Raw genomic sequence first — 144179 nt, 5'->3', positions numbered from 1 at the left:
CCCACATTTTCTCCAGTATCTGTGGTCTTCTGGCCATTGCTGGGGCTCTGCTTTGCCTGCCCTGGGGGAACCTACGTCCCAGCCAGAACTATGAGTGCCCATGACAACTGTGCAGCTGGAAATGTCAGTCTGATGCTCAGCACCCCATCTCTGCTGCTGGGTGTGGCAACTGCTTACCAAATGTTGGAAACCTTTTCTTACCAGTCCCAGCTTTACCAAATACAAATACAGAATACCCTGTTGTGTTAGTCTGTTTTCACACTGCTGTAAAGAATTGCATCCAGATGAGGTGGCTCACACCTTTAATCTCAGCACTTTGGGAGGCTAGGGCGCTAGGATTACTTGAGGTCAAGAGTTCGAGACCAGCCTGGCCAACATGATGAAACCCTGTCTCTACTAAAAACACAAAAATTAGCCGGGCATGGTGGTGCACACCTGTAGTCCCAGCTATTTGGGAGGCTGAGGCAAAAGAATTGTTTGATCCTGGGAGGCAGAGGTTACAGTATGCTGAGATCACGCCACTGCACTCCAGCCTCGGCGACAGAGTCTTACTCTGTCTCAAAAAAATAAATAAATAAAACTGCCTATAAACAAAACAGGTTTAATTGACTCACAATTTTGCATGGCTGGGGAGGCCTTAGGAAACTTACAATAATGGCGGAGAGGGAAGCAGGCACCTTCTTCACAAGGCAATGGCAGGAGACCGAGTGAGAGCACAGGCAAAATTACCATTTATAAAATCGTCAGATCTTGTGATAATTCAGTATCACAAGAACAGCATGGGGGAAACCACCCCCATAACCCAATCACTTCCCTTCCTTGACACGGGGGGATTACATTTCGAGATGAGATTAGGGTAGGGACACAGCCCAACCATATCCCCAGTTAAATTCACATTTCAGATAAACAATGAAAAATGTTTTAGTATCAGTGTGTCTCATGCAATACCGTAACAAATATTTGTAACAAATACTGCGTCAGATATACTACCACATCATTTGTTATCTGAAATGCAACTTTAGCTGGGCATACTGTATTTTATCTGGCAATGTCAATTTCAGCTCAGCTCATCATGCCAGGATGGTCCTTATCTATGCTACAGTTTCAAGAATATGGAAAAAGGTTTTCAAGCATGTCCCACGGCTGCTGATATTCTGGTCTAAAATTTTACTAACAGAGGATAGAGTTTTTTTGTGTTGCCATTGGTTGCAGATTTTATCTCAGGGGCTGTACAGAAAACAAGGATCTGATGGAAAGGAGGATGGCAAATGCTGAAATGATGAAAAACACTAAAATTTATGTAGCACTTTCTCCATGCCAGGTATTTTTCTGAGCACCTTACACATTTTAACTCCTGTAATCTGTACAACCACCTAATAGCAGCTACTATTATCCTGATCTTACAGACGAGGAAACTAAATGATAGAGAAGGAAAATAATTTGCCCAAAGTCTCAGGTTGCAGAGCTGGCATTCAAACCTGAGCAGCCCAAGTCCCGAATGGATGCTTTAGCCAGTCAGCTATGACAATTCTGAGACAGCTCCAGGGCCTGGAGGCTGGGGATGGCTCAAAATGAGTCTTGCTCAAGGTCTATGGGGGCTTGCTAAAGGAATGGGCTGGAAAAGACCTGGACGCAAGCTGCATCGCTGCTTGGTAGTGGTCCCCCAGTCCCAGGAGGTGAAGTCCTAATTCCTCAGCCTGGCATTGTATTGGCGGTCTTCACCACACCCCAATTCCCGCCTAAAGCCCAATCTAGCCTCCTATATAGCAGGTACTTAGCGCTGCTCCCCAAATCTCCCACATGCCCTTATTCCTCTTCCTTAGCATATTCTGTTCCCTCCCCCATCCTCTTCCATGTGAATGCCAACTTATCATCTGTTCAGAGAGCATACTCACCAAACATTTGTTTGCTCCTCCACCTTCCCTAGCCTCCCTAGCAATTAGATTGGGGCCACATAATTCTGGCCAGTGGATCATGAGCAGAAGTGATGCGTGTCACTTCTCAGATAAGGTATTTAAAAGCTGGAGTATCTAAGAACCAGTGTTCTCTTCCCTGCTGAGGAGACTTTGGAGGCTGTGTGGTTTAGATGGGGCAGCTGTAAGGTGGAGGGCAGTAGCCCAACCCATAGAAATGAACTTTTGTTGGTGATAAGATGTGGATTTTCACATTTATCTGCGGCCACAACATCACCTAGACTCTTGACCAGGATATCATTCAGACTCTGTGCAGGCTCTACTCTGGCCCCTGTCCCTTCCATTGTGCTCCCCCTGGTGTTTTTCTTTTTCTTTTTCTTTTTTTTTCTTTCCTTGGAGACAGGATCTTGCTCTGTTGTCCAGGCTGGAGTGCAGTGGTGCAGTCACGGCTCACTGCAGCCTCGATCTCCTGGGCTCAAGTGATCCTCCCACCTCAGCCTCCCAAGTAGCTAGTGGACTATAGGTACACACCACCATGCCTACGTTTTATATTTTTTGTAGAAATGAGGTCTCACTATGTTACCTAGGCTGTTCTCGGACTCCTGTGCTCAAGTGGTCCTCCCACCTTGGCCTCCCCACATGCTGGGATTTGAGGCATAAGCCACTGCACTAGGCCTCTCCTGGTGTTTTCTAAACCCCTCCCTTAGTTCTTAGTAAAGTTTAGTAAATGCCTGCCTGCTTAGTTCTTTTTCTCCCACTAACCAGGGCTCAGGAGCCTTGTCTTATCTGACTTTGTGACTGCAGAAATTTACATAGAACTTTAGCCCATGCTGAACGAATGAATTAAACAATGATTTCCTGAGTTTAGAGCCAAGACTTATCTTTAAATTCTTTTCACCCAGGCCGGGCATGGTGGCTCAAGCCTGTAATCCCAGCACTTTGGGAGACCGAAGTGGGCGGATCACAAGGTCAGGCGTTCGAGACCAGCCTGTAATCCCAGCTACTCAGGAGGCTGAGGCAGGAAAATCACTTGAACCCAGGAGGCGGAGGTTGCAATGAGCTGAGATCATGCCACTGCACTCCAGCCTGGGTGATAGAGCGAGACTCTGTCTAAAAAAAAAAAAAAAAAAATTAAGATTTCAAATTCTAAAAAAAGAGAGAGGAAAAAAAGCCAGGCTCAGTGGTTCACGCCTGTAATACCAGCACTTTGGGAGGCCAAGGCGGATGAATCACCTGAGGTCAGGATTTCAAGACCAACCTGGCCAACATGGAGAAATCCTATCTCTACTAAAAAATACAAAAAAATTAGCTGGGTGTGCTGGTGGGCGCCTGTAATCCTAGCTACTTGGGAGCCTGAGGCAGGAAAATTGCTTGAATCTAGGAGCCAGAGGTTGCAGTGAGCCAAGATTGTGCTACTCTCCAGCATGAGCAATAGAGCCAGACTCCATCTCAAAAAAAAGAAATTATTTTCAACCTAAGATGATACTTGTGGAATTGCCCTGGTCACATAAAAGACATTACCTCTCCAGGTGTTACCTCTGCTATTCCTTAAGTAAAAGATGGCCTCCCTTTAAATAGGTCTGAAGTTTTTGGAAATTCAATTACATGTAGCTGTAGCTGGGTTATTTATATAGTGGCTCACTGCAGCCAACCAGAAGAGAAAGAGATTGTGGGTGATGACATTCATTCTTAGTCACAAATTAAAAGGGAAACATGACAATGACATTTCCACCATGAGAGAAAAGGTCACCTGGCATTGAGAAGCCCTAATTGCAAGGCTGTGTTTGCATTCTAATCATCTGTACTTCCTGGGGATGTCACCACCAGTGATGCAGAAAGGCTAAGTCCATCATCTAGTTAGCAGAAAGAAGGAATATTATTTCCCTAGACATTTTCTGTCTTGAGATCAGTGATTCTCAACCAGGGGAGGCAGGCGAATTGCCTGAGCTCAGGAGTTTGAGACCACCCTGGGCGACATGGCAAAATCCCGTCTCTGCTAAAATACAGAAAATTAGCCAGGCGTGGTGGCACGCACCTGTAGTCCCAGCTACTCAGGAGGCTGAGGCATGAGAATCGCTTGAACCCGGGAGGTGGAGGTTGCGGTGAGCTGAGATCACGCCACTGCACTCCAGCTTGGGCTACAGAGTGAGATTCTATCTCAAAATAATAAAAAATAAATAAATAAATAAAATAAAGTTTGTAAGTGGCCAAAGAAATATTCACTTGGCTAAATTTAGAAATTGTTGCCCTACTTTGGGACAAGACTAACATTTTCAAACTTTTCAAAAAAGGCTAATGTGCAATTGACTTGTTTTGTTTGGAATATAGAGTTGAAGCTCTGAAGACATTTCATCTGAAATACGAAAACTCAAATACCAGCTTTGTTGTTCCTTTCAACATTCATTACAAAAATCTATTTCTGGAGTCTTCAAGTTGATATTAGTCTTTTCTTCACAGCTTACTGGGAGCAGAAAAAAAAAAGGTCTTTTTATTTTCTCATCTTGATGACACTCTAAAAGGCAAGGATTTTGAGATTGGTTACCAAGAAAAACAAACTCTAACCTCCTCCAGTCCAGCTGCAGGATAAATTCAAGCTATCACTTTTCCTTGTGTCAGAGGGGGATCCAAATTTTCTCTGTGAAACTCCAACGGGAAACTCTTTCTTCCTGATATTTTGTCTTTGCCAGAAAAAGCCTCAAAAAGGGTTTAAGTAACACAACTTTGAGTCAGTTGCACAAGAAAACATTTAGAAAAGCACATTCGAAAATTCAGAGATAAAGTAGTTCTCTGTTTACCAAAAAGAAGAGAACCGACTTTATATGCCATTTTATCAGTTCCCTCAATGTACATGTGCTAAGCTGATCTATCGGTACCTCTGGCTCTGTCAACCAAGCAGTGGAGTGCTTGACTTTGAAAAAGCTGTGGCTGGCTGGGTACAGGCTCATGCTTGTAATCCCAGCACTTTGGAAGGCCAAGGTCTGTGGATCACTTGAGCCAAGGAGTTCGTGACCAGCCTTGGCAACATGGAAAAACCCTGTCTCTATAAAAAACACAAAAATTAGCCAGGTGTGGTGGTGAGAGCCTGTACTTCAGCTACTTGGGAGGCTGAGGTGTGAGGATCACTCTAGCCTGGAGGTAGAGGCTGCAGTGAGCCAAGATCATGCCACTGCACTCCAGCCTGGGCAACAGAGCAAGAAGACCCTGTCTCAAAAACAAAAAAGAAAGAAAGAAAAGAAAAAACGGCTGGGCATGGTGGCTCACTCCAGTAATTCCAGCACTTTGGGAGGCTAAGGCGGGCAGATCACTTGAGGTCAGGAGTTCAAGACCAGCCTGGCCAACATGGTAAAACCCCCTCTCTACTAAAAAAAAATAAAAAATTAGCTGGTCATACTGGCATGTGCCTATAATCTATAATCCCAGCTACTTATGGGGCGAAGGCAGGAGAATCACTTGAACCTGGGAGGGAGAGGTTACAGTAAGCCAAGATTGTGCCACTGAACTTCAGACTGGGTGGCAGAGTGAGACTCTGTCTCAAAAAAAAGAAAAACAAGAAAAGAAAGAAAGAAAAAAGAGAGGAAAAGCTGTGCCTTCCTCACAACATAAGGCTTAAGACAAGCCAGTATACTCAGTGCTCACTTTGATACCACACTAGTAAAGTTAAAAAAAAGTTTTTTTAAAATAACCAGAATATATTTGTTCTCAAAAACTGCCATTGCTTTATTTGTTTTTGGCCACAATGTTTACATTATTTTGACCCTTCTAATGATCCTAAAGAGAAGCAGTGGATTTATGTTTATCAAAGGAAAATAAAAAAGAGATGAGAAAAACTCCTCTAAATGGAAAGAATCATATTGAGAATGAAGATGCTGGTAGAGGGATAAGGAATGGTGTCTGTGGAGGCTCACTCATGCTGAGGTTTCATTTAAGTTCTTGTCCAACGTTGGAGGGCATATATGGCCCCTTGAGGAGGGTGACTTTCAGATGTGCAACACTCTAGATTTTATAGATCTCAGGTTTTGGTTCTGAGATCAACGTGCAGATTTTTACTCCTCTACCTGGCCTTTTAATAGTTCAGATTCCTGGCCAGCACAGTGGCTCACACCTGTAATTCCAGCACTTTGGGAGGCCAAGGCAGGAGGATCACAAGGTCAGGAGATCGAGACCATCCTGACCAACGTGGTGAAAGAGACCAATCGTCTCTACTAAAATACAAAAAATTAGCTGGGTATGGTGGTGTATGCCTGTAGTCCCAGCTACTCTGGAGGCTGAGAAAGGGGAGTCGCTTGAACCCAGAGGTGGAGGTTGCAACAAGACGAGACAGTGCCACTCCAGCCTGATAATAGAGCAAGACTCCATCTCAAAAAAAAAAAAAAAGTAAAATAAGATAATTCGGATTCCTTCCCAGGCCTTAGAGATCCTCTGCATGTGCGTGGGGCAGGGCACGCCACGCAGCTCCCTCCAGCTTTATGCTTATTTTCATCACTGTCTGGTCATTTGGTCCAAACTACTATTTTGATCTGATTGACACTTCTCTAAGCTGATGGCATCTTTGGACCCATACACCTAGTTGAAGACACCTTTGACTTCTTCTAAACACCTAGCTGAGGTCTGGGTGTGGTGGCTCACACCTGCAATCCCAGAAATTTGGGAGACCAAGGCAGGAGGATCAATTCAGCCCAGGAGTTTAAAACCAACCTGGGCAACATGGTGAAACATGGTGTCTACAAAAAATATAAAAATTAGCCAGGCATGGTGGCACATACCTGGAGTCCCAGCTACTCGGAAGGCTGAGGCGGGAGGATCACTTGAGTCAAGGCTGCAGTGAGCTGTGTTCACACCACTGCACTCCAGTCCGGGTGACAGAGTGAGATCCTATCTCAAAAAGAAACAAAAAGACAAAAATTAAAAAAAACATAGCTGAGACAATTATCTCTTGGGACAGGGCCAAAGGAACATGGCAACTTTTCTCCCCACTGCATTCTCTGCCTGCATCTCTGTATCAAGGGCTACATCCTTGGGAAAGCCAGAGAAAGGGAAATGTCTCCACTCAAGGAAAATGTAGAGCTTCTGGGTCTTCTCCTTATGGGGAATGAAGGTCAAACATAAAATCTGAGGACCCAGACTGTTAGATAACTGTTCAATAATGGATAACTTTTGGATAACATGTATTGTGTGCCAGGCACCATTCTAAGAGTTTTATATATAGTAACTCATTTATTCCTCACAACTACTTTATGAGAAACATTTTACTATTATCTCCACTTTATAAAGAAGTAACCAAGGCATGAAGTGTTATGGACTGAATGGTGTACCTTGAAACTTCCTATGTTGAAGCTGTCAACCACAATGTGACTGCATTTGGAGACAGGACCTTTAAAGAAGAAACTAAGGTAAAATGAGATCATAAGAGTGGGGTCCGGCCTGGCTCGGTGGCTCACGCCTGTAATCCCTGCACTTTGGGAGGCCAAGGCTGGTGGATCACCTGAGGTCAGGTGTTTGAGACCTGCCTGGCCAACGTGGTGAAACCCAGTCCATACTAAAAATACCAAAAAAAAAAAAAAAAAAAGCCAGTGGCTCATGCCTGTAATCCCAGCATTTTGGGAGGCCAAGGCAGGCGGATCACAAGGTCCAGAGCTCGAGACCAGCCTGGCCAACATAGTAAAACCTCGTCTCTACTAAAAATACAAAAAATTAGCTGGGCATGGTGGCAGGCACCTGTAATCCCAGCTACTTGGGAGGCTAGGCAGGAGAATCGCTTGAATCCAGCAGGCGGAGGTTGTAGTGAGCCGAGCTTATGCCACTGCACTCCAGCCTGGGGACAGAGCGAGATTCTGTCTCAAAAAAAAAAAATTAGCTGGGTGTGGTGGTGGGTGCCTGTCATTCCAGCTACTCAGGAGCCTGAGGCAAGAGAATCGCTTGGACCCAGGAGGCGGAGGTTGCAGTGAGCCAGACTGCACCGCTGCACTCCAGCCTGGGTGACAGAGAGAGACTCCGTCTCAAAAAAAAAGAAGAAGAAGAAAAAAAGAGTGTGGACTGATGTTCTTATGAAAAGAGGGAGAGACACCAGGCATGCATATACATAGAGAAAAGGCCACGTGAGGCCACAGCAGGAAGACAGCCATCTGCACGCCAGGAAGAGGCCTCAGAAGACACAAGCCCTGCCAAAACCTTGACGTGGGACTTGCAGCCTCCAGAGTTATGAGATAATGTGTCTGTTGTTTAAGCCACCCAGGCTGTGGTACTTCATTATGACAGCCCCAGCAAATTAATACACCAAGAAGCCGATAAATATGCCAGCATCACACAGCTCTTAAGTGGTAGAGCTAGGATTCGAACCCAGGCAGTCTGGCTTCAGAAATCATGCTCTTGATCACTGCACTCTTCCGTCTTCCTCCAGTGGTTTAAAGCAGGACTTTTCAATAGAAACATAAGGTCAGACACAAATTTGAGCATCATATAGACCTTTAAATTTTCTAGCAGTCACATTTTTTAAAACAGGTGCAATTATTTTTAGTAATTTATTTTACTTAACCCAACATACCAAAGCATTGTCATTCCAGCATGTAATCAATAGGTAAGGTTATTACTGATATATTTCACATTCTTTCTTTTGTACTAAGTCTTGGAAATGAGTGTTTATTTTACACTTACAGCACATCTGAATTTGGAGCAAGCACATTTCAAGTGCTCAGTAAGCCATGTTAGACAACCATATTAGACAGCACAGGTTAAAGGTCTTTAATGGCTCTCTACTGTGTACAAGATAGAGACTTGACACTTCCTGAACTGCCTGCTCTTTGAGGCCTGCCCTGATGCGGCTCCACCCCTGTTTCGGGCTTCATCTCATGCCACTCCCAGCATCATACTTTATGCTCCTTCAACTGGCAATACTTAAATGCAAGCCCTCTGCTCACACCACACCACTGCTTTTTTTTTTTTTTTTTTTTTTTTTTGAGACTGAGTCTCGCTCTATCATCCAGGCTGGAGTGCAGGGTGAAGTGTTATGGGCATATATAGAAGGGGTATCCACTTCAGTGTGGGGTATCAGGAAGGCTTCCTGGAGGAGGGGAAACCTGAGCAGGTGTCATAGAATACATAGGAGGCAGCTGGATGAATGAGAGGAAGGACATTCAGACAACGAGAAAATCATAAGCAAAGACGCCAAGATGAAAAGCAGCGTGGCAGCATGGTGTGATCAGAGGGTTTGCATTTAAGTATCGCCAGTTGAAGGAGCATAGAGTGTGATGCTGGGAATGACAGGAAAAGCTATATACATTCCCAGCTTCCCTTGCAGCTGGCCATATGACATAGTCCTGGCCCATGAGCTGTAAGGAGGAACTTACACTTTCCTGGGGAAATGGGTAGACGCAGCTGGCAGGGTCCCTTCTCCCTCTTTTTTGTCTTGAATGTGCATGAAATACCAGAGCTGGGGTAGCCATTTGCATTCAATGAGGGGACAAGCCAAACGCTAAGGATAGTGAGGTGGTCAAATAGAAGAAAGCTTGCTCTTTGTCAGTACTGTGGAGCTGCCACACCAACTCTGGTCTTGCTACCAGGAGAATTTATATAAATACAAATCTATTGCTTAAGCCGCTGTTATTACGTGTTGGTGACTTGCAGTGAAAAGCGCTTCTGATTCACTGCTTCTATTTGCAGATTTTGTAGCCACTACTTCAGGCGGAAATGCAGATGGAAAAGCCATCCCAACTGAGTAAGCCTAGGCAACAGTTGTCACAAGGGAGCTGAATGTCTTGGTGTCACTACATAATTAGAATCATCAGATAAAAATGTGGGCTGGGAGGTGGCATTCACATTGGGAGAATCTCTGAAGCTTTGAGTAAAGTGGGGGAGTGGGCAGAAAAAAGAGGAATATTTCTGAGTTTAGAACCATCTACACACAAGTTAGCTCTGCGTAACAGAAACATTTCCACTAAAGCAAAACCAAACCAATGTGATGGTTGTGGTCCTAGCCACGGGGTCTGCTTAGATCCCCCTGTGCCCCCAGATTCTAGGCCATGAAGATCGTTTCATCCACTAGGATCTACTTTTTAACAGACAAAACTAACCAGGCCTTAACATCCAATAGTAGTCCAGGAAGGGAATTGGTAACAAGGCCTGGCTAGGTGGATAGAAGACAGACGTGCATATTTGTAAATACGAAGTTTTTTACAAATTGAAAATTTGTACCAGAAAAAGAGGAGGCATCTGTTTTCCCCAGAACATCCAGGTTTTTCTGGGTTTCATGGTCCATGGCCGTTGCCCCTTCCTCATTTCATTGCCTCAAGTGCCCCATTTATGAATCTGACAAAAGTTACTGTATTTCTTGTTATAAAAATTATACATGGCTGGGTGCAGTGGGTCAAGCCTATTATCCCAGCACTTTGGGAGCCCAAGGCAGGCAGATTGCTTGAGTCCGGGGTTGGAGACCAGCCTGGGCACAAAGTGAGACCCTGACTCTACAAAAAATACAAAAATTAGCTAGCACGATGGCGTGCAACTATAGTCCCTGCTCCACTTGGGGTGAGATGGGAGGATCACTTGAGACCGGGAGGTCAAGGCGGCAGTGGGCGGAGATCATGCCGCTATACGCCAGCCTGGGCAACAGAGTGAGACCCTGTCTCAAAAAAAAAAAAAAAAAATACATTATGGAAAAAAGTGAAAAACGCACAAAAGCACAAAAAATCCATCATCTCACAATTCAGAGATAGCCATTGTTAACATTTTCAAAAATGTCTTTGAATCATTTATTTACCAAGGATGCTTCCCATGGTAAATAAATGAAAAACCCAATCCAAAATGGTTCAAACAATGGGACAGTTTATTATATCACGTTAAAAAGAGTCAGAGATGGGCCATTCCAGGACTGGTTAATTCCATAGTTTGCTGAAGTCATCAAGGATCCAAGTCTTTCCATCTCCCTTCTCTGCCACCCTCAAGGTTTAAGATGGCTGTTACAGTTCCAGACATTATATCAAGATTCAATATTCATAGAAAGAGGGCTGTTCATTTCTTTCCCAGAAAGTTCTCCCATATATCCTGTGTCTACTTCTAAACCAATCACTACTAAGGGGAAATTGACCTACGACATTTGGATTAGACTAATCACATTTACCCTTTCAGTTAGGGATAGAGTCAACTTCTATGAGCACATGGCTGAGCCAAGGATAAGCATCCGACCAGCAAGAGAAGACATAACAGGGTTGCGGGGTTGGAGATGGGAGAGGAATATTAACACAGTAACCAATAATGCCTGCTATGATATTTTTTGCCTATTTTTGATACTTATATACACATCTAGAAAAAGTTTCAATATAAAACCATGTATATACTGACGATCTTTTTTCAAGTAGCAATACACATGGCAAATATTTCTCCATTTCAAGAAATACTTTTTTATAACATGTTTTTTTTTTCTTTTTTAGACAGGGTCTCACTCTGTCACCTAGGCTGGAGTGCAGTGGTGTAATCTTAGCTCACTGCAGGCTTGACCTCCCAGGCTCAAGCAATCCTCCTATTTCAGCCTCCCAAGTAGCTGGGACTACAGGTGCACACCACCATGCCTGACTAGTTTTATATATTTTTTGTAGAGAAGGGGTTTCATCATGTTGTCCAGGCTGGTCTCAAACTTCTGGGCTCAAGCAATCTCCCACCCTGGCCTCCCATAGTGCTGGGATTACAGGTGCGAGCCACCACATCTGGACTTTTTTTTTTTTTAACTTTTAGATTCAGGGATACATGTGAAGGTTTTTTATAAGGGTATATTGCACGATGCCGAAGTTTGGGGTGCAAATGAACCTGTCACCGAGGTAGTGAGCATGGTAACCAATAGGCAGTTTTTCAATCCTTCCCTCTTTGCTTCTTGCAGTCCCCAGTGTCTACTGTTCCCATCTGTAAGTCCATGAGTACCTAATATTTAGCTCCCACTTATAAGTGAGAATATGCTGTATTTAGTTTTCTTCTGTGTTAATTCGCTCAGGATAATGGCTTCCAGCTGCACCCATGTTACTGCAGAGGACATGATTTCATTATTATTATTATTTTTCCCTGAACGCTGCTGCTAATATTTTTTTTATTTTTTTTTTCTTGAGATGGAGTTTCACTCTGTCGCCCAGGCTGGAGTGCAGTGGTGCAATCTCAGCTCACTGCCACCTCCTCCTCTCAGGTTTAAGCAATTCTCCTGCCTCAGCCTCCAGAGTAGCTGGGACTACAGGCACATGCCACCATGCCCAGCTACATTTTTCTTTTTTTCAGTAGATATGGGGTTTTACCGTGTTAGCCAGGATGGTCTTGATCTCCTGACCTTGTGATCCGTCCACCTCAGCCTCCTAAAGTGCTGGGATTACAGGCGTGAGCCACTGCGCCCAGTGATTTCATTATTTTTTATGGCTGTGTAGTGTTCTATAGTGTATATATTCCATATCTTCTTTATCCAATACACAGTTAATGGACACCTAGGTTGATTCCATATTTTCGCTGTTGTGGAAAAAAAAATAGCTGGGCATGGTGGCACATACCTGTAATCCCAGCTCGGGAGGCTGAAGCACAAGAATCGCTTGAACCTGAAGGCAGAGGTTGCACTGAGCTGAGACCGTGTCACTGCACTCCAGCCTGAGTGACAGAGTGAGACTTTGTCTTTAAAAAAAAAAAAAAAAAATCTGTGCTTTAAAAGGAAAACCACCTTAATGGAATCCTTTCTATTACATTCTGATATGCTACTATTACATTCATAATTTTGGAAGGTGAAAGAAATTAAGTATATGGGAGGATGTGTGTAGGGTATATGCAAACACTACACTATTTTTTATATGAGAAGCTTGAACATGTGTGGATTTTCATACCCCAGGGGGTTCTGGAATCAATACCCCATGGATATCAAAGTATAACTGTATATTACCAAGCTGCTTTCCAAAAAAAGTACCAGTTTATACTTCTGTCGGTGGAGTGTGACAATGTTTAGTTCATTTAATCCTTATCAGCATTTTAAAAAACATCTTTTTAATTCATTACTCTTTAGATAGATGTCATCATTCTTGGAGAACGCATGTGGTTGCTCTATAGAAAGAGGCATTATTGGAAATTCAGCTTTGGCCCACACATGCTTTCTGATTCTAAAGGCAAATGAGTTCAAATCAGAACTGTAAGCCCCAGGTCTCTTTTCAGTGGGTTCTCAGAAAAGGGGATGCTGTCCTCTCTTCCCTGACCCCACCTATATGCATATGACTAGAGGTCAGAGAAGACTCCTGTTTCCCCTGGAAGCTGGGGCAGAGGAGTTACACAAGGCTTAAAATTTTTCTTCCACTTTTCTTCCTCTTTTTTCAATCCAAATCAAGTTACAGTTACCTTGGCAAGCCATTTCTTTTGATTGGGTGATTTAATCCATTTACATTTAACACTATTCTTGATATACCATCAATCCTCATCATTCACAATTCCTTATTTGCAAATTTTCCCTGCTTGCTAAAAGTTTGTAACCCCTAAATCAACACTTAATGTTTTTTCATGATCATTTGCAACATGCACACAGTGGCAAAAATATTTGAATTGCTTGACATAATTGTTCCCAGCTGAGGTTGAACAAGGTGACACTCTACCTTCTTGTATCAGCTCTCATACTGTAAACAAGTGTCCTTCTTGTGGTCTATTTAGTGCCAGGTTTTTTGTGTTTTTCTTGGTGATCTCACAGTTTACAATGGGCCCCAAGAGCAGTGCTGAAGTGCTGTCTAGTGTTCCTAAGTGCAAGAAGGCTGTAAGGTTACTTGCTTTTAGCCTGAACTTCCTTTAGTATTTCTTCTAAAGCAGGCCTGCCAACATTAAATTCTCTCCCTTGTATTTTTCTGGGGAAATCTTTATCTTCATTTTAGAATCACAGTTTTGCTGGAAATAGGATTCTTGGTTGACAGTTTCTTTCTCTGACATTTGAATATGTTATCCCACTACCTTCTGGCTTCCATTGTTTCTGCTAAGTCAGCCACTAATTCTATTAGGGTTCACTTGTAAGTAATGAGTTATTTTTTCTTGCTGCTTAAAGATTTCCTCATTGTCTTTGATTTCAACATTTTTCCTATGCTGTGTCTTACATTTCTCTAAGGTTCTCTTCATTTTTCTCCATTATTTTTTCTCTCAGTTTTTCAGTGTGTCTAGTCTCCATTAGTCTATTATTCTTTCTTCTGTCAGTTCAAATCTTTTGTTGAGCCCTCTGGTGAATTTTTCAGTTATTGTGCTTTTCAACTCCATAATTTCCATTTGGTTCCTTTAATAATCTCAATTTCTTTGTTGATATTGTCTATGTGATATGACATTGTCATCCTACCTTCGATTACTTCTTTAATCATGGTTTCCTTTAACTCTTTGAACATAATGGCTAAAGTCTTTTCTGATAAATGCAGCATGTGGTTCCTCTTACAGTCAATTTCTGTTGTCTGTTTTTTTTCTGCTGTTTGGGTTATACTTTCCTGTTTCCTTGTGCTTTGTAATTTTTGGTTTAAAACTATACATTGAAAATCATATGTTGTAGTAACTCTGGGTGCTTATAATGTGCTTATTTTTGTAGTAAATGACTGGATTATTTTAATGAAGTCCATTTTCTCCACACTGTGTTTAGCCACTAATGTTCTTCCTTCAGAAGGTACAGCACTGGGTCCACAGTCACTCTGGAATCAGTGGTTTTGGTGGGTCTCTCTTCCTCTCTTCCCTGACCCCACCTACCTGCTAAAACCACACTATTATTAGCTTATTGCTCTAGTGTTTTCAAGAGTACCCTGGGAGCACAAATTGCTCTAAAATTCATACCATTGAATTCTGGCTTCTTCAGCTGAACAACTTTTTAGGTCAGTGTTTGATTTTTGTTCTGACCCCAGGAGGCTACTCTTCCAGCTATCTTATTCCCAGTTCTCGCCTGCAAACCAGCCTTCTACGGTTTAACCTCTATCTTGAATATTCTCCCAATTGCCTTTTATCACACCTCACTGACCTTGAGAGTGCTTTTAGACTTGAAATTTTTCACTTTGCCGCAATGAGCTGAACTCCTTCTGAAAGAGATGAAAAGCTATCTGTGTTATGGTGGGTTTCTCCCTGCAGGCACAATCTCTGAGCCAGGGCACTGGAGCTGGGGGAGGGAACGATAGTAAGCTTCTCTCTGAGTGACATCCCCACTCTTAAGGGCTGAACCCTTGATTGTGAGGGAGGTGTTAAAGAAAAAATTATTTTGACACTTGTTAAGATGAGAAATAAAACTTTATTCAGAATGATCCTGATAGGTGTCAAGATAATTGAGGCTGGGTACAGTGGCTCACACCCATAATCTCAGCATTTTGGGAGGCTGAAGTGTGTGGATCACTTGAAGTCAGGAGTTCTAGACCAGCCTGGCCAACATGGAAAACCCTGTCTCTACTAAAAATACAAAATTAGCCAGGCACAGTGGCAGGCACCTGTAATCTCAGCTATTTGGGAGGCTGAGGCAGGAGAAGCATTTTAACCTGGGAGGTGGAGGTTACAGTGAGCCGAGATTGCACCACTGCACTCCAGCCTGGGTGATAAAGCAAGACTCCATCTCAAGAGAAAAAAAAAGGTTATTGAGATGGGGAGATCAGGCTCAATTCCAAACTTATTAGGAACAAGTAGGGATTTATAGGCAAGGAGTAGGTTGGGGAAGGGTTGTCAATAGATGGAAAATTACTTAGAGGAGACAGAAATGGAGGGTAAGGAAAATTCTTGCTATATTTACCAAACAGGATTCTTGCTGAAGTCAGGTCAGGGTAATCAGATATAAAGGGTCAAGGAGATTCTCTCTAAACTGACAGGATTCTTGCTAAAACTGGGCTCTTGGGGACAAGGTCCAAAAATGAGATCCAGTCTAAAATTAAAGTTTCTAAGCCTGACTAAAGTTTGGGTAAGGAGAGAGCCTCTGCCAGTGCAGAGCAGCTGGGGTCCTCTTGGCTTGCCTCTCTTGGCAGGGAACAACCACCTCACAAGACAAGACCAAGTCCCCAGTATCTTAGCATGTCATAACCAAGGACGCCTCCAGCCCATGAGTAGGGTCTGGGTGGAATATGAGAGCCTCAGCAACAGGTGACCGGGGCAGGATAAGAAAAACTGTTGTTCTGCTCCTCCTAGGAAGAAAGCCCTCTGTGAGGGGATGCTCTTGGCTGCAGCAGCCTGTCTGGGGGCCTGGATAGAACAAAAGGGCAGAGGAAAGGTAAATTTACTCAATCTTCTAGAGCTAGGACACCACCATTTTTCTCCAGCCCTTGGACATCAGAACTCCAGATTCTCCAGCCTTTGGACTCTGGGACTTGCAACAGCAGCCCCTTGGGTTCTCGTCTTTGGCCTTGGACTGAGAGTTAGACCACTGGCTTCCTCGGGTTTTGAGGCCTTCAGACTTGACTGAGCCACCCGCTACTGGCCTCCCTAGCCTGCAGACAGCCTGTCATAAGACTTATCCGTCCCCATGATCACATGAACCAATTCCATCTACCTGCCTACCTATTTATCCTACTGGTTCTGTCTCTCTGGAGAACACTGACAAATCCAAAGCCCTAGTCCACAGCACCTCAAAATGTGACTACATTTGGGAACAGAGCTTTTAAAGAGGTTAAGTACAATGAGGCCATATGGGCGGGCCCTACTCCAATGTAACTGGTATCCTTATAAGAGGACATTAAAACACAGACACATACAGACCAAAAGATAACAACCAACCACATGAGAACATAGGGAGAAGGTAGCCGTCTACAAATCAGTGGGAGAGGCCTCAGAAGAAACCAAACCTACTGCCTGACACCTTGATCTCGGACTTCTTGTCTCCAGAATTGTGAGGAAATGAATATCTGTTGTTTAAGCCACCCAGTTGTTGTATGTAATTTGTTATGGTAGCCCTAGTAAACTAATACAACGTACACGGGACTATTTTGGCCTCCTTGGGATTGCCCATATATGGGCAATCTATGCTTCCGGGGGACATCATGGAAGAAGTTATGGTTATCACAAAAAAGTACAGGCCAGAGGCAATAAACATTGGTGAGAATATGGATCTATGAATCCATACACTCAAATATAGTAGTGCTGTTAGAGTTTGTCACTGAATTCCCGAAGCCCTACATAGAGAGCAGATGTTTCTGTAGGCTGAGGCAAGACTCCATTTCCTTCTGTATCTGCTCAGCTCTCTGGGTATTTCATTCATCAGATGGCAGCTTGGCTTGGAAACAGTGTTGGTCTGTATTAACCCAACTGTTGTCACCAAGTCACTAGGAGCACCAGAGTTCTATCAATAATGATCTATCTCAGTGGCTTTGTCATGGGGACTGCCGGGAAACAAACTTGGGGCTGGTTCCATCAGAAGCTCCTAGCAGCTGAAAGGAAATGGCAAATATTCAATTGATAAGTTACTGTATGCTGGTCTCTGCATGGATGCTTTATTTCTTATAATGAAGACCCTACTTCTTACTAAATAGGGGTTGTCACTAGAACCCGGTAATCTCTTGAATCTTTATGCCTTTATTTAAAAGAATTTAGAATAAATTCATTCTACTTGTCATACACCAAGTACACAAACTAACAAGTTAATTCTGTAGACCTGGAAACTTTTTGTTTTTTTTTTTTAATGACAGAGTCCCGCTCTGTAGCCCAGGCTGAAGTACAGTGGTGCGATCTTGGCTCACTGCAACCTCTGCCTCCCAGGATCAAGCAATTCTCCTGGCTCAGCCAGGAGATGGGACTACAGGCATGAGCCACCATGCCTGGCTAATTTTTTTTGTATTTTTAGTAAACACGGGGTTTCACCATATCAGCCAGGCTGGTCTCAAACTCCTGACCTCAGGTGATCTGCCTGCCTTGGCCTCCCAAAGTGCTGGAAGTGCAGGCATGAGCCACCGTGCCCAGCCAGGAACTATTTTTTGAATAAAAAACCTGGAAGTGTTCTGAAAATACAGTGATAGTCTGCCCGTTCTGGAAAAACTGGGGCTGGCAGCTACTATTCTTGGACCATATGGAGAGATGGTTTAAAAACATTAGATGATCAATAAATCAGGTAAATTATTTAGATTTAATTTGTAAGCTAGTTCATGCTGCAAGAAAGGATACACCAGTGCTTTCCATCCTTATTATAATGTTCCTTGATGGCATCACTAGACTTTTACAACTTTGGATCCTCTGGCAACGTATGTATCTGTCAAATCAGCCTACACTAAAGCATAGCAATAAGAGGCATTGGGGTGAGGGAGCCATCAGGACAATCCTAAATCTTGGCATTTTTTCCAGATGAGATTGGGCGCAGTCAGGGTACTATGGCTGCAGACGTTTGTGTTTTTTTTCAAAGTAATTCCTACCGAAATAAATTTTTATTCCTACCTAGTTATATTTCATTCTCAAGTTCATATCTATTGTTTTTGTCATAAAGGATAAATTTGCATTGAAAATTCATAGGATACACAGGGTAATCTAAGCAGATAGCTATGATTAACATATCAAGTCACACAAAATAAACAGTATAAAAGAAGCATAAAATAAAGCTAAAAATAAAATGAAACACTAATAAATAAAAAAACAAACATTTGCGAGGATCAAAACATGTGAAAAGCCACCCTTTCAAAATGCTTCTGCAAGATGGCTCAAGAAAAGGAGAAAAGGCACAACTGAAAAACAGTAATTAAATGTGGGTACACAGGCTGGGCACAGTGTCTCACACCTGCAATCCCAGCACTTTGCAAGGTTGCAGCGGGCAGATCATTTGAGGCCAGGAGTTCGAGACCAGCCTGGACAACATGGCGAAACCCCATCTCTACTAAAAACACAAAAATCAGCCAGGCGTGATGGCACATTCCTGTAATTCCAACTACTTGGCAGGCTGAGCCAGGATAATTGCTTGAGAATCGCTCAAGAATTGCTTGAGCCTGGGAGGTGGACACTGCAGTGAGCTGGACACTGCACGCCAGCCTGGGTGAGAGAGTGAGACTCCATCTCAAAAACAAAAACAAAAATGCAAACACACACACACACAAAACAGACAAACAAAAAAAACATGGGTATAGGCCAAGTGCAGTGGCTCACTTCTGCATACTCAGAACTTTGGGAGGCCTAGACTTCGAGACCAGCCTGGGAAACATAGCAAGCCCTCATCCCTTAAAAAAAAAAAAGTATAATTACTAATGAGGCAGAAATTTAAAAATATTATAAACTTCTAACCAATACATTTGAAAACTACTATATAAAATAAATTAATAGCTAATTACCTACCCAGTAGAAGACAAGGGGGCAGGAGTATAAAAGAGACAGAAAACATGAATCATGTAAGTTAGGTGACAGAAACAAAGTTTCATCAGTCTTTCTATTCTTATAAATGTTTGTGTTTCCAGAAAAACAGGCTTTAAAAAAAGGCAAACTTTTGAGGAGAATAGGAACCAAAAAAAACACCAAGCACTTATTTTGTTTGTTCTATAGAAGCTATGCCTCAAAGTAATCAAATAGTTGATAGGGGGAGTTTCTCTTATATAGAAGAAATCCAACTTATACAGGCGAAAGGAATTAGAATTAGAGCTTTGCCATCATACAGTCCCTAAAATGTAATGGATCTAGGCAATGATCAATGGATACTGCCGTCAAAAGAAAAGACACATTATGGAAGTACACAATGCCATCAATGAAGTACTGTAACAAAAAAAAAAAAAAGAGAGAGAGAAAAAAAACAGGAGGCAGGGAGAAAGAATAAGAAGACAGAATCAGAATGAGCTTTCTCGATTTACATGTAATTGGCAAAATTCATGTCAGAATTTTTTACAGAGCTAATAGCTGTTTCTCCAACAAATAAATTACCAAAAAAAAAAGGATGGAAAAGGAAACGGTAAAAGCCTTTATCAACTGCAATGTATGTATGAACTTCTATATTGAAATGTTTATAGATGAAATTATATGATTGACTGAGATTTGTTTAAAAGTAATCCTAGGATAGCCAGGTGTGGTGGTGCGTGCCTATAGTCCCAGCTACTAGGGAGACTCAGGCAGAATTGCTTGAACCCAGGAGGGGAAGGCTGCAGTGAGCCAAGACCACACCACTGCACTCCAGCCTGGGCAACAAGAGACTCTGCCTCAAACAATAAAAATAAAAATGAGAAAATAAAAGTAATCCTAGGAATGGGGAGAACAGATTAAACAAAATTGGCCACTAGTTGCAGTTGGGTACTGGGTACACGGGATTTTATCAGAGTAATACTTGTTTGTGTATTAAGAATCTTAACTTTTAGCTGGGTGCAGTGGCTCATGCCTGTAATACCAACACTAAGGGAGGCCGAGGTGGGTGGATCACGTGAGGTTGGGAGTTCGGTCGAGACCACTCTGGCCAACATGGTGAAACCCTATTTCTACTAAGAATACAAAAATTAGCTGGGTGTGATGGCATATGCCTGTAATCCCAGCTACTTGGGAGGCTGAGGTAGGAGAATCACTCGAACCCGGGAAGCAGAGGCTGCAGTGAACCAAGATTGTGCCACTGCACTCCAGCCTGGGGGACAGAGCAAGACTCAGTGTCAAAAAAAAAAAAAAAAAAAGAAAGAAGAAAAAGTATCTTAATTTTTATAAAGTCTTCTCTTGGGATGCTAGAGACCTAGGTAGGTCTTTCTGGCTTCTTCTGGCAAAATATATCAGGAGGCCTGGTGCAGTGGCACACTCCTGTTATCTCAGCATTTCAGGAGACCAAGGTGGGAGGATCGCTTGTGTCCAGGAGTTTGAGACTAGTCTGGGCAACACAGTGAGAACTCGTCTCTACAAAAAATCAAAAATCAGCTGGGTATGATGGTGGGTGTCTATAGTCCCAGCTACTTTGGAGGCTGAGATGGGATGACTGCTTTGAGTCTGGTAGGTTGGCTGCAGTGAGCTGTTGATGGCACCACTGCATTCAGCCTGGGCAACACAGGTGAGACACTGTCTCAAAAAATAAAAGGGAAAAATATTAGGGGTTAGATGTCACATAGCTCACCAGATCAGAGTTATAGTGACAAAACCAAAACACATTAGTTAAATCTTTCTGAATCTAATCGGACATAAAACTGTTTAGAAGGGTAAAATTTACTTGAAAACGTATCAGTGAAATATTTTTCCTATAGATATTCCATGGTCAGAGAAATGCAATATATGCCTATGTAGGAGAGTTTCACGGTGAAACTCCGTGGTATCTTAGGTTTTTTATAACAGGGCCTTACTTATTGGCTAGAATAATCTCCTGACTTAAGAAGGGAATTGGTTGATAACTCCTTGCTCAATTATAATAATTTCTGAAACCCTCCTGGGTAACTGGTACAAAGGACATTAACCAGATACCAGAAACCCCTCCTCATACTCTCTCAATTAGCTCCTTCCCAAAGGTACCTGTTTCTGAACTTGATGTCAATAATACAGTATATGTTTGTGCGTGGCTTCCTTCGTTCAACATCACATCTGTGAGATTCTTCCATGTAGCGGAAAGAGCTTCATTTTGTTCAGTTGCATTACTATATTATATAACTCTATCATTATGAAATCTATCTCTGATAATGCCTTTTGCTCTAAAGTGTACTTTGTCTAACATTAATGTAGTTAATACCAGTTTTATTTTGGTTGAAGACAATCTCTTAATCGGTTAGAATGTGACATTTGTATTCTGTAGGATCAAGGACTTAGCAGATAATTCTCTAATTTTAGGCATAGAAGAATGATAGAAGTGCTTATCAAGTGATTAGAGGGCAATTTATTCCAAAAGAAATACTGAGTTTTTCCTGTTACCCTGTCTATATCCTTAGAATAAATATAGGGATAAAAAAATAGTAAAGGCTGGGCACAGTGGCTCACTCCTGTAATCCCAGTGCTTTGTGCTGTAATCTGAGAAGGGAGGATCGCTTGAGCTCAGGAGTTCAAGACTAGCCTAAGGAACAAAATGAGACCCAGTTTCTACAAAAATAAAAAGTAAAAAAAAATTAGCCAGGCTTGGTGGCACATACCTGTGGTCTCACCTACTTGGGAGTCTGAGGCAGGAGGAAGGCTTCAGCCCAGGAGTTTGAGGCTGCTTCAGCCTGGGCAACACAGTGAGACTCTGTCTTAAAACAAAACAAAAACAGAAAGAAAAATAGACATATGAATCTGCTGGGAACGTTAGAATCATTAACTTTTCTGGTTTCTTTATACTAGTAGAGTTGGAAACAACATCAGAACCCAGTGGCTGCAGAATGTGGTAATTCCAGCAAAATTATTACTACGGTTTTATCATTTCAGCATAAATGTTTTGATAAAAACACATAGCAAATAGTGATGAATTCCTATTGTAGGTTGAAAGACAACAGAAAAAAAATTTTTGATGTAGAAATAAGACTACAAATAAGTTTATCACTTCTATCAACAAATGTTAGATATTTAATATTGGGCACAGCTTGAAGATGTCCTCTTATTTCTACAACTGTTCTTTAAGTAATGACATTTGTCTTAGAAATAATCATTGCTCTGAAATGGCTATTTATTTCTAAGAGTAAAAAGTAGATAATTATGGCAAAGTCTATATTCCTACCTATTCACAACTAGCTGTATGATAGTTACAGCCATATGTATCCTGATTAGAAGTGCCTCAGAAGGTCCTCATGATCGATTTTTGGGGATTCCTATTGAAGGCAGGAGTTCAAAAGCATTGTTTTGATTTGTGGATTTAGGCTGACATTTCTACTACATTACACATTTCTAAAAGATAAGTCACCATGTGCTTAACTCTGTATTCTTCCCAACCCCTAGCTCAAGTGCTGGTACAATCAGTACTTGAACTGAATGAATACAACAGTGCTATGGGGCTGAATTTTGTGTCCCCCACCCCAAATTCCTATATAGAAGTCCTAATCCCCATAATCTCAGAATGTAACTATACTCAGAGACAGACCCTTTAAAGAATTAGGGTAAAATGACATAACATGAATAAGTCCTCATCAAATTTTGACTGATGTCCGTATAAGAAGAGATTAGGACACAGACACACTCAGAAGAAAGAGCTTATAGAAGGCACAAGGAAAAGACAGCTACCTACAAACCAAGGAAAGGCACTATTGGAAATCAACACCGCTGACACCTTGATCATGGACTGCTAGCCTCCAGAACTGTGAGAACTCATCTTGTCATTTAAGGCATCCAGTCTGTGAGACTTTTTAATGGCAGCCCTGGAAAACTAATATCAACAGTCATCTTTTGAGTTAGTTTTCTCAAATTTAAAATGTGAAACATTTAAAAAAATTTCAGAAGTAGATAAGGCATTTTTACCCTTCATCAGAAACACTCTCACTACGTACTCAATGTCTTTAAGTTGCAGTGAGCTATGATCATGTGGCTTTTAAGAGAAAACATAAGTACCCCAATACTGTGTACAGATCTTCAAGATTGTAACCTTGCTAGCACTTGGAAGTATGAAACTGCGAACCTGGGTGCAATAGAGTGCACTAGACCAAGTCACGGAGACCTGGCTTCCTTGCTGTTAATTGGAAATTGAACTAGGTGGTCTTTTAGGTCACTGCATGACTCTTAATGATGGTTATAACCCTTCTGCTGTATAAACAAACATTTCACAGTCAATTGAGTTTATAAAAGCCTCATTTAGTCATATGGCTATTTTATCTTTTCCTGATAAAAATGGCTCATGCTAAAATACATCAATATTTACTTATTTCTCTAGTAGTATTCAGGGAGACCACAGATTTTACAGGTAAGCCAGCAAAGATCAGCAGTGATTACCTAATTTTCTATTCCATTCAAAATAAACTCCCACCACCAAGAGACTAAAATATACAATGAATGCTAAGTCTAGACTTCTGCAATCCAATGTTTTAAAGATCCGAGAAGTAAAACATTTGTCTAAGGAAAAGCAATATATCATCAGCTGGTATCTGTGTTATCTTTTTGAAAAGGATACAAACTTGGTTTGAGATCACACTTTTTGTCTCAAAGTATATGTATACTAATGCCACAGGGAAGCCAAATACTGAACTAAACTGGAAATAGTGTTCCAACTGTACTCTGGCATTGCATATATGGGGGGAGAGAGAGAAAAAGGAGAGTGAGTGTGTGGGCAATAAAGCATGCTATCATGCCCCTGCACTACAGGGGGGTGCTGGAAAAGGTGCATCATAGAAGATTAGAAAAGCACTTTGCTCCTCAAAATGAGAATTGTTCCTAAATGAAGGCAGAGACAGTTATATTTTGTGTTTTTCCCATTTTGAACATTGTTTGAATGTGCTCGCTATTATCTAATCATGAGACGTTTACATGGATGGCTATGGAAAAGAAAAGAAAATAGGACATCATTAGAATTACAGGTAAGACAAGAGAAAACCCAAAGCACAGACAAGAACACAGAAAAATTTTAAGAGAGTACAGATGTCATGACATTTATTAAAAGGCATGCTACAATGCTATATTTGTTAGGAAAAGAGATTAGAGATATCAAGTAATAGTCAGCAAATATACAAAGTGAACGAAAACGGAATATACTGTCGTGTACAGAAGCTTGAATTAACCATGCACTACGCATTTAGAAAATATGTTTTTTAATATTTTATCTTCTTTGCATTTATAACATAATTCACTTCAACAATCACAGAATCCTTTTTTTCCAATGCCACAAACTCTGTTACAAATGAAAGCTGGTACTGCTGCTTATCCAAAATATACAAGACAATTGATGTTTTATATAAAACCACTTTATAAGTTCATTTGTTCCCAAAAACCTTTTTGTCTTTTTTGGCCTTGTTAAAAAAAATGTTGTTACAAATATTTACAGCATTTTCTTCTGTTAGATGAACATTCTTACAAACTGAAAAGGGGAATTTTTATGAACAGACCACGTAAAACACCAGACAATGTCAGAGGCTCCTAGCTGTGCTATTTTTTTTTTTTTCTTAAATACAGTACTGAAAATGACCATCAAACTCTTGTCATCCTAATCCATTCTGTTCACACTAAAACTCCCATTTTCTCTAAGTAGTCTATTCACCAGTAGGAAATAGAAAGTAAAGGCCGCTCTGCACTGGGTCTTCTTTCAGAAAGGAGCTTGGGGAAAATGCTTCACAGAGAGGAGTTAAAACCAGAACAGTCAGTCTTTGGTCAGAGCAATGAGGTGACATTTTGATGCAAAGCTTTGCTTGGTCAGCAATCTTTTTAATTGGTACTTTCTGGATATGCGATGAATTTTTAAAAGATCTGGGAAACAATGGCAAAGGGGAAAAAAGGCCAGAGTATGATTTTAATGGCATCAAAAAAATAGCTATTTAAATATTTGTTATTACAACTACTACACAGATCCAAGAAGTGAAAATAATACAACAACAACAAACCAGGTGACAGTGCTGATTTAAGCATGCCATAGGCAGCTTTCAATTATGACTATGATCACCAAGGTCACTGGACCAGACAAATATCCCTGTTCTCTGGAACATACGCCTCAGATTACAAAAACTAAGGAAACTACCATGAAGATTTTGAGCAGCTCTATCCTTGGACCTGCACAATGCTCTATAATGAATATTATGTGATAAAGGCAAAAGTGTAACTGAGACTTCATTTATACAGTTACAATTCTTTGCTTGGCTGAATAGCTGGCGGGACAACATTCTTTTAAAACTATATAGTACATATTTCCTGAAAACCAGAATACTGATACTATTTTAGTCTCAAATAGGAAGAAAAGGTCAATTAAGACTACTGAAGAAGGCACATAAACTTTGGTCCTGTTTTTTCTCCCACTATAAAACCCCTCAAACTAAGATTTTAATAATTTTCTATTTTTTAAACCACTCACAACTAGCTGTTAAAATTTGCTCTGAAAAAAGACTGCTAATAGTCTTGTAGATAACAACACAATCTTAAAAGACAGCTGACTTTTATTTTCCGATTTTGTGCAATCTTGAGTTGTATTTCTTTTAGCACAATAGTAGAGTATTTTAAGTCTGGCAGTTTTGTTCTCGTTAACAACAGATCAAGACAAAGGAAAGGCTAAGAAAAATGCCTTACACATCGTCATGCTGTCTCTTTTTGGTTTTAAAAATAGCAGTACACATTAGGTTTTCTAAGAGATAGGTGGGGAAAAAGACCGTACTTTTGAGTTTGTCATTTTTTTGTCCAAAAATATCTAGTGGGAACAGAAGATAAATGGCATGACACTATGCTAAACATATAAGCATTGCTGACTGATGGCATGGAGACTTTGAAAAGAACAGAGTCAGGTGTGGTGGCTCATGCCTGTAATCCCAGCACTATCGGTAGCCAGAGGCAGGAGGATCACTTGAACCCAGGAGCTGGAGATCAGTCTGGGCAACATAGTGAGACTCCCCCCTCAAAACAATTTTAATAAAGAAACTGAACAGAGGCAGTCATAGGAGCCACTTCTTATCAACTAAAGCAGAACCCATGATCATCATACTAGCTAGAGCCAAAAGAGGCCTCATTCTCATAAGGAAACAGGTAGGCAGAAACTGTATCTCCAAAAACTGAGCTTGGCAATGTTTAACAGTAAATCAGAAACATTACTTCAAATAACTGATTATAATATTTAGTCTTAAAGAATTTACGGCATTCTGTAAGGGCTACTCTCCAGTAAGTAGCAATTCTGATACTCTCCAGAAGTAATTCTGATACTCTCCAGTAAGTAGCAATTAAGATACTGGGTCATTTTTCTATTTGTATGTTACATAAAACACATTTTATTGCTATGCAAATTATTCAGATCTCAAAGTAAATCATTTTGGTGTAATTTGCTACTGTTAAATGTGTACTGCTATTTTTTAAAGTCCTGAATATATATACTTTGTGTAGAAGTCAAGACATCTTGAAAAGTGATGACAATACTCCTTAAAATAAAGCAAATAAACTTAAAAATAGGATACCACGGTAGATCAACAGAGAAAAATCAACCATTGCTAGAAGATACTGAATAAATGCATGCCAAAACAGAAATACACAGATCTAGTTTTTCCACCATCCTGATATTTTTTAATCTTTTTACAAAAACTATGCCAACACAAATACTGTAATTCAAACAGCGAATAGCTAAATATGGACAACATCCATGTGCTACAGCTAATTTTAGACATAAACTGATGGTTTCAAACATGCTATTTTAAAACAAGAACATCCCACATCTCCAAATCTTAATTTGGTTAATTTTGTCAATAAATTAAAATGTATGTAATGTGCATATGTATATACAACTTTAGAAGAGTGTATTTATGTATATACACTTATCTACACACACACACATACACACACACACAAACACACCCCTACACAAATCCCTGAAAAGGATTCAAATGTTCTCTCTCAGACTTGAAGGCCATTCCCTACTTCAAAGTTACATTCAACACCATTATGATCTCCCTTCTGTTATTAGCAAATTTTGCTACACTTATGCTGAATGTTGTAAGAATCATGAATTAATAAATTACACAGTAATTCCTAAGTTAAAGTAAATGAAATAATCCAATTTAGCATGGCACTGAAAATTGTAATAGTGCCTGGGTGGGGAGGGGGGAAGCAAATTTTGGGAGATTTTGCAAAGAAATCTTTTTCCTCCTTCATACACCCCTTGTGTCTAGGTAAAAATTTATTTCCTAAGTAAAAAAAAATAAAAAAACCCCACAACTATATACATAATTATACTTATCTATTCAGCGAAACTGATCCATTTGAAAGGTCTTAATTTAGTATGCTCTTTTCTATTCTACCAACTAAGTGTTGCTCAGTGGTGAGTGAATTCTGCTTTTTAAAAAAATCTGTACCATCTCTTGCAGTCTCTATTTTTTGGTAAAATTTCTACTGTAAAAAACCTCCCTATGTTCTAATTAATCACTAGAATCTATAGCAAAGAGATTGAGATTTTTAAAATTTTTATTTTTAGAGAAGGGGTCGCACTATGCTCCAAGGCTGGAGTGGAGTGGCTATTCACAAATGTGATCATGGCACACTGCAGGCTCGAACTCCCTGGGCTCAAGTGATCCTCCCTGCCTGTGGCTGGAACTACAAGTGCACACCACCATACCCAGGAAGATGTTCTTTATGCTTTTAAAAGTTGAGATGTGACACTTTGAGAATCTGAAAACTGTAAAAGGGGTAGACAAAAATGACCCTTTCAACAAATTCTGCTTTAAAAAATTCTGATTAAGAATGGAAGGAATAATAGCAAAGTTTCTTATTAAAAAGAAACAATTTTACATTATACAATCACTGAAGCAACATTAAAATTACTCTTACATTCAACCAAAAAGAGAGGGACAGAGTATGGGAAATAACCCACCCTCTCATATTCCAAATATGTGGGCACTCAGTAATGAAGTTACATTAACAAAGAAAAGCAAGTTCTCCCTTGAGTATCGAGAAAAACCAAGTAATCCTGAGACAAATTCTGATGGGTGATAAAGATGAAACTGAGATTGCACTCTACAGCCCCAAATTGATATGCAATAATAACTGGCAATAACCCCTATTAGTCACAATGTAAAGAGGCCTACAGGTGTGCACTGAATTATTCCCCAAACCATTCACCCTTCCCCACACCATCTCTGCACCAAGCACCAAAAATTTGATAAAAACTATTACTTATTGAAAACCACTTAAAATTGCAATTAAAAAAATTTTAAATCCTTACCAAAAGAAAGAAGAAACAAAATGCTTACGAAGTCAGCAATATAGCTTTCAAGATATTTAGATTAAACTCTAACCTATTGTATCTTAAGCACATAATAAGGCACATAATAAGAAATTAAGTAAATACACAGTAATTTTGAGTATTAGAGATTATAGTGGTACAAAAAACCCTTGAGATTAATTTTTTTCTAAAAGAAGACCTTACCAAAAATAACTTTTAAAAAATCTGTCAAACCATATGATAGACCTGAATATTTTCCTTAAGACTGTAAACTTTTTTTCTGAAAACAATTATAAAAAAGTAGTTTATAAGTAGAATTACTTTTCTTTAAAATTTTCCAAGATCATATTACTTGACAAATGAGCATCATTTGAAATTTAAAACATGATTTTTTTCCTAATAAAATTATTAGTTATTCTGACATCTTCTTAACAGATCCTAGTTGGATTCCACTTAATTTCCCTGGGGACAGCTGAGACACTTCATTTTTCCAAATAGTCTTAAAAAGTTAAAGATAGGCATTATTTAAAGGAGTGTCTTACAGGGAAAAAAAGATAACATTGAAAGAAAACAAGCAGGTTTATAAATCTGCTGCCACACAATTCAACGTGTTTATGCATAATAACCATTGATATATGGCAAAGATCTGATGTAATTTTAAGTGAACAGAATTTCCTACAAGGGTCAGACTTCTGACTCATAAGGTTAATAACTTGGTCATAAGCGATTTAAATTACTTCCATCAAGTAATTTTATAAGTCTGTGTGTTTAAATTTTTTAAAAGTACAAAGGAGTTTAGAAATGTTGTATAAGGCTGATCTGGATCCAAATTAAAACAAAGTTAATCCTCTTCATATCTAATTTAATATAGGGAATAAAATTATTTAAAAAACATTTTTTTCCTGATTTTCTTTTTCCTGAAGGTTATTTTCATAGAAACCATGGTACAAAGGGAAAAGAAACCTTTGACTGGCAGTGGCAGGGAAGGGGGGATAGAAAAAAAGAACATCCCTTGATTTTTAAAATATACTTGAATATCAAACTCAGAGTTATTTTTGTGAAAGAGGCAAAATTGGTCGTGAGCTGCTTCAGTCTATGTCTGAAGGTTTTACTGAAATTACGGTCCAGTTTTAGGAGAAAAATTCACAGAAAAAAGAAAAATTCTCAGATTGTAGATTTTGAGAAGGAAACTCTGAGGTGGTGATTTTCTCCAAGGTCATGGTTATGAAGCTCAATGAGGGCCTGAATTGCTTCTTCCACAGATCCCAACTGAATGAGCGCCATTTTGCGATCTTTCCTGAAAATGGTATAAGAAATACAGAAAGTATTTAGAATAAAATTTGCTTCCAAACTCCTTCTCCCACCAGAAGACTTCACTGAACTTCCTTTAAAATTTGCATACCATATTAAATAATTTTAATGTATTTTTTTTAAAGCAAAGACTTACTGAAAGAATTTAAAAGCCTTCACTGAACATCCAGCTTCTATGAAAAGGTTCTTCAGACCATCCACCGTAACAGAAGGGCTGTGAAAACATCAGAGGGAGTTAACTACCTGGGCCCCATTCACAAGTGAAGCAGATTAACTCTTGAAGTCATCAAATCTCTAGAGTATCTTACATTTCAAACAGAATTATTAAGCCATATGACAAAGACTTGACTGGGAAGTTCCCTGAAAGATGTTCAAAAACAGACACGTATCCTCAAGTAACAGAATTTTGTCTCAAATCTTTACAGAAGACACGGGCAGGTATATAAAGGGCAAGAAAAATCTTTCTATATTCTTTTTTTTTTTTAATGCAGCTGTGCTTGGAATCTGTTTTTATTCTTATTACTTATACCACTGGCTTCAGTAATCAACTGTGGTACTTCCAAAGTTTCCTAGCTCTGACTTGTCTGCTACAGTCTGGAGTTCTACATTTTCAACTGTTTGCAGGGTAATTCTGAATGTGTGTGTGTGGCTGCCAGGTTCTGAGATAGCCCACAATTACTCTTGCCTCCTCATATTCACTCCTTTGCTTATTCCCTTCCCATAGGAAACAGAGGTGTCCTCTGTAAACACTTCGGATACTGTAGAAATGACAAATGTGACTTCTGAAGCTGAGAGACACTGTGGTTTCTCCTATGTCCTCTCCTGAATTATTAGCTTTGGAAGGACACCATGAAGGCACTATGGAGGAGTCCTCATGACAAGGAACTGGGGCCTTTGTCAACAAACAGGCACATGACTAAGCCATTTTGGAAATGGATCCTCTACCTCCAGTTAAAGCCTTCAGATGACCACATCCTTGCCTAGCATCTTGACTGCAACCTTATAACAGACTCAGCCAAAGCCACCCAGCTAAGCCACTTCTAGATTCCTGACTCGCAGTAACAGTATGAGATAATAAACATTTACTACTGTGTTAAGCTATTAAGTTTGGGGTGATCTGTTAGACAGCCGTACATAACTAATACAGTGGTCTACCACATGACAGTCAACTGACTAAAAGTAGACTAATCTCATAATTTGCCAGCAAGGATGGTGTAGCAGAACGATCATTAGCTCTGTCGGAAGACAGATCTGAGTTCACATTCTGTTCCTCACTCACTTATATATCACTTTGACTAAATTATTTAACCTAAGTCTCAGTTTCATTAATACAATGAAAAGACTGACCTTACTTCAAAGGTTATTATGAATAATGCCATATAATAGTGGATACCAGGAGCTGGGAATTAGGAGGAAAAAGGTGGTTACTGCTTAATGGGTACAGAGTTTCAGTTTGGGATGATGAAAAGGTTCTACAGATGGACAGAGGTGACAGTCACACAATAATGTATGAAAGTATTTAATGTGAATGTAGACTGCACTGTACACTTAAAATGGTTAAAACTGTCAATTTTATGTTCATTTTATCACAATCTTTTTTTAAAAAAAGGTTGTTATGGAGATTAAATGAGGCAACATGTGTAAAGCACCAGTACAGTACCCAGAACTTGGAAGAATATTAATATCCTTTCCTCTTCTTCCTACATGTCCTATGTAGGTTGCAACTGGAGACCAGCTCTTGAGTAATGTGATATATTTAAAAAGCTAACAACATTTCTCAGGTGATGGGTGAAGAAAAATAAATAGATAAATAAATAAATAAAGCTAACAACAGAGCCGGGCACAGTGGTTCTTGCCTCTAATCCCAGCACTTTGGGAGGCAGATTGCTTGAGCTCAGGAATCAGAGATCTGCCTGGGCAACATGGTGAAACCTGTCTCTGTAAAAAAATACAAACAATTAGCTAATGGCAGCCCACACCTGCAGTCCCAGCTACTTGGGAAGCTGAAGTGGGAAGATCACTTGGAAGTGGGAAGATGACTGGGAGGCAGAGGTTGCAGTGAGCCAAGATCACACCACTGTACTCCAGCCTGGGCAACAGAGGGAGACCCTGTCTCAAAAAAAATGTATTAATTTAAAAAAATTAAAAGCTAATGATGATAAGTGCCTGCCTCAGTATCTAATTGTTGCCCATTTACCCTTTACTCCATAGTAATGAGCTGCTAAATTTCTAGGTCCATGTAATCTACTTTTAATCTACTTTTCTTTTTTCCTTGACTCCATCAGCTTCCTGGCTGGCATGAGGTTTGATCAATTGCCCAACTTGGATTCAAGGTTTCTCCGTGTAGCCTAAATGGAAACCAGCAGGGAGGCTGGACATTCAACACTCTTCTGAGTAATTATTCTCTATTCCTATTCAGTTCCCGTTCTCATTCTCAGTAATGTTCCAGACTCCACCCCTTTCTATACCCTCAAGATTTTAAATTTTTACACACATACACACACATATCCCCCATAGCTTTTATCCCTCTTTTCCAAAGCTTATCCCCCTTTATGTATTAGTTCAAATTATACAAAACTGCCTTTTTTAAAAACAATTTCCAAAGTCTGTGAACTAAACTGCCATTTTTGTAGATTAAGGACTTTAACCATTAGGACAGAGATTGCCAGATATTTTCTTTAAACGGCCAGACAGTAAATATCTTAGGCTGCATGGGCCGTGTAGTCTCTGCTACAACTAATCAGTTTTGCTGCTGTAGCTCAAAAGCAGCCATAAACAGCATGTAAGTAAATGAGTACAGCTATATTACATGAAACTTTATAAAAGATGAAATTTGAATTTTACATAATTTTCTCATATCACAAAATATTTTGCTTCCATCTTAAAATGTAAAAATCATTCTTAGCTCATAGGCCACACAAAAATAGCCATAGGCTACAGTTTGTCAATCCCTGAGTTTGAAGATAACTAAAGCACACATACAACGCTAGTTAATAAAGAGACTTGTATAGTGGCTACAGGAAAGTAACTTTTAGCTTTTAATTAACATATCTATGGCTTTACAGCTTGTGGATAGAAAGTACAAAATCTGTTTTTACCAAATTCTTAGATACACTATTTTGATTCTGCTCTATTGGTTAACGTAAATCGTTACTTCTACAAAGGGATAGACAAATATGTGCCAATGGAAGATTTCTGCATAATTATTTTTATGACCTTTTATAACTGAAAAATAGTTGCAAATTCTCTATTTGGAAAGAAAATTTCAAAACCAGTATCTTTCTATTTTAGAGCATAGGATTGGAAATAACCTTCTGAAGGCATGATGGCAAATAAATTGGAGATAACCTTCTGAAGGCATGATGGCTTATCTTCTAAGAAAGTACTGACCAGGACAAGTGCTAGGTTAGAACAATTTCAGAGGTTTTAACCTCTCCAAAATCACATACTGTAGATTGGGATTAATAACTTATTAGGTACATACGGAATGTTGGAAAGATGCAGAGTAGCTGAAGGTGGAAAGATATTCTGGAAGTTTTTAGAGCCCGGCTTTTTAAAGCGATGCAAAGGACTATTGCTGAAATCCCTAGTCAGACCTTGGTCTTCTTGTCCCTCTCGAGGAAGCTGCACTGCTTGATGTTTGGACAGTGTAGCACGAAGCACTTTCCCGTAAAGTCTCTGACCACTTAGATGGTTCATTGCTAGTGCAGGGGAAGAAAAATTTTAAAGTTTGGGTATTAGGATAGATTTCTCAGTAATATTTATCAACATTACCATAAATCATTTTTATGTATTTAAAATTGTATTGTCAGTTTGAGGGTGAAAAGGGTTTCAAAATCCAAAAACCCTTAAGGAAATACATTAAATGACTTCATTTTATGATAACAAAAGCAATTTAAAATAAACAAAAAATAACTATTTTCTCTAAGCAGAGTGTTATGAAGTTTGAGTGCCTGGAACATAGTAAGTATTCAAAAAATGGTTACTGAATATATTAGTTTTATCTCAAGCAAAGCATTTTTATAAGAAATTTTGAGTAATACTTTAACAGCTTTTGAAACAGTGAAGCCACTGAACTCTTTCTTACATCATCATTATAAAGTTTGCCCAAACTTTTAAGCCATTGAATGGTTACAGAAAACTTAATTTGGAAGGAAATGAAATAAATAAAATGAAATCAAACAAATCATGTTTATTAAACTTAATGGAAAAATCCTAGGGTCAAAGCTCTAAACATTAACAATGTCTTCAAGTAGATAAATGAATTTCAGACTTAAAAAGAGTAATGAATATTTTTTAATCTTAACATATAAAGGGGTACAAATAATAATGAAGACATTATCACAAGGAGGTGTTCTTTTGTAAAATCATATTCCTACTATCTATGTTTGTTTATTTTCAAGGAAAATTCACACACAAAAGGGGCAAGTTCACATTATTAATAATTATTAATCATTAGTACCTAGCTGAGCTTGATTTGCATCTGCCATCTGAACCAAGGCATTTTCTTTCTTATTAAACATAATCTTCACTCGATGTACATCACCATAGACTCCTAATTAAAACAAAACAAAGCACTCTTTTTAATGTCTGATTGTGTTGTGTTTAATTAATTTTACTAATATACTTACAGAAGGCATTTCTTATACTATATACTCTCCCTTGGCAATTCCATACATACACTTGCAAATGCTTATCTCTTCCAAATTCCAGATTTACTTCTGTACTTACTCTTTTTCACATGGACATCCCATAAATACTCTCAACTTAGTACGTCCCAAAGTGATTCCTCCCCGCTTTCCTCTCCCCACTCTGTTCACTAACTCTGTCGATAAATATTGCCATTCACATAGTTGCCTCAGTCAGACACCTGGAAGTCATCTTTTGACTTTTTCCTTTCCTCAAACCCTTACACCCACCCAATCAATCACCAGCACCCATTGATTCTACCATCTAAATATCTCTCACATTTGTCCATCTCTCCCAATCCTCGCTACCATCAAAACTATCAACACTATTTCATACTGGGAATACCACAACCTAATTGATCCTAATTAATCTTATTACACTCAATTTTTCTATACTAGTGTTCCCCAAAGTGGGTCCTATCTCCTAAAGGATGGGTAAAATGATTTACTGAGGTATAGAAAGATAATAAACTCTTATCTATACTAATCTGCTTATATAAACCAATATTAAAAAAACTACAGTTTTTGAATTTTTAATATATAGATAAAATTATAGCTAGAAGGTTCTACAAAGTGAATTCCAGTCTCACTCAACTTTTTCATCAGTGTACTACAATACATTTCAGCTTATGTGCTATACAGTACCATCAATATTATAAAAATAAGATCTTTCAGCAGTGTGCAGTGGCTTACACCTATAATCCCAGCACAATGGGAGACAAAGGTGGGTGGATCACTTGAGGTCAGGAGTTCGAGACCAGCCTGGCCAACATGGTGAAACCCTGTCTCTACCAAAAAATACAAAAATTAGTCAGGTGTGGTAGTGCACACCTGTAATCCTAGCTACTCAGGAGGCTGAGGTGGGAAAACTGCTTGAACCTGGGAGGTGGAGGTTGCAGTGAGCCAAGATCATGCCACTGCACTCCAGCCTGGGCAACAGAGTAAGACCCTTTCTCAAAAAAATTAAAAAAAAAAATCTTTCAATAGTTGCATCATTACCATACTAATGGCACTTTAAAAATTTAAAACAGAGATAAGTATTCTGAATTTGCTACCCTTCTCAGAAGTAACAAGATGGATAATGTAACTATTCTTTTTTTTGTTTGTTTTTTTTTTTGAGATGGAGTTTCGCTCTTGTTACCCAGGCTGGAGTGCAATGGTGCGATCTCGGCTCACCGCAACCTCCGTCTCCTGGGTTCAAGCAATTCTCCTGCCTCAGCCTCCCGAGTAGCTTGGACTACAGGCGTGCGCCACCATGCCCAGCTAATTTTTGTATTTTTAGTAGAGACGGGGTTTTACCATGTTGACCAGGATGGTCTCCATCTCTTGACCTTGTGATCCACCCGTCTCGGCCTCCCAAAGTGCTGGGATTATAGGCATGAGCTACTGTGCCAGGCGATGTAACTATTCTTTAAAAACTAAACATACACAATTTGTTTCTCAAAATGTGGGTGTTTATTTTTTGTAGAGATGGGGTCTCACTATCTGGCTGAGGCTGGTCTCAAATAATCTGATCCTCCTGCCTTGCCCTCCCAAAGTGTTGGGATTACAGGCATGAGCTAATGCACCCAGCCGTTTTTTAAATGGGTGAGAAATTTAACTGCTTTTAGTATAAAACATACTTTCTAGAAAAGAGTCATATTAAAATGTATTGTTAATACATGATTTTATTACTGAAAATTACATGCATCAATCATTAATAAAAACTTTTATAAGTGACTGTAAATGAGCATGAGGAATTTCTTTGGGTGATGAAAATTTTCTAAAATTGGACTGTGGTGATAGCCACATAACTGTGAATTTACTAAAAATCTTTGAGTTGTAAACCCAAAGCAAGTAAACTGTATGGTTGTAAATTATACCTCAAAAATTCCATTAAAAAAAAAAAAAAACCCTATCAGTCGGGTGCTGTGGCTTACACTTATATGCCAGCTACTCAGAAGGCTGAGGGAGGAGGATTGCTTTAGCCCAGGAGTTTGACACTGCAGTGAGCTATGATCACACCACTGCACTCCAGCCTGGACAACAGAGTGAGACCCTGTCTCTAAAACTATCAGATTCAAAAAAGTTGGAAACAATTTCCCATCTTATTTTAAAAATCTTACAAATGAAGCATACCAGTGAGTTTTAACTCTATTTGTTACACATATTCAAATATAACAGTTTCAAGATCCACTAATTAAAGAGGAAAAAATTGAACTTTTCTAGGTAAAGCATGACAAAGATTGGTGGATTACATGAAAAAATTAGTGAAATAATTATTAAAGTACAGCAACAACGAAACCCCTGCTTTTAGATTATATATCTTTATGACTTATTTTCCTCAGCTATGACAACCATTAAAGTCAAGTAGTGAAATGATCTACCCTTGGAATACTGAATCAAAATGAAAACAAGGATTTTTAGATATCAAAGCGTATTAAATCATATTGCTCACCAAATGTTAATCATTTTTTATGGAAAAATAAACTGTCATTAATTAAAATCTTGCCAGGTGCGGTGGCTCACACCTGTAATACCAGCACTCTGGGAGGCCGAGGCAGGCAGATCACGAGGTCAGGAGATCAAGACCATCCTGGCCAACATAGTGAAACCCCATCTGTAGTAAAAATGCAAAAATTAGCTGGGCGTGGTGGTACGTGCTTTAATCCCAGCTATTCGAAAGGCTGAGGTAGGAGTGTTGCTTAAACCAGGAGCTGGAGCTGCAGTAAGCTGAGATCATGCCACTGCACTCCAGCCTGGGCCACAGAGCGAGACTCTGCCTCAAAAAATTATAAATAAATAACATAAATAAAAATCTTTAAAATAGTAAATATTGCTTATTTCACTGTTCTCGTAATTCTACGCTGTTGGAAAGTTTGAAGACTATTTTAAAAACCTGAATCGCATTATGTCACTCTCTTGCCTCATAACTATTCAATGGCTTCCCATTGTTCTTAGGTTAAAAACCAAACTCTTAACAAAGCTTTCAAAAGCTCTTCATGATTTTGACCCTAGGCAGCTGTACATCTTCACCAGGTCTCCATTATGCTCGCCACCAGGCTTCCTTCCTGGTACTTCCACGTACCAGGACCCATCTCTCTCCTCTCCCCTCCCCTGTGAAGACACTGCCCTCCCTTTCTGCCTGGCTGATTCTTACTCATGTTTCACAAGTCAGCTTAACTATCATTTCTATTGAGTCCCTCTGCTAGGTTAGGTCTCCCTATGTTACACAAAACCTCTATTTCCCATATTATAAATCATCACTGTAATTACTTACAAAGTCTTATTCACTGTTTTATCCTCAGTGTCAGCACAATACTTGACACATAGAAGTAATCAATAAATATTACTAAATAAATGAAATGTGCTCAATTCACACCTGTAGACAATATTAAAATAGCAAAAATGAACTTACCAAATAGGATAAAAAGCCCATGTGGTGTGATAAGCTGTAAAGGGTAACACAAAATAAGTGTCTGACAATAATTTAAGTAAAAATTGAAAATAAATTTATACTCTGACAGTTTTTATTTTAATGCAATGGTTTTACATACTAGTGATGAATTTTAATAACAGTCCTTAAAACAAACTTAAGCATTTTAATTTGAATACAACCCTGGATCAGAAGCTACCATAGCCGGGCATGGTGGCTCACACCTGTAATCCCAGCACTTTGGGAGGCTGAGGTGGGTGGATTGCTTGAGCCCAGAAGCTCAAGATCAGTCTAGGCAACATAGCAAGATCCTATTTCTAAAAAATAATGCAAAAAAAAAAACCCCAAAAAACATCAGCCAGGCATGGTGGTGAGCACCTGTAGTCCTAGCTACTTGAGAGGCTAAGGTGGGAGGATCACTTGAGCCCAGGAGGCAGAGGTCACAGTGAGTGAATGCAGCACCACACTGAAGCCTGAGTAACAGAGTGAAACTCTTTCTCAAAAAAAATTGCTACTATACCTTCTCCTGAAAGACTATTTATATAGAATACTTTTCAACTCACATCAGGATTGAGATTTGTGACGAGTAGAACAGAATTTCCTGGTATACCACTAGTCCCAGGAATGGCCATCCTTCCAGTGACAGCAGAGGAGGTGATTGTGAGAGGACCAAGGGCTCCAGGAACAGCTGGAACTGACAGACCTTTTAAAAATACCAAAAGCATTTCATATTCTAATTATCAGAAGAACTGTAACACTTGATAGAATTTAAGCAAATAAAGATGAAAACAAAAATACAGAAAGAAAATGTGTCAACGCTACCATAAAGATACTGAAGGCCAGTTTTCTGCCCTAGAGTCTGCCTGCAAGCTGAGCTCCTCATCTGTTGACATTATTATACTTTGTGCTCTATTATTCATAAGGTACTCTGCAGACTAACTGAAATCACTGGGCCTAACGTTGTTAGGCTTTTCAAAGGGTCTATCAACTACAAACACTCCCTCTGTTTCTTACCATAGATATATTCTAGCACCTTTCTATCAAGTGTATACACTTTTCATACTGGCTTCTACCATAAAATCAGGTATTTTTTTTAAAGTCCTTCAGCAGAAGTCAAAAACATGCATGCTAGGTAGTGCTATATGACATTTTATATGGGAAAAACATTTTGTGACTGTACAAAATGCTATATAAACATTTTTCTGACCAAAATAGATTTACAGTATTCAATATTCTTATTGTAGCAGAAATATTCAGAGCTCTCTACTTCTCTAGGTATTTTGGAACTACTGAAAGCTCAGTAACACCAGAATATTGACACTATACTTAAAACAGCAGACTTTCCCGCTATTTTGTGTTCTCAGCTTAAAAAGTGTCTAAGGTAAACCTCTAGTTTATGTAAAGTGAACCAATTCCTTAATTTAATGATTCTTTAAAATAAACAGTCTGGCCATTTTCCCACATACCATGTAATTAAATTGTAATATATTTTACATTCAGCCTGTTCGGCTTAACAATCTAAGAAGGTCATAACTACCATCATCCACACTGCTGAATTTTAAAACTGTGCAGACCACATTCTCAGGCTGAATACTATTGCATGAAATCAACAGCCCTCACATGACCTATTCCCATGCCCCTCCAGTCCAACTCCAATAGTTTTGCATAACTTCTGCCATTTTTATGTCTGTTATACATGGGCTAAGAGCACAGTTCAGCTACACTGTAGGGGGTGTGTGTGTGTGTGTGCGTGTGTGTGTGTGTGTATCCTCTATCAGCTTAAAAGTCTTATCAAGTCAGAAGCCCTCTTTTATTGACTTTTCATCTTTCTTAATATCTATTACTTAATATTTGTACATAGAGTGTATCTAAAAGAAATATCCAAAATGAGGGAAAGCATATCAAAATGTCCACCAATTAAACTTTGAGGAGCTCTGAATAAATAAAACTATGTTTTTAACATAATAGGTAGAATATTCACTTAACTAAACATATGTTAAGATATACTAAAAACCACCAAGATGGTAAAATTTAAAACCTCAACCTTCATATCACTTTTTCAGTTTTGGTTAACTCCATCCTCTCCATCGAAAAGAGAGTAGTTATTGGCCATGTGGGGTGGCTTACCCTGTAATCCCAGCACTCTGGGAGGTTGAGGCAGGCAGACCACTTGAGGCCAGGAGTTTGAGACCAGCCTGGCCAACATGGTGAAACCTCATCTCTACTAAACATACAACAATTAGCTGGCAGTGGTGGCATGCACCTCTAGCCCCAGTTACTCAAAAGGCTGAGGCATGAGAATTGTTTGAACCCAGGAAGTGGAGGTTGCAGTAAGCTGAGATTGTGCCATTGCATTCCAGCCTGGGTGACACAGCAAGACTCTGCCTCACAACGAGAGAGAGAGAGAGAGAGACAGAGAGAGAGAGAGAGAGAGAGAGAGACAGTGAGAGAGAGAGAGAGACAGACAGAGAAGGGAGAGTTAAAATTACCAAAATTCAAAGGTTAAGATAGAAAGATTACGGCTGGAAGGCAGCTATGTTGCAATTTAAAATGCAGTTATAGTCATGAATCAGTTATAAGTTGAAAATACGTAGAGAGAGGCTTACCACTCTGCCATTCTCCTATTCACCAACCTCAGTGTTTTCTTTAGACATCAGAAATAAAAATCATAAAGTAATATTTTCTCTTTTCCTTAAATTATAATCAAATTCATTTTGTTTACTATTTGGAAAATAATGGGAGTCATTATCAAAGTATTAATCAACTCCTATCTCCTAATTACCTCCGTTAGCTAAAGAGACAAGATATATATCTCCCCTGAAATACACAGCATGCATACCCATCTACAGTAATCTTCAAAACCCATTAATAACAAAAGGTTTTCTGAAGAAGCTGAATAATGAATGTATAGTATGACTGCATATTATTTGTTGAGTACTGTCAAAGGCATTAAAGACTCAAAGATAAGACAAGTCTGTTCAACACATTAAGCCATAGTTATTTGTGCCAATGGCAAACATAAATGATGTAGAACATATAATGGATTATTGGAATTAAGAATGGAACCAGAGAGAATTATTTGTAAAAACAAGGAAGGTATGTATCATACAAATCACTAATCTTCTACAGCTGATATGCATAATACTTTTATGGTAAATTCTTCAACTATGATAACATTCTTCATCTTGATAAGTTCCTAGAAAACATACAACTTCATTCAAAATCATTTCAAATCCAACTTAAAAGAGTCACCTGTAGCTTGAGGAAATCCAATGGCTGGGGCAAATCCAGCAGCCCCTGCGTATGGTGAAGAAATTATACCTGGTGCACCTAATGGGAAAGAGAAGCTAAAGTAAATATACTACCTTCTATAAATATGGTTATCAAGGCAATATAAAATGCCATATGAAAGTATATTACTAACAAAGGGATTCTGTTACAGAGTAAAGATCTGTTCAACAAGTGATCTTTAACATATAAAGAGCCTCTGCCACATCCAAAGGGTAACCCCTTTCAATTGGGTTCAAGGATCAAGAGTACAGCCTGAGATTCTTTCACTTATTTAGAGCAATATTTCATAATAAAAAAATCAATTACTTAACGAAATGTTATTAAATCATACTGTACCTGTGGGGTAACTATGCTAATAAAAAAGTGAGTTAAAATCCTTGCCTTTGAGAGGCTTACATACTGAAAGTACGAATAACAGGAGATTCATGATGAGGGTAGAATGGTACAAATTCAAATGTACTACAACTGGACTAAGAAGTGATCACAGAGGATTTGCTGTGACTAGTGATATAAAAGTTTTCTCTGGAGGTAAAACCTGAGCTAGCTATTAGTAATCAAAGATGCACAGTATTTAGTGTGTACTAAATACTAAACAAATGCTGGTCTTCTCTTTCCTTTAAAAAGCCTGGTGACTGTGTATCATCAACAAAAGTAAGAGTTCCAATGAAAGAGTCACTTTTAGTAGACAAATGATTAATTTGGTTTGGGACATATCAAATTCAAGATGATAAGACATTCAAACAGAAATGCCAAAAAGTGGAAATAAAGGAGCAAACTCAGATTATTATAAGTAAACACATAAATTTGTGGATTACCTGTGTAGACATAAGTGTGAAAGCCATACAAATGAGAGCTCCACTAAAAAGGGCACAAGACAAGAAATGAAGGCTAAAGACACAGCCTGGGGGTAGAGGTACACTTAAGCAATAGAAGGAAAAGGAATATCCTACAGAAAGAGAATAGCCTTAGAAATAGGAAAAAAACAAGGAAATATAGTACCTCAGAATCTAGAGGAATAGTTTCAAAAGGGGGATGGGAAGGACCTTCAATATAGGGCACAGAGAATGAGAAATGAGGAAGGTAAACAACACTATTACAGAAATAGTGAGAGGTTAGATTGCAAAGCTCAAAGCAGAGAGTTTGCTGTTTTAATGATAGGGAGATGAGCATATTTATAGGCACAAGTATGTAGGCTCCATTTTCCAAGAGTTAAAAACTCATATAATTTCATTTTCTTCATTAAAAAGAATTACTTAATATAATTTATTAAATATGTAACTAATTATAGTAATTCAAGAAAATACAGTCACAAGAGACTGCAGGGATAGAATTAGCGGACAGAATTGACATTGAGATACAAAAAATGAGAGTAACTGACAGAATAACTGATGAAGTAAGAAGAGAGAGTGAAATCATTTAACGAATACATGTTGAAAGCATATCATGAGCTAAAGCATTCTAGTCAGAAACAAAGCAGACAAGATTTTGTCTTTGCTAAACTTACATGCAAGTAAGCTCAAGGTCGTAGGTAAAATGACTCATTTTTACAACAGAAAAAACTATATTTAAGGCACAAAGAAGACTTCACAAAGAGGCTTCAAGATAGACCCAAGCAATTATGAAAATCTACACTAGAAAAGCTAAAAATAAAGTTAAACATAAGGAGAGCTACGGTGGCTACTGTATTATTGTTGCAAAATATCTGTTTGCTCCCTTCTATATAACTGGCCGTACATGACTTGCAATGCCTTTTGGCAGAGGAGCACACATTTCCACGCAGTTCACACTGGGCTTGATCATGTCACGTTTTTCCCAAACAATAATGGTGGAAATGACACATGCTACTTCTACGCAGAACCTTTAAGTGGCATTACGGGTTTATACCTGCTCCCTTATTCTTTACTGTCTGCCACAAGAATGCCATGTCTCAAAAAGGAGTGGATCTTTTGTGTTGGCCCTAGATTAAAAAGACAAGTGGAGGATGGCTGCAAGAGCTTATTCACAGCTACTGAGGCACGTGGGAGAGAAAAACATTAATTTCTATAAACCACTGATGAAGGGGAGTAGTTTTTAAGCATGGCAAAGTGGCTAATACATATGGCTACAGAAGGGGTGAGGCAGAGCTCTAGCAAGCAGTAGGTTTGAGAGAAATGAGGAAAGATTTTGAGATAACTATCACAGAACATTCAACAAAAATACATAAAAGAACTGGCAAACAATTATCATGACCAAATTTAAATAACTGTTTCCAGGTAAGATAAGATAATAAGAACATTTGCTAAAATTTGACAAAATAAGCATTCTTCAAGTGTCTATATAATCTACACTACCTAAATGAGCAGAAACAGAAACATTATATAGCAAAGTAACCTGTTAGACAACGCATTCTAATCTTCATTTCATGAAGCAATTACACAAACCTTTAAGAAAAATGTTTCAGGTCTGAATGACTAAGAATGGATTCTTCACATTTAGAAAATGTACCACCATGATAGCAACTAAGGGAATACGAATTAATACATGAGATAACATTTTAACCTATGAAATCAGTTTATCACAGTGTTATTTAAAACAGCAAAATCCTAAAGAAACAAGCTTAATGTCTAAATTGGAGAATGATTAATATAAACCAACCTTACTGCAGAAAATGCCCAATGAATGAGTATAAAGACTTTCTTTAAAAAAAAAAAAAAAAAAAGTTGCCATGATTATAAGGAGTAACTAGGCTAAAACTCTAACCCTGTGACACTGAGCTTTGATTTGGTCAGCTTCAAGGGGTAGCAGGCCAGAAGTAAATCCCAGAGTAGCCCAAGGTGGGAAGTCAACAGGACACTCTCACTGCATTAATCTATTAGTATAGGCTGAAAATAACCTACCCTATCTACTACTATTCCCATCTTCAGAAGACTACCAGGAAGGTGAGCTTTGTGACTAGCACAGAAAGAAGAAAAATCCCTAAAAAGTTCTAACCAAAAGGAAGTTTTCACAAAAATTTACAATCTAAATTTACATTTCTTGGAAGTCTAAAGGAAAACTAAGCTATTAATTTAGGTTAAAATGATCCCAAATGTAGAGCCTGTAATGTTGCAGGCAAATTCTCTCTGGAGGAACAAACACCTTGATCCTGAGCCTCAAAGAACAATCATAATTAATTCTCCAAGTAAAATGAGTAACTCATCCTCACCCTCTCCCACAAAAAAACCAAAAAGTCAGAAATATCTAAGCAGAAATAAAATTATAAAAAATCTGAGATACTAAATTAAGCAGATGAAGATTTAAACAGTAAGTTTGAAAAAGGGCATACAAAAAAGTATCTGTAGTACAGGAGACACTTTTTAAAAATGAACCAAATAAAATTTCTAGAAATGAAAGCCACAATTGCTAAAATCTAAAATTACAGGACAGATTTAACAACAATTAAATCAAGTTGAAGAGTGTCATTAGTGAACTGAAAGATAGGTCCTAAGAAATTCTTCAGAATGCAACTCAGAAAGGAAAGTAAGTTTGATACACTGAGGACAGAGTGGGGGATATAACATGTCCTATTAAAGCTCCAGAAAGACAGAAGAGAAATAGTGACAAGAGGAAATATATGAAAGGATTTCTACAACCACTGAAAATAACAATCCACTGACTCAAGAAGCCCAATGAGCTCCAATTAGAATAAAATCCTTAAATGAATACATCATACTGAAACCACACCAAAGAAAATGGACACCAAAGAAAAGAAAAATCCCTAAAGAATAGCCAGAAAAAAAAAAAACAAAAACAAAAAAACCAGCAGTTAGCTTGACAACTTTCTTTCTTTTTTGACACAGAGTCTTGTTGTGTCTCCAGGCTAGAGTGCAGTGGCATGATCTTGGCACACTGCAAACTCCAGCTCCCAGGTTCAAGTGATTCTCCTGCCTCAGTCTCCCGAGTAGCTGGGATTACAGGCACGCGCCACCATACCCAGTTTATTTTTTGTATTTTTAATAGAGATGGGGTTTCACCATGTTGGCCAGGATGATCTCGATCTCCTGACCTCATGATCCGCCCTCCTCGGCCTCCCAAAGTGCTGGGATTACAGGTGTGAGCCACCACGCCCGGTGACAACTTTGTAAGAACAACAACGGAAACCAGAACATCATAAAATGGTATCTTTAATATGCTGAAAGAAAAATATCTCTCAACCTAGAACTTTATATTCGGTAAAAATAACTCTTCAACTTGATAACAAAAGAAAGATATTGGCTGGCACAGTGGCTCATGCCTGTATTTAATCCCAGCACTTTGCAAGGCTGAGGTGTGCGGATCACCAGAGGTTGGGAGTTCGAGATCAGCCTGACCAACATGGAGAAACTCTGCCTCTACTAAATACACAAAATTAGGTCCAGCATGGTGGCTCACACCTGTAATCCCAACATTTTGCGAGGCTGAGGTAGACAGATCACCTGAGGTTAAGAGTTTGAGACCAGCCTGGTCAACGTGGTGAAACCCCATCTCCACTAAAAATAAAAGTAATTAGCCGGGTATGGTGGCATGCGTCTGCAGTCCCAACTACTTGGGAGACTGAGGCAGGAGAGTTACTTGAACCTGGGAGGTGGAGGTTGCAATGAGCCAAGATCGCGCCATTGCACTCCAGACTGGGCAAATAAAGCGAAACTCCGTCTCAAACAAAAGATAATTGGGGCAAATAACTTCAAGTATGTTACCACAGACCTTTCCTAAGTGAAATAATAAAGACTATCCTTCAGGCAGAATATAAGTGTTTTCAGATGGCATGTCTGAGTTGCAAGAAGGAGTGAAAAGCCTAAAGAGTTATATATGGTTTAATTTAAATGAACACTGATTGTACAAGACAATAACAAATTGCAAGATTAAAGTCAAATAATGTAAAAATAAAATAATAACATCACAGGTTAGGAGGAGGTAAAAGGAGTCCAAGTGTCCTAATATTCTTCTATTATGTTAGAAAAGGTACAGTTATTAATTAACATTAGATTTTGGTAAAATGTGTAAAAGTAAAAATTCTAGATAAAAACAGAAACAGTGCTAAACTTCAAAACAATAGTGGAAAAACAGAATAATAAACATTCATTCAGCAAATATTGTTTGCATGGGTATTTTGCTTCAGGCACTGGGAAACATTAGTAAACTAAATAGGCACCCTACTCCCCAAGTCTGCCCTGGTGAAGCTTTACAGAGATAAAAACAGAATAAACAATATACAGAATATACAGTAAGTTAATTGTATAGCATGTAAGAAGGTGACAATTACTATAGAAAAAAACAGGCTGTGCACAGCGACTCACACCTAGAATCCCTGTACTTGAGAGGCCAAGGTGGGAGGATCACTTGAGGCCAAGAGTTCAAAAGAAGCCTGAGAAACATAGTAAGAACACCCCCTGTACAAAAATTTTAAAAATTAGCCAGGCATGGTGGTACATGCCTGTATTCTCAGCTACTCAGGAGGCTGAGGTGGAAGGACTGCTTGAGCCCAAGAGTTCAGGCTGCAGTGAGGCATGATTGCACCACTGCACTCCAGCCTGGGTAACAGAGTGAGAGAGACCTGTTGAAAGAAAGAAGAGAAGGGAGAAAAAAAGAAACAAAAGGAAAGAAAGAAAGAACAGAAAGAATCAGGAGAGTTCTGAGGAAGAGCTGCTCAAGACAGGTCAAGGGCAGATGAGAAAAATCTCTCTCAGTATACCTGGGAGAAAAGCACTCCAGGCAGAAGAAATAACCAGTGGAAAGATCTGGAGGTTGGAACATACCTAAAATGTTTGACAAACAATAGGGGTATCAGTATTGGTGGGTAGAAGGATGATGTAGGGGAGCACGTAAAAAGAATTGTCAAAAAGAAAAAAGATGGTACAGTGCCTGTAATCCCATGTAAAGATGGGGGCATCCACTCTGAAAGAAATAGAAACCTTTGGAGGGTAGTCAACATTAGAGTAAAATGATTTGACTTAATTTCTTTTCTAACTTACACACAATAAAAGGCATATGTATATGTACTGCATTATGTGTATTTGTGTATGTACAATGTGATGAGTTTTGATATACTGTCATGCACAGCAGTCAGCAGTCAATAATGAACCACATATACAGTGGTGGTCCCATGTCATTATAATGGAACTGAAAAATTTCTATTGCCCAGTAATGTTATAGCCATTGTAACACTGTAGTGCAACATAGTATTCATATGTTTGTAGTGATGCTGGCATAAACAAACTCAATAATATAAAAGTACAGAAAATATAATTATGTACAGTACACAATACTATACAATGTAGTACATAATAAAGAATTATGTTACTGGTTTATATACGTACTATACTACACTTTGTATTGTTATTTTAGAGTGTACTCCTACTTGTTTTTATTTTTATTTTTTTTAAACTTAACTGTGAAACAGCTTCAGGCAGGTCCTTCAGGTGGTAATCCACAAGAATGTATTGTCATTATAGGAGACGACAGCTTCATGCATGTTACTGTCCCTGAAGACCTTCCGGTGGGACAAGATGCAGAAGTAGAAGCCAGTGATATTGACAATCCTGACCTTGCGTAGGCCTAGGCTAATGCGTGTTTGTGTCTTAGTTTTTAATAAAAAAGTATAAAAGGTAAAAAAAAAATTCTTAATAGAAAAAAGTTTACAGAATAAAGATATGAAGAAGAGTATTTTTGTACAGCTTGTACATAAAAAAGTTTGTACACAATGTGCTTGTGCTTCAAGCTAGGTATTATTACAAAAGAGTGAAAAGTTAAAAATAGAAGTTTATAAAGTTAGAAAGTTACAGTAAGCTAAGGTTATTTTATGTATTTATTTTTTAAAAACTGAGTCTCACTCTGTTGCCCAGGCTGGAGTACAGTGGCACAATCTGAGCTCAATGCAGCCTCTACCTCCTGGGTTCAAGCAATTCTCCTAGCTCAGCCTCCCTAGCAGCTGGGATTACAGGAGCCTGCCACCACACCCAGCTAAATTTTTTATTTTTAGGACAGATGGGGTTTCACCATGTTGGCCAGACTGGTCTTGAACTCCTGGCCTCAGGTGATCCTCCTGCCTCGGCCTCCCAAAGTGCTCGGATTACAGGCATGAGTCACCATGCCCGGGCAAGCTAAGGCTAATTTATTATTAAAAAAAGAAAAAAATCCAAGATGGCTGATGATTAGCAGCTCGGGCACGTACCTCCCAGTGAAAGCGCAAAGAACGAGAGGACGCCACACTTTCAGACGAATATTAGTTGCTCACGGACCACGAGATTCCCAGTGGAGGAGCTCCACGGGTCGCCAGGGCGACTCTTGTGGCCGGCGTGGCGGTTTTGCTGGTGCCTTAGCACGCCAGTTCTTGGTGCAGAGTCCGGAGATTCCCGGGCAGAAAAGCACCATCAATCTTAACACCGCTGTTTTGGCCGGCTCAGTGGATTGCTCAGATTTCGGCGCAGGGAATCAACAAGTTGGACGTCAGAGACCCAGTTAGAAAGTCGGTAATTATAAAGACGACAGACGGACAAATATATAATGAAGGGAAGAAACCAGCGTAAAAAGGTAGAGAATACTCAAAATCAGAATGCCTCTCCCTCTACAGGGGATTGCAATTCCTCATCAGTAACGGAACAAGGTTTAATAGATTACACGGGTGTTCCAATAACAGAAGCAGGTTTCCAAACGTGGGTGATAAGAAACTTCTGTGAATTAAAAGAACTTATTCTAACCCAATGCAAAGAAACTAAGAACCTTGAAAAAAGGTTTGACGAAATGTTAATGAGAATGGACAATTTAGAGAAGAATATAAGTGAATTGATGGAGCTGAAAAACACAACACGAGAACTTCGCGAAGCATGCACAAGTTTAAACAGTCGAATTGATCAAGCAGAAGGAAGGATATCAGAAGTCGAGGACCAGCTCAGTGAAATGAAACGAGAAGACAAGAATGCAGAAAAAAGGATGAAAAGGAATGAGCAAAGTCTCCAGGAAATATGGGACTATGTGAAAAGACCTAATTTACGTTTGATAGGTGTACCTGAATGTGATGAAGAGAATGAATCCAAGTTGGAAAATACTCTTCAGGATATCATTCAGGAAAATTTTCCCAACCTGGCAAGGCAGGGTAATATTCAACTCCAGGTAATACAGAGAACACCACAAAGATATTCTTCAAGAAGACCAACCCCAAGGCACATAATCGCCAGATTTATTAGGGTTGAAATGAAGGAGAAAATACTAAGGGCAGCTAGAGAGAAAGTTCAGGTTACCCATAAAGGGAAACCTATCAGACTTACAGCAGATCTCTCAGCAGAAACCCTACAAGTCAGAAAAGAGTGGGGACCAATATTTAACATCCTTAAAGAAAAGAACTTTCAACCCAGAATTTCCTATCCAGCCAAACTAAGCTTTATGTGCGAAGGAAAAATTAAATCTTTTGCGAACAAACAAGTACTTAGAGAGTTCACCACCACCAGGCCTGCTTTACAAGAGCTTCTGAAAGAAGCACTATACATATAAAGGAACAACCAATATCAGCCTTTCCAAAAATATATCAAAAAGCAAAGAACTTTAACACAATAAAAAATTCACATCAACTAATGGGCAAAACAGCCAGCTAGCATCAAATGCTGGTATTAAACTTATATATATTTTAATTGGATAAAAAGCCAAAACCCATCGGTATGCTGCATCCGGGCCCATCTTACATGAAACAATACACAAAGACTCAGAGAGAAGGAGGAAGATTTACCAATTGAACAGAGAGTAAAAATAAACTAATAAACAAAAAGCAGGAGATGCAATTCTCACCTCTGATAAAGTAGACTTTAAAGCAACAAAGATCAAAAGAGGCGAGGAATGACATTACATAATGGCAAAAGGATCAATGCAACAAGAAGAGTTAATGATTCTATAGATCAACGAGATAGAAAATTAACAAGGATATTCAGAACTTGAACTCAGACCCGGAACAAGTAAACTTAATAAACATTTATAGTACTCTCCACTTCAAATACACAAAACATACATTACCACCTCACACCTATTCCAAAGGTGACTATATAATTGGAAGTAAATCACTCCTCAGTAATCGCATAGCATTTCATAGGTTTAAATTAAATATTGGTTGGCTGTTTGTTTGTTATCTTCTTCCCTTATTCCTTCCTGACTACATCATTAAGTATAATTATCAGTATAAAAGAGGTTTTCAATACCCATTACTAAATTGCATTCTAGCCTGGGCAAGAAAGCAATACTCCCATTCTCTCTCCCTCTTTCTTTTCCTTCTCCCTCCTCCCCATTCTCTCTCTCTCTTTCTCTTCCTTTTTTCTCCTTCCTATTCTCTCTCTCTCTTTCTCTTAAAAAAAAAATAAAAAAATAAAATAAAAATAAATAAAAATAAAAATAAAAAAAAAAAAAGAAAAATATTACTTCCAGTCCTGCAACCTCCACTCATGGGAAGTGCCCTATACAGGTGTACCATTTGTATCTTTCATTCTGTATTATAACTGTACCTTTTCTATGTTTAGATACACAAATACTTACCATATATTAATTTGCCTATAGTATTCATTACGGTAACATGCCTTACAGTCTAGGTGTGTAGTAGGCTATATCTACGTTTGTGTAAGTATACAACAAAACTGCCTAATGACATGTTTCTCAGAACATATCCCTGTGGTTAAGCAATGCATGACTGTATATTTAAAGCATGTGAAATTATCATCACAGTCAAGATAACAAATATTCCCATCATTCCTGAAAATTTTCCCATGTCCCTCTGCAATCCATCTCTCTCCAAACCTTGTCCTCAGGCAACCACTGATCTTTCTCACACTATAGATTAGTTTGCATTTTATCGAAATATATACAAACAGAATTATACACTAGGTGTTCCTTTCTGTCTGGCTTCTCTCATTCAGCATAATCCCTTTGCCTTTATCACTACTTTATTCCTTTTTATTGCTGAATAGTATCTGAATGCGTGGAAGAATCATCATATTTTTATCTATTCACCTGTTTGTAGAATATGTCTTGGCTATTATAAATAAAACTGCTATGAACATTTGTGTTTAGTTAGTTAACACTTATCATTAAGTCACATTTTAATGTATTTATTTATATATTTTTTAGAGATGGGGTCTGCCTGTGTTGCTTGAAATGGAGTACAGCAGGTATTCACAGGCTTGATTAGAGTGCACTCCAGTCTGGGCTCAAACACAACCTCCTGCCTCAGACTCCCAAGTAACAGTGACTACAGGTGTGCTGGCCACTGTGCCCAGCAACATTTTTAAATTTCACAAATGACCAGGCTAGGTAGGCGCCAGAGGTTTTGTCAACTTGGAGGGATGTTTGCCTTTTGGTTTTCTTGATAGTATCTTTCAAATGGAGCACAAAAATTATGATGTACACTAGGTAAATTATTTCCTTTTATGGTTTGTGCTTTCTGTGTTCTAATAAACTCTGCATATCCCCAGGTTACAAAAATTTTCTCCTAATGTCTTCTTCTGGAAATTTTATAGGTATAAGTTTATTTGTTTTTAAGAGACAGGGTCTTACTATGTTGCCCAGGCTAGAGTATAGTGGCTATTCACAGGCACAATACCACTACTGAACTACATAGGAGTTTTGACCTCCTCTGCTTCTGACCTGGACCAATTCATCCCTCCTTAGGCAACTTTGTGGTCCTCCTCTCCTGGGAAGTCACCATATTGATGCTGAACTTAAGTGTAGACACCTGATTAGCACAGAGCACTATAGCCCAGAACTCCTGGGATCAAGTAATCCTTCTACCTCAGCCTCCTGAATAGCTAGGTCCACACCACAAATTTTACATACAGGACTAAGACCTATTTTAAGTTAACTTGTCAGTATGCCACAGGATAACGGTCAATGCTTTTTATCCCAAATACTAATATCCATTTGTACAAAACCCACTTGTTGAAAGATTTTTCCTTTCCCTAGTGGATTAGATTGGCAACTTTGTTGAAAATCAATTGACCACATATGTGGATCTACTTCTAGCCTCTCGTACTATGCTCCATTAATCTCTATAACTATCCTTCTAACATTACCATACTGGCTTGATTACTGCAGCTCCATATTAAGTCTTACAGCTTAAGAAGAGAAATGTTTTCAGCAGCTCTATTCTAAATACTTTCCTTTTTCATTTTTATATTAATTTTAGAAGTTTGGTCTATCGCACTAAAGCAAGAAAAAAAATTAAAAGTCCCAGGGATTAGGCTGGGTGCGGTGGCTCACGTCTGTAATCCCAGCACTTTGGGAGGCCAAGGTGGGTAGATCACTTGAGGTGAGGCATTTGAAACCAGTCTGGCCAACATGGTGAAACTCTGTCTCTATGATAAATACAAAAAAATTGCTGGACATGGTGGCAGGAACCCATAATCTCAGCTACTTGGGAGGCTGAGGCATGAGAATCACTTGAACCCAGGAGGTGGAGGATGCAGTGAGCTGAAATTGTGCCACTGCGCTCCAGCCTGGGTGACAGAGCGAGACTCTGTCTTAAAAAATAAAAAAAGGCCCAAGGATTAGAAGAAAGGATATAAACTGATATTATTCGTAGATAATATGATGGTATATATTGAAATGCAAAAAGAATCCACAGGCAAATTATTAGAATTCATAAGTTTATTAAGGTTTCTGTTATGAAATCAAGAGATAACAATGCTGCATTTCTATATTACCAATAGTTAGAAAACAAAACAATAATGATAGTTCAAACCTACATTGTGCTTATGCTAGGTATCATTTTAAACCCTTCAAGTACATGAACACATTTAATGTTCAAAACCCTACCAGTTAAGAATTGTTAAGCATTCCACATAGAAAGAATGGGAAATGCACAGCACTTAAGCAACTTGTCCAAGATTACACAGCTTATAAATAATAGGTCCAGAATCAAAATACAAAAAGTATGGTTCTTAGCCACCATACTATGCCATGTAAAATAAAATTAAAAGAAGTGCTCTGGAATAAATGCAACCAAAAAAAGTGCAAATCTTTAAGGAGAAAAGTCACCCAATGTTACTGAAAGACATTAACGAACATCCAGGCTACAGTGGCTCATGCCTGTAATCCTAGTGCTTTGGGAAGCAGAGGTGGGAGGACCACTTGAGACTAAGAGTTCTAGATCAATCTAGGTAACATAGTGAGACCCTATCGCTACAAAAAAAATTTTTTTTAATTAGCAGAGCATGGTGATGTGTGTCTGTGGTCCTGCCTACTCAGGAGGCTGAGGTGGGAGGGTCGCCTTAGCCTAGAGGTCAAGGCTGCAGTGAACCATAATTTCGCCACTGCACTTCAGCCTAGGCAACAGAGGAAAACCCTGTCCCCCCAAAAAAATGTCCAAATGAATGGACAGATGCACAATGTTCAAAGACTGGAAGATTCTACTGTAATGATGTCAATTATCTTCTAACTCATTTGTAAATTCAATGTAATCCCAATCAAAACCCTAATAGCTATTGCTGCTTTTTTTTTTTTTTTTTTTGGAATTCGACAAGCTGATCTTAAAATTCATAAAAAATACAAACGGTCAAGAACTGCCAAGATAGTCTTGAAGAAGAAAAAGATAAAAAAGGCTTTAGCAGAGACTGACTTCTGCTAATGACAAAAGGAGACAACTAGAACAATGTAGCAAAGCCCAGAAAAATAAGTCTAGTAAATATTAAGCTCCACTGGGCACGGTAGCTCACACTTGTAATCCCAGTACTTTGGGAGGCCAAGGCAGACAGATCACTTGAGGTCAGGAGTTCGAGACCAGCCTGGCCAAAATGGCAAAACTCCATGTCTACAAAAAAATATTAAAAAATTAGCTGGATGTGGTGGTGCACATCTATAGCCCCAGCTACTCAGGAGGCTGAGGCATGAGAATTGCTTGAACCCGGGAGGCAAAGGTTGCAGCCAGCCCAGACTGTGCTACTGCACTCCAGTCTGGGCAACAGAGCAAGACTCTGTCTCATAAAAACAAATGAACAAACAAAAACTTAAGTTAGCAGTATGAATAAATAAATAAAAGTGATGATGGTAAGAAACCTCATCCTCCCAGGTGTGAGCCAGTGTTCTCAGCTGAGAAAAAACACTCTTTTTTTATTTTTTGGAGATGGAGTCTTGCTCTGCTGCCCAGGCTAGAGTGCGGTAGCATGATCTTGGCTCACTGAAGCCTCTGCTTCCCAGGTTCAAGCAATTCTCCTGCCTCAGCCTCCCAAGTAGCTGGGACAACAGGGATGCACCACCATGTCCAGCTAATTTTTGTATTTTTAGTAGACATAGAGTTTCACCATGTTGGCCAGGATGGTCTCGAACTCCCAATCTCAAATGATCCTCCCGCCTCGGCCTCCCCAAGTGCTGGGATTACAGGCATGAGCCACCGTACCCGGCCAAGAAAAACATTCTTTGTAATAAAATGCTAGCTAATAAAGGTAGAAGAAATGATGGAATTAGCAAATTACCTCATGGCAACCATCACAGTAACAAATAATTTTGGTAACAGATGTGAAAAATAAAAGGTAAAAAATGTTAAGAACAGGGTATTTATCATCTTAACCAGTAAATCATTACAAAAGGAAAAATAGTAACATTACAGGGAAGAAACCTGCCAGATCACTTAAATAAGTGATCAAAGCTAACACCACAAGAAAAAGAATAAATTAACATCATGTGTCTTCTAATGTAATGAGGTAGGAAAGACACAAATTATTTCTGTAGTATTTCCATTAAAAAACTCGTATTATGATAAGGAAAAAACAGACATCTATATGGAAAGACATTCTACAAAAAATATCCTCCCTAAACTCTTCAGAAATGCAACAGTCCAACCTGGGCAACACAGTGAGACTCTGTCTCTACAATAAAATAAAAATAAAAATTAGCCGGGTGTGATGGAGAGTGCCTATGGTCCCAGCTACCCGGGAGGCTGCGGTACAAGGATCACTTGAGCCCAGGAGGTTGAGGTTGCAGTTAGCTGTGATCATACCACTGCACTTCAGCCTGGGCAACAGAGTGAGTCCCTGTCTCAGTGGATGGGGTGGGGGGGACGGAGGCACAGAGAAGCAATAGTTACAAAAGACACAAAATAAAAAAATGTTCTGAATTAAATGACTCGAAAGAAACATGACAAATAAATTAGCCCAATACTTGTTTGGATCTTTATCAGAAAAAATTCTGGGAGAAATTTATTTGCAACACAAATAACACACTATGAACTAGTATCTGGAATACACAAAGAATTCCTACAATTAAGTGAGAAAATAATAAGAACTAAAGCACAAAAATAGACAAAAGAATTGAACAGGGATGGGGTGAGGTGTAAAAGACTACACATTGGGTACAGTGTATACTGCTTGGGTGACTGGTGCACCAAAATTTCAGAAATCAGCACTAAAGAACATATTCAGGTAATTAATGAATGAATAGAATTGAACACAAAATTTATAAGGATGAAAAATAAAAATACGTTCAACCTCATTAGTAATTAGGAAAACGCAAGTGAAAACTATGTTAAGATACCATTAAACATACACTAGAATAAAAAAGAATGAAAACATCTCACTCCCTTCGTAGAAGACAGCTTGAAAAAATTTTAATCTCACGATGCAGTTATAAACAGGTGCAATCATTTTGAAAACTGGCATTATTAATGAAACTGAAGAAATATGTTCTCTATGACCCAACAAGTCCTTTCCTATGTACTTCTTAGAGAAAACTTGTCCGGCAGACAAGAATGTTCATAGTAGCATCAAACTAAAAACAACCAGAATATTTATCAACAGTAAAATGGATCAACAAACCAAGATATATATGATATATTCTTCCAATGGGATACTATAGAGTTGACCGTGCTGAGAATGAATGAACGACAGCCACATGTATGAATATGGATGAATTACCAAAGATATACAGAGCAAACAAAATAAAGTTACAAGAGAAAACCAGCAAGAGTCCATTTATGTCAAGTTCTAAATACAGCTTTAAAAAAAATTTTTAAGTTGCATTTAGGGATATATAATGAGTGGTAAAAAAAACAACAGGAAAACAGAAAAGCAAGAGAATGATTATCATCAAATTTGGAACTGTGGTTATCTTGGGGAAGAGAGAGTGAAAAAAATTGATGAAGAAAGGTACACAGTGTGCTCCTTCAGTATGTATAAATATTTTATTTCTTAACCTGGCTGGTAATCACATGGGTGTTTATATACTTACATGTTTTATAAGTTTTTCTATAGGTATAACAAGTGTCACTAAAAGCAAGAACATAGTGCTTGTGACTCAGCCCTAGAAACTGTAAAGGGCAACCTTTATAAGAGAAAGAACAGCCAGTGAAGTAGGAAGAAAGTAAGGAGAGTGGTGTTTCAGAAGCCAAGAGAAAAAAGAAGGGAATAGTGAAACTGTGTCAAATATTAGTGAGAGGCAGAGTAGAGAAACTTTCAAACAATATATAAAGTGCATTGTGCTGTCTGATGAATCACTTATTTTGGGATGTAGACATTGTTTTGCAGTGACTAAGGATTAATAACATTAATGAGAAAGGATATAAACATTCTGATATTTTATATTCAGAAATCAAAATTCTTAACCATATTTAAAAAATGTCCTCCTCCCATAATATAGAACACTCGCATCAAGAGTATACAATTATTAGAACAAGTGAATTCTGACATTTGATAGCTGAGTTTTGGCAAACTTCAATTTGTCCCAATATTTTTTTTTTTTTTTTTTGCCCCAAATATTTCTATCGTTTGTTATTGAAATGGTAATGACAAAGACCTTTGGCTCTGCCAAATCAGATAAGTAAGTTAGGGGCTGGTAACAAATATAAAACACAAAAATTTGGTCGAAGAAGCCAAAACAGAAATTTTAACAATATTATAAAGATGCTTTGAATCATTTGGCTTTTTAAATTAAAAATAATAAAAAAGCTTTCACTTTAAAGTAATGAACTATTTTCTAGAAAAGTTTGGACAATCATTTGATTGTCTTAATTTTATAATTGATTGTCTTAATTCTTTTCATTTTCTCACCTATAAAATATGATGAACTAAATACTATTAAAGTCTCAGTTAGCAATATTTTATGGTGTTATTTGAGAAAGGAAAAATCAATCACAAAAAGTAGTAATACTTTTTCTAAATAATAAACCAGACTTTTGAGAACTGTAATACCAAACGTAGCACATACTAACCTAGTAAGATACTCAAGCCGGGCCATCCATTGCTTTTTCCTTGAGAGGGTTACTTTAAATAAAAGAGGGAGGCTCTTCAAAGCTACAATTTGCAGAGACAATTTGGAAGGCTGTATTTTTACTAATACAAAATGCAACTTCACACAAGCTGAAGATACAGCTGGAAGTTCTGAAGTTTAAAAAATCAAAACAAAATAAATCTTCTTTGGATAAAAGAAGATCATACTATTCATTTAGGTTTGATTTAAAATATCATTACTTAAAGAGGGAAAAGTATTTTTCTCAAGAGCATATATAGCAAAATTCTTTTGGCTATAAACTAGCATATTTAAATTAATGTTAATAAGATAATTCATTAGAAGCAAATGGTTTGTGGCTTTTAAAGAATGAGTAATATTAACGTTAGAAAATAAATTTGTAACTCAATTTCAGATATTCATTTGTTTTGTCAACTAACAGAACCTCCTAATATTAATATTTAATTAATGGGCATACTTTGTTCCACGATTCTTTCCTTTATAAATCCTGAGAGAACTGAAGAAGAAAATGGCTTACTAACATACATGGCTTAATAAATGAAACTTGTAACTTCAGAAAACTTGCTTTGTGACCCAAAAAGCAACTACTCACCAAAAGCAGCAGCCATAGCGGGTTCAAGGGATGGCTGGCCATCACCAGTAGGAAGGTCTAAGCGAGTGAAGTCTCTGCTTTTGTCATTATTATATTTCACATTAAGGCTGGTGAGCTTGGAGAAGTCAATACGCAGGGTGCAGCATGCATTATAGATATTCTGGCCATCCAGAGCCTAAAGCATATAAGAAAGGGACTGGTTTTGGCAAGACAACAACACTGATAACCAAGAAGCCTCTACTGACAAAGAGGGGCAATCAGGTGTGAGGCAGAAAGCACTAAAAAGTCAAAGTCGGGTTTATTTTTACCTCACAGTCATTAACTATGAGTCTGAGAAAAAGAAAATCTCTAAGTCTCAGTTTTTATCTGTAAAATAAGACTGATAATATTTATCTTGTCTGTGGTAAGATTAAATAAGAGAGGAGAAATGTGAAAAACTGGAAAACTATTATCTATCACAGAAATGGTCACTATTATGATTATTTTGCCTGTACCAAAAGTTTTAAGATACTCAGATTTTACGTTCCATTTTAATTCATTTTAGTATAATTCACATTATACTAGGATGTGTAAGCTTTGTTAGGATGAAACAAAGCTTTTGTAAATGCTACTTGTCAGAGCCACAATATATAAAATATTATCTATCACTTATTTTTTTCTCTTGTAAATTTACTTTGTAATACTTTGAATAATAAACTGAGGGAAATGTGAAATCAGTTGTGACCAAAGATTAGCAACCCCTTCCTTTGCAAGAATAAAAATTTACCTTAGGGTATTTGTGGCCACTTATGACATTTGCAAATGCTTGAATTTATAAAAACAGATACCAGAAACCAAAGCACATAAAAATAAAACACATATAATATAAATCCTGATTTATAATAATGGTCATTGAGAAGTATGCCATCATAAAGGTACAAAATAATATATGCAAGTTCAGGGTACAGCAAATAGAAAGGCTATACTCCCAATCAAGTGCCAGACACAGTGTGGTACAAAAAAGTACTGTAAGCCTTGGTCCTCATCTTTGACCAAAATGTAGAAACGACTAGCAAAAACTGCTACAAGATGAAATTAGAGTCAGGGATACATATCAATAGGAGATAGGTCTAAGATAACCGAAATGAATGTCAAGTTTTATACCTTGTCAAAATAGTCAGGTTTTTGTGTACTAAAAAAAAGACAACATGAATTGACAGCAGCATATTTCCTAAGATTTAGTATCTCTACCAATTCAGAGTTCAACAGGAATAAACACGGAATATAGCTGCAAAAATGGTGAAATCAATCTCTGACTGATTTAACAGAAGTAAATGGTCTACAGCCATATCACCCTGAATGCGCCTGATTTCAGAAGCTAAGCAGGGTCGGGCCTGGTTAGTATTTGGATGGGAGACGTAAATGAAAGCGCAAAGGTAATGATGGCTCTATTAGCCCATATCAGGAGTACTGTGTTCAACTCCAGACTTTAAACATAACAAACAGGAATTAGTCTCAGAGATGTGAGAGGTGATAGGAGATTTGAGACCATTTCATATGAAAAAGTAATGATTTTTAACTTAGAAAAAAAAATACATGGAACCACATACTTTAAAATGACTAAAATGGTAACTATTATGCATATTTTAACACAATTTAAAAAGAAAACAAATGGTAAAGTGGGGCATGAGAGAAGATATGATGACTTCCTTCAGGTATCACTGGTGTGATTAACAACTGAAAAATGAAACAAATATCATAATTACCATTTTGGCATAATGTGCATTTACTGGGTCAGCATACTGAAGCAAGGCTTGAAATTGATTATTCTTTGTAAAGGTGATAATCTTCAAGACTGTGCCAAATTTAGAAAATATCTGGAAAACAGTTCACATCAGGTTACATGTAAGAAAAGTATTAAGCTAATGTATCTTTATAAATACAACTTGGTTCATAAATCCTTTTAAATGAAAATTTTCTCTTTAAAACTGTTGGTACCAAAATGACTTAAACCTAAAACATCAACATTTTAATACCCATGCCTATCTTATAACAATGCCTGGCACACAACAGGCACTCAAATAACTAGCCTATTTAATGGCATATATAAACGGCACATTATTAAAATAGGAGGCTACAACAGAAATAATCAACAGGACAAGATGTGTTACAAAGCATATGAATAAAAGTGAGAGTCATGGGCCAACTATTTCACGCTGTGAAGAAGCCATCTACTTCTTGAGATTTCTGTAGCCACTAAAAGATGTTCGGCTAGAAGCTGCTCTATTAATTTGCCAAATATTCATGGAGGATTGTTCCAAGCACTGGAAAGACAGCAGTAAACAAAATAGAGACAAAACTATGCCCATATGAAGACAGACAAGAAAGAAATGACAAACAAATATCCTAATATCTGGTGATTTTAAAAGTCTTAAGAATAAAAATAAAAGAAGGGAAGGGATCAGCATGAACCAGAACGCAAGTTGGGATAGTACAAGAGTGGTGGCCAGAGAAGGCCTTTCTGAAATGTCTTTTCAGAGGAAAAGAGTTCGCTTCCTGACACCAATATCCTCACAATAGATGTTTCATCTCAGCACCACAAGGGTTCATGGCCAGGGTTACTATTAACAGTAATTCATTTCTGAAAGACTAAATAGGGGGGATAAAACAACTATATATTTAGTTTTCCTCTGTTGGTGCAATTTGGCTCTGTGTCACCACCCAAATCTCATTTCAAATTGTAATTCCCCACATGTCGAAAGAGAGACCTGGTGGGAGGTGATTGGATCATGGAAGCAGTTTCTCCTTTGCTGTTCTTGTGATAGTGAGGGAGTTCTCAAGAGATCTGATGGTTTTAAAAGTGGCAGCTTCCACGGTGCACTCTCTCTCTCCTGCCACCATGTGAAGAAGGTCCTTCCTTCCCCTTCCCCTTCTGCCACAACTGTAAGTTTCCGGAGGCCTCCCCAACTATTGAGAACTGTGAGTCAATGAAACCTCTTTTGTTTATAAATTAACCAGTCTCAGGGAGTATCCTTATAGCAGTGTGAAAATGAACTGATATTCACTCCATTTTAAACTTCAATCTTAAAACAGAAATTTGTTCTGCTTTTTTGATTAAAAAGGTAAGTATTCCCTATACTGGTAAGATTTTGCTGTTACGAACCACTATGGTATGATAATGGCTTCACTGCAGCCTCCTCCTCCCATCTCAGCCTCCCAAGTAGCTGGTCTACACCACACCTGGATAATTTTTTATTTTTAAGGTTTTATAGAGATGAGGTCTATGTTTGCCAGGCTGGTCTCAAACTCCAAGGCTCATGTGATCCACCCACCTTGGCCTTCCAAAGTGCTGGGATTACAGGTGTGAGCCACCATACCTGGCCCTGCTTTTTAATTCTCATTAAACAGAATGCTCAAGAATAACTATCCTTCCCTGATAGTCTAATGGTTAGGAAAAAACATGAAAGAAAGAATATTCTAAAGCACAGGTAATGAAAGAAAAATAGATAAACTGGACTACCTCAAAATTAAACACTTTTGTGCATCAAAGGAAATTATCAACAGAGTGAAATCAAGTCATGTATATGATAATGGGTTAATATCCAGAATATATAAAGAACTCATGCAATTTCAACAATACAAACAATGCAACCCAAAAACAGGCAAAGGACTTGAATAGACATTTCTCCAAAAAAGATAATCAAACAGCCAATAAGCCCACAAAAAGATGGGACTTATTATCAATGTCACTAATCATTAGAAAAATGGAAATCAAAACTACATATCACCTAACTTCCATTAGGATAGTTACAAAAAATTTTTAAACCCATAAAATAACAAGTATTGAAGAGGATATGAAGAAAATTGAACTGCCATGCACTGTTGGTAGAAATGGAAAATGTTACAGCCTCTATGGAAAAAGTATGACCTTTCCCTAAAAAAAGAAAAATAGAATTACCATATGATCCAGCAATTCCATTTCTGGGTATACAGTCAAAAAATTGAAAGCAAGAACTCAAAGAGATATGCATATACCCATGTGCACAGCAACATTATTCAAAATAGCCAAAACAGGAAGCAACCAAAGTGTTCATCAACGAATAAATGGATAAACAAAATATGATATATATACCTACAACCAAGTATTATTCAGCCTTTTTCAAAAGGAAGGAAAACTCTGAACATGGACAAACCTTCAAGACATCATGCCAGGTGAAATATGCCAGCCACAAAAGCACAAATACTGCATAGTTCCACTTACATGAGGAACCTAAAGTAGTCAAACTCAGAGAGACCAAAAATAGATTGGTGATTGTTGAGGGAGGAGAGTAGATGAATAAAGAGTTCTGTTTAATGGCTAGGAGAGTTTCAGTTTGGGAAGATAAAAAAAAATTCTGGAGACGTGGTATTTGGTGATGGTTGAGAAACAATGTGAATGTACTTAATGTCACGCTGAACTATATAATTAAAAATAGTTAAAATGGTAAATTTTTTGTTATATATATATATATATATTTTACCACTTAAATCACTTATGGCAAGACATGAATCAATCTATGTATTATACCTGCATCAACTCCATGTTTTCTCTCAATAAAGGAGTAACATTAGACTTTAAAAAAAGGTTGGGGGTGTAATATAATAACTGTCTGACCTCCCTTCTTCATTCCAACAGCCCAGGTAGTGTTCTAAATTATAAGTCAGATTATATTTTCCCCTGCTTAAAATCCTTTACTACCTTCCCATTATCTACATGGTAAAACCTAAGCTCCTTGGTGTAACATAACACTCTTGCCCTGGTTTACCTCTCCAACCTCACTTCCTGACACTTCTTACATCACACTACTCTATTTACATAAACAATATGTAGTTGCCTATAGTTCTCCAAATTTACCAAGTGATTTCAGACTTCTATGCCCATATATGAGGATTCTCTCTTTTCCTAGAAATCTGTTTAACAGCATAAGCCTTCATTTATCTTTTCTAAAATTCAGCTCAGGGAACAATGCTACCACAAATTCTCAGCCTCCCCCAAATTCCTATAGAATTTTCTCAAGTAGTATCCATTTTTTGGTTTTATGTAACTATTATCTTACTGTTGTACTTCGACTCTACTACAAATTTATTTATATATTTGTCTCCTTTAATTAGACTGAATGCTCCTTGAAGAAATACACCTTGTCTTAATCATTTCTGCATCATTAAATACAATTCCTGGCATGTAAAAGATACAGACTAAAATGCTTATTATTAACTGATAAAGAATTATAACGAGACCTGGTTGGAGAATTACAGCAATATGCAAATTTTTTTCCTTTTTAAGAGACAGGGTCTCACCCTGTCACCCATGCTGGTATGCAGTAGCGCCATCATAGTTCACTATAACCTTGAACTCCTGGGTTCAAGCAATCTTCCTGCCTTAGTCTCCTGAGTCCTACAGGTGCACACTACCACACATGGCTAATTTTTACATTTTTTGTAGAGATGAGGTCTCACTACTTTACCAGGCTGGTCTGAAACTCCTGACCTTATGCGATTCTCCTACCTTAGCCTCCCAAAGTACTGGGATTATAGGCATGAGTTACTGTACCCAGCTGGCAATATTTAACTTTTTTTCCTTTTTTTAAAACTTTTTTAAAATTTTTATTAAAAAAAAAAAAAAAAACACTTCTTTTCACACCAGTAAGTCAGCAATTTTAAAAAATAATAAATATTCTTGATATAAAATATCTCATTAGAGAAGGAATAAAAACACATAATTTGCTCTAAAATTTGGAAAAATTGTATACTAAATTATGCTATAAAACTTAACTTCCACTTACCTTTCAGATTTTGTTAATGTTTACATTCCTTCTCTCATTTAACTTCAACAACCGCCTGAAGCACATCATCACTGACAGCCTGGTGTTTTGCTGTGTGGTTTTTATCTGAATGTGCTAAGAGAATAGAACTTGCCTAAATGGGCTAACCATGAATAGCACTCTAGTCCCCTGGATTATATTCACTGAGAGAGGAGCTACAAAAAACAATCTGACACTTCTGAATAAAGTAACTGGGCACCAACATCAGGTAATCCAGGAATGCCTGAAGTGTGATTTTTAATAGCTTTTTATAATTATCAAAATAGTAAATTTTAAAGAGATTTGACATCAAAAAATAAAATTCAGGAAAGTTTGCTATGTATGTATCTATTTTTATGAATTATAAGGTCTCTGACTCTGTTTCCCTAATATATTTTGCTGTCAAAAATACAAATACCCAACTCTATATGCCTCCTGTGTATTTTAATCTTTCAGACTACAACATAGGACTAAAAAGACACTAAAGGTCAAATTCTGATAAAATTCATCTTCAGTGATTTTTATAAAGGTAGAATTTGTCAGAAACTGAAAATGTCCACTAGTATACACTTATAAAAAGTGTATTCATGGCCGGGCGCGGTGGCTCACGACTGTAATCCCAGCATTTTGGGAGGCCAAGGTGGGCGGATCACCTGAGGTCAGAAGCTTGAGACCAGCCTGGTCAAAATGGTGAAACCTTGCCTCTACTAAAATACAAAAATTAGCTGGGCATGGTGGCGGGCACCTGTAATCCCAGCTACTCAGGAGGCTGAGGAAGGAGAATTGCATGAACCCAGGAGGTAGAGGTTGCAGTGAGCCAAGATCGTGCCACTACACTCCAGCCTGGGCGACAAGAGCTAGACTCCATGTACAAACAAAAAAAAAAAGTGTGCATTCACATTAGAATTTTTTTTTTTTAATATCAAGCACACTGGCCACAACTTACTTATAAAGGTTTTTGTAACCTATGAAGTAATAAGATTTAAGAACCAGAATTTCATATTGCTAGGATTGACTCTTTTATTTAGTACCATAATGTCTAGCTTTCATAAGTTATTTATTTTTATTACAATTCAAAAAGATTGGTACTTTGTCCTGAAGAGATTCATCTACTGGACATTCAAAAACCATTCCCATGTATAACAGTACTCAGAAGTGATGGATTACATGAGAACACTGCTATGAGCTACTGCTTTCATGCACAAAGACACTTTTTAATATGCAGGATTGAGCATATACATAATGAATCAGTTGAATTCTTTCTATCTACAAATATTCTGAGATGATGTCATCCAGGCCAATGGCTTTAATTACCACACCTACACTGTAGGTTTCCAAATCTCCAGCCTGAATTCTTCTCCTGAATCCAGACTTAATTTCCATTTATCATCTCCCACTTGAGTATCTAATAGGTGTCTTAAGTTAACATGTTAAAATCAAACTCTTGATTCCTGCCCTACCTCCAAACCCCATCCCCAAATCTTTTTTTGTTTTTGTGTTTTTATTATTATTATTACTATTATTTCTTTAACCTCAGTCTTTATATCTTAGCTCCATTTTACCAGAGGCTCAGGTCCAAAATCTCAGAGGCATTCTTGATTCCTCCCTTTCTCTTCAGAACTACATCTAATCAATCCATCAGCAAATCTTTCAAAATATATCCACAAAAGCCCAGCAAGGTAGCACGTACCTATAGCCCCAGCTTCTCAGGAGATGGAAGGATTGCTTGAGCCCAGGAGTTTAAGGCCAGCAAGACCCCATCTCTAATTTAAAAAAAAAAATCCATTATCACCACTGCCAGTGCCTATGCCCTCACCCAGGCCACCATCATCTCTCATTTGAAGTAGGACAAGAGCCTCCATTTAACCCTATACAGCTTATTCTTTTTGGGGGTGGGGAGACAGGGTTTCACTCTGTCACCCAGGCTGGAATGCAGTGGCACAATCTCGGTTCACTGCAACCTCCACCTCCTGGGCTCAAGCTATCCTCCCATCTCAGCCTCCTGAGTACCTGAGATACAGGCATGTACCACCACCTTTGGCTAATATTTTGTATTTTTGGTATAGATGGGGTTTTGCCATATTGCCCAGGCTGGTCTTTTACACCTGAACTCAGAGGATCCACTGGCCTCAGCCTCCCAAGGTGCTGGGATTACAGCCATGAGCCACTGTGCCCGGCTATAGTTTATTCTTAACACATCAACGAGAGTGATTCCGTTAAAATATAAATGACATAATCTCACTGCTCTACTCAAAATCCTCCAATGGTTTCCCACCTTACCCAGTATAAGAAATTATAAAAGCTTTGCATCATCACTGCTCTGATGCCGTCTCACATAGGGCTTTCTTCCTCTCTCCATTCCAGTGACACCAGCCTTCTTTCTGATACTTGAACACAACAAGCACACTTCCACCTTAGGCACTTTACATCTCCTGTTCTTTCTGACTGGATCATTATTTCTTCACAAACATACACAACTTTACATCCTGTAAGCCTCTGCTCAAATATCATATTGGAATGACTTTCCCTAACTTCCTTCATCTAAAATAGCATCAATCCCATTTCAGTCACTCTCAATTCCCTTACCATGAGCTATAGGAACACTAGTTTCTATAGATGTTAGACAGCAGTTGAGCCAGAACTAATTTTCAGCAAAGAATATGATAAAATAATTTGCTAATTAGTTATAACAGATACAACCAACTCCACACTTCTGTATATTCCCCTACCATGATATTCATCACATTTTATGCCATTATTTATGAAATTAGTGTCTTACCCACAAGAGTACAAGAGAAAGAACCAGTTTCTTACATTGCTCTTTACCAGTATTTGATCAGTAGAGCTAACACTTCTTGGGCCGGGCGCAGTGGCTCATGCCTGTAATCCCAGCACTTTGGGAGGCCGAGGTGGGTGGATCATGAGGTCAAGAGATCGAGACTATCCTGGCCAACATGGTGAAACCCTGTCTCTACTAAAAATACAAAAATTAGCTGGGCAGGGTGGCGCGCGCCTGTTGTCCCAACTACTCGGGAGTCTAAGGCAGAAGAACTGCTTGAACTCGGGAGGCAGAGGTTGCAGTGAGCCGAAATTGCGCCACTGTACTCCAGCCTGGTGCCTGGCAACGGAGCAAGACTGTATAAAAAAAAAAAAAAAACACTTCTTGGGCACTTAATTCTTTTTATTATTATTTTATCGTATGTTTTGAGACGGAGTCTTGCTCTGCTGCCCAGGCTGGAGTGCAGTGGCACAATTTCAGCTCACTGCAATCTCAGCCTCCTGGATTCAAGTGATTCTCCTGCCTCAGCTTCCAGAATAGGTAGGACTACAGGTATGTGCCACCATACCCAGATAATTTTTTTATATTTTTAGTAGAGATAGGGTTTCACCATGTTGGCCAGGCTGGAGTTGAACTCTTGACCTTAAGTCATCCACCCGCCTTGGCTTCCCAAAGTGTAGGGATTACAGGCGTCAACCACCACACCCGACACCTTCTTGGACACTTAATATGTATCAGGCACTTAATATGTATCAGGCACTATCCTATGTAATAAGTACTTTAAATATATTAACTCATGTAATCCTCGCAATGAAAAAATAAGAGAGAGAACATCATCTTCATTATAAAGAAAACAGAAATAGAAGGGGTAAGTTACTTGCCCAAGGCTACAGAGGCAGTAGAGTCAGGATTCAAACTAGCTCCAGACCCTGTATCTGTAACCATTATGCCAGACTGCCTCTTAGTTGGCTAATGGGATAGAGTGCCAGGGGCGAGGGCTTGCTTAATGTAACTGGATTAAAGCTCCCTGAGGAGGTAACATCTGAGCTGAGAGCTGAATGACGTCAATCCTGCCAGGTGACTACCTGGGTAAAAAGTGTTCCCGCCTAAGAAATACAAGCTAGAAATGGACTAAGGACAGAACTAAGCATCAGAATAGGGAGGGAGGGAGGAAGGGAGGGAGGGAGGGACAGTGCCAGAAAAGACAGGTGTTAAATAAGCAGAAGAGTGTTAGGTAATGAAGATAAAGAGATGGGGGAGAAGTCAGCATTTGGGGGCCTTCATAAGGAGTTGGTTTTATTTCAATAGCAGTGGTAAAGAGGGTTAAACAAGGGAGTGCTGTAGCTGAAAGACTGAGAGTCCTAACCCAGCAGTTGCTATTGAGGACACTCAGAATTAGTCCTCGTCACCTTCAGGGCTCTTGAGGGAAAAACAAAATTTGTTACTGTGGTCTGGGAGATGATAAATGGAACGATAAGACAGGACCACATGACCAAAGCTAAACTTGCAGCTGGCTGATAGCAGTGTTGGGACACAGGCACAAGAATATTTTTTATAAAAAAAAAGAGTGTAAGTTAGCAACGGCTACAATGTTACAGTAGCAACCTGGAACAAACACTGCTGAAGATCACATTAGCCTTCAAGGCCATTTTGTGGGATAAACAGAAAAGAAGAAAATCCACAAGAACAATGAAACCAATCACTTAAGCAACGGCTAAACCCTTTAATAAAGCAACTGTGGCTCTGGACACCATTGCTCAAGTCCTCCTTAGGACACGCTTCACAAATGCATATGTTTTTAAAATGGTACTCAGAAAACTATCAAAGGGGAACCCAGTAGGCCTACTCAATGGCATATTTTAATATTTACGAGCATGGCACAAGACTTTACTAAGAAATGTGTCTGAGCTCTATTGCCAATTGGTACAAGGACTGTGGGAAAGCAATTGAACTTCTAAGGGCCCTAGCTTCTTTATTTGTAAAATGTGAGCCTAGAGTAAGATGCATTTCAATTCTTACATATATAAGCACACACACACCCCCCATGACTCTGCACATACTACAAACCCAAAGCCATGACTCTGTTAAATGAAAATAAGCAAGGGATGTGTTGTAGTATTTTAATATGTGGGTTGATAAGTGTAATGAAATGAAATCAGTATATAGCTAAAGAGGACAGAAACTGACTAAACTTTGGGGCTATATGTCTAACATTTATATTCACAGATTACCAAATAACTGTATATTACATTTTGAAGATATACATATATAGAAAGAGCGTATTAGTAAGCATTCAAAAACAAAACACTGGAAATTACATCAGGAAGCTTCAATTCTAAATGGCTCTTCAATTATTCTCTACAATATTCAATATTCAATACTTGCCAATTATTTGGGTTTCGAATTTATTTACTACAAAATTACGAAACTAGTTGACCTTCAATTCTTAAATTCTACATATTATTCACCATGATTTGTTTTATCAAGAAAATTTAGATATATCAATGGGTAGTGTATGAAGCTTAGGTGGGGCATCAGTCAATATTTAATATGGTATATTCATACTACACAAGAAGACTTATTATACACTTTTCCTTTAGAATTTTTAAATCAGTAATAAATGTAAGAAGTTGTCAACAGAAATAAATTAGTTGTACTCAATAGTGACGTTACTTTCTAATGAACAAGAACTACCTGGACTTTTCACAGTATACCTATGCTTTGTTCATTTTCATGTTTACCTATAAGAAAAAAATCAAGTCATTTTACACCCTTTTTAATCATTATTCAAGTTAGAAAAAGGAGGCTGTCAAAAAGTTACCTCTAACTGATACTATTTCTTGTAAGAAACACAATGAAAAAGATTTTTTTCCCTATTTAAACAAATATATCAGCTAATGCGGTAGCTCACACCTGTAATCTCAGCACTTTTGGGAGGCTAAGGTGGGTGGATCACAAGATCAAGAGATTGAGACCATCCTGGCCAACATGGTGAAAACCCTGTCTCTACTAAAAATACAAAAATCAGCTGGGCGTGGTGGCATGCACCTGTAGTCCCAGCTACTCGGGAGGCTGAGGCAGGAGAATCACTCGAACCTGGGAGGTGGAGACTGCAGTGAGCTGAGATCTTACCAATGCACTCCAGCCTGGCAACAGAGCTAGACTGCACCTCAAAAAACAACAACAACAACAACAACAAAACACAAATATATCAACCAAAACCAATAAGCTAAAAAACTTAGATATAAAACATCAAAAGTTTCGGAGGTCATATTTGACAACTTTCTTAAGAGTATTTATTCCTCCTTACCTGATGAAGAACTTCCAGAGTAACAGGGTAAAAGAGGTTTTCGATAATTATTCGAAGCACAGGGCTCTGCCCAGGTAGGACTGTGCCTTCATTGGAAGGACCTCCAGAAAGGGCCAGGCTTCCTGACTGGACAGCACTGACAGCCTGCAGTGCAGCTTGGGCTCGCTATAGAACAACCCAGAATGAGAACTTTTGATTATACAGACGCATTATATGAATCCTAAAGTTTCGTTGACATAAAACAATATGAAGCAATATGGTTAAGTAAAACAAGATTTATCTACTTTGTCTAGAGGTAATATCCTAAATTTATAATCAGTCAACAAAGACCTGCCCACTTACCACAATCACACAGTATTTTTAAAAGGTGCTTAAATTTACTTGAAGGAAAAAAAAACACATGGAGAAAAAGAGAACATTTGGATATAATTTTTATTTTCTAATTTTCAAAGACAATGGGGGAAGAAATATGAAAGCAACATTAAAGACTATGGCATGGGATGTTTACACCTAAGCAAGAGTAGGCAAGACAGGCTTCTAAATATTTTCACTAAAAGGAACCAGGGCACTCTAAAAGAAGAGCTGGTTCCAGAACTGGGCCCCAGAAATCACAAGATGAGTATAAAACATTTTTGTTTTGGGGCAGGGGGAGGGAGCATTGGTCAGAATGCAAGGAAATGTTCAAAGAATGATAGGGATATTCCAAAGGACATAGAAACCAGCTTGAAGGAGCCTGCACTGGCCAAATGTAGGACAATTTGTGTATCAAAATACTAACAACTGTTAAAAACAAAAAACCCATCAAATAACATAAGAAATCTTTACTCCATACTCTCATAAATTAACAGCTGATGAGGAACAGTATATTTACATAGTCTTAAAGTACCTTCCCACAACATACTACTCTTTCCCCTTTGTAAGTAATAACTTTATAGTGGAGAAGGCTGGCAACCACCACCCTAATCAAGTGATCAAAGAGCCCATCATTACTAACACAGCAAATGGAAATTTTATGCTGCAATGAAAAGAGCATTATTTCTGTGATGCTCTGTCAAAGATAGATACTCTCAATTGAATCACAAGGAAATGTCAAACTCAAATTGAGGGATATTCTTGAAAATAAATTGCTTATAATTTTCAACGGTGTCAAGGTTATGAAAGGCCTTAAAAGGTAAACTAAAAAGATATTACAATTAAATGGAAATGTGATCCTAATTGAATCCTTTTGCTATAAACAAACATTATTGGGTCAACTGGCAAAACATACATGGGGTATGAGGAATGGAGGGAACTTATGTATCAATGTTAACTTCCTAATGTTGATTGTTGTATTCTGGTTAACAGAAGAAAGTCCTTGTTTGTAGGAAATGCACACTAAAAATATTGGACAGGAAAGAAGGACCAGAGTGACAACTTATTCTCAAAAGGCTCAAGAAATCAAAACTCTTTGTACTATAACGGAAACTTTTTTCTAACTTTGTGATTCTCTCAAAATGTAAACCAACTATTATTATTATCTTTGGGACCACACAGCAAGATTCTGTCTCAAAAATAAAATAAAATATGTGTGTCTGATGCTAAAAATTATGAAAAAGCACAACTCCTATCATGGAAAATAATTTTAAAATGTTTGGGTAACAAACTCTCTGGAATAGTTAAATTACTAAAGGAAATAATAGCAGCAGTATGATCAGGAAAACAGATTTAATTAATGTGGGATAAGGAGTAATATATACATCATGTAAAATTTTTAAATGCCTGGAAAACGTAAAAAAGACATTTCTCAGATTAAGAAGATGAAAATTAACATACAATAAAAAATGCACAGATCTTGCAAAGTGTTAAGTTTGATGGCTTTTTAGAGAAAATCCTTCTATGATCATCTCATGGCAGATTTATAAACTTTCATCCACAAGGTCAAGAAAAACCAATACAATAATGACTGCCATTAATACGACCATTTCTCAAATGCTGTATCTCATAATATTATCTAAATTTTACACTTGTAATTTTAGTTTAAATCAAGGAAACAAAAACACTTAATATTCACCTGATCTTCTGGCAATAAGTCCATAAACTGGAAAAGCAATGTGCATATTTTGGGATAGACTGCTATTCAGAGAACAAAAAGGAATGAAACACTCATCTATCAGCTTTCTGGGAATGTCAGAATAAAAAGATATTATAGTACTTTAAAATATCGAACAGGTAATGTAACTTTGACTTCGGGTTTGATGTAGGAGTTTGAATTTTAAAAATTATTTTTCCCAATTATGCTCAGTCTAAAATAAAAAAAAATTAAATAAAAAACAATTATTGTATTTTATCAAACATCAATGCATAAAAATTGTACAAAAGCAACAAGATAGAAAAAGTATTGGGAAGAAACGAAGTCTATCTAAGAATAAACTAGGTCATTTAGGCTGGCTTTGGTTACCAAGCAACTGGGATTCTCACTATTTCTCTTTGGAATAATCCAATCTTTATTAAATTGTTTTTTCTTCTTCAAGATTTATACTAACATATTTGGGAATCACACTAATGAGAAAACTGCAGGAGTTACATGAAGGAAAATTTAAAACTCTACTGAAAGACATAAAGGAAAACAAACAAAATAAAACTTCCTCCTTAAAAGAATCAGAGAGTAATATAATTAATTTGCATAATTAATTATCTCAAATTAATCTTTAACATCAACCCAATTCCATTTTTAGGGGACAAGAGTTACGAAAATAATTTCAAAATTTATCTGGAGAAATAGGCAAAACATTCAATCAGTTAATTTCTGAAAAGAGAGTAAGAAATAAGGTCTTGCCCTACCATATATTAAGCCTTAGGGGCTCCTAGCACTCTGGGAGGCAGAAGCGGGTGGATCACCTGATGTCAAGTTCCAGACTTCCGACATTGTATTTTCAGTCTCTACTAAAAATATAAAAATTAGCCCGCCATGGTGGTGGGCACCTATACTCCCAGCCAAGATGGTGCCACTTCACTCCAGCCTTGGCAAAGAGCAAAATTCCATGTCCCCCCCGCACCACTCCCCGCCAAAAAAAAAAATTAAGCCTTAGGGCACAGATGCAAAAATGGAATCCAAGCTTTTGGAATTCAAAAGGTAGTCAAGGTTAAACATGGAATGCATAGCACGTGTGCTCACACACACACGAGAGTAGAATGTATAAGCAGAATATATAGGAAGGTTAGACAAGAGTGCGAGTGTGTGCGTGCGTGTACATATGATCAGCAGGCATAGTGTGTGTATAGAAAACTAATATATGATAAAGGACAAGTTTCACATTAGTGGGTAATAAATGAGTTATTCAAAAATAATGCAGGAGAAACTAGTCTCTTGGAGTAAAAAATGACTGAAGCCCTACCCTCATTCCCCACATCGAAAAAATTCCTAATAGACATAAGAACCACAACATGAAAGAAAACATATGTAGATTATTTTTTTAATTATTAATTATTAGAAGAAAACATATGTAGATTCTTTTTTAAATCTTGGTGTACTAGGTCTTTCTTAGCATGGTACCAAAGTCAGACTGTACTACGACATCCTAAGAGATTTGACTATACATATAAAAATATTTAAAAATTCATAGAGACTGAAGGTAGAATGGCAGTTGCCAGAGGTGGGAGGGAGAAAGGAATAGGAAGTTACTGTATGATGGATGGAGTGTTTCAGTTTGAGGTGATGAGAAATGGCATCTAGAGATGGAGTGTGCTGGTGACTATACAACAATGTGAATGCACTTAATGCCATTAAACTACATTTTAAAGTGACTGAAATGGTAAATTTTATGTCACATATATTTTACTATGATAAAAAAATGGGGAAAATGGCACTAACAGAAATCCGTTTAAGTATTTTACAAATTGTCAAGTAAAAGTAAAAAATAAGATATAATTACTCATCTACCTATTAAAGACTAAAAAGCCACTTGCTCATCCATTATATTGGTAGGACTCTAAGCATATAATCTCTACAGAAAGCAATCATGCAACATATATCAAAATTTAAAAGAGGCACATGCTTTGTCCTGGCAATTTCATACACATAAGCTGGAATATACATTGTATTATATGGCAATATACATTTTATTGGATTGGAATATACACTGGAAACAACTTCAGTGTATATCAAAAAGAAATTGGACAAATTATAATTCTCCTATACAAGGGAGCATTATAGTCATTAAAAGCTGATGAGACAATGCTGTATTTGTTGTAATAAACCCATGTCCATAATATTACACAGAAAAAAAGATTTCAAAACATTTTGTATAAAATTAGATATATAGACACTAGTTATTAGTTATCTCTGGGTAACTGGATTGGTTTTGGTTCTTTTCTCTTTTACTTTTTTTGATTCAACGGTGTACCATAAGCATGTATCTGATAAACAATTTGTAATGACGACTTTTTTTTTTAAGTCTATTCTTTCTTAAAACATCTAATATTGTATTTATTTTAAGTTTATATAGTTTATTATATGCCATTAATATTGCCTAAAGTAAGTTAAGGATTGTATGCAGTAAATGTCACTGTTTCAAACAATGTGGAAAACTAATTTAATCTCAACAGCTTACATTATACTGCCTTTCAACACAAAATCAGAGAGCTGGAGGAGTTCTTTGCCTAGAGCAAGAATACAGAGGCCAAACATGCCCTTAAAATCATAATTAAAAAAAAATACTTTCTTAAAATGTATTTGCTTTGTGGATAAAGATTTTCTCTCCTTAAATAACTCCAAATTATACTATTTTTAACCACTTAAAAATCAACATGGGAAGACACAAAAGATTCAATGTTAGCTACACCAAAGTAACAAAAAAATGGGTAAGAAATGTTGCTATGCTACATTTCACATTCATCTTGAGAAGTCAAAAATCATTTAATGAACAATTCTAAACAAATTCTTATTAATGTCTTAAGTTCCATTACTTAATATCACTCAATTTCCCAATGCCTTTGTTATAGTCTATAAAAAGATGATTGAAATGAATGATTTCCAAAAGTTCCTTCAAATCTGAGATTTTAAGGTGTATATAACAATAAATTTTTTTTCTCCTTTTTTATTGTGAAAACAGTTTCAAGAGAAAAAATGAACTTCTAATATGTTTCTAAATGGCACTGCTTTCTTATTCTTAAGAATTTGGGGAAGAATTCACATATACAGTTATCACTAGTAAAGTATCCTAAAATGAAGAAAAACACATTCAGTTTTCTTCATCTGTAAAGTATCTAAGTTACCATACCATGTGTTCCTATACCTATTTTTAAAAACACCTTTAATACTTACAGCTTGATTAGGTAGATTGTCAGTCTTAAGTTCTCTGTGATTGGAATACTGAATATAAACAGGCTGGCTTCGAAGGTGAGGAGTAATAGGAGTGTAATAATTCACCATAGTAACAGCAGCTTCCTCAGAAGCCATTTCTAAGAAAGCCTGCAATAAACACAAGAAGGTAAAGTGAAAGCTCACCGTTTTGAAAGACAAGAGGTATGTTGCCATTCTAGCTTGCTCTAAACCCATGCATTCTCAAGTAAAATGGTATAACCTCCAAGGGGGGGAAAAAGCCTTTGCTTCAAAATATCATGGATGTTAATTAGAAACATCTAAAAAGTTGGGTTCACTGAAGAACTTGAGAAGCCAGGCATGGTGGTTCACAACTGTAATTGCAAGCACTTTGGGAAGAGAAGATGGGAGGATTGCTTGAGCCCAGGAGTTCAACACCAGCCTGGGAAACATAGGGAGAACCCATCTCTACCAAAAAATTTTAAAACTTAGCTGGGCATGGTGGCACATCCCTGTGGTCCCAGCTACTTGGGGCTGGGGGGCGGGGTGGTGAGGGGCTGAGTAGGAGGACTGCTTGAGCCTGGGAGGTTGAGGCTGCAGTGGTCCATGTTTGCACCACTGCACTCTAGCAGGGTAACAGAGTGAGACACTGTCTCAAAGGATTTGTTAACTGCCAGTTGATTAAGTGATTTTATGTATGTGAGTTTTTGGATTTCCTTTTATTTCTGTTTCTTTTAAAATCTAGAAATAATTTAAAAGATCAAAATAAATGTGTATGTCACCATTGTAAATGGATGCTTTCAGGGGTTGTGATTTAAGTTTATCATTAAAAATACTGAGGCTACGGCCGGGTATGATGGTTCACGCCTGTAATCCCAGCACTTTGGGAAGCCAAGTTGGGTGGATAGATGAGATCAGGAGTTTAAGACCAGCCTGGCCAACATGGTGAAACCTCATCTTTACTAAAAATACAAAAATTAGCCAGGCATGATAGTGGGTCTCTGTAATCCCAGCTACTCGTGCGGCTGAGGCAGGAGAATCACTTGATCCCAGGAAGTGAAGGTTGCAGTGAGCCAAGATCTCGCCATTGCACTCAAGCCTGGGTGACTGAGCAAAACTACATTTAAGAAAAAAAAATGGCTACAATACATAAACAGATACTAAACTTAATGGGGACAATTAGAGAGTAAAGGGGCTAAAAAGAGTCTTTAAGGGAACAGAAAGAAAAAAACAGAGAAAAAAACATTGAGAAACACTGCTCTAAAATACCCAGATTCTTAGAAAGGATTGGGCAAAACAGTTTGTTCTCCTTTTACTCTTTTTTAAAACAGCCATTTATAAATAAAATAGAGCATTCACTTTTTTCAGTAACAGTTTTATTATCTCATACTTTACCAACATATGTGATAGCAAGAAATGAGAACTAGCATGATATGGTAGAAAGGGAACTTCATTAAAATCTATGCTTAGCTATGACAACTTAATCATTAACACCTCTGAGCCTCAGTTTCCTCATCTAAAACATGAAGCACTGCCTAACAGGATCTTTAAGTCTCTTCGTAGCTCTAACATGAGATGAGTTTTAAGTGAGATGATTTTTAATTCTTGTTAGTTGGACTGTATGAGATTTTTCAGAATAAAACTACTAAACTCAGCTCTGAAAAGCATCCCTGTAAAATGGTGATCAATACTCTGGTTTCTCTTCAAATGGTATAAATCTTTCACCTTTTACTCATATGATAGTGCACACTTTAGATTTGTCTTTTTAAGTATTTTTAGGAAGAAACAAGAAAAAAAAAACAAACACATAAAACCAGTTAATTAAGTGGTAATTTTCCAATTCCAAATCTTTTTTTTTTTTTTTTTTTGAGATGGAGTCTCACTCTGTCGCCCAGGCTGGAGTGCAGTGGCATGATCTCGGCTCACTGCAACCCCCGCCTCCAGGGTTCAAATGATTCTCCTGCCTCAGCCTCCTGAGTAACTGAGATTACAGGCATGCACCATCACACCTGGCTAATTTTTGCATTTTTAGTAGAGACGGGTTTTCACCATGTTAGCCAGGCTGGTCTCACTCCTGACCTCAAGTGATCTGCCCACCTCAGTCTCTCAAAGTGCTAGGATTACAGGCATGAGATATTGCGCCCAGTCTAGGTTCCTTTTTAAGTATTAAGGCATTCATTAAAACACAGACGTGCACATATATGTCATATTTAATTCTGAGGTACAGGCTGAGTATTCCTTATCCAAAATGCTTAGAAGTGTTTTGGATTTCAGATTTTGTAATATTAAATATTTGCCTTAGATACTTACCAGCTGAGCAACCCTAATTAAAAAATTCAGAATCCAAAATGCTCCAGTGAGCATTTCCTTTGATTGTTATGGCACTCAAAAAGTTTCAGGTTTTGGAGCACCTCATTTTCAGATTAGAGATATTCAACCTGTATCAGAAAATAAGGCCAGGTGTAGTGGCTCACGCCTGTGATCCAAATACTTTGAGAGGCTGCAGCAGGCAGATCACTTGAGGTCAGGAGTTCAAGACCAGCCTGGCCAACATGGTGTAACCCCATCTTTACTAAAATCACACACAAAAAATTAGCCAGGTGTGGTGGCAGGTGTCTGTAATCCTAGCTTCTCGAGAGGCTGAGACAGGAGAATCACTTGAACCTGGGAGGTGGAGGTTGCAGTGAGTCCGAGATCACACCAGTGAACTCCAGTGTACTCCAGCCTGGGCAACAGAGCAAAACTCCGTCTCAAAAGAAAAGAAAATAGCTTATAATCTTCCAAATACAGAATGTTTTTAAAAATATTGTATAAAGGATCAATTATTCAATTATGGAAATCTGAGAACTTCCTACACTGAGTCAATATTAAGTCATTCAAGTGACTTGATATCTGTAGTCACTGTACTAATAGTAGATATCTGAAGAATGACTTGGGAAAAGCTGAGGTGGCAAAAGCCACTGATATTTATATCTTACTGTAGACATAGTTTCCTCTTACAGGAATAAGATACTTACAAAGCTTTAGGTGGTAGATTTTGTCCCCCTATCGTACTCTATTTCTTTTTTTTTTTTTGAGATGGTCTCACTACAATGGAGTGCAGTGGCGAGATCTCAGCTCACTGCAACCTCCACTTCCCTAGGCTCAAGCAATCCTCCCATCTCAGCCTCCCAAGTAGGTGGACTACAGGTAGGTGCCACTACACTTGGCTAATTTTTTACAATTCTGATAGAGATGAGGTCTCAGTATACTGCCCAGGCTGGTCTTGAACTCCTCAGCTCAAGTAATCCTCCTGCCTCAGCCTCCCAAAGTGGTGGGATTACAGGCATGAACCACTGTGCCCAGCCTCTGTCCCCCTATGTTAATGGTTAGTTAGAAAGATAAACTATAGACATTAACCATTCTGAGTCCTCAAAACCACCTGTAAGAACAACTCAAATTTAAAATGCAGAAACCACTCACTCCTGATCCAAATCAACACAAATTTCTGACAATCCAATTTCTTATTTACTACAAAAGAAGGTATTTATTTATTTATTCATTCATTCATTCATTCATCCATCCATTTTTTTAAGAGACAGGGGTCTTGATATGTTGCCTGGGCTGGAATGCAGTAGCTATTCACAGGCATGATCTCACTACTGCTCAGCACAGGAGTTCTGACCTGCTCGGGTTTTGATCTGAGCCAGTTCACCCCTCCTTAGGCAGCCTGGACCATACTGATACCAGATCGGCTTAGTACACTACAGCTCAGAAAGCTCAGACTCAAGCAATCTTTGAGGCAAGTGCCACCATACTCAGCCACAAGAGTATTTAATTAGCAAGCATTTATCAACCACTTCAAGTTATGTATAAAACATTTACAATTTATAAAATATTCATTTGTTAACAATAAACTTTACTGAACACATGAAATGGCAAATATCTCTAAATTAAACTATTTCTTTGTTTATAGTTACCTTGTCAAATGTTTCCACATAAAGTCTAAAAAAGTAATATTAACTGGACAGATGTTAAACACGATGTATAACTGTACAACCAAATGTAACAACTGAACCAATGAAATGCTCCACATGAACCACCAATGTTCTACGAAACAGTGATGTTAGCCATGTGACAGTGGATAAAACATCACAAATCAACCCACAATAAACAAATAAAACTCCCCAAATAAATAAAAATTCCACCATTTTAAAAGAGCAAAATTGACTTCAAGTCATTTATACTATTTGAAAGGTAAAAATATCCATGATGCACTTTGAAGCCATTATCCACTTGTGTCAATAATATATTTTTTCTTATTTTTCTAAAACAATAGGATAAAAATGATCAAGGCAGGAAAAACAGCTATGGCAACTAGCTGGTTTCTAACTAACTATATTTAAATCATTTTCCAACAAACAATTTGTAAACAATAATATTCACTGTATGGGCGTATTTCTGCAATCTCCTTTCTAAATGTTAAGAACAAATTCAATTTCTAACATCAGTCACATAAAGGAAAAGCTAAACAATGTATTTAGAACATATGATTCTTGTCACAGTATTTTCTTTCTTAAAGTACATAGAACCTAAAATTTCATATGTAAAAATAATGTTTTCCACATGGAGTTCAATAATTACTTACGTTTTATTTAAGTATCTGGTCAAAAAATCCAATTTTCATAGTATGTAGTGGAGAGACAGCCAAAAGTCACTACTCAGAGGAAGGCTGGTAAAAATAATCCCCATTTGGCCCCCAACACTCCACCCTGCAGATGCCCTGGGAAAGGTTATCACTCATGAGTGGTTCTAGGGACTCAAATCAGAATCTCTTACTGAAGTGTATTACTAAAAAGGTATTTTCTAAACAGGATTTATGATCAAAACACAAGCAATTAACATAACACGGTTATCTTACCGATAAAATAAACCCAGAACCAGTAGCAGAGACAAAGAAAATTATGATGTTGCCTGCTCAGCCTTTCACAGGCAATTAGCCATTAGACATGGCCATGTTGTCTCTGTTCACATGCAAACGATACTATTCTCAATAGCAGCAATTGTTAAATAAAGATCTAACTGGCAGGGATGCACTGTCTCCAAAGGATTTAAGACAAATGTGGAACTACAACAAGGACCAAATATTAAGGCATGTTACTTCTCCAAATCTTAGTAACCTCATCTGAATTAAAGAGGATATTAATTAAATAATTTACTAAAGATAGGGAACTCAGTTAGACATCATCATCCAACCACTTTCATGCCCAATGCTTACCAATCTATTTATTTATGAATGTATTTACAATGTTTCTTAAACTTATTATTTACCAAAAACAGAAGAAACACAGTTATACATCACAATATACTACAAAATACCTAGGGCCTAGATTTGTTGTCCTCTTCTTTACAGTAATGAGCAGTATAAAAGATTTTTAGGACAACCAAAAACTTGGAAAGAACTAAAGAATTCATCCCAGTGGGGTCTGAGTTGGAACAAGAGGACATACAATTATTAAAATCAACATGACAAGTATTATATTTTTTGTCATGGTCACCACAGAAACAAGTATCCTTATTCATCTTAAGAACCTGTTCACTTCTCAAATGAAGACTCTTTACAGTCTCTTTAGAATTATGAAAGAAGCCACATATTAATTCTATATCTAAAACATCCTGTTAAACTTTTTGAGAGGACATTATTTTGGACTAGCCTCCTGTACTATGCCCCAGCAGACCAGTCCAAATCAAAATGGAGTCACCCAGGCAAAGCATAGCAGGTAAATCCCCAAACAAACCAGTTTTTCCTGAAAACAGGAGATTTACAGCAACCAATCAGAAAGAGCGTGGCCTACCTGAATCAGCACAATAAATTCCCTCTGCTCTAACCCTTACAGGAAAAGTAATGCAATAACCTGATGTTAACAAATTCACTTTTTAAACAATTGTCACTTCCTTGTTACCACCTTATTAAAAAACCAACTGTTCTGTCTTGCCCAGTGGAACATTCATTCTATTTTACAGATTGAGGTGTTGCTCAGTTCTAGAATCACAAATAAAAGCCAACCAAATCATGTTTACATGTGTTGTGATTTTGTCTTTTGACAATACATTTTTATCAAGATTTTTGAAAACTTAACTGTCCTTTAATTTGCCAAATGAGATATAATTTATATCTAACAGCGTTTTCTGCTAATCATAGGACATTTGATAAACCACTGTGTAATACAAAGAAAATTAAAAACAAATTAACTAAAAAATCAAATATAAAATGTAAAATGTTTCTTGTTAAGAAGAAAAAAGATAAGTTATCGTTTGTTGCTTCCTGTTACAATTCCCCCAAGAAAATCTACTTTTAAAACTAATTTATGTTCATAGTATGAAATTTTAAAAATACAAAAAAGCTTAATAAAATAAAAATTATCAGTAACACTAACACCTAGAGATAATCACTCTGTGTCAATCTTTAAATATTACATACCTGCCTTTTTTCTTTCAACATCAAAAGATTAGTTACTCTGCCAAATGGTAGACCTAATGATATGATCTCTGCTTCGGTGACATCACATGGAATTTTTCGAAGATGGAGAACACGGGAAGGCGAACAGGGAGGTCTATCTCGTTTAAATTTCTTGCTGTCATTCCCATTAGCTAAAAAACATAAGATTCTTTTTTAAATTACTGAAACTAATTTGGGTTGACATACTACATTAACCATATTGTCACATTTAATCCTAAATGAGTTTTGGGTTTTGAACTTCAGGGAACCATGGGGCTCTGATGGGGGTAGGTGGAAAAAGAGTAGAAAACAAAACCAACTACCTTTTAATGAATGGGTGTTTTTGGATTTTCACTGTAGGTATTACATTTTTTAAAACTGAAGTCTGATTTTTAACTGCAAGGAAAAGTATAAGGGTAAGTGAATTATATAATTTCAAATATCTCTAAATACTCAACTTTTTCTTATAAATAGAGAACACTACTTATGATGTCTTTAACGTATTTTAAGGATATTTTTCTAATTTATTCTATTGCTAAATAAATTAGAACAATAAAATTTTAGGAAAGACCATGATAAAAATCTTTTATCACTTCCTAAGGAGATTTGGATTTGAGTTGTGTATTTATGAAAATTAAGTTTATTTCTTAGGTGTTAATAGTCTTTATTTTTTAGAAGCTAAATTGTGGTGTCCTATGGTATAATCTTATTCCTTATTATATAACAATAATTCTTAACATAAGTACCACCTTGCTGAAAATGCAAATTTCCAACCCCACCCCAGACCTACTGAAGCAGAAGCTCCGGGAGTGGAACCCACTGACCTGCTTTAACAAGCCCACCAGGAGATTCTATTTACCCTTAAGTTGGAGGATTACTGCTGTAAAGTAAAAGAAAAAAAAGAAAAGAATTATCTAAGCCAAATTTATTTAAATGCTATTATTTCAATACTGAGAATAACTAGAATTGACAAGCCTGTATGGAACACTTAAATTTAAGCAGGTAAGATTCAGAAACGTTTTTCTTCCAGAAATAGAACCAAAAAACACTAAACACAAATTACTTAAAAGCCAAAAGTTTCACTGCAATATTGTTCAATCACTAAATACCATATTTGCCACTATCTGGAAAAAAATAAATCTTTCCAAATGCCTAAAAATATCGTTTCTCTAAACACTAATGCAACTTTACAATCAAATGTCTGTAATCCTAAACAAATTTCATGAGGACCAAATAAAAATTACTACAGCCACATTTCATATCCATATCTGTGGCAGAGAACTTAACTTGTTTACAACTAGACAGGTTGACTTAATACCCAAACTAGCACTTGCTCCCAAATTCTCTGTGTTCATGAATGCAAGCAGCACCCTACCCAGACCTAAAACACCATCAATACCTAGAGACCCATACAGGTCTGTGTGCCTTTATACAGCAAATGCCTATGTCAGATTATGGAAAATAACAGGCACACACAAATGTTTATTGGATTAATTAATCTGGAAGGCAAGAGCTTCCATCTCCTTCTCTCCCTTATTAATCACCAAGAAATACTAATTTTTCCCTCCAAAATGACTACTTCTTACATCTCCACTCTGAAAGTCACCAACCTCACCTTGATCACTTCAGTTCTCCCTTTCTCTAGTTTTACTCTCCCTGCTTCCCATATTCTGGGGATCCAGTATTGTATCAACGTTTAACTAAAATAGTGTATCGGGCCCAGCACAGTGATTCATGCCTCTAATCCCAGCACTTTGGGAGTCTCAGGTGGGCAGATCACCTGAGGTCAGGAGTTCGAGACCAGCCTGAGCAATACGGCAAAACCCCATCTCTACAAAAGAAATACAAAAATTAGCAGGGTGTGGTAGCATATGCCTGTAATCCAGCTACTTGGAGAGGCTGAGACAGGAGAGTCGCTTAAACCAGGGAGGAGGAGGCTGCAGTGAGTCAAGATAGCACCACTTGCACTTCAGCTTGAGACCCAGTCTCATAAAATAAAATAAAATAAAATAAAATAAAATAAGTGTATCATGTCATTATTCTGCTCCAAAAACCTAAAACAGGCACCAAATACCTAAAATGTCATTTCACTTCTAACTTTCAAACTGTCTTCACTTACACTGCCTCATTTGATTCTCATAAATACCCAAACTAAAGTGTAAAGGTAATTTCATATTTCAACCACAAAAATTTCAAAGTGTCCTACTACTCCTGCAAAAAGGTAAGTAACTTGACACCGACGTTGTAAATTTACAAAGGTTTACATGGATTGTGGACAGTAACAAATGATAATACTGTCACGAGAGTAAAACATCAAACATCAGAGTCCTGGATAGGGCCAAGAGTTGAACAGGGAATGTCTTTTTGGCACCCTCCCAGCAGACATAGGGAGCTAAACAGTAACACCACCAATGTGGCCTTGCTCAACCAGCACAAGGAGTTAAAGGACTGGAGAAACATTCTAAAGGCATGAGACTTCTATCAGTTTACCCAGAATATCCCATCAAGAATGAAAGAACACTAAGAAAGCTGTTTCTTTAACAGAGGTATTCTATGTTTAAGAAAATATGAATACCAAACAAGTTACCTGAGCTCCCATTTGTGTTACATTATCAAATAAAGACCTAAGATAGTAAACTTTTACCAATAAATATGCAATTATAAATCAGCATTTTAGGTTGTTAATTGTTCCGTATTGTAAAAATGCCTGGACTATGTTAAGAGTGTGGAGCTATGAAATCAGGTATCCTGTTCTGAGCAAGTAACCTAACATTACTAAGCCTCAGATTCTACTCCTGTAAAACGGGTATAACAAGGATATTCTGAAATTTTAATTTGTTCTTCTCAATGTATTTTAAATGCTCAGCACAACATCTAGTACACTGCAATCAATAATACGTCTGGCATTTCTTAAGAATGACAATGCTTGAAAATTATGTTCTATTTTGTTTCCAATCAAGATGGTCATTGTTAAGTGATAGTGAATATTTGCACTTGATGTCCTTATTTGCCATAATTAAGACACTGCCCAAAATAACTTAACATATTACTATTATATGAAATCTCAAAATCTAAGAACCACTCATTTAGATGACCGGGAAAGGGTTATATGTAAAGATTTGATAAATCATCTGAAGATGAAGAATGTATACCATTATAATCAATTGTATGGCCATGATTTAAAAGCCAGTAGGAGGCCAGGCGAGGTGGCTCACGCCTGTAATCCCAGCACTTTGGGAGGCCGAGGCTGGTGGATCACGAGGTCAAGAGATCGAGACCATCCTGGTCAACACGGTGAAACCCCGTCTCTACTAAAAATACAAAAGAATTAGCTGGGCATGGTGGCGGGTGCCTGTAATCCCAGCTACTCAGGAGGCTGAGGCAGGAGAATTGCCTGAACCCAGGAGGCGGAGGTTGCGGTGAGCCGAGATCACACCATTGCACTCCAGCCTGGGTAAGAAGAGCGAAACTCCGTCTCAAAAAAAAAAAAAAAAAAAAAAGCCAGTAGGAAACAAGGAAATTCAAATTCATTGAACACATAAATTTAAATAATTATTTTCTGTACATAAGGACTACAGTTTCCAAAAATCTTAATATAAAAATAAGCATTCAAAATACTGTGTTTGTGTATATCTTGTATTTTACTGAACTATATATTAAAAACTACAAAATGCTCACTACATATTAGTCACACTTCCAAAAAGCTATGTGGAAGAGGGTTTTTAGTAATTCATAATATTTTCACCTGAAAACTGGAAGAATCTGTCGGGAAAACTACTTGTGAAATATGGATTCATTTTTTAAAAATCAATTTTATGAGGGTTTACTTTAGGTAGAATAAGACATCCACCCACATTTTAAATGCAGGGTTTGCTGAGTTTTGACAAATACAACCCATATAACTACCACAAAAATCAAGACACAGAACATTCTCATCATCCCAAAAAGTTCTCTAGTACCTCTTTGCACTTAGTCCTCACTACCAAACCCCAACCCCTACCCCAAGCAATATGGACCCTATAGATTACTACAGCTTTATCACAATTCTTGAAATGAGGTACCTATTTGGGGAGAATTTACATCTTAACATTTTTGAGTTATCTAAACCACAAACATCATGACATCTCTGCATTTATTTAGATCCTTTTAAGTTTCTTTCTCTCAGCAAAGTCCTGTCGTTTTCAGTGTAATGGTCTCACACATATTTTGATACCTTTATTCCTAAGTACTTCATAATTTTTAACGGACCTGAAAATAACACTTTAAAATTTTTGTTATAATTAATAATTGATAATATAAGGAAAGACAACTAACTTTGATATATTGAACTTACATCCTATGGCCTTGCTAAATTCTTTAGTATTTCCACATACACAGTTTTATTTCTTACTCTTGAATTTGTATGCCTTTTATTTTATTTTTGAGATGGAGTATTCTCTGTCACCCAGGCTAGAATGCAGTGGTGCAATCCCAGCTCACTGCAACCTCCGCCTCCCAGGTTCAAGCAATTCTCCTGCCTCAGCCTCCTTGGTAGTTGGGATTACAGGCACACACCACCACACCCAGGTAACTTTTGTATTTTTAGTAGAGATGAAGTTTCACCAAGTTGGCCTTTTCGAACTCCTGATCTTAGGTGATATGGCCACCTCGGCCTCCCAAAGTGCTGGGATTACAGGTGTGAGCTACCGTGGCTGGCCTGCTATTTATTTATTTATTTATTTTACAGCTTTACTGAACTAGCCAGGAGTTTCTGTCTGCACAATGTTGAAAACAATGAAAGAGACTGGGAATCCTTGCCTCGTTCTTGATATTAGGGGAAAAGCATTATCTTACACTATCGAGTATAATAATAATGCTAGCTGTAGTTTCGTACCTTTATCAGGTTGAAAATGTTCCCTTTTATTCCTAGTTGGCTAAAAATTTTGTTAGTCACAAAATGATAATCTCTAACATTTAGAATTATTTTAGTGCCTCCATATTTTGGGAGTACAACTTTATCTCCAACTTTCATGCTAACTGGTTAAATATCTCCATTCTTCCCTTCAGAGCCCTATCTAACAGCTACCAACTGTTACTTACAATACTTTTCCTTGAGATGTTTCTGGAAGCATAATGCCTATGGTTTTAGCTGTACTCCTTTCAACCAATACTCAAACAGCAGAAGAAACTTTCGAAATGCTTGTCCTGCCATCACTCCTGCAGCTGCAGCTTGTACTCTGCTCTCTCACTGCCACTACAAGGAGAAACTCAACTTCAATATCTTGCTAAACATTTTCATGTCAATATTCATGAAGGATATTAATCTGCAGTTTTCTTTTCCTGTAGCAGCATAATACTGGCCTCATAAGAAAAAGTGAAAAGTGTTCCCACCTCCTTTATATTCTGTACAGTCTGTGTAGGATTGGTATTATTTATTCATTATATGGCTGATTAGAATTCATCAATAAAACCATATGGAACTGTAGTTTTCAATAACTAATTGGATTTTTTAAAACAGCTATGTGGCTATCTGGGTTTTCTATTCCTTCTGCATCAGTCTGGTAATTTGTGTCTTTCAAAGAATTTGTCCACTTCATCTAAAATGTCAAATTTATTAGCTTAAAATTTCATAATATTCACTTAATCTGCTTAGTCTGCTAAGTCTACCATACAAAATATCACAGATCGGGTGGCTTAAACAACAAAAATTTATAGAGGTTAAAAGCCCAAGATCAAGGATTTCTGGTGAGGGCTCTTCCTGTCTTACAGTCAGCTGCCTATTTGTTGGCTGACTTTTTACAGTGTCCTCACACAGCAAGCAGAGAGAACGTGCAGGCAAGCTCTCCAGTGTCTCTTCTTATAAGGGCTCTTATCCCCTTATGAGGACCCTACCCAAATTCATGATGTAATCTAAACATTATTCCTCAAAGGTCCCACCTCTAAATACCATCACATAGGGAGTTAGGGCTTCAACATACCAATTCTGGGATTCATTAATATGCTTCATGAATACTGACATGAAAATGTCACAAACATTGTCAATAATAATATCCTTTTAATGACTGTAGAATCATTCTTGATACTGGCAATTTGTGTCTTTTCTCTCTCTTTTTAAAGTCTACCTAGAGGTATTATTATTTTTATTGATCAAATAAATAACTACTGGTTTCATTAATTTTTCTCTACTGTTTTCTGTCATTGACTTTTGCGTTCATCTTTAATTATTTCTTCTTTTCTATCAACTTATAGAGTTTAACTTGTTCTTTTTATGCTAGTTATAGCTGGAAACTTAGATGATTTTAGACATTTTTTCTTTTCTAATATAACTATTTAAAGCTACAAATTTCTAAGAAGAGTTTTAGAGGAACCCCACAAATTTCATTAAGTTATGGTTTCATTTTATTTCTTTTCAAAATATCTGCTAATATCCCTTATGACAACTTCTTTGATCAATGGGTTGTTTTCTGTTTTTGTTTTTACTATTTGGGAAGTTTTTCCCCAAAATATTTGAAGATCTTACTTTTTTGATTTCTAACAGGATTCTAATGAAGTCAGGTAATTTACTCTATATGATTTTAATCCCTATTTAAAGGATTAAACTTATTTTAGGATCCAGGATACAGCCTGCCTACTTTGGTGATATGGTTTGGCTGTGTCCCCCCAGCCAAATCTTATCTTGAATTTTAATCTCATAATCCCCATGTGTTGAGGGAGGGACCTGGTAGGAGGTGATTGGATCATAGAGGTGGTTTTCCCCCTACGCTGTTCTGATTAGTGAGGGAGTTCTCACAAGATCTGATGGTTTTATGTTTGAGAGTTTCTCTTTGATACTCACTCTAACCTGCCACCACATTAAGACTTGCCTGCTTCCCTTTCTGTCATGATTGTAAGTTTCCTGAGGCCTCACCAGCCTTGTGAAACTGAGTCAATTAAACCTCTTTTCTTTATAAAGTATCCAGTCTCAGTTCTTTTTAGCAGTGTGAGAACAGAGTAATACAGTAAATTGGTACTGGTTGAGTGGGATACTGCTATAAAGATACCTGAAAATGTGAAAGTGACTTTGGAACTGAATAATGGGCAGAGGTTGGAACAGTTTGAAGGGTTCAGAGGAAGACATGAAGATGTGGGAAACTTTGGAAATTCCTAGAGACTTGTTGAATCCTTTTGGCCAAAATGCTGATAATGATATGGACAATGAAGTCCTGGCTGAGGTCGTCTCAGATAGAGATGAGGAACTCACTGGGAAATGGAACCAAGGTCACTCTTGCAATGCTTTCACAAAGAGACTGGCAGCATTTTGCCCCTGTCCTAGAGATCTGTGGAACTTTGAACTCAAGAGAGATAATATTTCTAAATAGCAAAGTGTTCAACAGGTGACAGAGCGTAAAAGTCTGGAAAATTTGCAGCCTGACTATGTGGTAGAAAATAAGAACTCATTTTCTGGGGAGAAGTTCAAGCTGGCTACAGAAATTTGCACAAGTAAACAGGAGGTGTTAATCGGAAGACAATAGAGAAAGTATCTCCAGGGCATGTCAGAGATCTTCACAGCAGCCCCTCCCATCACAGGCCTCGGGGCCTAGGAGAAAATAATGGGTTTCATGAGCTGGGCTGGGCCCTGGTGCTCTGTGCAGTCCTGGGACTTGGTACCCTGCATCCCAGCTGTTCTAGCTCCAGGGGTGGCTAAAAGGGGCCAAGGTACAGCTCAGCCATTGCTTTAGAGGGTGCAAGCCCCAAGCACTGGCAGCTTCCACGTGGTGTTGGGCCTGCAGGTGAGAAGACAAGAGTTGAGCTTTGGGAACCTCCACCTAGATTTCAGAGGATGTATGGAAAAACCTGATGTCCAGGCAGAATTCTGCAGCAGGGGCAGAGCCCTCTTGGAGAACCTTTACTAGGTCAGTGCAGAAGTAAAATGTGGGGTTGGCCAGACACACAGTCCCTGCTGAGGCACTGAGCCTAGTGGAGCTGTGAGAAGAGAGCCTCCGTCTTCCAGATCTCAGAATGGTATATCCATCAACAGCTTGCACCATGCACCTGGAAAACCCACAGGCACTCAACACCAGCTACTGGCACTCAACAGAGCCACAAAGGCTGAACCCTGTAAAGCCACAGAGGCAGAGCTGCCCAAGGCTTTGGAAGCCCACCCTTTGCAAAAGCATGCCCTGGATGTGAGACGTGGAGTCAAAGGAGATTATTTTGGAGCCTTAAGATTTAATGACTGGCCAGGCATGGTTGCTCATGCCTATAATCTCAATGCACTTTGGGAAGCCAAGGCAGGTGGATCACTTGACGCCAGGAGTTCAAGACCAGACTGGCCAACATAACAAAACCCTATGTCTACTAATAATACAAAAATTAGCCAGGTGTGGTGGTGTGCACCTGTAGCCCCAACTACTCAGTAGACTGAGGTAGGAGAATCACTTGAACCCAGGAGGCATAGGCTGCCATGAGCCAAGATCATGCCACTGTATTCCAGCCTGGGCAACAGAGACTTCATCTGAAAAAATAAAAGAGAGAGAAAACCATCAAAATTTAATGACTGCCCCGCTGGATTTTGGACTTGTAGTCTATGGCCCCTTCATTTTGGTCACTTTCTTCCATTGGGTATAGGAGCATTCATCCAATTCCTGTATCCCCATTGTATCTTAGAAGTAACTAACTTGTTTTTGATTCTACAGGCTCATAGGCAGAAGGGACTTGCCTTTTCTCAGATTAGACTTTGGACTTGGCCTTTGGGTTAATTTTGGAATGAATTAAGATTTTGGGGGACTATTGGGAAGCATAATTAGTTTTGAAATGGAAAAAGAATGTGAGATTTGGGAGGGACCAGGGACGGAATGATACAGTTTTACTCTATGTTTCCATCAAATCTCATCTGGAATTGCAATCCCCATGATTCCCAGTTGCTGAGGGAGGGACCTGGTGGGAGGTGAATGGATTATGGGGGTGGTTTCCCCCATGCTCTTCTTGTGATAGTGAGTGAGTTCTCATGAGATCTGATGGTTATGTGTTTGATAGTTCCTCCTTCGCACTCACTCTCTCTTGCCTGCCACCATGTAAAACTTTGCCTGCTTTCCTTTCTGCCATAATTATAAGTTTCCTGAGGCCTCCCCAGCTATGTGGAACTGTGAGACAATTAAACCTCTTTTCTTTGTAATTACCTTGTCTCGGGCAGTTCTTTATAGCAGTGTGAAAAAGACTCATACACTTGATAACTACTTTATATAAACTTGAAAACAAAGTGTATTATGCTGGAGTTGGAAAGACTGTTCTAGATCAAGCTGTTTAAAATTTTCTATATTAGGGCTCTACCGACTTTTTCTTAAAGGGTCACATAAATATTTCAGACACTGTGGGCCACAGGATCTCTCTCAGAACTACTCAACGATGCAGTTATGGCATGAAAGCAGCCATAAACAAATCACATAACTGTGCTCAAATAAAATTTTACATATGGACACAGAAATCTGAATTTCATAAATGTTTCACAAGTCATTTAATATTATCCTGTAGTATTTTTTACCATTTTAAATTTTAAAAATCACTCTTAGCTCATGGGAAATTTAAAAATGGGCAATGGGATGGATTTGGCCCACAGGTAAGAATTTGCCAACCCCTGTTCTATACTTTTACTGAGTTTCTGTCTACTATACTATCAATTACTGACAGAGGAGTGCTATATCTAAATATACTTGAAGATTTATCTATTTCTGTTTCATTCTATTAACATTCACTTTACATATTTTGAAACTACGTAATTAAATAGATCTCTATATTTAGATTATGTCTGCTCAATAAATTGACCTCTTTATCATTATGAAATCTCTCTCTTTATCCCTGGCAATATTCTTTTGCCCAAAGTCAAATTTTCCTGATATTAGTATAGCTAGCTACTCCAGAATTTTTATGATTAGTGTTGGCATATATTTTCTTTCCTAACTTTTGGCTTTTCACCTGAGATTTCATATTTAAAATGGGTTTCTTAAACACATTAAATAATTCAGTCTTCCATTTAACCAAACAATCTGCCTTTTAATTGAAATTCTTGTCTCATTTCCACTTTATGTAATTATTAACATGGTTGGGTTTAAACGTCCACCATCTTGTTACTTGTTTTCTATTGGTCCCATTTATTTTATATTTCTTTTTTTCCTTGTTTCCTGGCTTCCTTTGGATTTTATTTTAATTTTTGGTATTGTATTTCAATTACATTATATGCTATTCCTTTTTACTTTTTTTTTAAGTGACTGCTCTGGAGTAAACAATATACATCTTTAATTTATCACAGACTACCTTCAAATAATATTAAAACACCTAGGTACACTCTAAGAACCTTCCAAAGTATATGTCTCCTTCTGTCGAACTATCCTTTGTGGTACTGTTGTATATTTTGCTTTTCCCATATGTCGTAATCCCCAAAAATATCTTATCTTGCTTTAGGTAGTCAATAATCTTTAACAACAAAAAAGGAGGGAAAAAACATATATCCACATATTTATCATATTGTATAAAACCCAAGTTTCCAACTGGAATCATTTTCCTCATGTTTAAAGAATTTCTCTTACCACTTCATGAAAGGGAAGTCTACTGCTAACAAATGCTCTCAGCTCATGTGCCTAAAAGAAGACTTTAACTTCATTTTAAAATTCCACGTAAATTCCAGTTTGATTTTTTTTTCCCAGCACTCTAATGATGTTTCATTGTCTTCTGGCTTGCACTGTATCAAGTAAGAAATCTCTCCTCATTCTCATCTTTTTCTTTCAAAGGAAAAGTGGTTCCCTCCACCAACCCCCACCCCCATCCCCCTATGGCCACTTTTAAGATTTACTCTGCATTCCTCGTTTTTCAGCAATTTGATTATGATAAGCCTGGGTGTGGTTTTTGTTGTGTTTACCTTGCTTAAGGTTCATTGAATCTGGATAAGTGGGTTTATGGTTTCCAACATATATGGAAGATTTGGGGTAATTATTTTTTCAGATATATTTCTGCTCCCTGCCCCAATCATTTTTCTGCACAACTTCGGTTACAGATGTTTAGACTGCTTGATTTTGTCCAGAGATTACTAAGGCTCTGTTCACTTCTTTTTCAGTATTTTTTTGTTTTTGAGACAGACTCTCACCCTTTTGCCCAGGCTGGAGTGTAGTGGTATGATCTTTGCTCACTATAACCTCCACCCGCCCTGCCAGGGTTCAAGCAATTCTCCTGCCTCAGCCTCCTAAGCAGCTGGGATTACAGGTGCACACCACCACATTCAGCTAATATTTGTATTTTTTGTAGAGATGGGGTTTCGCCATGTTGGTCAGGCTAGTCTCAAACTCCTGACCTCAGGTGATCTACCCACCTCGGCCTCCCAAAGTGCTAGGATTACAGGTGCGAGCCACCGTGCCCGGCCTTAAGTATTTTTTGTCTGTGTGCTTTAGCTTCTTTTGCCATCTTCAAATTCACTGATGTTTTATTCTGTAGAATATAATGTGCTATGAATGTCATCATGTATTTTTTTCAGGTATCTTATTTTTAGTCTCAGTAAATTCTAATAATTTTTATCTTTCATTTTTCTCCTTCCTATGCTCATGTTTTCCTTTAACTACTTGAACACACTTTTAGTAACTGTTTCAAAGTGCAGAACTGATAATTCCATCATGTCTGTAATCTTCTAGGTTTGTTTCTGTTGATTGACTTTTTACTTGCTTATGAGTCACATTTTTGTGGTTCTTGACATGTCTGGCAATTGGATATTCCACGATACAACCACCAGAATTTGTTATTCTGTTGTTTCGGTATACTTGTTATTTCTTTTAAAGTGCTAGACTTTATTTTTAGAAAAACATAAGTTACTTACTTTCTGATCAGTTACACTGTTTTGAAGCTTATTTTTAAGTTTCATTAGGGTGGATTTGAATTTGCTTTATGCTGGAGCTAGTGTGTCCTACTGTCAAGGCATGTCTCCTCTGGTGTCACATGCCCTTGAATGTGCTATTCAACAAGGACTCTCTATTTTAGTTGGCTATCACTCAAATCTCTCTCTCAGTCCTGTGTGAGTCCTGGAAAGTTAAGCTTATAGCTCTCTGTTTGTTTTCTGTCTGACCTCACAGGATTTTACCCTGTGCATATATGGCTTAATAATATTCAGCAACAGATTCAAAGGCATATTTCTGAAGCACTTCTTCTACACAGGCCCTTCTCTCTCATATCCTGCTCCCATACCTCCCAGCTGACTCAGCCTTCCCAAACTTCAATCTCCTTCTTCAACTTAGCAATTCTGCCATGTCTGCTCGGTTCCCCAACCCTCAGAGTCTAGAAAGAAAGCCAAGGTGATAATAGGGTTCACCTCAATTGTTTCCCTTCTGAGACCACAATCCTGTTGTACTTGTTGTCCACTGTCTGAAAACAACTGACACTAAGTCCAGTCACAGTTACTCTATCATGGTTGAGAGTAGAAATCTACAGATCTTTCACAAATTAGAAAATTTAAACCACAAAATTTATATGGGTGAGCATTAAGACTGCAGGTGAGTTTTCTTTAAACTTATTAATTCTTAGGGCAGGTTTAACATAATGCTTAATTATTTGATGAATTTAAGAATTATTTATCAAGTCTGGAGATTAGTGTTCACAATTCTTCACATGGTTTTTATTTAAAGCAATCTGAATGCATTTCTTGCTCGGAAAATCCAAGTACTCAAATAAACTGATCAGAGAAACTATTGTTTATTATTAAATCATAGCATTCAATACCAGTGGCAGATAATGCAAATTTGTTTTCCAACATTTGTTTTCTACATAAACCACCTATTTTTAGCTAAGTATATGCTGTAAGAAAAAAGGACTACATTCTTAGCTTCCTAAGTAGCTAGGTGTGGCTGTGTGACTAAGTAAACAGGATGCAAACAAAAATGATATGTGCGGCTTTTCCCGTAAGTGTCTTTATTAAGAGACGTGCCTTTTTCTTTTTCTCTTCTTTTTGTACAAGCTCCAATAACCTCTGGGATCATTTGCCATATCTGAAAACAGACACCATATACCTTGGAGCACTACTTCAGAACTTGCTGAATGTGATGAAAATATATATCTATTTTCTATGCTGCTTATACCATCTTTGCAGCCAAATTTAATACTGAGTTCTTTTACAAGAGGCCATTAAAGCTTGATTTCATAAAAGAAATTTCAAGAAGACAAAAAAAAATCTAGCTGCTGCAAAGCAAAAGAGCATATTAACAGTTTATAAGTATTTTGGTAAACAAAAGTACTAAAGGGCCAGGGGCCATGGCTCACACCTATAACCCCAACACTTTGGGAGGACAATGCAGGAGGCTTGAGCTTAGAAGTTTGACACCAGCCTGGGGAACATAGTGAGACCCTGACTCTATAGGCCCGCGGTCCCAGCTACTTGAGAGGCTGGGATGGGAGGATCTCTTGGGACCGGCAGGTCGAGGTTGCAGTGAGCTATGATTACATGATTACATCTATACACATATAATACTTATTCTGTGTGTGTGTGTGTGTGTGTGTGTGTGTGTGTGTAAATACAAATTATTCAGTTTGTTAGCAGTGGTTTCCTGCTTAGAAATATTATTAATCCATATCATCTTTGTTTGTAAATCAATTAGATTTCTTTAACATTCAGCTTCATAATAAGATTTCAATAATTATATATACAACGGTTTCAAAAGAAAAGACTTCTGAATTTCTGAGAAAAAAATTTTAACATTAATCCATTTGCAGACAATTGAAGTACATTTTTAATAAGATGCAAAAAAATGGTAGCCATAAAGGGAAAAACATTAAATAGACTACATCAAAAAAAAACAACTTCTGACTGGGCACAGTGGCTCAGGCCTGCAATCCCAGCACTTTGGGAGGCTGAGGCAGGTGGATCATCTGAGGTCAGGAGTTTGAGACCAGCCTGGCCAGCATGGTGAAACCCCGTCTCTTCTAAAAATACAAAAAATTAGCCGGGCATGGTGGTAGGCACCTGTAATCTCAGCTACTCAGGAGGCTGAGGCAGGAGAATCGCTTGAACCCAGGAGACAGAGGTTGCAGTGAGCCGAGACCATGCCACTGCACTCCAGCTTGGGCAACGGAGTGAGGGACTGTCTCAAAAAAAAGGAGGCTGAGGCAGGAGAATTGCCTGAACCCAGGAGGCGGAGGTTGCGGTGAGCCGAGATCGCGCCATTGCACTCCAGCCTGGGTAACAAGAGCGAGACTCCGTCTCAAAAAAAAAAAAAAAAAAAAAAAAAAAAAACTTCTGTTAAACAAAAGCCATCATTAACTATAAATTCATAAATTACAGTGTCAGAAGGCATCTTCATACAAGCATAACAGAATATATAAATAAGTTAAAGAGAAAAAGGCAAACAACCAATAGAAAAATAGGCAAAAGATCTCAGTAGCCACTTCATTAAAAATATCCAAATGATCAGTAAGCATATCAAAATATAATCAATTGCATTAATATTTAAGCAAACAAAAAAGTCACAATGTGCTATCAATATATGCTTGCCAGAGCAAATAAAATAAAAAAATACAAAATATCGGCTGGGCGTGGTGGCTCACAACTGTATTACCAGCACTTCGGGAAGCCAAGGCAGGTGTATCACTTGAGGTCAGGAGTTCGAGACCAGCCTGGCCAACATGATGAAACCCTATCCCTACTAAAAATGTTAAAATTAGCAAGGCATAATGGCACACGCCTATAATACCAGTTACTCGGGAGCCTGAGGCACGTGAATCAATTAAACCCAGGAGGTGGAGGGTGAAGTGAAACGAGATCATGACACTGTATTCCAGTCGGAATCACGAACTGAGACGCTGTCATTCATAAATAAATAAATAAATAAAATATATGTACACACACACAATCAAGTATTGGCAAAGTTCTGGAATAACTAAACTGACATAATTTCTGGTAAGACTATAAAATCACTTTTGAAAATTAGTAGACTCTACTAAAGATAAGCACTGGCATATCCTAAGACCCAACAATTCCACTTCTAGACACATACTCAGGTAAAATGCATACATCTGTCCACAAAAAGGTATGTCAAGAATATCTACAAATTTGGCCGGGCACAGTGACTCATGCCTGTAATCCCAGTATATTGGGAGGCCGAGGTGGGTAGATCACCTAAGATTAGGAGTTTGAGACCAGCCTGGCCAACATGGTGAAACTCCATCTCTACTAAAAATACAAAATTAGCCAGGCATGGTGGTACCTGCCTGTAATCCCAGCTACTCAGGAGGCTGAGGCAGGAGAATCACTTGAACCTAGGAGGCGGAGGTTGCAGTGAGCCAAGATCGTGCCATTGGACTCCAGACCAGGCAACAAGAGCAAAACTCTGTCTCCAACAAATAATAAAAAAAGGGCAACAACATCCATGTTCATGGATTGGAAGACTTGAAATTGTTTAACTGTCCATAATATTTAAAGGGATCTACAGGATTAATGCAATCCCTATCAAAATCCCAATGGCATTTTTGCAGGAAAAATAAAAATCCTGACATTCATAAAGAATCATAAAGGACCCCAAATAGCCAAAACAATCTTGAGAAAAACAAAGCTGAAGGCCTCACATTTCCTAACTTCTATACATTATAAAACTATAATAATTCCTAACTTCTATACAATTACGAAACAGTATGTTACTGACATAAAGACAAACATATAGACCAATGGCACAGACTAGAGAACCCAGAAATAAACTCTAACTTACACGTTCAAATGGTCTTTAACAAAGATGCCAGCCAAGGCTACATGATAGGAAAAGAACAGTTTCTTCTATATTGTCTGGAATCCATTTCACAAAGTAAAAAAAAAAAAAAGAATATTATTGTTCTTCAACATGTGGTGTTGGAAAAATGTATATCCACATTTATAAAGAACGAAATTGAACCCTTACTTTACACCACATGAAAAAAATAACTCAAAATGAATTAAAGGCCTAGACGTAAGTCCTGTAATTAAATCTAGAAAAGACAAAGGGGAAAATCTGCGTGACAGCGGATTTGGCAAAGGTTTCTTGGATATAACACCAAAGGCACAAGCAACAAAAGAAAACATAAAATGGGGCTATTATCAAACTCAAAACCCTCTTCGCAAAGTTAAAAAGGTAACAAAATAAATGGGAGAAAAAAATTGTAAACCACATATGTGAAGGGGGGTTAATATTAAGAATATATAAAGAACTACTACAACTTAACAAGAACAAAAACAACCCAATCAAAAAATGGGCAACTTAAAAGTCTGGGGACAGTGCTTATCACAGAGCAAATTTAAAAATTAGTAAAACAAAAAAATAGTTGAAGGACTTGAATAGGAATTTCTCCAAAGAAGATAAATGAATAGCCAACAAGCACATGGAAAGATATTCAGCATCACTGATCATCAGTGAAATACAAATCAAAACCACGTATCGCCTCACATCTGTTAGGATGGCTATTATTTGAAAAAATTTAAAACGCAGAAAATAAGTATTGACAAGGATGTGGAAAAACTGAAACCCTTGTGTACTACTAGTGGGAATAATGGTGCAGCCACTATGAAACATGGTATGATGGTTCCTCAAAATAATGAAAAACAGAATTACCGTATGATCCAGCAATCTCACTTCTGGTATATCCAAAAGAATTAAAAACAAGATCTCAAAGAGGTATCTGCACACCATATTCACTGCAGCGTTACTCACAACAGCTAAGAGGTGAAAGCAACCTAAATGCCCATGGACAGATGAATGTATAAATACAGTATACACATACAATTATTCACCCTACAAAAAAGGGAAACCCTTTCATTTGCTGCAACATAAATGAACCTTGAGGACACTATCCTAAGTGAAATAAGTCAGTCGCAAAAAAAAAAAAAAAATACTGCATGATTCCACTTATATGAGGTATCTAAAATAGCCAAACTCTTGGAAATGGAAAGAATGGGCTAGAAAGAGAAAAGGAAGAGTTGCTGTTCAATGGATAGAGTTTCAGTTTTGTTAAGATGAAAAAATTCCAGAGATCTGTTGTACAACAATGTTCCTATAATTAACAATACTATACCATATACTCAAAAATGTACAAGATGGTAAATTTTGTATTTTTGACCAAAATGAAAGACAAGAGTGCACATGAGAAAATGCAATGAAACACACAAAAAGGGAATATTCATAGCAACACTATGTATAAAATGGAAATAATTCAAATGTCCATGGATACAATAAAATACTATATAGAAATGAGAAGAATGAAAGGGGCAATACACAACATAGGTTACTCTCAGAAACATAATGTTGAATGAAAGAAGCCAGAGAGGAAGCAGTATATACTATATTTATTGGCTTATTTATATAAAGTTTAAAAACACGAAAAACTAACATATGACGTTAGAAGTCAGGCTAATGAATATACTTCGGAGGAGGAATGAATGAAAAAGGAAAGAATGACTCCTGGAAGTATATTAGTAATGGTCTATTTCTTGCTCTGGATGCTGAGTATATGCATTTCATGATGTTATGATAATAGCAATACTAACCAATTAGAGTACAAAAAGAAAGCAATGAAGAAATATTTTATTAATATAGCTGTAAAAATTATAAACATACACAACATACAGTATATATGTGGCTGAATGCATATGTGATTGAGTGTTCCCTTCAATATTTCTATCCTCCTTCCCTTGTAAAGTAATAGAACTCCTTAAATTATGATTAGATAAGGCACACCAGAATAAAGGCCAATTTCCTGGACCCCTCACCCTTACCCCCTGAAGTTGATGTGTCAGTGTGATGAAGTTCTGGCTAACAGAATGAGAGAAAAAAAGTGCAACTTCTTGATCTTGTCTCTATAAGGGACTTGGCCTCCACTTCTCATCTCTCACCCTTCGGCCATAATGATGAGAATTGCACCCTAAGATGAATGAGAAAGTTCAGCTTCAACTGTCCTTGTTACTCTTACTGTGGGTACGACAGAGAGAGAGAGTACTATTTTAAATCTTGACAAGGTAGTGATGTTGAGGATAAAGCAATGACAAAAGAGAAAAAGTCTGGTCCCCAACACAATCAAGAAACTAAGTAAGCCCCTGACTACTTACCAAGACTTCAGAAGAACTTAGAAATAAATTAAAATCTGTATTTTCAGGTCTGTATTATAGTTCTATTAGCTATCTAACCTACATCTGAATTAATATAGCATAACAAAATAATACCACATGACCAAGTTGGTTTATTCCTGGCATGCAAAAATGAGTCAACAACATCAAACTGTATTTTACTACATCAAAAAAATTAATGGAGACCAAATCTAACAATTAACAGAAGTACAAAAGATAAGAACATTTATAGCCATTGATAATAAAAACTAAGTAAAATAGAAAAGGAAGGAAACAAAGTATGATGAAAGATTATTATCAAAACCCAGCAAGGTGCAGTGGCTCATGCCTGTAATCCCAGCACTTCAGGAGGCCAAGAAAGGAGGACTGATTGAGCCCAGGAGTTTGAGACCAGACTACGGGCAGCTTAGTAAGGCCCCATCTCTACAAAAATAAAAATAAAAAATTAGCTGGATATGGTGGCACACGCCTGTAGTCCCAGCTACTTGGGAGGCTGCGGTGAGAGGACTGCCTGAACCCAGGAGGTTGGGGCTGCAGTGAGCCGTGTTTGTGCCACTGCACTCCAGGGTGGGCAACAGATCAAGAACCTGTTTCAAAAACAAAATAAAACACCCCAACAGAAAACATAATATTAAAAGATTAAATAAAGCCACCTCCATTGCAATTAAGAACACAAAGATAATCACAATTACCACTGTTATTCAACTCATTTATGGAGGTTCCAGTGAATATATAGCAAGTTAACAAAATAATCCATATATTTATATACTTGAAATTATCTTTGTTTGAAAACATATCACTGAATAACTGCAAAATTCAAAAGACTAATAAAAAATTACTAAGATATTTTTTAAAGTAGGTATACACAAAACAAATACTCAAAACTAAATAGGTCTTCTCTGTAGTAGCAGCATCCAGTTAAAAATAAAAATTTAAGTTTAGCTGTATATAATAACATTTGAAGTAATAGTTACTTAAGAAGTTAACCTCAGCAAGTCTCAGTGGCTCATGCCTGTAATCCCAGCACTTTGGGAGGCCAAGGCGGGTGGATCACTCGAGATCAGGAGTTCAAGACCACCTTGGCCAACATGGTGAAACCTGTCAATGCTAAAAATATAAAAATTATCCGGGCATGGTAGCAGGTGCCTATATCCCAGGTACTCGGAAGCCAAGGCAGGAGAATCTCTTGAACCCTGGAGGCAGTAGCTGCAGTAAGCAGAGACCACGCCACTGCACTCCAGCCTGGACAAGACAGAGCAAGACTCAGTCTCAAAAGAAAAAAAAAAAAGGAAGAAGAAATTAATCTCTTGCTCACACAAAAAGTCTAAATGTAGGAATTCCAGATCTGGAATGGTGACAAAGTTATCAGGCTCTAGCTGTCTCTGTTATAGATGCCTGTTGGTCCCATCATCATCTAAGAAGCTGGACAACACAGGCAATAAGACTGCAGTGGGGGCAGTAGGGTGGGCAGGGAGAAAAATAGCGTACCCATGCAGAGATGCCCTAAAAGTTTCATGTTATACTTCTACTTATATCTTGTCAAGACTTAATTACATGCTAAGGAAGAACAGAAGAGCAGTAGTTTCATCTGGGTAGCAATGTGCCAGATAAAAATTAGGGTTCTGTTGGTAAAGAAAATGAAAGACTAGCACTGGGGTACACAATAAACAATCTCTGCCATTAATTCCTAAGATTGCATTTTAAAAGAAAAGGATATGATTTATATGGAAAAGTGTGGAACTTTTTCATAATTGTCAATGGACATAAAATAGAACCTAATCTTTGGCTAGAGTCACAGAGAAATAAGTAAATAAATAAATAAAAATAAAATAGAACCTAAAAACATGGAATCATAGGTCATATTCCCAAATGGAAAGAAAATATTACAAAAAGATCAACGTTTCACATTAACATATAACTCTAACATAATTCTTATCAGAATCCCTAAGATATTGTGGGTAAAGGTTAGGGGAAGAAGGATTGTTTTAGAACTAGATCAAGCTTGTCCAACATGCAGCCTGTGGGCCACATGCAGCCCAGGACAGCCCAGCACAAATCCATAAACTTTCTGAAAATGTTGAGATTTTTTTGCAACGTTTTTTTAGTTCATCAGCTATCGTTAATGTTAGTATATTTTATGTGTGGCCCAAGACAATTCTCCCAGCAGGGCTCAGGGAAGCTAAAAGATTGGATATCCTGAACCAGATGAAATAATTTAGAGTTCACATGGAAGAAGCCATGTCCACATTAAGCTAAGATAATTTTTTAAAACAACACCTAAAATAGAATTTTAGTGTTAGGTGATAGAATCAGGTATTAATTTTTTAATAACAACACCGATAGAGAATGACTGTAAGTCCTAGTTTGCCTGAGGCTGTCACAGTTTGGTACCATTGTTCTAGTATCCTGTATGCTCTAACACCTTCATTTTTAAAAAGAATTATTATTAACAGTTACATTAAAATAAGCTAGAATGAGCTTAGTAGATCCAATTTTTTTCATTACATCTCTATACCTGTTCACTTTCCCAAACGTCTATGTTCCCATGGTCCCAAATCACATATAAAGCTCCTGGTCTGGAAAGGGAGGTCCATTCATCCCCAACTCCCTACAACTTCAAAAACATTTGGATAAAGAAATCCTTCCTTCTCTGAAACTCTCCATGCCCACGGCTTCAGCTGTCAACTGTGTATGACACTGTCAAATTTCTTTCATGATGTTGAGATCAGGGACCTACTGCCTATCCGACGTCTCCATTTGGATGTTCCACAGGAATCTCAAATTCAGTATATACAAATCTGAACCTGCTGTGTTGTCCAATTCTGTTCTTCCTACATTCTAATAGAAATGAATGGCACACCCATTCATTACCATTCATCTATCCAGTTATCCAAGTCCAAAACCTGGAAATAAGTAATTGAAATCCCTTATTCAAACATTCAATTAATCATCAATTACTATCAATTTTATCTTCTATAAGTTAGTTATTCAGTTTTCTTCATCACACTACCACTGCCACAGTGCCAGCTACCATCCTTTACAGGATTACATCAATATTTTTCACTGCTCACTCTTTGCAGTACTGTACTCCTTCAATTCACTTTACAGCCACTAAATTTCAAGAACATTTATTTTTAAATCATGTGGTACCTTACGGTAGGTAAATTACTTCAATTTTTAAAATGTATTGTCTTATACTTTAAATGCTTCTATTCCACGTCCTCCATCATCACCCAAGTTTTTTATTTTTTTTTTTGAGACGGAGTCTTGCTCTGTCACCCTGGCTGGAATGCAATGGCATCTCTCGGCTCACTGCAACCTCTGCCTCCTGAGTTCAAGCAATTCTCCCTGCCTCAGCCTCCTGAGTAGCTGGATTACAGATGTCTACCATCACACCTGGCTAATTTTTGTATTTTCAATAGAGACGGGGTTTCGTCATGTTGGCCAGGCTGGTCTTGAACTCCTAACCTCAGGTGATCAGCCCACCTAGTCTTCCCAAAGTGCTGGGATTACAGGCTTGAGGTGCCACGCCCAGCCTCAACACAAGTTTTATATCTAGCTCTTTTACTCAATAATTCTGGGTCACCAACTTATTGATAGTATTTTTATCAAAACTATGTAACACAAAGAACATCAATCAAAAAAAAAGAATCATCAAATTAGATCCAAATGAATCTGTAAAACTTGAGAGGTATAATTAGTGATTTCATCTGTATAAACAACAGTATATAGTACTTGACTGCAACAAATTTATAAGACGAATGACTTTGACATGATGTAAGATGAACAAAATAAGAACACTGTAAAAAAAATTTGAAACCCATGGAAAGAAAATATTTAAAAAAAAAAAAAAAACTCACCATACACACCTGTAGAAGGAGTAGAACTGTTCATGGTAAAAAGTCCGTTAATGATGCCAGAAGAAAGAAGCTCATCAGATCCCCGCTGAAAAGCAAAACCATCGTTTGGTTAATAAACCAAGTTTTAGATAATGGTGCATATTTACCACTAAAAGTATTAAAATCTAATAATATTACTTCATCTTTGTATTAAGATATTAAAGGGGGAACTCCTCAAGAATCACAAAATCAAAAGGTTGGAAATAAACTACATAGCAAGGAAAAACTGCTGCAAATCCACAACTGTATTGTTAGTTACTAAAAAAAACCCAACTGCCACCACAGAAATGGGGCATAATCTTGAAATTCTTTCTAACCAAACCCAGTTTTCCAAAACGTAACATCTGAAGTGCCAAACCATATTCAGGGGGTTGTATTATGACGTTGTTTTTGTAGTATATATTTATATGCAAATAGTTTGTATAGCTCCTCCCTAAGAATTCTGACTTTTCAGTATCAATGTATTTTTTTAAGTAGATACAATTTATTTCCATATTGGCCAAATTCTTTATAATCAATAACTTTTTATCCATTAATCCTCATAATGATCTTTAATGCAGACTATTTCTTAAACAATTGTTTAAGTAATTTATTCTTTTTTTCAAGTAAGAGTTTGATCAAATTCCAAATCTGAACTGGCAACACTAAAAAGTAAGTCAGAGAAGTCTTTTCACTGTAACCTAAGATCTATTATCAACATTTAAAAGATTACTTTTAGGAAGGACAATAAATACTGTGTACCAAGTTAAAACCAACCTATTTTAAATAGTACTATTGGTTTAGCTTCATCAATTTTTAAGAACAAGTGTTTTGATCCACTGGATAATAAAAATCCGCAAACAATCCTAAAATATTAGAATAGCAACAGTGCTACAGCACATATTTAATGTTTAGGTGAAGGTGCCACTTCTGTAGGGAACAACTTCAGCCTTTGCTGAAGAAAGACAAACCACCAATATATCTACACAATAGAAATACAATTATTTAAACAAGTCCCGTATTAAACATCCAGAAATTACTCCCTTTGGATCTTTCACTGGAAGTTTATAGAGACATCCCAGAATGAGAAGAAGGAATGAAGTAATCAACATAAAAGAAAACTGAAAATCTCAACTTCCAGAAAAATCAGGATTAAGGCCTCACTTAAAGAATAGGTCTTCCTAATAATATCTGAAACGTAGATATTAACAGGCTACATATAATAATTAACAGACTTTGTGGTTTGCTGGCTACCTGCATACAGAGAAGACACAATTTCACAGTTTTACGTGTATTGATAGTAAAAATTTAAACTAACATGATTTTTATATATGAGGAATTTGGTTAAATGCATTACTAATAGATCTTCCACGCATATGAGTTAGCATCAATGTTTCTACGTATAAATCAAGTTAATATAATCTTAGAAACCATTTGAAGGTCACTTTAGTTCCTTCTAGATTTGCAGAAATGTATTTTTTCAAGAATAACAAAAACTATAAAGCAAAAATACTGATAAGCTAGATAACATTAAAATTAACAACTTAACAAAAGACATCATTAGGAGAATAAACAGACAAGTCATGGAACAAAAAGATACTGCGATATATAAAACCAACAAAGGGTTTACATCCAGAACTCAATAAGAAAAAGAAAAAAGGAAAAACAAAACACTAGGAATCAGTATGGAAAAGCCAAGATAACAGAAAAATGACAAGAGACTTGAACAGGCATCTCACAAAGTGGTGGACTATATTACTGTTCCAGAGTATTTGCACCCTCTCCTGTTCCTGAAAAAGAATCATTCAACCCCATCCATGGCCATGGACTTGCAATGCCTCCAGTGAGAGGAGTATAACTCCCTACCCCATTGACAATGAACACAGTTTTGTAATATCCTTTGGCCAATGGAACATGAATGGATATGACCTACATTTAATCCAAACAGTAGCTTCAAAACTATCAGTCATTTCTGCCAATTTTTTCTCTTTCTCTCTGAAATAAGAGTACATCTCAAATAGGAGCTACTCTTTCAGCCTAATTCTCAGAATAACAAGTATAGCTCCATAACAGCTACCACCATTGTAAGTGAACAAGAATTAAATGTTTCCGTAAACCACATATAAATGACTAACATCATATCCAATCAACATAAGAAAAGATATCTGACCACATCCTCATTGGTCATCAGGGAGATGCAAGTTAAAACCACAATGAGGCCGGGCGCAGTGGCTCACGCCTGTAATCCTAACACTTTGGGAGGCCGAGGTGGGTGGATCACCTGAGGTCAGGAGTTCAAGACCAGCCTGGCTATCATGGTGAAACCCCATCTTTAAAAAAAAACACAATGAAATACTATAATATTAAAAAGACTAACAATATCACATTAGTAATAGTGTGGAGTAACAAAAACTCTTACATGAGAGTTAAGTAAGTACAATTTAGTGGGAATGTAAACTGATACCACTTGGAAAACTAATCCAATCCACTAAAGTCAAATATATGAATATCCTAGGACCCCTATATAGTCTACTCCGATACATATCCCTCAAGATATTGCCAGCTTGTGTGTAACTAGACATGTAAGATTGTCTTCATCAGCATTATCTGCACTAGCCAAATTGGAAACAACGAAATGCCAGCAACTGTAGAATATCTGAGTTAATTTTTGTAAATGCTTGCAATGATTATACAAGGAGAATGAACTACTGCTCCACATAACACAGATAAGTCTCACAAACCTAAAAAGTCATTCAAAGAATATATGCTATATTGTTGCATTTATATGGGGTACAAAAAGCTGGACACAGTGGTTCACATCTGTATTCCCAGCACTTGGAGAGGCCAAAAAGGGAGCATCACTTGCGGCCAAGAGTTCAAGACCAACCTGGGCAACAAAGGAAGAACTCATCTTTAAATAAATAAAAATAAACAAAAAAATGGATTATCAAAACCAAAAGCACAAATGACAAAATAAAATAAACAGAACTTTGTCAAATATAAAAACTTTTGTACTTCAAAGAACACCATCAAGAGAATAAAAAGACAACATGGAAAATGGAAGAAAGTATTTGCAAATCACGTATCTCATAAGAAACTGGTACCTAGAACACCTAAGGATTCTTACAACTCAACAATAAAAAAAAAAGACAAATAACCCACTGGATTTGAAAAAATATTTCTCCAAAGAAGGCCAATAAGCCAGGTGCAGTGGCACGTGCCTATAGTCCCAGCTACTCGGGAGGCTGAGGTGGGAAGATCGCTTGAGCCCAGGAGTTCTGGGTTGTAGTGTGCTATGCCAATCGGGTGTCCGCACTAAGTTCAGCATCAATATAGTGACCTCCGGGGAGCAGGGGACCACCAGGTTGCCTAAGGAGGGGTGAACCGGCCCAGGTCGGAAACGGAGCAGGTCAAAACTCCCGTGCTGATCAGTAGTGGGATCGCGCCTGTGAATAGCCACTGCACTCCAGCCTGGGCAACATAGCAAGACCCCGTCTTAAAAAGAAAAATAAAAAAAAAAGAAGGCCAATAAGCACGTGAAAAGATACTAAATCTAATTTACTCATTAAAGAAATGCAAATTAAAAGCCACTTCAAGGAAAAGTTAAGACCATGATACTACCACTTAACTATCAGAACACCTAAAATAAAAAGTTATAGTATAACATGTAGACCTGATGTGGAAACAATGTATCTGGTAAAGACACTCTGGAAAGCAGTTTGGTGATTTCTTAAAAAACTAAACATACATTTAGCAACCTCAAAAGATAATATGTTCTAAGATTTCACCTACAGTATTCTCAAAATGACAAAAATTATAGAGATGGAAAACAGATTAGTGGTTGCCAGGAGGTAGAGATGGTCGGGTGGAGGTGGTGGAGGTGGTAGGTATGATTATAAATGGTACCATAAGGAGATCTTTGTGGTGATGGATTAGTTCTATATCTTGACTGTGACGGTCGTTACAGGAATCTACATACGCAATAAAATCAAATAGAACTATATACAGGCACTGTGCCAATACTAATGCTCCTGTTTTGATGGTGTACTATAATTATATAAGATGTAACCACTGGAGGAAACTTTGTGAAGGGCACACAAGACCTTTCTGTAGTATCTTTACAACTTGCCATGCATCTCTAATTGTTTCAAAAGTTTAATAAAATTAAAATTAAAAAATAAAATATAGGACAACAGATACTTCATACTGAGCCAAAGGATTCCTACTGGCTTGAGAGTCTTGCTATCTTAGAACAGCCATCACTAACACCTGTGTTTAACCCTGCCACAGCCCATTGTCATAGCTTATCCTCAACACTATGCTTCTGTAATGGTGGTCCAGAAGGCATCCCTTCAAAAAAAGGCAGAACAAAAAGAAAAGAAAGAAACATTACAAAAGGCAGATAACATACACCAGAAACTATACAAATTTAAACTGACAGCAAATAACTTTTTGTAAAATGAAGAAAAAAAATTGACCTAATAGCCTGTCTTAAACAAAACTATAAAGGGATACAACAGCTCAAGGGAAAGGCAAGTAAGAAATCTACCAAAAGAGTTAAAGAAAAAATTGGTGAGAAAAAATAAGGCAGTATCTTGAAAGTCAAACATTTTCAAAAGAAAAACTGAGAAGTCAAAAGCGCAGACACCTTTCCATCATCCAAACAAGTTACCTGCTGTGAGAAACCAACTCTTTCTGTATTTTTGACATTAAAACAAAAAACAAAAAAAAACTAGCAAGAAGAAAGCACTTTCTTAGAGACACTTGAGATTACCAGAAAGGCAACTAGAGGAGGTGTTAAACTGTTAACACAGGCCCCAGACTACGGCTAAGAATCCCCAAAGTTGACTATATTCTTCTTTTTATTTTTTTGAGACAAGGTCTTGCTCTGTCACCCAGGCTAGAGTGCAGTGGCACGATCTCAGCTCACTGTAATCTCCGCCTCCTGGGTTCAAGTGATTCTCATGCCTGTCTCCTGAGCAGCTGGGATTACAGGTGTCCACCATGAAGTCCAGCTAATTTTTCTATTTTATTAGAGATGGGGTTTCACCATGTTGGTCAGGCTGGTCTCAAACTCCTGACCTCTAGTGATCTGTCCACCTTGGCCTCCCAAAGCGCTGGGATTACAGGCGTGAGCCACCATGCCTGACTAAGAATATAGCCTGACTATACTCTTCTTAATGCACACATGCCATTTCAGTTTCAATTTGGCAAGAGAAGTTACTCATTTTTTTTTTCTATTTTTATCTCATTCAATAAACTGTTACCTAGTTTCCTACCAAATAAATTTCCAATCAACTATTAATGTGAAATTATTCCCTGTTGGTTACTGAAGGTCCTGTGATGGCAATGAAAAACTCTTTCTAATCTGGATCTCTTTTCACAATACTACTGCCCTGTCATGTAATTTTCTCCAAACAAATCATATTTATTTTGCATCTTTTTATGATATTCTCCTGCTTCAAGCACTATTCCTCTGCTACATACCCAATCCTATCTAGTAGTCACAGGTAAAATGGCACCACATCCTTGAGAATTTTTCTACCCTGAGTAAAAGGGTTCAACTTCATTTTTATCATTGTTTAACATTAAAATGTGTAAGGTTCTAGAATTTAGTTCAGTTCATATAATATATTCTTCATATATGTATAACTGTCAATATCATAATTTTGTCAAATATGTACACAAAGTTAGTTCTCAGCTACCTTGAGGTCTATTATTTGTGCCTTATACTAGATTATATTCCTTGAGAGCCTACAGCAGAGTATCAGGTACAAGATAATAGCCCTCTGCCTTGGCTACTCGATACAATTGCATGGGCAGCTTAAAAATAAATACTACAGGCCGGGCGCGGTGGCTTAAGCCTGTAATCCCAGCACTTTGGGAGGCCGAGGCGGGTGGATCACGAGGTCGAGAGATCGAGACCATCCTGGTCAACATTGTGAAACCCCGTCTCTATTAATACAAAAAAATTAGCTGGGCACGGTGGCGCGTGCCTGTAATCCCAGTTACTCAGGAGGCTGAGGCAGGAGAATTGCCTGAACCCAGGAGGCGGAGGTTGCGGTGAGCGGAGATCGCGCCATTGCACTCCAGCCTGGGTAACAAGAGCGAGACTCCGTCTCAAAAAAATAAATAAATAAATAAATAAATACTACAGGCAGGGCGTGGTGGCTCACACCTGTAATCCCAGCACTTTGTGAGGCCAAGGTTGGGGGATCACTTGAGCTCAGGAGCTCAGAAGCAGCCTAGGCAACAGAACGAGATCCTGTCTCTACCAAAAACACAAAAAAATCAGCAGGGCATGGTGGCACGCACCTGTAGTCCCATCTACTTGGGGGGCTGAGGTGGGAGGATCGATTGAGCCCAGGAGGTCGAGGCTCAGTGAGTCAAGATCATGCCACTGCACACCAGCCTGGGTGACAAAGAGAGACCTGTCTCAAAATTAAAAATAAAAAAGATAAATAAGATCATAAAGTTTCATTTCTGGCAATGTTTTATCATTCTTCATATAGAATAAACAAGACGTTTCCCAAGTAGTTATGACACTTCTAAAAACTAGTAACTTACTCCCCCTAATAATTTCAGAATATGACAAAAGACAAAGAGAACAAAAGAAACTTACATTTGAAAACGTAGTCATAAAAATAATTCTGATAACCACAATTTTCTAGCCAAGTTTTTCCCCCAAGGACTCATTGTCAAATTACAGAAAACAAAGGTTTTTTTGATATTATAAAACCTAAATCCCAAGAGTCATACTACTTTGTAAAACATTGTAAAAGATGATAAAAACAGAGTTATTAGTTCTGCATTATTACTTTAAACCCACCTTGTCCAACATGCAGATGGACCACATGCGGCACAGGATGGCTTTGAATGATGCCCAATGCAAATCCGTAAACTTTCTTAAAACACTGTAAGATTTTTTGGTGTTTTTGTTGTTGTTAGCTCATCAGCTATCGTTAGTGTTAGTGTATGCTATGTGTGGCATAAGACAATTCTTCTAATGTAGTCCAGGGAAGCCTTGCTTTAAATATTCCCTTTTTCTGAGATGGGGTATTGCTCCATCACCCAGGATGGTGCACAATGGCATAATCGGGGGTCAAGCAATCCTCCCGCCTTGGTCTCCTGAGTAGCTAGGACTAGAGGCATGGACCACTGTGCCCAGCTAATTTTTTTTCATTTTTTTAGGGGTGTGGTCTCACTATGTTTCCTAGGCTGGTCTCAAACTCCTGGGCTAAAGTGATCCTCCTGCAGGCCTCCCAAAGACCTGGAATTACAGGCCTGAGCCATGGCACCTGGCCAACTTTAAACTTATTCTTTTTAATTTAAAAACACAAAATAAAACTTTTATTTCCTAGACATAAATTATTTCTCTTGAAAACATATCACTGCATTTAATTACAGACTACTTCAGTAAAAAATGAAAAGTATTTCTCAAAATTATACTTAATATTTACATCCTAAAGTGTCTCAAAAGCAATTTTCCATAAGGTTTGACTGCTATGATAATAGATTATGGTTTAAGGGAAGAATGGAAGATAATCAAGCAGAATGAAGACATTTTTAAAAGGAAGGAAAACCTGTATGAGTGAATGCAGATGACCAAAAGAAAAAAAGACTGTACCACAGGTAAACAAATAAACGTATACAAAAGAAGGCCTTAACAAGCCAAATGTGAAGACATGGGGGAGTGGCGGGGGGCGGGTGCTGGTGCAAACAACACCAGATTGACAGTCTCCTTAGAAACACACAGCAAATTTACATAAGTCCAGCGGTTGCTCTGTGAACTTGTCAGCTCTCTGGCTAAGTCAACAAACCAATCAGCTTTACTGCCTCAAGTATCAATTACTGAAGCTCTTGCCTGCTGAAGCATAATTCACGGGGCAAATAAAGCAAAGAAATACTGTAATAAAGCAGGACAAATAAGTGTTTCATCATCAAATCTGATAGGAATTGGTTTTATATAGCATTAAGCTTATGAAGTAATATGTACAGAAGATTCTGAAAAAAGACCATTAAGTCATAGTTAAACCTTATATGATATCTCAAATGCATATGAAATTCAAGAATAAGATTTGTTTTAATCTATCAAGATACTATATGACCACACAAAAGAGGCTATCAAAAAACTACTTCATAATTTTCCAGAATCCTAGAACTTTTTAAAATTAACAGAATCTTAAATACTGAAATTAATATCCAAGTCCTACCTTTTTCTAACAGATAGTCTAGTGATCCCATGTGAATACTTTCCAGAATAGAAAACTCATGTTGGCTATGCTCTTTTTCCAAAAACAGAAATAAAAGTGATACTTATATGAAGTCCCACTCAGGAGAACCTAAGTATGCACGGATTTTGGCCCACTACAGATACTGAGGAACAACTGTACTCTGAAACAGATTTGCTATACTATATAAACTTATTGATTATGGTCTCCTGATTACTTACCTTTACATACTCCTCCACAGAACATACTACAATGTTTCATATGTAATCAATGTTCAAATCTTTTTTCTTTTTTTTTTTTTTTCAAATCTTTTTTTCTTAAAAAAAAAAAAAAATGAGTAATAGGCCAGGTGTGGTGGCTCACGCCTGTAATCTCAGCACTTTGGGAGGCCAAGGCAGGTGAAGTGCCTGAGGTCAGGAGTTTGAGACCAGTCTGGCCAATATGGTGAAACCCCCTGTCTCTACTAAAAATACAAAAACACTATCCAGGTGTAGTGGTGGGTGCCTGTAATCCCAGCTACTTGGGAAGCCGAGGCAGGGGAATTGCTTAAACCAGGGAGGTGAAGGTTGCAGTGAACCAAGATCGCACCACTGCACTCCAGCCTGGATGACAGAGTGAGACTCTGTCTCAAAAAAAAAAAAAACAGGCAGGGCGTGGTGGCTCATGCCTGTAATCCAAGCACTTTGGAGGCCAAGGAGGGTGGATCACCTGAGGTCAGGAGTTCAAGACCAGCCTGACCAACATGGTGAAACCCCATCTTAAAAATAAATAAATAAAAGAAGTAATAACTATAGAGATAAGGGAATAAACAGAATATTCGATGGGGGTTTCAGATTGTGTGGCACTACATGAAACTCCAAGAGTTTCGTTTTAAACATTTAAGCCTTTTAACATTCACCCTCCTGTAACTCTAAACACATCTAAACCCAAAGACATCTTCTATTGGTAACTCTACTAACTAACCCTTTTGACTGAGATCATACCCTCACATACACTGTGGCCTCATCAACATCCTTTATCTACTGTGATTATCCCTAAACAACATTCTCTAAAGAATAGTTACCAAATTGTTCATCTGTGACATTTTCCATTCCACAGTTGCCACTATTGAGATTCTAGGGCAGTGGGAATAAAAAAGGTAGTTAAAGGTAGAGGAAATTCTTTAAAATAGCAGCTGTGGCAATGTTTAAAAACTACTCTGGACAATTTTCAATAAATAATTCTGATTGCCTTCATTTTATATGGACATCTTAGCAACAAAATATCAACACTTTTTTTGAAGGCAGCACAATGAAATACTTTAATGACTGCAAGTAATTCCTCTAAAAAGCCTTCTAATGACGTCCAATCAAAACGCCATTCATTTGAATATTTATTCAGTACCTACTATGTAGGTATAACTCATACACATTGAATTCAGTGTGTATAAATGTGTTAGTAATAATATTCATTCATTCAACAAATTCAATAAATATTTACTGAACCACAAGCTATATGCCAGGCCTTTAACCACTGGGGAAAATTAGGGAACAAATGAAAATCCCTGCCCTTAACTTAATGCAGCTTACAATCTTGTACGAAGAAACATGATAATCAAAATAAGTAAATTATGTATTATATCTTGAAGTAGTAAGTGCTTCTTAAAAAGTAGGAGAAAAACCATCAGGAGTGCCAGAGGTGAAAAGAGTTGCAATTTCAAATAGGGCAGCAAGGTACGACTCAAGAGAAAAAGGCATTTAAGCAAAGTCTTACAAGAAGTAAGGAGTAAGCTATGTAGATATCTGAGGGAAGAATACTGTAGGTAGAGGAAACAAAATGCCTTGTATGTTCTGGAAAAACAGTAAGGAAACAATTATGACTAAAAGAGAATGAGCAAGGGGAGAAGTAAAGAGATTAGAGAGAACGTATGTCATATCATGCAGGGCCTTAAAGGCCATTTTAAAGAATCCTACTCGGAGTGAAATGAGGGAAAGAGAGTTCTGAACAGGAATGAAAAGATCAATTTGCTTTTTTAAAGGATCACTCTGGCTGCTGTGTTAAGAATAGTATTTTACAAGGCAAAGTGGTGAGGAAGCTGTGATGATAATCCGGATTAGGGGCCAGGGCAGTTGCAGTTGTAGTTGTGGTGAAAATGGTTGGTTTTTTTAAAATAAACAATTGGCCCTAGATATCCATGGGTTCCACATCCGTGGATTCAAACAATCACAAATTGAAAATATTTAGGAAAAAACTGCCATCTGTATGAACATGTACAGACTTTTTTTTGTCATTATTCTCTAAGCAATAAGCATAATTATTCACATAGCATTTAAACCATATTATAAATAACCTAGAGCTGACTTAAAGCACTCAGGAGGAAGTGTGTAAGTTACATGGAAATACAGATGATACTAAACAACACGGATTTGAACTGCCCAGGTCCAAATGAGGACCAAAAATACAGTATTGCCTGAATGCAAAACCAAGTCATATGAAGGATTGACTTTTTATATATGCAGGCAGACTTTACCTATACAGAGCCAATTGGAGAACTTGAGTATGCATGGATTTTGGCCCCCCATGGATACTGAGAGACAACTATACTCTGAAACAGATTTGCTAGCCAGGCACAGTGTCTCAGGCTTGTAATCCTAACAACTTGAAAGGCTGAGGCAGAAGGATGGCTTAAGGCCAAGAGTCTGAGACCAGCCTGGGCAACAAGAGCGAAACTTTGTCTCTAATTGTTGCCCAGGCTCGAGTGCAATGGCACGATCTCAGCTCACAGCAACCTCTGCCTCCAGCGTTCAAGCGATACTCCTGCCTCAGCCTCCTGAGTAGTTGGGATTACAGGCATGCGCCACCACACCCCAGTAATTTTGTATTTTCAGTAGAGATGAGGTTTCTCCATGTTGGTCAGGCTGGTCTTGAACTCCTGACCTCAGGTGATCCACCCACTTCAGCCTCCCAAAGTGCTGGGATTACAGGCATAAGCCACTGTACCCGGACAAAATTTTTTTTTATAATTAGCTGGGTGTGGTGGTGCCTGCCTGTAGTCCCAGCTACACGCAAGGCTGAGGCAAGAGGATCATCTGAGCCCAGGACGTTGGAGGCTGCAGTGCTCTAGGATGGTGCCTGTGAGTAGCCCCGGAACTTCAGCCTGGGCAACATAACGAAATCTCACATCTTTATTTTAAAAAGAAAAAAAATCAATGTAATGAAACAAAAAGACTGAGAATGTATTTCAGATTAATTTCTTGATTTTGATAACTGTATCACTGTTTATAGGTGATATACACAGAAATATTAAGGGTTAAAGAATAAACTATAGTCTCAAAGCATCTTCCAACAAATTACTGATTATGAAAAGAAAATTGGTAACTTTTGGAAAAGTCTGGCAGAAAATCACCTTAACCAAGTATTTAAAATACAAGAAAAGGGGAGGCCAAGGCAGGAGGATCACTTGAGGCAAGAGTTCGAGACCAGGCTGGCCAACGTAGTGAGACCCTGTATGTACAAAAAAACAACAACAACTCACTGGGCGTGGTGGTGCATGCTCATGGACCCAGCTATTCAAGGACTGAGACAAGAGGATCACTTGAGGCCAGGAGGTCAAGGCTGTAGTGATCTGTGTTCATCCCACTGCACTCCAGCCTGGGCAACAGAACAAAACTTTGTCTCAAAAAAAATAAAAAAATTAAAAAGTCTGTGTGTGTGTGTGTATTTACATATATACAAAGATCCTACTGAAGGGGGAACGGTAAGACAGTTGGGGAAAATGATAAACAAATGGTACAGATATGAACTGGGTAAAGGATATATGAGTTCTTTGTACTCTTTTTTTTTTTGAAACGGAGTTTCACTCTTGTTGCCCAGGCTGGAGTGCAATAGCGAGATTTTGGGTCACTGCAACCTCCGCCCCTGGGTTCAAGCAATTCTCCCTCAGCCTCCTGAGTAGCTGGGGTTACAGGCATGTGCCACCCCGACATAATTTTGTATTTTTAGTAGAGATGGGGTTTCTCCATGTTAGTCAGGCTGGTCTCAAAACTCCCAACCTCAGGTGATCCACCTGCCTCAGCCTCTCAAAGTGCTGGGATTACAGGCATCAGCCATCACACCCAGCCCTCTCCGTACTCTTATAATCTTTCTATAATTTTATGTTAAAGTTTAAAAAAAATAATAAATCAATGAAATTCACCACATTAGGACACTAAGGAAAAATAAACTGCTAAAAAGAAAAAGCAGGCCAGGCACAGTGGCTCATGCATGTAATTCCAGAATTTTGGGAGGCTAAAGGGAGTGGGTCGCCTGAGTCCAGGAGTTGGAGACCAGCCCAGGCAACATGTTGAAACTCTGTCTCTACGAAATATACAAAAATTAGCCAGGCATAGTGGTGCATGCCTGTAGTCCCAACTACTCAGGAGGCTGAGGTATGAGGACTGCTTGAGCTCAGGAGGTCAAGGATGCAGTGAAGTGAGATTGTGCCACTGCACTCCGGACTGGGTGGCAGTGAGACACCGTCTGAAAAAAAAAAAGGGAAAAGAAAAATCAAAGTACACATGCGGTATGTACACACTATGGTAAGCTATCAGATAAAGATAACATGATCATATAAGAAAGTCATAACCCATAGTGATTTACAACAAAAAAGTACTTGCACTTATATAATCTTACTTTGACATTAATAAGACCTTTTTTAAGAGACAGGGTCTCACTCTGTCACCCAGGCTGGACTGCAGTGGTGCAATCATAGCTCATCGTAACCTCCTCTCCTGGGCTCGAATAATCCTCCCACCTCAACCTACCAAAGCACTGGGATTACAGGTGTATGCCACTACAACCAGCCTAGTAAGCTATTTTTATATTCTTTCTTCAATATTTATTCACTACTGTGAGTAGGCAGCTGTACTGTTTATCCATGCCTGCATAACTACTCCAAAATTTAGCAGCTGAAATAAACAAATATTTTATAACTAAATTTCTGGAAGTTAGAAACCTAGACATGATCTATCACAGACCAGAATCATCTCAAGTCTTAATAGAACAAATGAAAGATCCACTTCCACATTTACTCAAGTGGTTGCTGGCAGGATTCAGTTTGTCCATGGGCCTGTCCATAAGATAAGTCATGACATGGCAGCTCACTTTTATCAGAGTGAGCAAGGAGAAAGTGAAGCCAGTCTTTTGGAACCTAATCCTCTTAAGTAGATTTAAGTCCACCATCTTGCTATTTGTTTTGGCTCATCTGTTCTTTAACTATCTTAAACATAGATAGATTAAAAGAAAACTAAAAGGAATAGGAAAAAAAAAACGCAGTCAGCTCTCCACATCCATGAGTTCTGCATCCACGGATGAACCAAGTGAAGATGGAAAACATTTGGAAAAAAAGTTCCACAAAGTTACAAGAAGCAAAAGTTGAATTTGCTATGTGCCAAATACTACTTTGAATGAATCCATGCAACTGAAGTTATATGTAAGCACTGTATTAGGCATTTTAAGTAATCTAGAAGTGATTTTTTTTTTTTAATTTTTTTATTTTTGAAAGATGGGGTTTCACCATATTGGTCAGGCTGGTCTCAAACTCCTGACCTCAGGTGATCTGCCCACCTCAGCCTCCCAAAGTGCTGGGATTACAGGTGCATCTAGAAGTGATTTAAAACATACAGCAGGATGTGCTATAAGTTATATGCAAATACTGCTCCATTTTTTATAAAAGACTTCAGCATCCACAGATTTGGGGGTCCTTGGGAAGTACTGGGCCAATCTCCCAAGGATACAGAGAGACAAATGTATACACCACACAAATATCAATCTTAAGAAAGTTGGAATGGCAACATTAGACAAAGTACACTTCAGGATAGAAACTATTACCAGAGATAAAAATGTGTATTTGGCAAGGAGACAAAAGGTCAACTCATCAAGATATAACACTCCTAAATATGAATGCACCTAGTAACTGAGCTTCAAAATACATAAAGCAAACTGAAGAACAGCTGGATACAGTGGCTCATGCCTATAATCCCAGAACTTTGGGAGAATCACTTGACCCCGGGAGAAGAAGGCTGCAGTGAGCTGACATTGCTCCACTGCACTCCAGTCTGGGTAATAGAGCGAGACTCCCATCACAAAAAAAAAAAAAAAAGAAGGGGACAGGTGTGGTGGCTCACGCCTATAATTCCACCACTTTGGGAGGTCAAGGTGGGAGAATCACTTGAGGTCAGGAGTTCAAGACCAGCCTGGCCAACATGGAAAAAACTCTGTCTCTACTAAAAAAAAATACAAAAATTCGCCAGGCATGGTGGTGGGCACTGGCAATCCCAGCTACTCCGGAGGCTAAGGCAAGAGGAAGCGGAGGCTGCAGTGAGCTGATAGCATGCCACTGCACTCCATCCTGGGCGACAGAGCGAGATACCATCTCTAAATAAATAAATATGAAAGAAAGAATGAAAGAACGAAAGAAAGAAAGAAAGAAAATGGCTGGAAACAGTGGCTCACACCTGTAATCCCAGCACTTTGGGAGGCCAAGGCAGGAAGATGGCTTGAGCCCAGGAGTTTGAGACCAGTCTAGATAATATGACAAAACCCCACCTCTACAAAAAAAATTTTTTTAAACATTAGCTGGGCATGGTGGGAGTATTGCTTGAACCCATGAGGCAGAGGTTGCAGTGGGTTGAGATTGCACCACTGCACTCCAGCCTGGGTAACACAGTGAGACTCTGTCTCAAAAAAAAGAAAGAAAAAAAAATTATCCAGGCACAATGGCACATGCCTATAGTCCAGCTACTTGGGAGGCTGAGGTAGGAGGATCACTTGAGCCCAGGATCCAGATCAAGGCTGCAGTGCACCATGATTGCGCCACTGCACTCCAGCCTGGGCAATGGAGCAAGACCCTCTCTAAAAGAAAAGATATGCAGAAAAGCAAATTAAACTCAATGTAAACAGAAAGAAGGAAATAAAGAGCAAAACTGATGAAATTCAAGAGTCAACCAACACAGGAAATGAAAACCAAAGCTGGCTTTTCAAATAGACCAACAATACTTACAGCTATACCAATCGGGAAAAAAAGAAAATATCAATTATGAATATCGGTACTAAAAAGATGAAAATTACTACAATTCCTACAGACATTAAAAGGATAATAAGAAAATATTATGAACAACTTTACATCCATAAATTCCAACAACTTAGCTAAAATACAAAAGTTCCTTGAAAGATACAAATCCAATACCCATTGCTGTTATCAAAGAACAGCAAATGAGAAATAATAAGAAATGTTTTCAACCTAAAATAGGGCATCTAAGAAGAATCTACAGCTAAGAAAGACTGACTGCTTTCCCTTAAGGAGCAGAAGTAAGGCAAAGATACATAAAAGTCAGAAAGAAACAAAGGGCACCCAGATTAGAAAAGAATAAAACTACATTCTCAGATGACACAATCATATACATTAAAAACTCCTAAGAAATTTACCCAAAAAAAGCTTTGTTTTTATAGCAATATCACAATATACAAAAATCAATATGCAAAGTATTTCTATGTATTGATAATAAAACACCATTTATATTAGCAAGAAAAATGGGATACATGTGCAAAACCTGTACACTGAAAACAACACTGAAAGAAATTAAAGATGACATAAGAGAATTTGAAAGCTGGGTGCGGTGGCTCACACCTGTAATCCCAGCACTCTGGGAGGCCAAGGTGGGCAGATCACTTGAGGTTAGGAGTTCAAGACCAGCTTGCCAATATAGTGACACCCGTCTCGTCTAAAAATATAAAAATCAGCTGGGCATGGTAGCACATGCCTGTAGTCCCAGTTACTCAGGAAGCTAGGGCAAGAGAATCACTTGAACCTGGGAGGTGGAGGGTGCAGTGATCTGAGATCACACCACTGTACTCCAGCCTGGCCAACAGAGCAAGACTCTGCCTCCAAAAAAAGAAAATGAGATATTGTTTCATAGAAGATTCAATATGCTTGAAATTTCAAAAAGAAATTAAGACAATTTCATTTAAAATAGCTACAAAAAAATACTTAGAAATAAATTTAACCAAGGAGGGTACATTGAAAATTATAAAACACTGATGACAGAAATTGAAGACACAGCCAGGAGCAGTAGCCCACACCTATGATCCCAGCATTCTGGGAGGCCAAGGTGGGAGGATCACTTAAGCCCAGCACTTCGAGGCCAACCTGGGCAACATAGAGAAACCGTAACCTTACAAAGATTTAAAAAAAAAAAAAAAAAAAAAGCCAGGTGTGGTAGCATGTGCCTATAGTCCCAGGTATTCAACGGGTATATAAAAACATGCTCAGCATCACTAATCATCAAGAAACTGCAAATTAAAACCAACAGGAAATATCACCTCACATCTGTTAGAATAGCTATTATCAAAGAAGGAAAAAAAGAAACACTTGTACACAGTTAGTGCGAATGTAAATTAGTACAGCCATTATGAAAAACAGTATGGAGGTTTCTGAAAACATTAAAAATAGAATTACCATATGATCCAGCAACCTTTTACTGGTTATATATCCAGAGGAAATGGAGACAGTATGTTGAAAAGACATCGGTATTTCCATGTTCACTCCAGCATTATTCACAATAGCCAAGATATAAAACCAATCAAAATGTCCCTCAGTAGATGAATGGATAAACAAAGTGTGGTATATATGTACAATGGAATACTATTCAGCCTTTAAAAAGAAGGAAATCCTGTCATGAGACAACATGGATGAACCTGGAGGAAACTGCATTAAGTAAAATAAGCCAGGCACAGAAAGACAAATGCTGCATGATCCCACTTACATGTAGAATCTAAAAAAGCTGAAATCATAGAAGCTGAGAGAGTATAATGGTGGTAACCAGGGGCTGGGGGAGAAACCGGGGAGATTTTGGTCAAAGGATACAAAATTTAAGTTAGCAGAAATAAGTTAGAGAGATCTATCATTTAACATGGTGACTATATACTTCAGTTTTTAAAATTAACTGGGCATGGTGGCATGCACCCTAGAGTCCCAGCCACTCAGGAGGCTGAGGCGGGAAGATTACTTGAGCCAGTGAGTTCAAGGTTACAGTGAGCTATGATTGCACCACTGCACTCCAGCCTAAGCAACAGGACGAGACTCTTTCTCTTAAAAAAAGGAAAAAAGACTGTATTTTAAGTGTTATCACTACAAAAAATGATAAGTGAGGTAATGCATATGTCAATTAGCTTGATTTAGTCATTCCACAATGTATATATATTACAAAACATGATGTTACATATCATAAACATATACAACTTTTACTTGTCAATTAAAACTTCTTTAAATAAAGAAAAATAAATTTAAAAAATGAAATGTCTTGAACTTGACAGCATGGTAGAATATGGCCAAAATAATAATAATAATAACTAAAACGTCAAAATGTCAAATGACCTACAGATTTTAATCGATGCCAGGAAAATCGCAGCTTCTTCCACAGAATATGACAAGCTGATTTCAAATTTTAAAATGAAATTCAAATGATCCAGAATAGCTAAAGCAATTTTGCTAAGAACAAAATTGGAGTGCCTACTTGACTTGACTTTAAGACACACTATAAACCTACAGTTATCAAGACAGTGTGATATTAACATAAGAATGGTCAAATAGATCAAGGGATAAGAATAGAATATATAGAAACAGACCCACTCACATATGGTAAGTTGATTTTCAAATAACAGTGCCAACACAATTCAGTCTGGAGAGGAAAATCTTTTCAAAAAATGGTGCTAAACTACCTGAACTGTTTACTCACGCCATATACAAAAATAAATTTGAGATTCATCTGATATCTAAACCATGAAAGTTAAAACTGCAAGGCTTCTTAAAGCAAATAAAAGAGAAAATCTTCCTTCTTATCTTCGGAATAAGCAGATTTATTAGATAAGACACATAAAGCTATAACCAAAAAGGAAGAGACATTAAATGTATCAAAATTAAATTCTTCTATTTATCAAAAGACACTATTAAGAAATGAACAAACAAGTCACAGAAATGAACAAACAAGTATTCACAATACATACACAGGACAAAGGACTTATATCCACAATATATAAAGAATCCTTACACTCAATAATAGAGATATAAGCCCTATTTGAAAGAATGGGTAGGATTTTCTAGTCAGCTTGGAAGTTGTCATTTTTGCCTTTACGAAAAGAAATTCATCTAACAAACTAAAAATCATCAGCTAGTCACCAGGGAAGTGAGGTCATGAGGCAAATCACCACATCAAAATGTTATAACTGCTGAATCCAGAGTCACAAGTGAGGTACTGTTGGTCTGGAGCAGAATCTGCTGGAACTATAAACTAACAGGACTACTTAAATGTTTCCAATTCTGACAAACTGCTGGAGTATGAACTAACATACAAGTAAGAAACCCTTGGAGCCTGTAGTCCTAAGGGGCCCCCATAATTCCCTAGGCTCTACCTCCAGGAACCCTACACCAAATTCTTAAAGTGAAGAAATAAGAAAGGCCCTTTCCAGTCTCTAGCAGAAGAGGCACAGTAACCACTGTGAAATACACCCAAGAGCAAGAGCTTCCTCCAAAAGTATAGTCTTATTCTGATGTTTTCCAAAAACTTTGAAAACAAAAACTTTGTCCAATCTAGGGAAACGGTGTTTCCTAAACTCTAGCCTCTTCTGGCCTACCAGTCCTACCTAAGGGGGAAAAACACTATGAAACACTTATGAAAGTCACATATCAGGGACACCAACCTGGGAAAAGGCTGATATTAATCAAAAGGTTATGGAATGCTTCCCCTCCCAACACCTTACCATCACATCTCTAGTATAATAGCAAAGGATTATAGCTCAAAGAGCTGCAAGGCTCAAACTCTAAAAGAGGGGCCTAAAACAAGGACACTAGAGAAAATCTTAGCCACAATAACATAAAACTCACACTAAAGGCCTTTTACCTCGGTTCCTATTCTCTAATATAGCACATCTAGCTTTCAACAAAAAATTACAATGTGTGTTTGAACCTTTTAACTAAAGAGACAAAACAAGCATCAGGACCAGATTCAAACAGGACACAGGTTTTAGAATTATCAGACATGGTTTAAAATAACAATTCTAACCGCAGAACCAGCCCAACTTGGTCCACCTTTGTGTAATAAGATGGTGAGTTGTTTTTCAGTTGCCATGGACCCCCAGGTGGAAGGTCGCATAACCTGGACATGTCCAAGTGAACCAAGCTTGCAACCATGGGTGGAACCCAAGAGTTGGGACCCAGGAACGGAGACTGAATTAAGAAGCAAACACCTAACCAGGTGTAGTGGCTCATGCCTGTAATCCCAAGACTTTGGAAGGGTGAGGCAAGAGGATCACTTGAGGCCAGGAGTTTAAGACCAGCCTCAGTAACACAGAGAAACTCAGTCTCTACAAAAAATTGCTTAAAATTAGCCGGGCATGGTGGCATGCATCTGTAGCTCTAGCTACTCAGGAGGCTGAGGCAGGAGGATCATTTGAACCCACACGTTCAAGGCTGCATTGAGCTATGATTCATGCCACTGCACTCCAGCCTGGGCAACAGAGCAAGACCCTGTCTCAAAAGAAAAAAAAAGACACCATATGGCAGGATCCAGTCAAATCATGCCTCCTGGAATCACCTTGGATCATGCCTTATTACCCAATGTCTGTAAAACCAATGTCATCCCCTAGATAAAGGAGACAGATTTAAGCATTTCCTTCTGTCTCCTTGCCAGTCAACAACAATAAAATTTTCTTTTCTCAAAAAAGAAAAGTGCCATGGTATTGGCCTCTATACACATCAGACAGCAAGCTAACTGATTGCTTAGCAACATGATGGTCACTATGTCAATGGCTGTAATGAAAAAAGTAGGTAACATGCAAGAAAAATGGGTAACATACCAGAGACATAAACACTCTATAAAAGAACCAAAAGGAAACACTAGAAATAAAAAACACTGTTAAGAGGAATGAAGAATACTTCTGATGGGCTCATCATCAGTAGGCTGGACATGGCTAAGGAAAGAATCAATGAGCTTAAAGACATTTCAACAGAAACTTTCCAAACTGAAATGCAAAGGAAAATAATTAAAGAGAATGTCCACCAAGAACTGTAGGACAATTTCAAACGTGTAACGCAGAAGTAACTGAAAAATTTTCTGATATTTTCTAGGAAAAAAAGAGAGTACAGGGCAGAAGAAACATGTAAAAGTAACAACAGCCAAGAATTTTCCATAATTAATGATAGCCAAACCACAGATGCAGGAAGCTGTGAGAAAACCAACCAAGATAAATCCACACCTTGGCATATCATTCAAACTGAAGAAAACAAAAGGCAGAGAAAATCAAGAAATAAACTAGAAGAAAAAACACCATACCTATGGAGGTACAGACACAAGAATTACAGGTTTCTTTCTCATCAGAAACCATGCAAGCAAAAAGAAAGTGAAGTGAACTATTTAAAGAGTTTGTTAAAGAAAAGAAATTTTTAAAAAGCTAGAATGCTGTATGCAGAGAAAGAAATTTTAAAAAAGCTAGAATGCTATATCCTTGGAGTAAAGGAGAAACACAAAAACCAAGGGAATTCATGTCAATGGAACTGCCCCACAAAAAATGTTTTTAAAAAGTTCCTTAGGGAGAAGGAAAACACTGTATATCAGAAACCTGGATCTACATAAAGATAGTTGGAGAATTAATAAATGAAGGTAAACACCAGGCGCGATGGCGCATGCCTGTAGACCCAGGTTCTCGGGAGGCTGAGGCTGGAGGACCACTTGAGTTCAGGAGTTCTGGGCTGCTGTGCGCTATGCTGATCAGGTGTCCACACTAAGTTTGGCATCAATATGGTGACCTCCTGGGAGCGAGGGACCACCAGGTTGCCTAAGGAGGGGTGAACCAGCCCAGGCTGGAAACAGAGCAGGTCAAAACTCCCCTGTTGACAGTAGTGAGATCACACCTGTGAATAGCCACTGCACTCCAGCTTGGGCAACATAGTGAGATCCCATCTCTTAAAAAAATTAAAATTAAAATTAAAATAAACAAATAAATACATGAAGGTAAAACAAAATTTTATTCTTACTTCTAATTGAGCTATAAGACAACTATTTATTTAAAAGAATCATAGTAACAATGTAGGGGAGTGATCATTTCATAGGAGTAAGTGAAATAAAGGCAAGCAATGTCTTAAGACACAGGAAGGAACAATTGGGAATGGTCTTGCTACATACCTGTTCTGTATTCACCAATAATTAAGCAAAATGAGTTGAAAATGTATATGCTACAATATATAGAGTGACTACTAAAAAAAGTTAAAGGAAGTATAATTAATATGGTGAGGACCGGGTGTAGTGGCTCACATCTATAATCCCAGCATTTTGGGAGCCCAAGGCCGGTGGATCACTTGAGGTCAGAAGTTAAAGACCAGACCGGCTAACATGGTAAAACTCCGTCTCTACTAAATACAAAAATTAGCCAGGCACGGTGGTACATGCCTGTAATCCCAGCTAGTCGGGTGCCTGAGGCACGTGAATTGCTTGAACCTGGGAGAAGACAGAAGTTGCAGTGAGCCGAGATCACACCACTGCACTCCAGCCTGGGTGACAGAGCAAGACTGTCTCAAAAAAAAAAAAAAATTATGTATATACACACACACACACACACACACACACACACGCATGCACGCTGAAGGAAGGTAAGTGAAATCACATAAAATGCTCAATTTAAACCAAAGAAGGCAGATAAAGAAAAGAGAACGAGTGTAATACATAGAACAAATATGAACAAATCCAACTACATTAATCATCGCTTGAAGTGTGAATAGCCTGTTTACACCAATTAAAAGACAGAAATTGTCACAGTGGATTGAAAAATAAAAGACACAACTATAAACTGTCTATAAGAACCCACTTGAGGCTGGGCATGGTAGCTCACACCTGTAATCCCAGCACTTCGGGATGCCAAGGAAGGTGGATGATCTGAGGTCAGGAGTTCAAGACTGGCCTGGTCAACATGGTGAACCCCATCTCTACTAAAAATACAAAAATTAGCCGGGGGTGGTTGCGTGTGCCTGTAGTCCCAGCTACTCAGGAGGCTAAGACAGGAGAACTGCTTGAATCCGGGAGGCAGAGGGAGGCTTCAGTGAGCCAAGATTGTGCCACTGCACTCCAGCCTGGGCAACAGATGAGACTCCCTCTCAAAAAAAAAAAAAAATCCCACTTTAAAAGAATAGGCAAAAGACTTATCAGACATTTACAAAGGAAGATAAGTGAATGCCTACTAAGCACATAAAAAACTCACCAACACCAATCACTGGATCAATAATTTAATGCAAATTAAAACTAAATGAGGTAATATTAGTCCAGAAGAATATCTAAAATTAAAAACTGACAAGACCCAGCGTGGTGTTAGTTTGGCTGACACATGAGGCAACTGAACTTTAATACAAAGCTGGTCAGAGGGTAAAGTGGTACAGCACTTTGGAAAACAGTTGAACAATTTCTTATGAAGTTAAACATATACATATCCTATCATCCAGCAATTCCACTCCTAGTCACGGACTGAGTGAAATACATATACCCAAAGACTTACACATAAATGTTCATGGTAGCTTTATTCATAATAGTTCCAAACTGAAAAGAACCCAGTGTCCATCAACAGGAGAATGCATTTTTAAATATTGTTATATATTTGATAGAGTCAGGAGATAGCCAAATGCCTAGGCAAAGAGGGAAGGGTACCCGGAGAACCTTCGACCTGCCCAGGCCATTATGCACAGGGGCCTTGCTTAAACATGTCCACAGTGAAAAATTCCATCATTTAACACCTGTGCAGTAAGGAAAATAAATCAATGTGGAGTGGCTCAGAATACCAGCCCACATGCCAATGGGGAAAGGGGGTAAAACCACCAGGAATTAGCATCTTAGGCTGGGGAGGAGTCTGGCCTCTTCAACACTTGTCGTGGCCTGGTATTCAATCTGAGATGGAAGCCCGCGGAGGATCCCTCTCTTTGCTGAGAGCTCCCCTTTCACTTAATAAATTCCACTCTCCTCACTCTTTAATTTGTCCACGTACCTAATTTTTCCTGGTTGTGAGACAAGAACCTGGATTTACCTGCACTAAGGAGCAAAAAATAATCCTCCATCATAGTCACAAAGTGGAATTCTCACAGAAATTAAAAAAAAAAAAGGAAAGTATTACTGATATATGCAATAACAAGGACGACTCTCAAAACCATTTTGCTGAGTAAAAGAAGTAAGACATCAAAGAGCTTTTATGCTCTGTAATTTCATTTATATGAGGTCCAAAAACAGGTAAAACTGGCCAAGCACAGTGGCTCATATCTATAATCCCAGCACTTTAGGTGGCTGAGGCAAGCAGATGGCTTGAGCCTAGGAGACCAGCCTGGGCAACACAGCAAAACCTAGTCTACAAAAAATACAAAAATTAGCCAGGAGTGGTGGAGTGCACCTGGAGTGCACCTGTAGTCCCAGCTACTCAGGAGGCTGAGACAGGAGGATTGCTCGAGCCCAGGAGGTTGATACTGCAGTGAGCCTCAATCACACCACTGCACTTCAGCCTGGGCTACACAGGGAAAACCCTATCTCAAACAAACAAACAAAATAGGTAAAAATAATCTCTGTTGATAGAAATCAGAACGGCCGCCTAAACTGGCTCTGGAAAGATGCAACAGGGAACTTTGTAGAGTGGGTGTTCTATTACCTTGAACAAGATATACAGGAAACACCAGTGGATACGAGTGTCAAATTTTTAAACTGTACCCTTAAGACACGTGCATTTCATTCTATGCAAATTACAGCTCAGTTTAAAAGGAAAAGGATTTGCAGCAAATGCCATCTACATTTCCTATAGCTCAAGCACAGCAGCAGGCAAACCTTTTCTGTAAAGGGTCAGAGAGTATTTTAGGCTTTGTAGTCTCCACTGCAACTACGATTGCCTGTGCACTGTGAAAGTAGCCACAGACGATATGAATGAGCATGGCTGTGTTTCAATAAAACTACAGACAGGTGGCAAGCCAAATGTTGTCGATAGCCGTAGTTTGCCAACCTTTGGTCAGGCAAACAGAAGACTCATCCTCAAAATTAATTTAAATATACTATATTGTTCTCTTCTAAATAGTAGCAGGCATGATAATTACTAGAAGCCAATCATAGTCCTTCCTATATACTTGAGTTTTTCATACTCATCTACTCACTTAAAATAGGATAATAACCAAGAAAAAGCTTAAAACATATTTGATATGTAAGATCATCATTTTCTTAAAATCATACTCTAATAGCTACTATAGTATTTTGAAGAAATAACCAGGATTTTGAGGAATACTTGAGTTTAAAATAAGCCAGCTAGTTAATAATTAAAGTATAACCTGGACACACACAAAATGCTATGTTATCCACGGGCTGACACTTTGATTTATCTAGTATAGTAAAGTTCTTAAGACATGTACAGTTGGCTGGTCCAAGTGCAGTGGTGTTTACAACTAATTGATCACAAACAGTTACAGATTTCTTTGTTCTTTCTCCACTCCCACTGCTTCACTTGACTAGCCTTTAAAAAATAATAATAAAAAATAATAATAAAAACATTAAAAAATTGTACAGTTACCACTCATTATCATCTAGTTGGTTCTTCATTTAAAAGAATTCGAAATTAAAGACAGCAATTATGCTTGTGTATGGTGGCTTACATCTGTAATCCCGGCACTTTGGGAGGCTGAAGTGGGAGAATCACTTGAGGTCAGGAGTTCAAGATCAGCCTGGACAACATGGTGAGACCTTCGTCTCTACAAAAAAATTTAAAAACTAGCAGGGTGGCCAGGCGTGGTGGCTCACGCCTGTAATCCCAGCACTTTGGGAGGCCAAGGCTGGTTGATCATGAGGTCAAGAGATCGAGACCATCCTGGTCAACATGGTGAAACCCCGTCTCCACTAAAAATACAAAAATTAGCCGGGCATGGTGGCACGCGCCTGTAGTCCCAGCTACTCGGGAGGCTGAGGCAGGAGAATCGCCTGAACCCATAAGGCGGAGGTTGTGGTGAGCCGAGATCGCGCCATTGCACTGCAGCCTGGGTAATAAGAGCGAAACTCCGTCTCAAAAAAAAAAAAAAATTAGCAGAGTGTGGTGGCACATGCCTGTGGTTCTAGCTATTCAGAAGGCTGAGGCAGGAGGACCATTTGAGCCCTGGAGGTAGAGGATGCAGTGAGCCATGATTATGCCACTGTATTCCAGCCTGAGCAATGGCAGAGATAGAGCCTGTCTTCAAAGAAAAAAACCACAGCAAATACATCTCGGTTTCTTATTAAGCATTTCAAAATATAAAAATTACATGAAGAAATAATACAAATTTTTCATGGTAAGTATCAGAAGCTAATTTTCTTAATTTTTGCAAGGCTCAAAAAATTGTTACACCACAAAGAACATCCAAGGTGTACACCTAGGTATAACATGAGACAGCCCTAAGCTGTCTGAAAAATGTCAAGAAAATTCCAATTTAAAAATGAAATGATTTCTTTCTCACCATAGTATATGACTAACAGAGAAAAAAAAAAACCTAGCAAAATGAGAAAGCTTGGTTCCTATATAAGTATGCTACCTAACTAGCCATGTGACAATCTGGCATTCATTCACTCATCAAGTATTTCTGAAAGCTTATTATGTGACAGACACTGCAAACACAGTAGTGAAGAAAACAGTAAAAATCCCTGCCCTCATGACACATTCTGGTGAATCACTTAATCTCTAAAAACAACTCAGTTTTCTTTCTCCAAAACAATGGATTTTATATTATACTACAGAGTATTTTCAATTCTTTTTTAAAAGTCCATATTACTCTTCCGAATCCAGGAAAGCAACTTACAGAAGATAATCTGAAATCCACTCTTGCCACTGGCTGAAAGATAATCTGAAATCCACTCTTGCCACTGGCTGAAACCATTTGTTGTGTCATCATATTCAGACTGCATACAGGGGAAATTAAGTAACTGCTAGATTATCTTTCACACAATCTAGATGAATTATGAGCTTTATTGGCCTGTTAGTATTTACTTGGTAATTAAGCTTCCTTGGATGGAATCCAAGAAAGAAGAACAATCTTAGAGAAATTTCTCCAGATAATGCATAATTTTACATCCCCAGTATTTAAGTCTATAGAAATATAGCTTGCTTCTGAATCAACTAATAAACTTATCTTCTCTTCAGAGTAGGATCTGATCTTTGTTTACAAAGTGCTTGCTAAAAGTCAGAAAGCCAAATCTTGTATTCAAATATGGTTCCTACATCTAACATTTAAATTTTATTTCGCTTATCGAGACATATTTTTAGGGCAGGCACAGTGGCTCATGTCTGTAATCCCAGCACTTTGAGAAGCCAAGAGTTTGAGACCAGCCTGGGCAACGCAGCAAAATCCCAGCTGGGCATGGTGGTACACGCTTGTAGATTTACTAGATACTTTGGAGGCTGAGGCGAAAAGGACAGTTTGAGCTCAGGAGTTTGAAGCTGCAATGAACTAGGATCATGCCACCGCTACACTCCAGCCTGGGTGACAGAGTTACAAACGAACAAACAACAAAAAAACCATGAATGAACACCACTGTCACATCCAACAAACGCAAATAAAGTAGGAGCACTGAAATTTGCTAGCAAGAAGAGATGATGAACACAGATGGACCCAAAGTGGTGGAACAAATTTACATAAGTCAATCTATAATGTGTAAAATACATACAAAGATGAATTATTTCTTTCTACAATAATCTTAACTGTAAGTGGCTTCTAGAACTAGATTCTCAACTCAGCTATATCAAATATTAAATTAGTAAAGGAACCTTTAAAACACCCAGATATTTTAAGTCTCATATAGATGAGCACTGTTTACTTGATTTATATTTAAAAATCCAATGAATGGGCTGGGCGCAGTAGCTCCTGCCTGTAATTCCAGCACTATGGTAGGCCCAGGAGGACGGATAACCTGAGGTCAGAAGTTGGAGACAAGCCTAGACAACATGGTGAAACCCCGTCTCTAATAAAAATGCAAAAAATTAGCCAGGCGTGGTGGCAGGCGCCTGTAATACTAGCTACTTGGGAGGTTGAGGCAGGAGAATCACTTGAACCCAGAAGGTGGAAGTTGCAGTGAGCCGAGATTGAGCCACTGCACCCCACAGCCTAGGCAACAGAGCGAGACTCCACCTCAAAAAATAAAAAATCCAATAAATGAAAAGACTCTGACAAAACTGAAATGATTTCTAACCTAGAAGAATCACTATTAGAAAATACTGATTATCCAGCTCTCAGAATGTTTGCCTTTTAGACAGAACTCTTATTGCTGACAGCTAGGTATAATGGAAAAAAAAAAGCCAGGTTTTGGGACCCAGAAGACAAGAGTTTGAACACTAGTGCACCACATCTTGGACACTTTCTTTTTTTTTTTTTTTTAATAAAGACGAGGTTTCACCATGTTGGTCAGGCTGGTCTTGAACTCCTGACCTCAGGTGATCCGCCCGCCTTGGCCTCCAAAGTGCTTGGATTACAGGCGTGAGCCACCGCGCCTGGCCAACACTTTCTAAATCTATTTTTCACCTCTAAAATGGGAATACTGATTACCTACCTTGAAGGATTGCTACAATGATTAGTGAAAATACATGTAAAGAACCTGACACCTAACAGGCACTGAATAAAGGAGTATCAGCTGCTTAGATTATTCTCATAAGCACATCCATGAAAGAGGACAGAATAAAGGACATGGGAAGAAGATAAATCAGAGCCTAGGCTACATTTTTTTGAGACAGGGTCTCACTCCTATTGCCCAGGCTGAGTGCAGTGACACAATCACACTCACTGCAGCCTTGATTTCCCAAGCTCACGTGATTCTCCCAGCTAGCCTCCCAAGTAGCTGGGACTACAGGCACACACCATCATGCCCAGCTAATTTTTTGTATTTTTTTTAACAGAGGCAGGGTTTCACCATGTTGCCCAGGCTGGTCTCAAATTCCTGGGCTCAAACAATCCACCCAACCTCAGTCTCCCAAACTGCTGGGATTACAGGTGTGAGCCACCACACCTGGCCTGAGGCTACATTTAACTGCTAAAACAAAGCAAATAAAAATTTTTTTGTTCACATTTCATATACATAATACTATAGTTCCTCCTTATAAATACATAAAATCTAAAATTACCTACAGGTCTACTTATTTTGGAGCTAAGTAAAAATGAAAGACTATTATCATACAGTAAAGCAGAAATAATTTTATGAACAGGTGAGACTGAAAATATGCCAAAAGTAAGATATAAAAATGTGTATGAAAGGATAGTAAAAGATTCCTACCTTTAAACCGACTGTTATAAGATCTGTAACAACACTGTATGGAAAAAGTAAAAAGAGAAAATGGAAAACAAAGTTAGAGAACAAGTTTTTAAAAGACAGAGATAGTAAGAATAAAGGGGAAAAAAGCATTATAATAACAAATAATAAAAACAAGAATGTGATGAGTTGTGAAATATTAATACAAAGAAAAATGATGAGAGACAGTCCAGCAACAGCAGAGTGTAAAAGCAAAGCCTTACTACCAATACAAGAAACAAACCCTAAGTTAACTTTTAGTATTTTGGAAGTATAGTCATACTTCAATTAAAAATGAGTGTTTATCCATTTACCTCTGTTTAATAAAGCCAAACCAAAACTTAAAATCACCAAAGTTTTTAAGTCACTGGCATGAATAACCGTGTCTGAGGTTTTAAATGAAACAAAACCAGTGCTTGGATTTTACAGAAATAGAAGGCATCTTGCAAATCTGCATTTACCACCCAAAACTGCTCACCAAAATACAGTTAAGACAGTCTCTCGGAACTAAAATAAATACAAATATTACGTTTCAGGCATCAAATTTTTCAAAGATTTGCTTTTTAAAAATATTCTATCACGTCAAAACTGTTTAAGTATAAATTATCTCTTAGGAGGAAATGAACACATACACACACACAAGAGACAGTTGGGATTTGAGGAGGAACTAGAAAGATAGGTTGACTGATGGCTTGTGGTTTGTTTTTTGACTATCCAAATAAGGAAAAAGGATCTTTTTCAGGCTGTTGGAAAATGTAGAAATTTAATTAGCCTCCTGAAGGCAAAAATGCACTCTATTCTTAAACCACATTCCTTAAGACCAGGGTGTAAAAAATCCCCTTTAAAGTCCTGCCATCCAAAAACTCATCTCTTCTAAGCCCCAAGAAACCGTCTTCAATTAATGTTTTTCTTCATATCTCCTAAAAGAAAGCTACAAATACATTTTACATATCGTTAATAACCTATGTCATCATTACCTCATAAAAGTCAACAAATAAATGACTCTAGATGATGTAAACTGTTATAAAAACACCACGCAGATTTTTTATTTTTCCTTCTAAACTTCTGTAACTTGAAATTCATTTGTCTAAAATTTAAATGTGGCAAGTAATTAGATGCTTGCTGCATAAAAAATAAGACTGCGTAACACTATGGTTATTGGTTCTGATGCAAAGAGCAAATCATGTTCCTACTTGAACTTCCAAATGAACTTACCTTCCAGTATCTGTCTAATTGCCTTGCATATTCAAACCAATAAACCTATTACTACCTTTAAAACCACAAACAGGGTGAAGGGAGAGTTAACTTCTTAAACACTCAAAAAGTATAAGTTTGCACTTCACAGTTATCCTAGAGTTTAACAGCAAAGATGCAAAATTCAAGGGTCCTCTTTATTATAACTATAAATTTTACGACACAAAAAGCCTGCTTCCATATTTAAGTCAAATCTTCCAGAAAATTAACTACACATAACGAAATACTAATTTCATAGTTTACCTGAACTGAAATATTAGCATAATGACATAAATCTTTAGGATCACAAAATTTTGCAACATATAAAATGTAACTGAATAAGGTAATGTGAAATTAGTCGTCAACAATGCTCTCGGAGAAACTTAAACAATAAAAACAGCTTCAATTTCCCCAAAAATATATACACCTACTATGTACCCAAAGAGTAATGATTTTAAGAAATTTTTTAAATATTCCATTAAATAAAAAACACCACAATCATGAATAAATTCTAAAACTCTATAGCAGTGTGCAATCTGCATTCAAATAGAAATATTATATCCACTTAATGTTGTGCAACTAAAATAAATGAAATCTAATGAGGTCAAACCCTGCTGGAAAAGTTCATCTTTTCCAAATATCAGGACAATTATCAACCATATGGCAACATGTAAACGACTTTTACTGTTCTAACAAGTTGTATATAGTCCACAACCTTACAGAAATCTTGTCATCAAAAGCAGGTAACAAGCCAAACAAAATCTCAAATACATAAAGGAAATAAATTGAGTTGGAGATTTTTTTTTAATCCGTAGGCACACTACAACCTTCAATTAATTTACCAAGATCCTAACATAGTTGTTACTAAAATATGTCAAGTGCTACCCCATATCCCTGTGTCTCCAGAGAATAATTTATATACATAGATTCTAAATCTTTTTATTTTTGGTCAGGGACCCCTATTAAATTTTTGAGCATTTGAAAGCTCCCCGAAAATTGCTCGTACACCGTATTTTACATACACGGGCAGAGAATTCATTAAGTTTCTTGGCGAAAGAGAGTGGTGAGGGGTAAGCGTCCATGGTCACTAAGTCCAGAGCCCTGGTGTCGCGAAAGCGTTACCGTATCTCACGGCACAAGCCGGGAGACCTCGGCCAAGTCCGCCGGCGGCCCCGGGACCCCGCGTGGAACCGTGGCTCAGGACCAGGTCGCCGCCCAGACTTGTACCGACGCGTGCACCCGCCGTCGGCCACTCCGCCGCTCGCCCCACCTCGCCGGTAAACAGCAACTCCCCCGGCAAGAGGACGCCCGCCCCGCGCGCCGCCTCCGCCTCCCACAGCGCCGTGCACCATTTTCTGAGAGGAAGTGTCGGGAGGCCGAGTTGGGCTCCCCGGACTCGGGGCGCGGAGGGCGGACCCCGGCACCGCAGCCGGACCGGGCTTTCCTCCGCTCCCCGGTGTGTCGAGTAGGGCTGGAAGGGGCGGACGTGTCCGGGGCGCCGCGTGGGGAAAGGAGAGGCTACGGCGGACGGCACCTCCGCGATTCTGGGATCCCCACCGAGACGCCCGGAAGCCCCGCCGTCGGGCTTGGCCGGGGCCGCTCCTCCGGCCGCCGGCGCCGCACCCGGCTCCCCAGCCCCAGCGCGTCCCGCCGAGAGCCGGGTGGAAGCGGCGCCAGCGCAACCCTGTGCGGCCGCCGCGCCGCCTAGTACTTACCCATCCATGGCCCAAATGGAGGCGCGCACAGAGCAGGGACTGACGGGCTCACCGCGAGCGGAGGAAGCAGGCGGCGGCAGCAGGGCGGTTCCGGGTACTAGCGAGCGTCGCCTCTGCGGAGCCCGGGCCGGTCGGAGGTGGAAAGAGAGTGGGAAACAGGGGCGGGGACCGGGCACGCTCCCGCCACCGCCGCACCCCCGCCTTCCCCACCCCGCGAGCGCGCCCCCGCTTGGCCCGACCCCGCCCCCTCAGCGTCCCCGCCTTCCCTCGGGGCCCGCCCCTGCGCTCGCGCCCACCCTCGTCCCGCTTGCTGCCGGCCTCCGGCTCGGCTCTGGGGCGCCCTCTTCACGCTGTCGCCGTAAGACCCCGCCTCTCGGCCCGTCATCCCGGCGCGCGCGCGCGCGCCCCCCCAGACTCCCTTCTGCGTTCGCGGGAGCGCGCGCCTTGTGCTTCCCGCTCCGCCGCGCGCCCCGCCCGCCCTCCCGCGGCCCCGCGGGCCTTCCGGCTTCGCGGAGTGGGGCTGCCAGTTGAACGCCTCCCTCTGCCGGCGGGAAAAGCCTTGGGGATCTGACTCCCGAGAGTAGGCAAGAATGTCCCGCGAGGACCCCAGAATCGAGGTAGAATTGCCCCGAGTGCGCGAGGCTGTAGGTGGTACGTCCAGGGCCAGCCGCTGGCTGCCCCGCGCTGGAGTCGACCGCTGGGACCTGCACCAGCCCCATAGGTGTGGCTGGGACGATGAATGAGGTGAAAGAGGCTCCCCGGACTCAAGAACGTTTGTATTTGTATACAGTTTAAGTATCTGAGTGCATTTTGACCTGACCGTCTAGTATTGAATTTATATGAAACATTCACTGCACAACAAGCATGGAATGGCTATATTTCCAGCATTTTATAAAAGTTTACTCATAACTCCCTTTTTTTCAGATGAAAATATAGACACAAAGAGAGTGATTGCTGACAGTTTCCCAACCAGGAAACGTTTGCACCAGAGCGCTTTGCTCTGGTCTGAGCAAAAAGTGTATGTATAATAATGTAACGAATGACAGACAACACGCTTGCTTTTTTCCCTTTTTAGTGTGAAATTGAATGATTTTTCAATTCACAGATCACCAAAACATAACCCATTAAACTATTAAGCCGAATTCTTAACCTCCTGAGTAAAAGAGAGCGAGGCTCCACCCCGTGGCTTCCTCATTTGAAAAGCAACTTAGAACCTCAAACATCTATCCTTGCTAATTTCCTGCTTTCGGATCAGTAGGTGCTACTAAAAAGATCTAAACTGTGGACTCATTCATTATTCAGTCAGTACTTATTGAGAAGCTACTATGCGCCGGGCACTTCATGGACATACAAGAAAATCAGTTTCCAGCCTTTACTTTTGAATGGATTCCTTGGTTAGTTTATGTGTATTTTTGGCATAAAACTATTTTCAAATAGGTAGAGTAATTCAGTGAGGTCATTCTTAAAGTGCTTTATCTAACCTGCCTCTTCCAAAATGTCAAATATGTTTTGTTTTGTGTGTTAAGTCTAAATATTAAGTTGCATTTGTAAACATTGCCAGATGGAAATGGAGAACATCAACAAGATAAGCAGTTAATGCAGTCTTTCTATCGCTTTATTTGGGATATATTCTGCTGATGAAATTTCCTTAACTCCTTTTTTAGCCATACAAGTAATATCAGCATAAATGCTCATTTTGGAAAATTCAAACAACATAAAATACTGAAAAGTTATAATTGTTAATATTTTTCTTCCCAAACCACCCCCTGCCCATAACTACCACTGTAAGAATTTTGTATGCATCCTTCTAGACCTTTACCATTTTTCTTTTTTTTTTTCACCAAAAAATCCTGGATTATGGTAGGGTGCAGTGGCTCACGCCTATAATCCCAGCACTTTGGGAGGCCAAGGTAGGTGGATCACTTGAGGTCGTGAGTTTGAGGCCAGCCTGGCCAACATGATGAAACCCCATCTCTACTAAAAATACAAAAATTAGTCTGGCTTAGCAGTGCACGCCTGTAATCCCAGCTACTCTGGAGGTTGAGACACAAGAATCTGTTGAACACAGTAGGCAGAGGTTGCAGTGGGCCAACATCGTGCCACTGCACTCCAGCCTGTGTGACAAATTGAGACTCTGTCTAAAAAAAAAAAAAAAAAAAAAAACTGGATTTTTTTTTTCATTACGACACATTCTGCTTAATTCTTTTAACTACAGTGTAGTATTTTTTTTTCTTGAAACTCTCACTTTGTCGCCCAGGCTGGAGTGCAGTGGTGCACTGCAATTTTCACCTCCTGGATTCAAACCATTCTCATTCCTTAGCCTCCCAAGTAGCTGGGATTACAGGCGCCCACCACCTCGCCTGGCTAATTTTTGTATTTTTAGTAGAGATGTGGTTTCACCATGTTGGCAAGGACTGGTCTTGAACTCCTAACCTCAAGTGATCCACCTCCCTCTGCCTCCCAAAGTGCTAGGATTACAGGTGTGAACCACTATGCCCAACCTCATCATTTCATTTCATAATTTATTTAACCTTTTTCAAAACAGTGGAAATTACATTGTTTCCAAGTATTCACAATAACTAATGCTATTGCAGAAAATATCATGAATGTATGAATATCTTTGTACACATATTATTACATGAGGAATAGATCCCTAGAAGTAGGATTAAGAAACAAAGGAGACTGGGCGCAGTGGCTCACCCCTGTAATCCCAGCACTTTGGGAGGCTGAGGTGGGTGGATCACCTGAGGTCAGGAGTTCGAGACCAGCCTGGCCAACATGGAGAAATCCCATCTCTAAAAAAACATAAAAATTAAAAAAATAAATAAAGGAATATAAGGTTTTATATCCTTTGTGTCATTCAACAATCCTTCATATAAAGCCTTTATAATTCAAATTTGATAATTTTTTTGAAAATGATTCCAAAAAGGCTGTACCAATTTACAGAGTTTCCTTATTTAAAAAACAAATGTCCAGGCATGGTGACTCACACCTGTAATCCCAGCACTTTGGGAGGTCAAAGCGGGAGGATTGCTTGAGCTCAGGCATGTGAGACCAGCCTGGGCAACATGGTGAAATCCTGTCTCTATTTTTTTATAAAAATAAATTTTTAAAGTTATGTCTCTCTTACTCTATGCTTTAGCTAACAAATTTCAATATTAAAAAATAGCAGAGCATGACCCCTATCTTTGCTGTCCCAAATTTCAACATTAAAAAATAACACAGCAAGACCCCATCTCTAAATAAGTAAAAATAAATATGAAATGTGTCTGAAATTTATTGTCTATACTAACAGTAATTCTGAGAAGTCTACAATGTAAAGACAGTTCCAAAATACTCAATCTCCAGCTTCACAACAGAAACCTAGACATAAGAAAACAGAAAACAGTTTACAACAAAAAAGAAAGTGAAGCCTTAACTCTTTTCCCTTGGTTCTAAATACAAAGAACATTTAAAAAAAAATTTTTTTTTTTTTAAAAAGACAGGGGTTTCACCATATTGGTCAGGCTGATCTTGAACTCCCGACCTCAGGTGATCCGCCCGCCTTGGCCTCCAAAGTGCTTGGATTACAGGCGTGAGGCCGGGCGCGGTGGCTCACGCCTATAATCCCAGCACTTTGAGAGACCGAGACAGGTGGATTACGAGGTCAAGAGATCGAGACCATCCTGGTCAACGTGGTGAAACCCCATCTCTACTAAAAACACAAAAATTAGTTGGGCATGGTGGCGCACGCCTGTAGTCCCAGCTACTCGGGAGGCTGGGACAGGAGAATTGCTTGAACCCAGGAGACAGAGGTTGCGGTGAGCCGAGTTCGCACCATTGCACTCCAGCCTGGGTAACAAGAGCGAAACTCCATCTCAAAAAAAAAAAAAAAAGACAGAAAAAGGATTACAGATGTGAGCCACTGTGCCCAGCCGAACTTTTTTTTTTTTTTTGAAACAGAGGCTTGCTCTGTTGCCCAGGCTGGTGTGCAGTGCCATGATCTCAGCTCATTGCAACCTCTACCTCCCAGGTTCAAGCACTTCTCCTACCTCAGCCTCTCTAGTAGCTGGGATTACAAGTGTGTGCCACCACACCTGGCAAATTTTTATGTTTTTCATAGAGATGGGGTTTCACTATGTTGGCCAAGCTGGTCTCGAACTCCTGGCTTGAAGTGATCTGCCTGTCTCAGCCTCCCAAAGTGCTGAGATTACAAGCGTGAGCCACCACGCCTGGCCAATTCAAAGAACTTCTTATAGATTAAGCTCTATGGGTTTGTGAGTCACTTTGATTCAAAAATAGTAGGTAGCATAGAGTTTAGCTCCTCAAGAACTACTTTTAGAATCCTAGCTATTCCTATAGCCTACGTGACACGGAAGAGCCATGGCTTTCTATCATCTCCACGGAAGTTTCTGGAATCAGATATCACCCACATGACCCGGCTTGGCCTAAAACCAGTATGTTCTGTATACTGGCTTCTTGACAGTGAAGAGAGTAACATTTTCTCTATTTGCTAATTGCTTTATTCTTTGAAAAGGAAGACAGTTACAAATAATTTAGTTTATAATTTTTCTAACGTTTTTCTCTTGCGTTTTTGTTCTGATTTGACTAAGAATTTCCCCTGAAACACCTTTATCTGATGAGAGACACCACCCTCATCACTATTAGGTTTGGACCACATGTAACCTTTGAACACTTGCCTTAAGGCATTCCCGTAGGCAGTCCTTAGTTAACATTTAACCAACATTACCTTATTTCTGTTTACAGGTAAGACTTCTTAATACACAAAATAATACAAAGATACCAAATAAGTCAGAAATAATAACCAGCTATTAGGTGAATCTAGGAAGGTGGACATTTTAAAATCATTTTATCCCATGAAAATACAAAATCGGGCCGGGCGCGGTGGCTCACGCCTATAATCCCAGCACTTTGGGAGGCCAAGGCGGGTGGATCATGAGGTCAAGAGATCAAGACCATCCTGGTCAACAAGGTGAAACCCCATCTCTACTCAAAATACAAAAATTAGCTGGGCATGGTGGTGCGCGCCTGTAGTCCCAGCTATTTGGGAGGCTAAGGCAGGAGAATTGCTTGAACCCAGGAGGCAGAGGTTGCGGTGAGCCGAGATCGCGCCATTGCACTCCAGCCTGGGTAACAAGAGCGAAACTCCGTCTCAAAAAAAAAAAGAAAGAAAGAAAATACAAAATCATCAAAATTAACATTGTATTTTCCAAAATAGAAACATCTGAAATTATACTAAATGAAAAAAGCCACTCAAAAGGTTACATACTGTATGATTCCATTTCTATAACATCCTCAAAATGACAAAATTATAGAGATGGAGAACAGATTAGTGGTTACCAAAGATTAGGAATAGGGCGGGAGCGGGTGGAAGGGGATAGAGACAACTGTGACTGCAAGGGAGTAACAATGGGGATATTTGTGATAATAAAACAGTTCTGTATCTTGATTATGGGGGTGGTTATACAAATCTACACATGATCAACTTGCATAGAACTTTAGATATGTGCATGAAAAAGTGACAATCTGAAGAGAAATTATGGATTGTACAGCGTCTATTTAATGCTTTTGATAGTGTAATGTAGTTACTAAGACGTACTATTGGGGGAAACTGGGTGAAGGGTACACAGAACCTCTTTGTACTTATTTTTTAAACTTTCTGTGAATCTATAGTTAGTTCAAAATACAAAAATAAAAAAGAAACCTTGGCTAAGTGTTCCCTTAATATTTGTTGTTGTTTGTTCAGTAAACAATAACAATTTCAAAGGCTTAAGCAAAATGGCATGTGAGTATCATTTGTAGTTTTCAGGCTGTATCACATTGGTAGTCAAATAAGGTTATAACAGCTGACACACACTGACTCTGACCAACTCTGCCCAATCCCTTGAATTATGAGCCTTTCTTCAAAGTCCTGCCCAACTATTTGAAGAGGCGGCATGCAAGTGTCTCCTACGTGCTCACTGACTTCTCAGCAGCTATGAATCACGTCCATTTTTGTCATCTCATGCCTGGCCATGATGTAATCATCTCCACATAAAGTTCCTAATATGGCCAGTTCCTCGCACAGAGGACTCATGTCTATGCTGAAAGTACTGTCCCTTGTCACTGTCCTGTAGTATGGTTTACCAGCCCATGCCAAAGTTGCATTGGACTTTCTGGAGCACTTTTCTGAAGAGGGGAGGATTCCTTTCCCTGTCTTTTGTCATACTTTATCACCTAGGACCTAGTGTCTCCCAGTTCCTGAGTAGCAGGAGTTGTAGGCATGCCCCACCACCACACCTGGCTAATTTTTGCTAGTTGGTTTTTCATGAAACAGCCCTTTTTGTTTTAATTCACAGAAAATCCTCCTTTAAGATTTAGGCAAGGGCAAAACACCATCTCTACTAAAAATATAAAAAATTAGCCAGCCATGGTGGCTCACGCCTGTACGCCCAGCTACTCAGGAGGCTGAGGGGAGGATCACCTGAGCCCAGGAAGTTGAGGCTCCAGTGAGCTGAGATCATGCCACTGCATTCCAACCTGCCCAACATAGTGAGGCTCTGTCTCAGGAGAAAAAAAAAAAAGAAGGATGTAGGCATGAATCCTATGGGCTAAGAAAATCTGAGTGATCTTCACTACAGTGATCTAAGAATCATCATTGCCCTTAAACACTGACTTTTTGTCCTTAAAACTGGTGTCCCCCATTCTCTACCCTGAGGATAAATTTCTTAACCTAGAAGTCTCCTGGACCCCACTTAGAAGTAAATCTCTTGGGTTTTTTTTTTCTTTACCTTTATTTACTTGCCATTTTTATTTTTTTTTTCTTTGTACTCCTTTTTTATTTTCTTTTAAGACAGTCTCACTCTGTCACCCAGGCTGCAGTGCAATGGCAAGATCTCAGCTCACTGCAACCTCTGTATCCCAGGTTCAAGCGATTCTCCTGCCTTAGCCTCTGGAGTAGCTGGGATTACAGGTGTGTGCTACCACACCCAGCTAATTTTTGTGTTTTTAGTAAAAATGGGGTTTTGGTCAGGCGCGGTGGCTCATGCTTATAATCCCAGCACTTTGGGAGGCCGAGGCGGGTGGATCACGAGGTCAAGAGATCGAGACCATCCTGGTCAACATGGTGAAACCCCGTCTCTACTAAAAATACAAAAATTAGCTGGGCATAGTGGCGCACACCTGTAGTCCCAGCTACTCGGGAGGCTGAGGCAGGAGAATTGCTTGAACCCAGGAGGCGGAGGTTGCGGTGAGCCGAGATCGCACCATTGCACTCCAGCCTGGGTAACAAGAGCAAAACTCCGTCTCAAAAAAAAAAAAAAAAAATGGGGTTTCGCCACATTGGCCAGGCTGGTCTCAAACTCCTGGCCTCAAGTGATCCACCTGCCTTGGCCTCCCAAAGTGCTGGGATTATAAAATGAGACACCATGACTGGCCTTTAAATTTTATTTTATTTCTTTTTTTTTTTTTTTTTTTTGAGACAGAGTCTTGCTCTCTTGCCCAGGCTGGAGTGCAATGGCATCATCTCAGCTCACTGCAACCTCCGCCTCCTGAGTTCAAGAGATTCTCCTGCCTCAGCCTTCCAAGTAGCTATGATAACAGGCACCCACCACCACCACCACACCCAGCTAATTTTTGTATTTTTAGTAGAGACGGGGTTTCACCATGTTAGCCAGGCTGGTCTCCAACTCTTGACCTCAGGCGATCTGTCTGCCTTGGCCTCCCAAAGTGCTAGGATTACAGGTGTGAGACACCATGGCCAGCCTACCCTACCCAATTTTTAAATCATATAAATTTCTATCAAAAGTATAACCATCACATTAAATGTTATAAATATTCGTATTTAAACATAATTCTCTATTTTTTCTATTTTTTTTTTTTTTGAGACTGAGTTTCGCTCTTGTTACCCAGGCTGGAGTGCAATGGTGCGATCTCAGCTCACCGCAACCTCCGCCTCCTGGGTTCAAGCAATTCTCCTGCCTTAGCCTCCCGAGTAGCTGGGATTACAGGCACGCGCCACCATGCCCAGCTAATTTTTGTATTTTGAGTAGAGACGGGGTTTCACCTTGTTGACCAGGATGGTCTTGATCTCTTGACCTCATGATCCACCCGCCTTGGCCTCCCAAAGTGCTGGGATTATAGGCGTGAGCCACCGCGCCCGGCCCAATTCTCTGTTTATTTTTTATTTATTTTCTTGAGACAGGGTATCACTCTGTCACCCAGGCTGGAGTGTAGTTGTGCAATCGTGACTCACTGCAGCCTCAACCTTCCAGGCTCAGGTGATCCTCCCACCTCAGCCTCCTGAGTAGCAGGAGCTGTAAGGCATGCTCCACCACCACACCTGACTAATTTTTGTCAGTGTGTTCTTAGCAACCAGAACAATCCCTACTACATAATAGGCAGTCAATATTTCATTAATTGAACATGTGAAACAGGTTGTGCCTTGCAAAGACAATCTTTTGTTTCAGAAACTATTTATTGTATTAATAATAAATTTGTGTTTCTGGAAAACTTCCTCTATTTTCTTCCTCAGCATCACCAATTAGTTATTTATTAGATCTTCGTTCTATTACATACTTTTCTTTAATGTCATGTGTTTGTTTTTTTGTCAATATTTTATGTGATTTTTCTCAAGTATATTCTCTCCAATCATAGTTCAGATTTCTGCAGTATTAGTTTTATTCTTTGCTATTTTACTGTGTTTTTATATTACATAATAATTTTGTTTTCTCCTATTCTTTTTCATTAGCTCTACCAGCTTTTTTTAAATGTCATATTATTGTCTTATCTATGTTTTAAAATCTGTTTCATGGACTTCTCATTTAATTACTCAAATAGGATAAAGAAATATTTTGTCAGCCAGTCTCGGTGGCCCATGCCTGTAATCCCAGCACTTTGGGAGGCTGAGGCGGGAGGATCACAAGGTGGGAAGTTCGAGACCAGCCTGGCCAACACAGTGAAACCCCATCTCTACTGAAAATACAAAAATTAGCCAGGCGTGATGCCAGGCGCCTGTAATCTCAGCTACTCAGGAAGC

The 144179-nt window shown here is 38.4% G+C and overlaps 1 protein-coding gene across 6 annotated transcripts; it reads right to left on the bottom strand.

Annotated features, from left to right (window-relative positions):
* Nucleotides 1–26862: 26862 nt before the first annotated feature.
* On the bottom strand, nucleotides 26863–135289 carry PTBP3 (polypyrimidine tract binding protein 3). 6 transcript variants are annotated; one of them, XM_012461831.3, is made up of 14 exons: nucleotides 135164–135289; nucleotides 103652–103736; nucleotides 81707–81876; nucleotides 75250–75396; nucleotides 69948–70112; nucleotides 59785–59895; nucleotides 58040–58214; nucleotides 41206–41283; nucleotides 38517–38656; nucleotides 37936–37969; nucleotides 34313–34405; nucleotides 33335–33551; nucleotides 29987–30064; nucleotides 26863–29836 (listed from the first exon to the last, which is right to left on the bottom strand). In XM_012461831.3, exons 2-14 carry the CDS (start codon nucleotides 103683–103685, stop codon nucleotides 29704–29706), a joined length of 1575 nt encoding a protein of 524 aa, XP_012317254.1. In that variant the 5' UTR covers nucleotides 103686–103736; nucleotides 135164–135289; the 3' UTR covers nucleotides 26863–29703. The 6 variants fall into 6 exon arrangements, with proteins under 6 accessions (XP_012317254.1, XP_064234993.1, XP_012317258.1 ...); XM_064378923.1 differs by lacking the exon at nucleotides 135164–135289 and adding an exon at nucleotides 115415–115433; XM_012461835.3 differs by lacking the exon at nucleotides 135164–135289 and adding an exon at nucleotides 82048–82120 and having other exon boundaries at nucleotides 103652–103666.
* Between the last annotated feature and the right edge of the window lie 8890 nt (nucleotides 135290–144179).

This window comes from Aotus nancymaae, unplaced genomic scaffold (genome assembly GCF_030222135.1).
Source record: "Aotus nancymaae isolate 86718 unplaced genomic scaffold, 86718_ANA_hifiasm-v0.15.2.pri h1tg000003l, whole genome shotgun sequence".
Taxonomy (NCBI): Eukaryota; Metazoa; Chordata; class Mammalia; order Primates; family Aotidae; genus Aotus; species Aotus nancymaae.
This window is presented reverse-complemented; position numbering and strand designations above follow the sequence as displayed.

What these genes read in the sequence shown, in the direction of transcription:
- PTBP3 (XM_012461831.3), bottom strand. Translation starts at nt 103,685, where the DNA reads ATGAACAGTTCTACTCCTTCTACAGGTGTGTATG. An exon ending in TCCTTCTACAGGTGTGTATG is followed by an intron (nt 81,877 to 103,651) that starts GTGAGTTTTTTT and finishes TATGTTTTTTAG; the next exon opens with CTAATGGGAATGACAGCAAG. An exon ending in ACAATCTACCTAATCAAGCT is followed by an intron (nt 70,113 to 75,249) that starts GTAAGTATTAAA and finishes GTTGTTCTATAG; the next exon opens with CGAGCCCAAGCTGCACTGCA.